The sequence below is a fragment of the Pelodiscus sinensis genome, chromosome 11 (assembly GCF_049634645.1).
Source record: "Pelodiscus sinensis isolate JC-2024 chromosome 11, ASM4963464v1, whole genome shotgun sequence".
Classification (NCBI taxonomy): Eukaryota; Metazoa; Chordata; order Testudines; family Trionychidae; genus Pelodiscus; species Pelodiscus sinensis.
In genome coordinates this window covers 13,399,005-13,537,532 of record NC_134721.1, presented here as the reverse complement: position 1 = coordinate 13,537,532, position 138,528 = coordinate 13,399,005, and the positions used below count along the sequence as shown (strand labels likewise).

Here is a 138,528-nt window from a genome sequence, read left to right as displayed (position 1 = left end):
AGGGTAGGAATAAATGGTAAATTTTCAGAATACAGAGGTGTAATTAGTGGTGTTCCCCAAGGGTTTGTCCTAGGACCAATCCTATTCAACTTATTCATAAATGATCTAGAGAGAGGGGTGAGCAGTGAGGTGGCAAAGTTTGCGGACAATACTAAACTGTTCAAGATAGTCAAGACCAAAGCAGACTGTGAAGAACTTCAAAAAGATCTCACCAAACTGAGTGATTGAGCAACAAAATGGCAAATACAATGTAATGTGGATAAGTGTAAAGTAATGCACATTGGAAAAAAATAACCCCAACTATACATACAATATGATGGGGGCTAATTTAGCTACAACTAATCAGGAAAGAGATCTTGGAGTTATCATGGATAGTTCTCTGAAAACATCCACGCAGTGTGCAGCGGCAGTCAAAAAAGCAAATAGGATGCTAGGAATTATTTAAAAAGGAATAGAAAATAAGATGAAGAATATCTCACTGCCCCTATAAAAAAGTATAGTACACCCACATCTTGAATACTGCATACAGATGTGGTCTCTTCACATTGAAAAATATATTTTGGCATTAGAAAAGGTTCAGAAAAGAACAACTAAAATGATTAGGGGTTTGAAACGGGTCCCATATGAGGAGAAGCTAAAGAGACTGGGACTTTTCAGTTTAGAAAAGAGGAGACTGAGGGGGGATATGATAGACGTATATAAAATCATGAGTGGTATGGAGAGGGAGAGTAAAGAAAAGTTATTTACTTGTTCCCATAATATAAGAACTAGTGGACACCAAATGAAATTAATGGGTAGCAGGTTTAAAACTAATAAAAGACTGTTCTTCTTCACACAGCGCACAATCAACCTTTGGAACTTCTTGCAGAGGAGGCTGTGAAGGCTAGGACTGTATCAGAGTTTTAAAAAGAGCTAGAAAAATTCATGGAGGTTAGGTCCATTATAGGCTATTAGCCAGGGGGTAAGGAATGGTGCCTCTGTCCTCTGTTTCTCAAAGCTAGAGAAGGATGTCAGGAGACAAATTCTTGATCATTGTCTTCGGTCCACCCTCTCTGGGGAACCTGACACTGGCCAAGGCTCGACGGACCTTTGATCTGACCCAGTATGGCCATTCTTATATGCCTAAAGAGGCAGGTAGGTGCAATCACGGGAGTTAGGCACCGAGGTGCTTTACAAATTCCTACAAGAGACATGTCCTTAGGTACATATTCACTGAGAGCCAAACTTCTGAAGGTGTTTATGTCATTTTGAAAATGGGACTTAGGCATGTTCTGTGTTTCCTGGTACCCTTGTCTTTTGTGCGGTCACTCTAATGCTCCTCTATTATTGGCAGTTTGTCTCCACCCTTTTGCTGTGGGGGCTAGTTGTTAACAGGTATTAGGCATCTACTGAGCAGGCTTCCTGGATTAGGGTTCAGTGACAAAATAAGTGTACCCCCATCTACACTGAGAGTTCTGCTTTGTGACTTCCAGGGCTCCAGTTTGAGCTATGGCTCTAAGTTAGTTGTGGGGAGACATTAGCACTTAGGTGGCTTTGCAAATCCCAGCTGTGAAGGCTACAGTCCTTAGACTCATACCTAATTAGCTGGTAACATGTCAATGGTCACACAATAGTGGACTGTAACAGGGCAGCTGCCCTGTACTGGCCCTTTAAGAGCCAAACCCCAGCCTGGAGCAGGCCCAGGGAGTTCAGCCCAGCTGGGCGGCGTTGGCCAATTAAGGCCCAACTGGGAGCTATAAAAGGGAAGGGCTGCTTCAGAGAAGGTGGTGTGAGCCTGGCTGCTGAGGGAGCAGGACGCTCCCTGGAGCTAGGGCAGGGCTAGAGAGTCAGGCTGGGCCGGGGCGCTCAGACAGCCAACCGGCCAGCCTGCTAGGCCTGTGGCAAGGCCTGCTGGAGAGACACCAACCCCCAGAAGGGGGAGCTCAGAGCGAGTGACTTGGGCGCTGCCGGAGGGCAGTGTGGTGAAGAGAACGACGTGACCGGAGGGTTCCGGAGGGGAAACGCCATGTGAGCGGAGGCCCGGGCGGGTGGAATGGACTGATTCCAGGGACAGATGACGGACCCCCACTACGGTGGTGAGTGACCCCCTCACATGGACTTAGACACCTAAAGATGAAGAAGGGGCTAATTATCTATAAGGTCTGGGCCTAGGATCCAGAGATGTCATTATTCCCCTTTATTTGGCTCTGGTGAGGCCACATCTGGAGTATCGTATCCAGTTCTGGGCCCCCCACTATTGGAGGATGCATTGGAGAGGGTCCAGCAGAGGGCAACCAAAATGATTAGGGGGCTGGAACATATGACCTATGAGGTGAGGCTGAGGGAGTTGGGACTGTTTAGTCTGTAGAAGCGAAGAGTGAGGGGGGGATTTGATAGCAGCTTTCAAATTCCTGAAGGTAGCTTCCAAAGAGGATGGAGAAAGGCTGTTCTCAATGGTGACAGTGGCAGAACAAGGAGCAATGGTCTCAAGTTGCGGTGGGAGAGGTCCAGGTTGGACATTAGGAAAAACTATTTCACTAGGAGAGTAGTGAAGCACTGGAATGGGCTACCTAGGGAAGTAGTGGAGTCTCCATCCCTAGAGGTGTGTAAGTCTCGGCTTGACAAAGCCCTTGCTGGATTGATTTAGTTGGGATTGGTCCTGCCTTGGGCAGGGGGCTGGACTTGATGACCTTCTGAGGTCTTTTCCAGCTCTATGATTCTATGATCCTGTTTCACTTAGACATTTTTGAATATTTTCTCCAGAAATACTTACCTAGCTCACAAGAGTTTTCTGAGGATCTATCTATTACTGTGTGTGAAGTTGAGACACTATGTCATAGAGATACATGCAAACAAATAAACCAAAATGAACTTTGCAGATGAGTTTTATGTAGCTTCAGGTTTTATAATGAAAGTTTTCCATTGCTTCTTTTATTAAAGGGCACATCCAGGAGTGATGATTAAGTATCTCATTGTTTGTCTTCAGCACTCTATAAACATTTTTTAATAATACAGAAGTGATTTTAGTCCACAGATCTCATAGCACTTTTGTAAAGTTGAGGTATAATTATCTCTGTTCTTCAAATGAGGCAGTGAAGGCAGGACAGGTGAAGTGACTTGGTCAAGGGCACATAAGAATCCGGTGGCAGAGTTGATAATAAAATCTGACCTACAGACTCATTCCTTTTATGCTGCACTGCACTGCTTTAGTCCACAATAAGTATAATGAGTTATTAAGAAGACTTGGTAGATCATCATACTTACTCATGGGGAACCACCACAAATCTCACTCAAAGAGCAAGGCCCATTACTAATACAAACAATTAGTTAAAGGTATTTTTACTTAATAAAACAAAATACAATAAATACCTTCAAAAACAAACTAACCAGTCTCACAAAAACAGGACACTTCACTTTGCCCTCTGGGGAAAAGATGAATCACATGACAGATGTGTAATTCTATTGCTTACTGCCCTACAGGAAGGCTCACGGATACTGCAGTGCTTAGTCAAGTATAAAAACTTATACAGAACAAAATAGAAAGCAAAACTGATGAGCACATTTAAGGCCATTCTCCCAGTTATAATATGACACAATTTACACATTGCCAGCTTATGTTACAGAAATGCTGAGGGTTGTTGAATGAATGAATGAATGAATGAATGAATGAATGAAATGCACTAATTAGAAGATGCCAAGTCATGATAGATAATACCTTTTCAAGCAAATAAGAGTTCAGTGTCTCTCACTGGAAATTACTACATTTCCTCTAGCCTAGAGCTAAATATTCTCAGTTGTAATTAAACAAATGTTTACAGGGGGAAAAGACACAGAGAAAGCTCTCTTTTCATCTCAAATACAAACAGCATAAAGCATAACAAATTTAATTATCAATTTCATTTACAGTGAGAGTGTTAGATTCTGACCTCAGTCACAACAATGTAAATCTGGCAATCAAGCATATCTTCTGTGGATTTACTCCAGAGTAAAATTAGATATTGTCTCATAATGTTCTTGTCAACAAATTCAGGTAAGGGCTAATGATGACATTATAGAGATTTACTCCATCTTGTCTAGGGGTTTTTGTTTGTTTATTTGTTTTTTTGGCAGAGCACCTACTGATTATAAATTCATCTGAGAGTCACATGAAAGTGAGTAATTTTCAGTTACTATTGGGTATGAGTTTTTGTAGTGTATAGAGTGTGTATATATACCTGCCTATCAATACAAAGTATGGAATGCAATAACATATGTATAAAATATGTATATAACATTGCATTCCATATTGTGTCTCAATATTCCACATGTTGTATATATGTATATTTTGCATATATGGAATATTGAGATGCAATATTACATATATATTATTGTATTTCTTATTTTGTCTTTTTATGGATAGGCAGGTGATCTAGGCTTAGGCATCAGTTCTTGAATAATTTCATTTTAATAGGTTTTACTGTTAATCTACAAAGTAATTTTCCAGACTGGATCAGGACAACATCTTTTAGAAGGAGAACATGCTGTCATCTGGAGGAAAAGGCAATGTAGATGTTTGTAGAGGTAACCAAATACTATAAACAAGAAACTGACCAAGACTATATAAGAAAGGCAAAGAGGGAGAGGGAATATCTTTTACTGGACCAGCCTCTTCACAAAGCTCTACTTGTCTGTTAGAAAATCTTATATAGCAATTCAACAAAGGCCCATCATATAATCTACTGCGGATCACTGTTTCTACAGTTAATGGTGCGGCACTAAGTGTGATGTAGTCAAGTTCCCAGATATGTCTCAACATGATGAATATTAAAATCTCTGTGGTGGCCCTTTAGGTGGAGTCAGGTAGAGCCAGTACATACACCCCTTTGTGCAACCATGGAGACATTGAAAGCCTGGTGTGCTGGGATGTTTTTGCCCAACCTGGTGATTATAACGAATGTCTGGAGGAAGGTTAGTTTTCTGAGGCCTGGTTTACACCAGGGAATACGTTTGAATTACGATACACAACTTCAGCAATGTCAATTACATAGCTTAAGTCGAAGTATCTTAACTCGAATGTTGGCATCATCCTTACTGTGGGAAGTTGAAGGGACCATGCTCTTCCTTTGACTTCTTTTACTCCTCATAGAAGTAGGACTGCTGGCATTGATGGGAGCCCCCTCTCAGTTAAAATTAGCATGTCTTCACTAGACCCTCTAATTTGAACCACGGAAGATTGACTGTCTGCTTCAATCTTATCTGTAGTGTAGACAAAGCCTGAGAGATTATGATGTTTTGTACAAAGTAAGCCTGCTTTAGGTTTAGGATTTGGCACTGACAGAACATATGTTATGCCTCTAGCTGCTCCAGGTCTACCTCCAAGACGATTCATGTTTCTGACCTATATTGCAATTCACATTGTAGATAGGTTTGATAGAACTGAACCAGAAGTTTATGCATCCATAAGTGACACATGTATGTCATACAGAAGGCAGTTAGACCTACTTGTTGAAGAATGCCTGGTTTGGCACACCCATTCAAATTCTGCTTGCAGCCTAGGCAGATGAACACATTTACAATCTCTACGTTACTTGACCCAACCTGTACCAGTGGTTCTGGAGGGCCACCTTCAAACTTCTTGTACCTTGGTGTTCTGCCCTGACACGGCTCCATGTCTTTCTTCAAAATGCTCTTTCCCTTCTTCCCCTCTCAATTCAAAAGAGCCTGAATCTGTTGATCACTGGAATATCTTCAGAATTTGCCTGTTTGATTAGGCCTTGAGGATGGTGGGGGAAGGTAGCTGAAAGTGATGTTTCCAACTGATGAAACCGTGTGATGGAGGTGGGAATTTTAAACATATTCATTGATTAGCACTTATGTGACATATGGCTGAGTTGGGGAGGAATATGTGTTTCAACTTCAGACTATTTTTGCTTTGTCATTCTGATGATATTGTATTTTCCATCTATATCAGGAGGGATTTTTGTTCTCTAGTGGGGTTCTGTTCATGTGATTTGTTTCAGAGAAAAAGCCAATTAAAAGAAATAAAAAGACACAGAACTCAGCCTTTTTACATAGTTATGTGGCATTAAAAATGCACACTTACAATGTTGTATATTTATATATTAGGCTAGGCATTATAAAGAGCAGTTCTACAACATAATGCACTCATTTACAAAGACTTCAAAATAGCCCCACACATTGATTCAAAAACATTTTCGTTATAGCGATACTTTTAATAACCGATGTCTATAAAGCAATTGAGTATAAATGGCACTTTATATTTTCAAAATACCACAAAAAATTGTTAACACAATATATCAAATTTACCAGATGTAATATTCATAAAAGCATATAGGCCATTTTTCAGTTATACACAAATAAACAACCACGCAATAAGCAACCACACAATCAATGCCAGTGTCAGAAATAGTTTACACTAATGGCATTTTAACGACATATCCATTGTGTGCACTCTAGTGGTTCAGGAGCAGACATAATTGTGTATCAATTAAAATAATGCAAATATGAGATGAAGACGCTAGGTGAGGAAAATCCTGTTCCCAGCACACAGGCTGGATAACTGGACGTTATTTGCATTCACATTCACAGAGGATAGGACAGAAAAAATTCTCTTTTCCAAGGGACAGTATTTCAGTGCAGTCCTCCAAAGCGGGTACGGCAGCCTCCTGCCCAGCTGACACAATGTTTGGTAAAACCTGTGGTATTCATTGCACTCTGACCACTTTCACAGACATGTAGATCTTCTTAATCTCAATGGGCTTCACCAGATATTGTTGAATCCAGGAACCTCCATGACCCAAGTGGGAAGTAAATCTGTCACTAAACAAACAGCTTCAGTCACTGGATTCTTTTCTGGACTATTCAAGGCAACACACACTGTGGCAAGACTAAGGATGTGTCTACACTGTACCGGTATTTCAAAATAACTAGAATTATTTTGAAATAACAATGCGAGCGTCTAAACAGTCATTCCATTATTTCAAAATAATTTTGAAATAATGGATGGTTTATTCCAAAATCTGTAAAGCTCATTCTATGAGGAATAATGCCTATTCTGAAATAGCTATTTCGAAATAAGGAGTGTGTAGACCAGTGGTTACCAACCAGTAGATCGGGATCTACCAGAAGATCTTCAAGCCTCTGACAGGTGATCCTGACTGGTTTGGCCAAGAAGCTATCAAGCACTGGCACTTCAGCTGCCTCTCCACCCACTGTCATGCTGCTTCTGTCCTCTGCCTTAGAGCTGCCCCCCTATAGCCTCCCACTTGCTGTGCAGGTTGTGGGAAGAAAATGGAGGGTCCTGATGTCTGGGTGTTCCTCCTTCCCCCACTTCTGTACCCCTCTCTGCACGGAGAGAAGGGGATGGAGGGAGCTTGGCAATGCAAATCTCTATCACTCTCACACACTGTGTGTGTCTCTATCATTCTCATCTCCTGACCCAACACATATGTGGGGGATTGTTACTTCTGTTACTGCTTGCAAAGTGTGTTATTTTGGGTTTTTGACAGGTCTGTGCATTGCATAATTTTCATTTCTCTCTTATGCTTAGATTTAATTCTTTGAGTAAAGAGTTCTAAAATGCCTAACCCGTCACAGCTGGATTAATTATCCCTGTGGTAATTGCTGCTCCTGGAAAGAGCTGGCATGTCTCTGCAGTCCCCAAGAAAGGCAAAACAGGGGGTCTCCACATGCTGTCCACTCCTGCAGCTCCCATTGATCAATAACAGGGAACTGTGGCCAATAGAAGCTGTGGGCTCAATGCCTGTAAATGAGGGGCAGCACATGGTGCTGTGGAGCTAAACATGCTAACCGCTTTCAGGAGCGGTGCAGAGTCAGGGCAGCACGAAGTAAATGTTGGTATTTATTTGTTTATTTGTTTGTTTATTTATTTAAATATCTCTGTCATTATAATCGTGGGCCACAGCTATACATTCTGAATTCTTGGGGAAGCCTGCAGAATCTTTTTCAGACCTGCCATGGATATCAGATGCTCTCTACCTCCAACCCACTATCAGTGGAGTTCTAAACATGCCCAAACATGTACCTGTAATTTCCTGGGGATACCACCTCCATTTTCTGACAAAGACTTCAGAAAATCTAAAGAAGAAAGATTGCCTCCAGGAATCTCTCTCAAATGTTGCATTGAACAGACTTCATGCAGCAACAGGACATTGGGGCAATGGAAAGAGGATATGTAGCTTAGTGTGAGTTTTATTGATCATATCTGCACTATTCAGAGTATCGATAAAACTCCAGCTAAGCTGTATTTTTGTCCTCTATTCAGATCTCTACATTCTCTTAATGCTGCCCTCCCTACATCTGGCTCTCCCCAGCAAACCCTATCTAATACGATTCTGGCTCGATATACAAATAAGGGTCTGGCTCTGACTAAAGGTTGGCTTCGTGCACACACAATCCAACTAACAGTTATTTTGGTGGAATTAGGGACTCATTGGTCCAGAGAGTTGTCTAAAAATTCCAAGCTCTCCAAATAGATTTCTTCTCCAATCAATGAACGATCATCTGTGTCTGAATTTTGATTAATTATGTTCAAATTAAATTGTTAGAACTTGAGGGCTCTGTGCAAAGCACACTTCCCATATTCAGCTAATTCTAGAAGTTAAAACAATAGTAACAATGAAAATGGTTTAACATTTCCTTTTTACAGAGAAATTGAAAGGCAAAAAAGTTTTTGAGTGCATAAACACAGTTAGTAAGTTAGTCAGCATTTGCTCATAACGCTTCTTTTTCAAATATATCAGTAAATGCAATCAAAAGGAATTCAAAGAAATGATAGTGTTAATTTCTGCTTCACAAGAAATATGCAAATCCTAACAACTTGATATATTTTAAAAGAAAAAAGTAGCAAAATTGGTAATAACTAAAGAAATTTTACTTTCAAGCTTCTGCAAAAAAACTGAGGTTCTTTTGTTTATTTGCTTGTTTGTTTCAGCGTGTTTAATGACACACTGAAAAGTAGTAGATATTGTCCTTTCTGTTTTGGAAAGACAAAATGGGTCATATCCAGAGCTGGCATCAATGTGTGTAGCTCCATTATCTATGAAAATGTACACCAGCTGAGGATTTGGTACAAAATGTCCATTACTACATTAGATAATCACTTTTAACATTTTAAAAAAATGTTTTTAATGATTCGAGATTATACATTTGAAAATTAACTCCTGAGAGTGCACAGTAACTCACTTGGACTCATTTTTTTCGTACTAACTATCCTCAGAGTTGTTGATAATTATTTGTATTATCAGAGCATCTTGGGATCTTGGTCTTAGATCAGGAACCCATTATGGCAGCTGCTGCCCAAGCAAAGCAAAAAGATGGAACTTGTCCCAGAGAGCTTGCAATGTAAGGCAAGAAACAGACAGACTAATGGGGGGGGGGGGGGGGAGGGAGCGGCATTGGATTCTTTTGAGATCTCACATTACTGGTTGGATCTCCAAACTCCCTCATCCAGCAACAGCTATGGACCAGCAGAACCATGAATGGAGTGCTAGCTGGGAGCCCCAGTGGCAAGAGGGCTGGTGGCTCAGAGCTGCTGAGACTGGGACCAGCAGCACAACTGGGGCTGCGGCAGCCCTAGTAGCAGGGCCAGGGATGCTGCAGCTGCAGCAGCCTTGGTAGTAGAGGTGGGTGGGGATGTGACAGATGCGGAAACCCCGGCAGTGGGGTGGGGGACATGTCAGTCCAGGTTGCCGGGGCCAAGGCAGCCCAGAAGCCCAGAAGGGGAGGGTGGAGGCTAAGGCCGGCAGTGGGGAGGAGAGGTGGGTTGGGGGTCAGTAGCAGGAGGGAAGGGTGGCACTTTTATTATACACTAAGAGTTCCTATGTATGCATTTTTAACACATTTTGGAAGTATATAGTGCTAAATAGCCTGAAGGCACTCTTAGGGCATGTCTATAATTACCAGAAGATTGATGCTCCGGAGGTTGATCTTCTGGCCTTTGATTTAGCAGGTCTAGTATAGACCCCTAAATCCAATAGGGTATGTCTACACTACCCCGCTAGTTCGAACTAGGAGGGTAATGTAGGCATACCGCACTTGCAAATGAAGCCTGGGATTTGAATTTCCTGGGCTTCATTTGCATAAGCGGGGCGCCGCCATTTTTAAAACCCCGCTAGTTCGAACCCCATGCAGCGCGGAATGTGCTATTTCGTGGAATGAGGAGTAACGGTAGTTCGAACTAGGAAGCCTAGTTCGAACTACCTAGTTCGTGCCCCGTGTAGCCGTGCTGCACGGGGTTCGAACAAGCGGGGTTTTAAAAATGGCGGCGCCCCGCTTATGCAAATGAAGCCCAGGAAATTCAAATCTCAGGCTTCATTTGCAAGTGCAGTATGCCTACATTACCCTCCTAGTTCGAACTAGGAGGGTAGTGTAGATATACCCATACTGAGGGCAGCTCCCACAGACGTTCAATACTCTTTCTTTTGCAAGGAGTAAGGGAAGCTGACAGGAGCGTGTGCTCCCATTGGCCTCCCGCAGTGTGGATGCCAGCAAGGCTCGCTTTAAGGCGAGCCAACTCCAACTGTGCACTTTGCGCAGCTAAAGCTGTGTACCTTAAGCCAACTTTCCTGGTCTAGTGTAGACCAGGCCGTAATGTGCAGGAAGAATATCTACATGGGAAATTTGTGGGGAGTAGTAAGTGCACTTTTAAGTTCACTGTGGACTAAGTTTTCTATGTAGACAACCCATTAGAAATAGCCTGGGACCAATAATGTAACTTCCTAACTCCTTCAAAATTTAGAGGGGGATAGGAGGAGGAGAGGTTGAATCTGAAACTCATTCTAGATCCAGATTTATAGCTGATTCTTCATTTTTGTAATGTGCTACGCAGAAACCATCCCAAACACTGGAGGCAGTCAAAATCCAGCTTTGAATTTTGCATCTGGGAATTATTTCTAATTTCATCAGAGGTTTACAAAAAGAGACTCCAATAAGTCAAAAGGGAAGAGTTATCTACAATCAATGAGTAAGGCTTGAAAACCAGACCAGGATATATTTAGATGAGATGCCAGAAACCTTTTCTTAATAGATCTTTCAATTTTTCAGTTAACCTAACTGATGAGGTGTCCAGCCTTATCTTTGAAGGAGTTTACACATAAATAAAGTGAATCAAGTCTATTAGGTCAGAGAAAAATCCTAGATAGTACAGTAGACTGGACAAGGTGACTTTATAGTCTTTCCATCATTCTGTACTTATAATAAATTAGAACAGATTTACGTTAGGAAACAGTGGTTGAGTCTGATTTAGTCATTCTTGTAACCTACACATTTTCATATTACCTTCCTAGGTTTGATTTTTAACATTTATTTTCCCACTTTAAGCAACAGTCAAATGCTCCAAAATATTTTAAATCCTTAATCAGCTACAATTCTCAGCTTCTTGGCAGAGATAATGAAGTGCAATTGAATTTTCCTGGAACCTGCTACATACAAAAATGAAAACACAAAATTATTTCTAAAGTACCAAAAGAATGTTATTTTCTAGAGTTAATAAGCCTCATAGGCAAAGGTAAAATTACTTGATTGAAAATAGAGAAACACCATACAAAAATTCAGTAGATAATATATATCTTCTAACAAAGAAACTCATTGAAGAGATTATGAAATAATTATTTAAAGCACAAGGTGGTAGTATTTTCAATTTGAAGATCTATACTACACACATATAGTAAACCTTCAGCTCAACAGGTACCTCAAGTAATGACTTTTATCTGTGCATTCTAGTACACATCACGTAACATTAAAAACTGTAAATAAAATCTTCTTGGCAGGTAAATCAATGCAAACTAAATCTGAAAGTGAATTGCTCCTCAAAGTATCATCTGTGTTTTAACCTCTTTTGCACCATGTGTCTGTGCACTACAGGGAATTCACAATAGAGCAGACAATCTTCTTGGAAATGAACTGTGAGCAAAGATTGCTCACAATACTGATTGTAACATTGTTATATGATTTTTAATTACTTTCTGTTCCTTGCGTTTAACTGGTCATTTTGATATGCTATTATGTTTTTGGGTAACAGAAGACTCCATAAACAACAAAGAATGCTATGGCACATTAAAAACTAAGAAGTTAGTCTTTAAGATGTCACAGGACTTTGTTTTTTCTGGAACAGACTAACACTCCTCTGAAACTAGAAGACACTGTATTTCATTGTCCTAAGTGTCTGATTTGTTTTAAAGGCAACTTGAAATAAATCTCTGCAATTTCAAAATGGAATGTGTGGGAATTTCAGAAGTCCTCAGCATTGGTCAGCATTGGTTGAGGTTAAACAATGATCCTTATTGAAATGGACTGACGATAAAACATCATTATTATTGACCAGTCTACTTCTATGCCCATGTCACCACAAGATGAGTCCAGGCTAAGTATGTTGCAGAAAGAAGTCACTGACATGCTTGATTGCTTGTTTTGTGCCCCTGAAATTACAACAAACCACAGTTCTTAGAAGGAGACAGAGGGAAACAATCAGCATATGAGAATTAGCACTCTGAAAAGCAAGGAGTAGGAGCCAAATTCTGTGTGAAATCCATCAGAGTGGTACTGAGAGCAAAACTTGCTCTGTATTTAATAATGGTTCATTCGCCATGTAAGACTACTTTAGGCAGTACATGGAAAACCTGTGTGATAGGTACCACCCTGGAGTGATTTCAGCAAAGCTGGCAGCCACCAACCCATTTACATTAACAGGGTACAGTTTGTAGTATCGAATATTTTTAACTCCTTTTTGTTATGCACGATCGAGAGGATTTCCTCTGCCAGCTGGTGTTTCTATTGTGCCATCTTTTTGTGGACCACAGAAAAAGAGTTAGAAACATGTTCATGTTTGAATGCGTGTGTTGCTATTCACCGAAGGACATGGTATGGGTAGCACTTATGTAGGAGCCTTCTCCCTCCTTTGAATTGCCCACCTCAAGCTCAGCCACAATAACAACCTTTGCACTGCAGGGAAAGATGCCTCTGGATGTTCTTGAGGAGGAGGCGGATGCATTGCCTTCTCTCTTCCACTCTACACCAATATTCATGGCACACTCCAAGCATTCGGAAAACAGGCTGCACCATCTTGAGAAATGCCTCTTTGAGGCTCATGAACAGAGTCTTGGGGTCAGGAGAGGGTGAAAAATACCTTTAACAGATCAGAAGGGTTCTTAGTGAGGAGGAAAGAACCATAAAAAAGCAGCATCTTTAAATCTAGAAAAAATGGGTGGTAGCCTGAGGGCAAAGATGATCCTACCCTTCTTTGCCCCCCCCCCCTTCTTTCCACATAGCAGAGATGTGAAGGGGGAGGCTGGGAATGACACAGCAGACTAGCTAGTGTGAAAAATAACTAGACTATACAGTTCCCCTCTGTATGCACTGCTCAACAGTAGCCCCCAGCAGTTCTGTTTCTACCCCCCTTCTCACATAACTTTGATTTGCTTTTGTAAGGGAGTGAAGGACACATTCTGCTTTTGTGTCATCTTTCTACCCAACCTCAGAGGAAGATTATTACCCCTTCTCCTGACCCCAAGTCTAATGCGGTAGTGAAAAAAGAGATGAGAGAATCACTGGGCTGCTTTCAATATTTGTATTGTTATATTAATAACGTTATTGTTACTTGTATTACAGTGGTACTCAGTGGCCCCAACGGGGAATGGGGTCCCAACATATTAGGAACTAAACAGAGAGAGAGAGAGTATACTTCAATAAGATTAGAAGCTAAAGAGAAAAGACAGGCAAAATGTGGGAATAGGAAAGTATTATGATCCCTATTAATAAAGGAGGAACTGAAGCACAGGGAGATGAAGTGACTTGCCCAAGGTCACATGGGAAGTCTGTGGCAGATTTGGGGACTGTCCCTTATTCCACCCTAAACCACAAAATCATCATTAATCTCCTCTCTGAGACAACTTGTCATTATCCTTGCAGATTAGTGATGGAATGCAGAATAAGGGCTGGAAGTAACAGAGCAGATAGTCTAAAGACAAAGAGATGCTAAGAAGAAAGAATTATCCTTTGCAAACAGAATGGCCACTTCTCTATTACAATAATCTTTTCAACATTATATCCAAGTCCTTATTCCTGAAGTTGGATGTTCTCCCTCAACATACTAATATCAAGAGACATTTGCATTTCATCAACAGTGGGAAGGGACAGCCCTTAGACAAATACACAGAATTTAAAATAATGAACCCTGTGTTCATCCTCATCCTCATCCTTGCCTCTGGTGCTATGTTTATATCTGATTGTCTCATTTCAATAGCAATGGGTTATTAAAGAAGAAGAAGAAAATCCCAAGATGTTCCTTACGGTGCCACTGTACATACATATAGGCTGTGTCTAGACTGCATCCCTTTTCCGTAAAAGGGATGCAAATTAGACACATCACAATTGCAAATGAAGCGGGGATTGAAATCCCCCCGTTCCATTTGCATAAACATGGCTGCCGCTTTTTTCCGGCTCTGAGCTTTGCCAGAAAAAGCGCCAGTCTAGATCTTCGGAATAAGGGATCTTTCAGAAAAGGCTTTATTTTCCGAAAGATCCACGTCTAGACTGGCACTTTTTTCTGGCAGCCATGTTTATGAAAATGAAGCAGGGGAGGATTTAAATCCCCGCTTCATTTGTAATTGTGATGTGTCTAATTTGCATATATTTTATGGTAAAGGGATGCAGTGTAGACAACCATATTGTTAATATTATTTTATTTCTGTGGACTGTAGACTCAAGAAGGCTTTATTTATTTATTTATTGCTAAACATACTGGCTGTGTCTACATTGGCATCCCTTTCGGGAAAAGGGATGCTAATGAGACACTTCGGAATTGCAAATCCGCCACGGCATTTGCATTTACATGGCTGCCGCTTTTTTCCGGCTCGGGGTTTTTGCCGGAGAAAAGCGCCAGTGTAGACGCGATTCTCCGGAAAATAAGCCCTTTTCCGGAAGATCCCTTATTCCTACTTCAAAGTAGGAATAAGGGATCTTCTGGAAAAGGGCTTATTTTCCGGAGAATCGCGTCTACACTGGCGCTTTTCTCCGGCAAAAACCCCGAGCCGGAAAAAAGCGGCAGTCATGTAAATGCAATGCCGCGGGGGATATTTAAATCCCCCGTGGATTTGCAATTCAGAAGTGTCTCATTAGCATCCCTTTTCCGGAAAGGGATGCCAATGTAGACACAGCCACTCTGTGGGAAATGAGAGGTGGAGGAAAAATTAGTTGCTCCATGTTAGAGCTGCGGTTCTCAGGAATCAAACAGATCATCTCATCTGAAGAAGTGGGTTTTGCCCATGAAAGCTCACAAAAAAGTTACAGACTAACATGGCTATCCCTCTAAGATATATATAGATATAGATATAGATATATATATATCTTTTATGCTGTTAATTTAGTTAAGATATTCTTTGTAGACTTACTGGTTCAAATGTCTAACTCTTGGTATCAGTTCCACACAGCTATGAATCTGTTCTTCTTAGAAATCAAGGAAGCTTTGTCCTCTTATGGTGGGTTTGATTATGGTCACCATTCAGATTTCAGGCCAGATCCTCAGTGGGTAAAAACTAACTTATCTCCATTGGAGTTATGCCAATCTTTTCTAACTGACAACCTGACCATTCTTCCACTTGGTCAAATTGATTCTACACCCATTTCAGTCAGTGGCAATTTTATCATTGATATAAACTGCAGAAGAAGTAAGCCAGGGGTATGCTGTATTACTAATAACAGTAGATTATGCGACTTTTTTGCTTGCTATCTTTCTTGGATACATTTTTCTATTGTTTTCAAGTCTTTCATCTATATTTCAATAGTCATCACAAAACTGAATATTACAATGTAACATCTGTATCCCTTAATTCAAAAATTTCCAAGATGCTGAGCTCCATTTAAAAGGTTATGTTTGCACAGGAAGATTAAAATAAAGGTACGTAATTATGAAATGCAGACATTTTACAAAGTAATGTTTAAAAAGACTAGGAAAGGGAATAGTTAGAAAATACAACAGTCATGTAGGGAAGCAAACATCCTAGAGCAGCGTTTCCCAAAGTGTGGTCTGCGGCTCAGTACCGGTCCTTAGAAAAATTATCGCGCATGATCCTATTAATTTGTGTGATTCCATTGTCTCTGCTGGGATGCTCTCGGGCAGCGGGGGCTACATCTGGTGGGCGCTTGGACTCAGGGAGAAGGCTGGGTGCTGTGCACACTGACACAGAACACCCAGCGCCGAACGCAGCCAGGGGAGCCGGCGCCAGTTGATAAAGTGGCCAGGATTGGGGCCAGGAGGTGGGGCGGAACAACCTGCTGGACAGGTAGGGCCAGCGACACAATTTATTTGCATATTCATCATTTGCTTAATGAATATGCAAATATGCAAATGAATGTTACCAGTTTTCCAAAAGTTTGTGAATGGGTTTACTGGTCCCCAGTATCAAAAAGATTGGGAACCACTGTCGTAGCGTAGTAATAAAATGAGCATGCACCCTGATGCAAATGGAGAACTGAGTATATGCTGATATAGTGGTGTTTTTGTGAGTCTCCAGGCAATCTGAATCAATAGAGTTGAGAGGTGTATAATGTCCCTATTCATCTCATAAGGGTGAAGAGTCTGAAGCCTAATGATGATCATTTAAATGTCAGCACTACTAACTACTCTGACTAAAGAAGACTTTTTAAATTAATGGAGATTGCCTATTCCCTAGAACTGGAAGGGACCTTGAAAGGTCATTGAGTCCAGTCCCCTGCCTTCACAGCAGGGCCAATTACCATCCCTGACAAATTTTTGCCCCAATCCCTAAACGGCCTCCACAAGGATTGAATTTACAATCCTGGGTTTAGCAGGCCAATGCTCAAACCACTGAGCTATCCCTCCCCAACAAAGAAGAAGAGAGATAATGCTATAATAAAAATCTCCACAGCTAGTGTGAGTGGCATCTAAAATATGTAGGTCTTGTGTGACCCGGGGGCTTCTTGTGACCTAGGGACTTCTTGGCCCCGACTGGCAGAAGGTGCGCATTGGCATTTATAGAGATCCCTGGGTCAGATATAAGCATAATAAGTCAGTAAAAACTGGCATATCAAGCCTCTACCAAGAGGAAATTGCCCACTAGTCATCATAATATTGCTAAAGGTGGGGGTGGATAATACTAAATAAGTTATGGAGTTAACAGGAGTGCATTAACAGGAGTGTTCTGAACAAGGCACAAGATGTCATTCTTCTGCTCTACTCTGCACTGATTAGGCCTCGGTTTGAGTACTGTGTCGAGTTCTGGGCACCACATTTCAAGAAAGATGTGGAGAAATTGGAGAAGGTCCTAAGAAGAGCAACAAAAATGATTAAAGGTATAGAAATAATGAAGTATGAGGGAAGACTGAAATAATGGGTTTGTTTAGTTTAGAAAAGAGAAGTCTAAATGGAGTCATGATGGCAGTTTTCAAGTAGCTAAAAGGGTATTGTTACAAGGAGGAGGGAGAAAAATTGTTCTCGTGGGCCTCTCATGATAGAACAAGAAGCAGTGGGCTTGAATTTCAGCAAAGGAGGTTTAGGTTGGACATTAGGAAAATCTTCCCAACTGTTAGGGTGGTTAAACACTCTAATAAATTGCCTAGGAGTGTTGTGGAATCTCCATCATTTGAGATATTTAAGAGCAGGTTAGATAGACATCTATGAGGGAGGATCTAGATGGTGCTTGGTCCTACCATGAGGGCAGGGGAAAGGACTTGATGACCTCTCAAGGTCCCTTCCAGTTCTAGCATGCTATGATTCTATGCATTGTTACTGAAAATTACATTCTGAAGGCAGGTAACCAGGGGTAACATTTGTGAGAGGCTATTTTTGGGCAGCGGGTAAGACACGTTTATCTCTCTAGCCATTGTGAACTGTGTGCTTATTTGAATACTAAGCCAGATGCTGACTAAGAGATTGAAAAATCTACAAGAAGTAAATATACAGTGAAAAAACAACAAGCAGCAGGTGTCCTGTTTATAAAGGACAATGTCTGCAGTGCAAAGAAATACCTTTGATGTTTCAGCAGGAAGGCAAATTGACAGTGTGACTTATCTCATGACGAAATATATCATAGCCAAGCCTGGCTAAAAGATACTTGAAGGATTTTGGGTGAGAACTGCTGTATAAGACAGAACAATATCTAATTAAAAATGAGTAGTGCGGTGGCACCTTAGAGTCTCTGTGTGTGTGTGTGTGTGTCTGTATTTGCCATCAAGTGCCAGCAATGAGCCTCTGTATGATTTGGCAAATATACATGACAGTCTCTATGACAAAAGATAAATGGACACAAATCAGACATCAGAAACAGTAACACACACAAATCTGTAGGGGAACATTTTGACCTGCCTGGTCACTCAATCAAAAGTAGCCATTCTTCTACAAAGGAATTTCACTATCCAATTACAGAGAGAGACTGCAGAACTGGATTTAATCTACAAGTTTGACACTGTTACCCTGGTCTTACCCATGAAAACTCATGATTCTATATATTTTTTTAATTTTAAATTTTAAATTTTTAAATTGTAATTTAAAATTTTAATTTTGTTAGTCTCTAAGGTGCCACAGGACTACTCATTGTTTTTAAAGTTACAGACTAATACAGCTCCCCCTCTGAGTATCTAAGTTTGGTTCTAGAATGTGTGCTATGATTTTATTTTATATTTGTTTCTAAAACTTCAGTTTGTAATCACTTGAGTTTCTATAGTTTGTTAAAAGAATTTTACCTTTTTTCAGTAAAAAACATATCAGAATTGTGTGCCAAGCAGAGCAGCAATCTGGGAAGAAATTGAGAAGCTGGCGTGCCCTGCTTCTCTGGAAGTAGTGAATCTGTGAATGAGCATCTAGTTCAGCAGTACCTGGTCACCGCAGGGAGTCATTTAGCTCTGGTCTACACTACAGAGTTATTTCAAAATAACCTCTGTTTATTTTGAAATAATAAGCAGAGAGGCCACACTACCAAGCCCATTACTTCAAGGTAACAGGCTGGATATTTTGAAATCTGTACTTCTGCTTTTCCTGGGGAACAACACTTATTTTGAAATTGTTATTTTGAAATAGTGTTAGTGTGGGCAGTACACTGCTGCTATTTCCAAATAACTTCTCCCCAAAGACATTCAGGCTGTGTCTGGAATGCACCCCTTTTGCGGAAAAGGGATGCAGATTAGACATATCGCAATTGCAAATGAAGTGGGGATTTAAATCTCCCCTGCTTCATTTACATGAACTTGGCTGCCGCTTTTTTCTGGCTCGGGGCTTTGCTGGCAAAAAGCGTCAGTCTAGACGGGGATCTTTCGGAAAATAAAGCCTTTTCCGAAAGATCCCTTATTCCTCTTTAAAAAAGGAATAAGGGATCTTTCGGAAAAGACTTTATATTCCGAAAGATCCCTGTCTAGATTGACGCTTTTTGCCGGCAAAGCCCCGAGCTGGAAAAAAGCTGCAGGCCTGTTCATGCAAATGAAGCAAGGGAGATGTAAATCCCCGCTTCATTTGCAATTGTGCTGTGTCTAATCTGCATCCTTTTTCCGCAAAAGGGGTGCAGTCTAGACACAGCCTCAAAGTAATTACTCCCCAGTACTTTGTGGGGCTCTAAGTCAAGGTAGTAAGTCCACATTAAGGGAGCCTGCTTCAGACTAATTTTGAGGCTTCCCTGTTGTGGGAACACCCTATTTTGATTTCATTATTTCAGGAGTTATTTCAAATTTAGTTATTTTGAAATAATTTCCTAGTGTAGACGTACCCACTGTGGGCTCAGAGGTTGGGGTATGCCCACTGCAACCTATAGATAGAGAAAACAGGGCCTGCACAGACCTGGAGGGCAGTGCTTGTGTGGCCTGTGATGAGTGGAATTTTCCCCCCATCTGATCTTGGACTGGAACTCTACTTTCAGAGCTGAATTCCATGTGCTCATGAGGAAGAGCCTATACTGAGTGTCTTCATATCTTTCAGAGTTTTTAGTCTGGCGGTAGGCTGAGGACAAGGGAAGTAATATTGGATCTGTGAGCATTCAGGCCATGCAATAGACAGAGGATTTGGTCCAAAATTAAAGCAGAGACAATAACAGAATTTAATTATTTTAATTGTTTGTTTCCTTGGCAACCTGGATTTCAGTATATCAACCTTTTAAAATGCTTAATATGTGGCTATTTGTCATTGACACAGCTGCCGTTAAATATTCATTTAATGGAAAAACCTATATTACTGAAATTCTAGATTATACCAAGAGTCTATTCAATCAAATATGACCTGGTTTCATTTTAATTTTATTTTAAAATGCTACCTCAGGCTGCATTCTATATTATCTTCTGTTCATTCTTCAGGTCAAATATAGCTGCTGACTCATGCATGATATAATTAATTTAAGCATCATTTGAGATTGATATAATTAATATAATTACATCATAAGTATATGACATATAGACCAATTGCTTTAAAACCTTTAAAAGTCAATGCAAATGTAAGGGTTGACTTTGTCAGGAGAAAGATTGGGCCCTTTACGTAGACAAACCAAATAAACAGTAGAAAAGGAGATGCAAATTGTTTGGTTAATGGACCATATATATCAAAATTAGGCATGATAATTTTCACATTTGCTGATGCACATGGAGTGAAAATTTCAGTTGACAGAAAATCCTCTGAAAATTGGAAGATAGTCACACATTTCTCATGATATGTAACTTTCTATCTTTCTTTTTAAATGCCACAGCTTAGAAGTATGTTGATGAGCAATATCTTACTTTCTCTTAGCACTTCAAACATGTTTTTTTTCTGGTTCAAGTCAGCAGTGTGTATTGCTTAACAATAAAGGATCTCATACAGAAAAGCTGCTTACTCACTGGTTCATGAGAATAAGTACTGTTAGTTTTAGTAATTGCTTCTCTTTTTAAAAAAGGAATTATGATGCTGACATATTTATCAATCACAAACAGTAATAATGGAACATTTTACCTGGGTTGCAACTCATGAGTGGCAGCAGAATTACTAGTTTCCATAGCAACATCATCTCCACTTTTCAAGGTCAAAAATCCCTCCCATCCAATCAGCAGAGAATAAAATATATCTTCCTGTAACTGTCTTTATATTCTGTAAAAAAAAAAAAAATAGTAAGAGATGTTGAATGGTTAGAACGTAAATCTGAGCCAAGTACACAGCCAGAATTTCCCTGGGGATGTAGCCACTTCCAGCTGCACTGCTGGAGAGCCTGCCTCTAAAGGTGCATTTCTGATTCAGGGAAGCTCATGAAGGTATAAAGGAGATTCTCAGATGCCATAGACCTGAGACACATGCAGTTCCTCCTTCCAGCTGTAATAGAAAGAAGAGCATGGTCAAAGGAAAGGGGACATGGCTGAGAGGATTCTCCAGTGGTATGATAATCCTTAACAGTAGTTTCCATCCCTTGAGACCATTTCTTGCTGTTGTGTGTTAACCAACGAAGCATGAGCCTCATGTTTATGCATGAATCACCTCACTGATTTAGCAATAGGGTCTATCGGGGGGCCAGCAGGATTGCCAGGCCTTGAGGCAATGTGGGGGATGGGCACAACTCCACACTCCCATAAGGGGCAGAGCCTTGGGTGGAAAGGACAGGCTCTGGCAGTGATTTTAAAGGCCCGGGGCTCTGGCCACTGCTGCTGCAGTAGCTTTTTAATGGCGTAGTAATTGCCCTCTTTGTCCCCTTCCCACCACTCCGACACTGGCACACTAGGGTTCTCTGAATAGATCCCTACAGATTCTTTCTGCCACTTAGTAGGTGAAAATCAGTCTTGGGAAACTGCACATGGAAGACAGTTTATAGAAACATAGAATCATAGAACTGTAAGGGACCTTCAGAGGTTAGCTAGTCCAGTCCCCTTCACTCATGGCAGGACTAAGCACTGTAGCATTAAACTCTCAATATGTCACTCCAGAGGGACTTCATTGGGGCTTAGGCCTTTCATGGAATCTTGGAACAAGAGTGAATTTACTCAGCTAAGAAATCAATAGAATCTCTGTGGAATCAGTCCACAAAGCAACTAGCTGTATGGCAGACAGTGCATGTGCATAAATAAGCTAATCACTGCTCCCTCCACAAATTCTGACTACTCTGTGATGCACCTAGTTGGTTCTTTTCTTGGAAACGGTTGGAATACAAATGGAGTCCCTGCACCTCTGCAACTGCTGCTGTTATGCCCACATGCACAACAAAAGCCAGAATGTGGTCCATATTTCAAATGCATTACGCCCCATTGTGCCACCACAATAAGTAAAATGTCCCACTGAAATTAGGAGGGTTTCAGCATGAGAATCTGTTGCATGTTCTTTAATAGAAATTGTTGTGTATTGGGTTGTAGATATAGATCTTGTTGTTATAGTAACTGAGTAGGTCACTGGGGTCAGCCCAGCTAGTCTGGGCTTGTGCTAGTGAGTTCTGTGCTATGCAATAAAATGGACACTTGCAACTACTCAAGCTCTCTGCATTTCCACTGATTTCTTCCTATACTGTGAAACTCCTCACGATAAAACAAGTGGCAACGAGGGTAGGATACCTGTGCTGCTTCCAGCAACAAAAGAAGTAGAAGTCAATGTAAGGAAACAAACTTTTTTTTGGCTGTTCTGGAAGGTGGGGGTAAGAACTGACTGCTACACTGTGCAAACTGAAACTAGATCAAGAAGCCCAGAGACTGGAAAAGAAAAAAAAAAAGGGGGGGGGATGCAGTAGCCATGGCTACACTTACAGGGTCACTGGGACCTTTTGAGGAGACTTTAGAGCAATGGCAGGTATATACTGAGTGGTTTGAACTTTTTGTTATTGCAAATGATATTAAAGAGAAGTGCCAATATTTTTAAGTGTCGTAGGGGCTAAGACCTACTCTCTGCTACGCAGTTTGCTGCTCCCTGTTAAGCCAGAGACAAAATCTTACAGTGACATTGTGGAAATCCTGGGGTCACATTATGCTCCAAAACCACTGGTAATTGCAGAAAGGTATAGGTTCCATAACAGAGACCAAAAAGAAAGTGAAACAATTGTACAATTTATAGCCAATTTGAAAAAGCTTGCTGAACACTGTGAATTTAAGGAGATGTTAAATGATGCCAAATGTGACAGGTTAGTGTGTGGCCTGCACAGTGAAGCTATACGGAGGCATCTGTTGACAGAAGCTCAGCTCACCCTATAGAAGGCCATTGATATTGCAGTCTCCATGGAACTTGCCACACAGGAGGCACAATACCTTAGCGCACCCCCTGGGGTGCATAAAATGTCCCAAGAACCTACTCACAAAACAATGGGGAGCCAGGAATGTTACCGCTGTGGTAAGCCAGGTCACCAAGCATCAGAATGCTGGTGTAAGAAGCTAGTGGCTACGTCTAGACTGGCATGATTTTCCGGAAATGCTTTTAATGGAAAAGTTTTCTGTTAAAAGTATTTTTGGAACAGAGTGTCTAGAGTGGCACGGACGCTTGTCCGAAAAAGCACTTTTTGCGGAAAAGTGTCTGTGGCCAATCTAGATGCGCTTTTGAGCAAAAGAAGCCCTGATCACCATTTTCATGATCGGGGCTTTTTTGCGGAAAACAAATCTCAGCTGTCTACACTTTTGCCCGAATGGGAGCAGCATAGTATTTCTGCAAAAAGCACTGATTTCTTACAGTAGGAAGTCAGTGCTTTTGTGGAAATTCAAGTAGCCAGTGTAGACAGCTGGCAAGTTTTTCTGGAAAAGCGGCTGATTTTCCGGAAAGACTGGCCAGTCTAGACACAGCCAGTGTGTTGACAGTGTGGAAAAAGGACACTTTGAGCGTGCCTGCAAACAAAAGAAAAAGAGGCCAGTGGACTGGCGGAACAAAAAGGAAAATCTGCATACCCTCGAGCAGATGCCTGATGATCAAAGTGACACCTTGTCTGAAGAAGTTCCATGCTATGTTTTGTCTTTGGAAGGGGGCTCCCATGAATACTGGGTAACCACACGGTTGGATGGCAAACCTATACGCATGGAAGTGGATACTGGTGCAGCAGTTTCATTGGTCTCGGACATGCTGTATAAGGAAAAGCTGAAGCATCTTCCACTTAAGGCAACAAAGATCATTCTGAAGACATACACAGGAGAAGCAGTACCCCTATTAGGCACTACTGATGTTAAGGTGAAACTACGGGTACGTCTAGACTACATGGCTCCGTCAACGGAGCCATGTAGATTTGTTTGTTCGGCAAAGGGAAATGAAGCCGTGATTTAAATAATCGCGGCTTCATTTAAATTTAAATGGCTGCCCCGCTCTGCCGATCAGTTGTTTGTCGGCAGATCGGGGCAGTCTGGACGCTCGCTGTTGACATGAAAGCCCTTTATCGACCTTCCCGGTAAACCTCATCCTACGAGACAAAGGGCTTTCAGGTCGGCGTGGGAGCATCCAGAATAGCGCGCTGAGCCAACAAACAGCTGATCAGCTGTTTGTTGGCTCAGCGCGGCAGCCATTTACATTTAAATGAAGCCGCGATTATTTAAATCGCAGCTTCATTTCCCTTTGCCGATCTGTCTAGACACAGCCTACATGGACAGACTTCAGAATTGCCACTGTTTGTGGTGAAAGGCCATTACCCAGCCATAATGGAGAGATAATGGCTTAGGAAGATCCCACTGGACTGGGCAGAAGTGCACCGGATGACTAAAGAAGAAACAGGTTTGACTGATATATTAAAGAAACATGCTGCTGTTTTTGGAGTGGATCTGGGAAGTATGAGGGGAATCACCGTGAAACTGAATATTAAACCTGGTAGCCAACCAAAATATCTGAAGGCCAGAACTGTGCCATATGCTATCAGGCCAAAAGTTGAAGCAGACCTGGAGTGCCTAGTCAAAAATGGAGTCCTAATACCAGTTACCCATAGTCCATGGGCAATTGCAATAGTTCCAATATTGAAGAAAGACGGTTCTATTCAGATCTGTGGGGATTTTAAGGTCACTGTTAACCCTGTGTTATGTGCAGAGCAATACCCCCTTCCTCACATCGATGACATCTTTGCGGGCCTGGCTGGGGGACAAAAGCTTAGTAAGATTGATCTGAGTCCAGCATATTTACAGATGCAAGTTGATGAGGAATCCCAAGAGCGTTGACTATTGTGATGCATAAAGGGCTTTATCGTTATTGTCGCTCTACCCTTTGGAATAACTTCTGCCCCAGCTTTGTTCCAGAGAGCTATGGACCAGATCTTGTGTGGCTTGCCAGGAGACCAGTGCTATCTTGATGACATCCTGGTTACAGGCGGGAACGAGGAGGGTCCCCTTAAGAACTTAGAGGCTACCCTTCAAAGACTAGAAGAGTTTGGCCTACAAGTCCGTAAAGATAAGAGTGCATTCTTTTAGCCCTCTGTTGAATATTTGGGACACATCATTGATGCTACTCGTCTTCATAAGTCCCCTTCAAAATGTTAGTCAACTTCGCTCATTTCTAGGACTATTGAACTATTATGGAAGGTTTATTTCACAGCTAGCCACACTATTAATACCACTTCACGAGCTCCTTGGCCAGAACAAGGTCTGGAAGTGGACTGTGATGTTGCATTTAACAAAGCTAAATGTTCATTGCTAAATGCAGAGGTCCTGACGCATTTTGATCCATCCTTACCTTTATAGTTGGCTTGTGATGCCTCCCTATATGGAGTAGGAGCAGTCTTGTCACATGTTATGCCTTCAAGAGAGGAGAAACCAATTGCTTTTGTTTCGCTCACCTTAAGCAAGGCTGAAACTAACTATGCGCAAATTGAACATGAAGCATTGGGAATCATTGTTGGGATTCAGAAATTTTACCAGTACTTGTTTGGATGGAAGTTTACACTTCTCACTGACCATCGACCTCTGATGGCAATTTTTGGTCCACACACAGGTGGCTGCTAGTCGTATGCAATGATGGGCATCGTGGCTTTCAGGACACACATATAAGATCAGATATCGGAAAGCTGATCTGCATGGCAATGCAGATGGTCTTTCTAGGCTGCCTTTGCCAGTCAAACATCAAGATAGTGGCCAGAAGGAAATCTTTTACTTTGAACAGGTAGAGAACATGCCCATCACTGCTGCACAAGTTAAGAGAGCAACTCGTGTTGACCCAGCACTGTCCCAAGTAATGGAACTAGTGATGCATGGAACATTTCTATGGAACTCCCAGGTCTCACCTGACCTTGTCCCCTACATGTCCAGGAGAACAAAGTTATCAACCCATTCAGGGTGCTTGTTGTGAGGAATGCGTGTCATTATTCCAAAAATACTGAGACAACAGATGTTAGAGCAGCTGCATTCAGGTCACTGTGGAATGGTGAGCATGAAAGAAATTGCACAAAGCTATTTTTGGTGGCCTGGCTTGGACAGTGACATTGAAGAGAAGGCAAGAGCTTATATTTCTTGCCAAGGTGTGAGGAATGCACCTCAATTGGCACCTCTACACCCATGGGACTGGCCTGAAAAACTAAGGCAACATATTCATGTTGATTTTGCTGGCCCATTTGAAACTAGCATGTTATTGGTGGTGGTAGATTCTCATTCCAAATGGCCAGAAGTCTGTATAATGCCTTTCACTACTGCTGAGAATACTATCCAAAAACTACGGGGAATCTTTTGTCATTTTGGTCTTCCTGAACAACTTGTGAGTGACAACAGTCCACAGTTTGTCTCTCGGGAGTTTGGAAATGTTATGAAAGCTAATGGGATCCATCACATCACTTCAGCACCCTATCACCCAGCCACAAGCCACAAATGGATTGGCTGAAAGGTTTGTTCAGACAATGAAACAAGCTTTTAAATCAGTTAGAGGACATTCACTCATACAAAAGAGTCTGGACACCGTACTATCGTACAGAAACACTCCTCCTGCTACAACCAAAGTGTCCCCGGCTTTTCTAATGATGGGATGTCTGCTACGCACGTGCTTTGATTTGCTGAAACCTTCAGAACCGTGACAAATTGTGCAACATCAGCAGCAAGGTAAAGTCATCAGGCATATGTCCAGAGCAAAAGATCGAACCTTTAGTCCTGGATAGCCAGTTTTGGCTCGGAACTATGCTCCTGGAGTAAATGGGTCCCCGCCACTCATAGACTCATAGACTTTAAGGTCAGAAGGGACCATTATGATCATCTAGTCTGACCCCCTGCACAGTGCAGGCCACAGAATTTCACCCACCCCTCCCAGAATAATCCTCTCACATATCTCAGATATTGAAGCCTTCAAATACTTTGAAGACCCCAAGATGCAGAGAATCCTCTAGCTGTGATCTGTACCCCATGCTCGAACAGGACCTGTTTCCTATACTGTCCGGACTGCGAAGGATCTCATCTGGCAGTGGCATGTAGATCAGTTATTGACAGGTTATTCCTGCCCCCAAGGCACATCTCCATTTGAGTTGCCCATTCTTCCCACTGCTGGTGAGCTACCGTGTCAAGAGTCACCTGCTCCTGACTCTTCTCCTCTGTCACCACCAGCGGTGAACAATAACACCCCCCCCCCCCCCCGAGCAGGCTGATCCAACAGCCTCCCCTGGTCACACTTCAAGTTCCCAGACCAGTGTGAGGCCTGCACCCATAACATCTTCGGGTGCGAGAACGCCAGACGTCCGCCGTAATCCACCTAAAGAAAGTAGGCTTACTCAATGGCTGGACCTTTAGTTGAGATTAACTCACAGTTGGGGCAAAATAATCCCCAGGTTTAGCTGGGAATTTGAGGTTGTCTACTGTCATTTCTTAGTTTTTGTTTTCTTAAGGGGACATTTTTATTAAGGGGGGAGGAATATGTTGTGTATTGGGTTGTAGGTATAGATCTTGTTATAGTAACTGAGTAGGCCACTGGGGTCAGCCCAACTAGTCTGGGCTTGTGCTAATGAGTTCTGTGCTATGCAATAAAAAGGACACTTGCAACTACTCCAGCTCTCTGCATTTCCACTGATTTCTTCCTATACTGTGAAACTCCCCGCAACATAACAGAAATCATTTTATTTTGTATCAGGTATGGATAAGAGTTAGTCATTCAGATAAGAATTCTGAAAGCTAGTGTTCATATTTGTGTGGGTTTTCAAATTACAGAGTACTAGACTCTTTTAGTATGTACATTCTCATAGTAGCAATAGGATTTCACAGAAACCCAATTCTGTGATCTTCTTTAAATGTCTTAAATCACAGGTATTAGACATCAAAAAACAAAACAAAAACCCCCACAATCCTTGACAAATGCTTTAGTGTGCCACATTATTCCAGATGCTAAGTACACTCCAGGGATAGAAATGCTACATATAACACACTAATGTTAATTTTACTGGCCAATGGTGACTGGCCAGTTTTAATGGGGACCACTGGGAACTTTCTTTGTTACCTCTCTCCCCTTCCATTTTTATCAGTATTACTGAAAATGCAACTATAAAAGAAACATCATCTGCTAAAGAGACAGGGGGCTTATGGGATAAAGATCTATATATTCCATACGGGACTTGTGTGAGGGACTATGAGCATTTCATGCAAGCTATGAACAAGCTTGGAGTTCCTTTACACTTTAATTAAATAAACCAAGATCCTCCAGAGAACTCATGACAATGCCCCAGGACCTGGGAAAATATTACCAGAAGGCAGTGGCTCGTCTGCCTTCAGCATGGGCCAGAGGAGATGCATTGGCATGTTGAGGGGAATGCACAGGGTTTATCCTACTAGTAGAATTTTAACTCTCACAATTAAGGTATAAGCAATATAGTATCACTCCCTATCTATAAAATCTTTCTTTTTGAAGATTAAAACATGTTTCCCCAAAGGTTTAAATAACAATTTGCTCTAATTTCCTCTGACATTTCAATCATTGTATGATGAATTAAATCAAGAAAGAAAACGAATCATTGTGGCCTTTATTCCCAAAGGGCAAACTTGTATTTTCCTGCTGGGAATCAGTTCATAAAAGTCAAAATGAGAAAGCACTTGATAAAGTGGGCTTAGCAAATTATAAAATCATTCTGGACCTTTTTAGAGCTGAAAATTGTTCAGTGACAAATTAGGCTTTTGGTCAGTATTTAGGGCCCAGTTTTCCTCTCCTTATAGCAAAGTATCTCCAGTGATTTCAATAGAGAAGGTCCTTATATACACTGATGTCAGCATGAAGTAATATTGAAGAAAGTGAAGGGTGCTGGGTGCTTAGAACTGTTGAAAATCCTCCATCTTCTTTAGGTGTCTAAATATGAACTTAGGAATCTAACTTTAAAAGCTTGGCCTTAATGGATTGTAGGTGGCATCATAATTGACAAAAAACCCAATTCTCCACAGCTTCTCCATTAGGTATTGTTCATACCCTCACAAAATGGTTGTAAAATACTGCCAAATCAGAATTCACACTGTATGTACACTATTAATAGCACCTAGCCTCCAAACAATTTCACCTAATATTTATCTCAAAAGGTGAATTTTCAGACATTTACGAATATGTGAAAGTAGGGATTTTCAAGGATTTAGGAAAAACGGGTTAGAATATCTAAAACTACAGTGGTAATTCAGTTTAAGAATGCTCTAAACTTTAAGGATTAGTCCTGGGCCTTTACACAGGTGTATAGTGGGTTGGAGAGGGTATAAGGGACATACCTGTGTCAGGGTTTGGCTCACAGGGAGCATATTGGCTGTTCTTTCCCTACTCCTCTGAGGATGTACAGCACCATGAAGAGGATGGGGAGGGGTGGAGAGAGAGGTGTACCTGTAGCCAGACAGGAACCCCCCCCCTGTATCATCCATCTTGCTTGCCTGGAAGCATACAGGGCACATAGAGCAGTAAAACCAGCATAGACTTTGAAGCCTTGACAGGAGGCCCGGATATGTTAGCTCACAGTGACCCTGGACAACTGTAAGCAGAGATAAGAGGGTGGTCGAGCTAATCGCTGACCAAGAGGCTGCCAAGGAGTGCCCTTGACTGAAACCCATATTGATACAATCACACACTCGTCCGGGGGGAATCTCCCGCCCAGCAAAGAATGTCCAGTACTCCTAATTTAGTTATCTCTTTCTTACAAGTGTAAATTATTTGAAACTCCCTTGTAAGAACTGGCGTCACAAAGACGGACCAGTACAATTTGGCATCTTAGATAAGAAAGAGGATACGGGCCCCTATGGGTATAAAGATGGGTCCAGCAGCATACTCCCTCTGAGTGTCAATCTGCCATCTACCTGCTGGCTGGGTTAGGTGATTGGCCTCCCGAGGTTCCATGGGGACACCCACCTCGTATTCGGCTTTCCGAGGAATTAAGGGACCGGCCCTGGCCTGACACACTGGAGTCGAGAGGTGCAGAAGGGGGTAAAAATTTTACCTGTATGTGTCCTTTGCTTTAAGTATATACATAGAATCAGAGCTTTTTAAAGATTAAGCTGTCACTTGGCACCATTATTTCCTATCTTCCTTTTCCTTTGCAACCATTTTAAGATCTGTATTTGCTAGCAGTTAATAAATAGAACAATAGCCATTGTAATCACATGCTTTTATAAGCCTTTTAATAAACCTGTAACTGTTTAAGCTTTAACCTTCAGTTGCTGTAACAAAACCAAGCACAATTTAAAAGAACTCCAGCCGGTCATAGGGGCAGACACAGGCAGAGCTGGGCATTTGGATGTTGTTGCCTCCAGGGGACAGATCCGTGGGGCACCTGTCAGCCTTCCCTAGGCTGCCCGCTGTGAAAGGAACTGTGCCCCAGCAGTTAATGTCTCAGGTGTAATAAGCTCTCCTGCAAAAACTTTGGGGCATCTGTCAGCCTGTAGGCTGCCCGCTGCGAAGGGACCCTGGTCCTAGCAGCTAAAGACACAGACGTAAAACCTTTGGGGTGCCCATCGGCCTTCCTTAGGCCGCCCTCTGCGAAGGAACCTCTGCGAAGGAGTTCTAGCAGTTGAAGACTCGGGTATATAACACACACACCACGCACTGCCCTGACCATCGGCTGACAGTACCTCAGCTCCATCTTCAGACATGTCAGACAGAAGGGTTGGGTGGCCATTTTGGGGAGACAGTCACACACATGCCTTCTTAAAGAGTTCTTCAACCCACAATTTATCAGGGAGTTGGAAGCATTGTATCTCTTTGAATGCCATCGGTACCTTCACCTCGTCATCTGAGGTGATGCAGCTCCATACTACCCCCAACTCAGGAATGTATCTGACTCAGAGGCGAGCATTGTTTTACTGTTTTTAGCTTTCAGATCGAGGCAATTAAAGATGAATCTATGAGTAATCTAAGGCCAGGTCTACACTGGACCTGAAATGTCAGTTTAAGGTACACAATTCCAGCTATGCCAAATGCGTAGCTTGAGTAGGCTCACCGGCTCATCTTAAGCTGAGCTATGGTGGTGTCCACACTGCGAGAAACTGACGAGAACAAACACTCCCATTGGCTTCTTTTACTTCTCCCAAAAGGAGGAGAACCAGATGATGATGTGCCCTCAGTGTTCAATTTATGGTTTAGAACTGCTAAATTGAATGCTAGAAGATCAAACTCTGGAGTGTTGATCTTGCGGTAAGTAAAAACGTGCCCTAAATGTCTTGTGGTTTCTAGAAAAGAGAAATGTAGTATGCAGATTGTTCTGCTGAAACATGTAAGAAAACCCATTAAACTGCCTGCATCCAGTAGTCTCTTATAACACAAATGCAAGTACATGCTCCTAACACTGTCAAAAATACATATCCAGAAATCATGACATTCATATAATTTAAAGATATTTATTAATCTTCTGATTTGTAACTGCCCTTCCACTTCTAACCTGAAACTCACAAGTTAATGATAGTGAAAGTTAAAAAAGGAGGGGGAAAGCAATCTATTTTATTTAGATAGTCCAACTATTTTATTTATTTAAACTCTTCCAGAAAAAAGACCTTATAGGCAAACAAGTACTTAATAATTTTTTGACAACAGCTTTCCAACAACAGCTTCCATACAATTATTTACTGTCAAACTAAATCAAGAATAAATTAAAAAACTGAAATATTTATAGTTTGAGAAAATCTGGCTCAGACTAGAACCCCAGTGTGGCATTCAATCAGACAAAGTAACAAGATAAATCATGCCATGATAATCTTTTCTGGATTTAATGCAATCACTTATAATTGTCATTCCATACTCAGAAACACACAAGCTGCTTTAGATAGAAAACAAAGTATGCTAAATATGATCGTGGGAGAGACACTAGATTTTCCCCATAGAAATACTGGTTGCATGTCCATTTATTAACAGCTTGTAATTTATACAAATATGTTCATTACAAAAGTAGTCAGCACCAGCGTTTTGCTACTTTCTCATTAGAGCACGGAAATCAATGGAAAAGAACCCACTCATCAGATATTATATTCTAGTTGTCATTTACTTCCTTTCCTTTTAACATTGGATGGGAGGAAATGACTAATAAGTCATATGTGGGGATTATATTGTTATGTGCTTGGTATATATAGTTGCAAGTTTGAGGTGAATACATCTATAAAGTCTGATGGATAGAAATGTGGCTGAATGGAGATGAGGATATAAGGGTTTACTGTCAATCACTGGCAGTCATAAAGGGACCAACTATGCCAACCTTAGTCAGACTGTGTAATATGTTACTGTCTGACTGTAACTTTTGAGGGTTTTTTTTCACAGACAGTAATCTGCCCAGCTCTGTAGAAAAGAATACATACAGAGTAATATTCTGATGAATTACTTTCATCTCAGAATCTAGAATATTGATGATATGGGGACAAATTAAGGCCTGATGTAAGCCAATGCACTAACTCTAGTACTACTGTATCTAGAGCAGTGGTCTCCAACCTTTTTAACCACAAGATCACTTTTTCAATTTAAGTGCAATGTAAGATCTACCTCAAACCCAAATACCCTTGCCCGGCTTCCTTCCCACCCCTTCTTTGAGGCCCCGCCCCTGCTCCAGCTCTTCTCCAAAACTTCACCCTGATCACTCCCTCCTCCTTCCTCCCCCATCCTCATTCACTTTAACCAGGCTGGGGTAGGGGGTTGGGGTGCAGGCTCTGGTCTTGGGTCAAGGGGGTTGGAACGTGGGAGGGGCTCTGCGCTTAGCTTAGTTTGGGGGATTGGGGTCTATGAGGAGTTTCAGGATACAAAGTCTGGGAAGGAGTTTGGCTGCAGGGGGACTCATGTCTGGGGCAGGGGGTTAGGTGTAAGAGGAGGCTCAGAGCTGTGTCAGGGGTTCAGGAAGCAGCATCTGGCAGGGCACTGTTTAACTCAGACAGCTTCTGGGTGTTGGAGCAGTTTTCTCCTACCCTGAAAGCAGCTGACATGTACAGCAATGGCTCCCTGGAGCCATATGCTGCTTCTCATCCACTCAGTCCATAGCTTCTACTTGCCATGGTTCCTCATTATTGATCAATGGGAGCTGCAGGAGAGGTGTCTGCAGGCAAGGACAACATGTGGAGACACCATGAGAAAGGCGGAGCAGGGGCAGCTGGAACATGCCAGCCACTTCCAGGAGCAAGCAATTGCCACAGGGAGAATGACTCCAGCCAATAGGTTAGGCATTTTAGAACTCACTACTCAAAGAATTAAATTTAAGCGTAATTGAGAAATGAAAATTATGAAATGCACAAATCAGTCAAAAATACCACATTTTGCAAGTAGTAACAGAAGTAACAACAACCCCCACGTGTGTTTTGGGTCGAGAGATGCGAGGGAAGGACAACGTGTGTTTGTGAGAATGACAGACACGCACGCACACACAGTGTGAGAGTGACAGAGATTTGCATTGCCAAGCTTCCTCCATGCCCTTCTCTCTGTGTGGAAACAGGGTACAGGAGTGGCAGGGATGAGGGACACCCTGATATCAGCACACACACCCTTCTCCCTCTCACACCCTGCATCAAGCAGGAGGCTCCCAGGGGGGCAGCTCCAAGGCAGAAGACAGGAGCAGCAATGGGTTGAGAGGCAACTGAAGTGCCAGCGCTTGATGGCTTCCTGGCCAAACCGGTCAAGATCACTTGTCAGAGGCTCCAAGATCTACTGGTAGATCCCGATCTAATGGTTGGTGATCACTGATCTAGAGTAATGTTAGGGCCCAGAAGAATTTTCCCTTTATCCATAAGATCAATATTTGAAATTTTATTGCTTTTTCTCTTAGGCTATGTCTAGACTGCAGGCTTCTTTCAAAAGATGCTCTTTCGAAAGCATCTTTCGAAAGAGCATCTTTCAAAAGATCGCGTCTAGACTGCACGCGGATCTTTCAAAAGAAAAATCCGCTTTTTCGAAAGAGAGCATCCAGCGAGTCTGGATGCTCTCTTTCAAAGACGGCCTCTTTACATTGAAGAACGCCTTCCTTCAAAAGAGGAACTTTCGAAGGAAGGCGTTCTTCCTCGTGAAACGAGGTTTACCGCCATCGAAAGAAAAGCCGCGTTCTTTCGAAATAATTTCGAAAGAACGCGGCTTGAGTCTGGACGCAGGGGAAGTTTTTTCGGGAAAAGGCTACTTTTCCCGAAAAAACCCCTGAGTCTGGACACGGCCTTACATAGGAAGAATTTAGAAGCATAATAACATATAGCTTTATTTCATCATTATGATGAGTTGACGTATACAATGGAATAGCTTAACAAAATTCAGTATATTTGTGTTCTGGGGTCTTTAATTTTATTTTTGTTATTACCCTTTCTGTTTGATTAATCCATATGGTAATTTTAGTCTTTGTCTACACTGGCACTTTTGTTTAATACTTTTGTCACTCAATGATGTTTATAATACACCCCCCTGAATAACAAAATTTTAGCAATGAAAAATGCCTGTGTCAATAGGAGCTACTCTCCAGCAACCACTTTCATTGGGGGTAGTTTAATTTTGTCCTTGGGAGATCTCTCTCCCTGTGAGAGAGCAGCTGCACTCCTTACCTTGTAGTGGTGCAGCTGCAGCAGAACAGATGTGCCATTGTAAGATGAACAGTGTAGATATAGCCTTAGTCTATGCCCTTTTTGGTGGTATAATAGATTTTATAAAAATGTGCAGCATTTCTCCTGTCCTCTGTGTCTATCAGTTTTCTAGAAGTGAAAGAGAGTCACTGCAGGTGGAAAACTGACAGAGGAAAATATTGTCATTTTCATTGCCCAAAAATGTTCTCCTCAAATTTAACTACAAGCACATTGACAATTTTATCTATGGGTATGTCTACATTAGCCCCCTAGTTTGAACTAGGGAGGCTAATGAGGGTGACCAAAATTGCAAATGAAGCACGAGATTTAAATATCCCATGCTTCATTAGCATGTTCCCGGGCAGTCGCCATTTTGGAAATTGACTAGCCCGGAATAACTGCCCACGTCTACACGCGGCAGTGAAACGGGAGTATATTTAAATACCATGCTTCATTTGCAATTCCAGTTGCCCTCATTAGCCTCCCTAGTTCGAACTAGGGGGCTAGTGAAGACATACCCTATGATACCATGTTGTGGAATGATTGCAGAAATATGAACACTTTTGACGTGAAGAGGAAAACAGCAAAGGACTTAGGCCAAATTTAGTAGTAATAATAAGGATGGGACCAAAGTATACATTAGTGAGAACATGTTGGTGTAATTCAAATGACAAGAAAATGGAAACATGAGAGTGTACCTGGAACAATGAAAGAAGGATTATCTCCTCCTAAAATTAGGAGATAAGTTTGTGCTTATCTTACACTTCTTGATAGGTTGTTGGAGGATGTTATTCTGTAATTGCAATCTCTGCCCGCCCCATCCATTTAAAAAAAATCTATGTCATAATGCCTAAATTTGAATTTGGCCTACCACATCTATTTCTCCCGTTCATGTATGCAGCTTCCAGGAAAAAAGCTGAAGTCTTACCTAGCCAGGCTTATAGTCTTGGCTCACCATTATTTCTGATCTCTATATTGTCTCCCAAGCACTTGATTTATGGCATCTTATGTGAAGATTCTCATGAATGCCAATGATAAACGGGTACATTTTTATTTTCAAGTCTTAAGACTCTCTGATTCAGACTCCTTCCTGGATATCCATAACAGAATGAATAGCATATGCTCATAACTATATGGAGCTAAGGCAAGGGAGACCAGTTCTACTGACTCAGGGAAGAATTTATGTTGGTAGGGCATTTCGTTTCCAATTATTGAATCATATTTTGTACCAATTTATGGAATATATACTGTCATTTTTCTAGACAACCTTTGTTAAACACAAGAGGCCAAGTTCTACCCTTGTATACGTGACTGTAGCTTCTCTTGGGTCACTTTTACCAAGGACTTGACTAGCATGTATATGCACATATGTATGGGCAAAATCTGGCTTCCAGTGAAAATGCCACTGTATGGTTCTATGGTGTCTATGTATAATGAAATCAGGCTTCATTTTCAAAATTCCTTCTCAAGGACTGGCAGTCTCTGCCTCAGTTGAACCCATCTCTCCACTGATAGTGGAAATGAATCTTCGCAATGTTACCAGTCTTATCTACAGTTGCAAGATGCTTCCAAATGGGAAATTACTATGGGATGAAAGAAGAAAAAACAAATCGTATTAAATAGATAGGGTACATCTAGACTACAAGCCTCTTTCAAAAGAGGCTTTTTTGAAAGATACTTTTGAAAAAGCCTCTTTCAAAAAAGAGCATCTAGACTACAAGCAGATTATTTGAAAAAGAAAAACGATGCTCTCTTTCAAAAAAGCAGTTTGCATTCAATAGCACCTTTTTTCAAAAGAGTACTTTAAAAAAAAGACATTATTCCTCATAAAATGAGGTTTACTGCGATTGAAAAACCTGCCGTGTTCTTTCGATTTACTTTTGAAAGAACACAGCTGCAGTCTAGACTCAGGTGAAGTTTTTTCAAAAAAAGGCTATTTTTTTTCAAAAAAACTCTATAGTCTGGACTCACACATAGTGTTTTTAGGTTTGCTTTTTTTCAGGGGGCAGTGCAAATTAAAATGGGTTGTGTATGGCCTTTCAGTATTTAATGGTCTAGAGCTAGGATTGTTTGTGTCCTAGCAAAAGAAGAAAAGTAATGTAGATATAAATTACTTCATTGTGCTTTACATTTCAGTCTCCAGAGTTTCTAATCACACACTGAAGAATGAAGCAAAAAAACAGGAGTATGTAGCACTTTAAAGACTAACAAGATGGTTTATTAGGTGATGAGCTTTTGTGGGCCAGACCCACTTCCTCAGATCAAATAGTGGAAGAAGCAGACTAAAACCAGACTAACACGGCTACATTTCTATCACTACACTAAAGAATGTGTGCATACTCTGCATGCACATTTATGGTGACCGCACAAATCATATTTGAGATATACATGCAAATTACTAATAGAAAATCTAGATGATCATTTGCTCATGTAGCTATTACAATTGCAAATAGAAGCAATAATACCGTGTTCCCAAATTATGCATGAAGCCCCACACACAGGAGCTTTTGTGTACAAGAATTAAAGTTAACTGTTTGTGATCATTTGCTGCATTTAACACAATTATACAGAATAAAAGATCTAAGCCCTAGCATGTTGCATTGTTCACAAATAGTATAAAAATGTATTTTAAGCTTACACTGCTTCATCAATAAGTCACAGAATCACAACCCTTAACCCAAGCCTTAGGAAAAGCATAGTGAAGGTACAGTTTTCTCATAAATACCATTGTGTAGACTGATGTAGGCTGAGGTTGATGGTGGGGTGGAAACTGTTGAAATCATGGTGAAATTCTTCCAGAGCCTCCTTCCTGTGGAGGCTTCCTCCTTCCACCCCACCATCAACCTCAGCCTAGACCAGTCTACACAAGAGATCCAATTCCTGGACACTACAGTGCAAATAAGTGATGGTCACATAAACACCACCCTGTACCAAAAACCTACTGACCGTTATGCCTACCTACATGCCTCCAGCTTCCATCCCGGACATACCACATGATCCATTGTCTACAGCCAAGCACTAAGGTACAACCGCATTTGCTCCAACCCCTCAGACAGAGACAAACGCCCACAAGAGCTTCACCAAGCATTCCTGAAACTACAATACCCAGATGAGGAAGTGAGGAAACAGATTGACAGAGCCAGACATGTATTCAGAAGCCTCCTTCTACAAGACAGACCCTACAAAGAAAATAACAGAACACTACTGGCCATCACCTAGAGTTCCCGGCTAAAACCTCTCCAACGCATCATTAGTGATCTTCAATCCATCCTGGACAATGATCCCTCACTCTCACCACCTTGGGATGTAGGCCAGTCCTCGCCCACAGACAACCTGCCAACCTGAAGCAAATTCTCACACGCAAATATACATTACACCACAGTAACTCTAATTCAGGAACCAATCCCTGCAACAAACCTTGGTGCCAACTCTGCCCACATATCTACACCAGTGACTCCATCACAGGACCTAACCACATCAGCTACATAATCAAGGGCTCATTCATCTGCACATCTACCAATGTAATATATGCCATCATGTGCCAGCAATGCCCCTCTGCTATATACATCAGCCAAACTGGACAGTCCCTACGTAAAAGAATAAACGGACACAAACCAGATATCAGGAATGGTAATATACAAAACCTGTAGGAGAACGCTTCAATCTGTTCAATATCTTTATCAACTATTTAAATATCAGCATAGAGAGTATGCTTATTAAGTTTGCAGATGATACCACGCTGATAGGGGTTGCAGCTGCTTTGGAGGACACGGTCATAATTCAAAATGATCTGGACAAACTGGAGAAATGGTCTGAGGTAAACAGGATGAAGTTTAATAAGGACAAATGCAAAGTGCTCCACTTAGGAAGGAACAATCAGTTTCACACATACAGAATGGGAAGTGACTGTCTAGGAAGGAGTACAGCAGAAAGGAATCTAGGACCACAAGCCAAATATGAGTCAACAGTGTGATGCTGTTGCAAAAAAAGCAAACATGATTCTAAGATGCATTAACAGGTGTGTTGAGAACAAGACATGAGAAGTCATTCTTCCACTCTACTCTGCACTGATTAGGTCTCAGTTGGAGTATTGTGTCCAGTTCTGGGCACCACATTTCAAGAAAGATGTGGAAAATTGGAGAAGGTCCAGAGAAGAGCAACAAGAATGATTAATGGTCTAGAGTTCATGACCTATGAAGGAAATCTGAAAGAATTGGGCTTGTTTAGTTTGGAAAAGAGAAGACTGAGAGGGGACATGATAGCAGTTTTCAGGAATGTAAAAGGGTATCACAAGGAGGAGGGAGAAAACTTGTTCTTCCTGGCCTCTGAGGATAGAAAAAGAAGCAATGGGCTAAAACTGCAGCAAGGGAGGTTTAGGTTGGACATTAGGAAAAAGTTCCTAACTGTCAGGGTGGTTAAACACTGGAATAAATTACCTAGAGAGGTTGCGGAATCTCCATCACTGGAAATATTTAAGAGTAGGTTAGATAAATGTCTATGAAGGATGGTCTAGACAGTACTGGGTTCTGCCATGAGGGCAGGGGACTGGACTCAATGACCTCTCAAGGTCCCTTCCAGTCTTATTATTTTATGATTCTATGATTCTATCTCCCTGGACACAAAGTAGCAGATTTAAAAGTAGCCATCCTGCAACAAAAGAACTTTAAAAACAGACTTCAAAGAGAAACTGCAGAGCTACAATTCATCTGCAAATTTGACACACTCATTTTAGGATTAAACAAAGACTGTGAATGTCTAGCCAACTACAAAAGCAGTTTCTCCCCCCGTGGTGTTCATACCTCCACATCAACTGCTAGAAGGGGGTCTCATCCTCCCTGAATGAATTGACCTTGTTATCTCTAACCTTACTCTTGATTGGAACTCTTTTTTATGCCTGTATATTTATACCTGCCTCTGGCATTTTCACTACATGCATCTGATGAAGTGGGTCTTTGCCCACGAAAGCTTATGATCCAGTAAATCTGTTAGGCTACGTCTAGACTGCAAGCCTCTTTCAAGAGAGGTTTTTTGAAAAAGCCTCTTTCGACAAAGAGCATCTAGACTACCACCAATACTTTCAAAAAAGCAAGCCACTTTTTCGAAAGAGAGCACCCAGGCATTCTGGATGTTCTCTTTTGGAAAAAGCACATTACATAGCACCTTTTTTTGGAAGAGCACTTTTGAAAAAAGGCATTCTTCCTCGTAAAATGAGGTTTTCTGCGGTGGAAAAAACTGCCACCTTCTTCTGATTTACTTTTGAAAAATGCGGCAGCAGTTTAGATACAGGGGAAGATTTTTTCAAAAAAAGGTCACTTTTTTTCAGAAAAACCCTGTAGTCTAGACACACCCTTAGTCTATAAAGTACCATAGGACTTCTCATTCTTTTTTTTTCTTTTTTTTACTTACCAACAAATGTTTGTTAGGTCAATTATCTCAACTTCAGACAACATTTTGGACTACGAAGTTATAGTATCTATCATTTTCACTCTAGTTTGTGCTGTATTTAATAAACAAAGGCAGGAATTCTCCCTTGTGCTTTACTACTGTAAAGTTGTCCCTAAAGTTGGTGTAGTGGCTCCCTTATGGTGTACCTTCTCCCTTATGCCAGTGGGGAGAGTTAAGGGAGGGTGGATGGGGCTTTTGGTAACACCCAGATCCCTTATTGGCCCTTTGGGTTGTTGGCAGCAGTCATAATTTATAGCAGCCATTGGGCTTCTCTAAGTTTCATAATAGGGTTGGCTTGGTATCTAGCTAGCTTTGCAACTCCTCCCTTCTACAACAGCACTACACACTCACTGGCCTCAGCAAAGGATCAGCTCCAATCCATTTACATTTCCAAGCAAACCCTATGAACATCCTTCACATTTAAAGAATTTCCTTCTTTTTAAAAAAAATATATTTATTCAAAGTAATCAATATGAAAAAGAAACGAACTGATATCAGGGAATGACAGTGCAGTGCTGAGATCCCCGAATGTTCAAATCTTCTGAAAGTGTGGCTGTTAAATTTCTGCTTTAAACATTACTGCTTTTTAAATTTCATTTCTGTTTTTCTTCCCCAAAAGTGTACAAATCTGTCATCTAAATCCCACTGAATTCAGAGAAAGACTTATTGATGTCAATGGTTTATAAATTAGGTCTTAAACAGTGTGCTTCTTGCTGCAGACTTGGTGGCCACTTATTTTATTTTTCAGTACTGATAAAAGACCACGAATAAGATCTACCCTTTATATTAGCACATAAAGCCTGACCCAGGCCCCTCTGTAGACAATGGACTGGCCCAAACTCAAGCAGTTAGGTGGCAGTAATTTCAATTCTGAACTGAACTATCTCTAGCACATGACAGCCTCATAGCTACCATAATAGTACCTACTGTCCAGATGTTACTCACTGAAGAATCTGCTTAAATTAGAGAATTTCCAATAATATTTGTTGATTAATGTATCGGATTTTCATGGACTTTTTCTATTAAATTCTTCACTGAGGCTATGTCTAGACTGCAAGCCTCTTTCGAAAGAGGCTCTTTCGAAAGACAGCGTCTAGACTGCACGTTGAACTTTCGAAAAAGCGGCTTGCTTTTTCGAAAGAAAGCATCCAGTGAGTCTGGATGCTCTCTTTCGAAGAAGCCCTATTTACATTCAAGAACGCCTTCTTTCGAAAGAGGAACTTTCGAAAGAAGGCGTTCTTCCTCGTAAATTGAGGTTTACCGCCATCGAAAGAAAAGCCGCGTTCTTTCGATTTAATTTCGAAAACGCGGCTGCAGTCTAGACGCAGGTGACGTTTTTTCGAAAAAAGGCTACTTTTTTAGAAAAAAACCCTGAGTCTGGACTCAGCCTGAATGATTATTTCCCTTTTGATTATTCGGCTTTACTAAGCAGTGGCAAAAGGAATGTTTCCCATTATAACTTTGCTCCCAAAATACTCAGTTAAGAATGTGAGATGGGGGCTACACTGTGGTCCACTGAACCCTGGCTGACTTACTGACCCTTTTGCATTGCTACAGGGATCCAGTTCCTTGGCCATTATCATTGTTTATTGCCCATATCCTCTTGAGCATGACAATGGCCAATGGCAATTTACAATAACCATTAGCAGCATTTTAATCCTCCGTACATCTAAGGGTAACCCCATGAAGAGCTAAGTCTTCATATTACCCAGCTGTGATTGCCTCCCAGTTCCCAACCCAGCCCCATTTGCAGATCCCTAGTCGGCAAATGAGCCCCTATCTTCAGAAGCAACAGCCACTACTTCAGTGAAATGTATTCCCTAACAAAATTCAAAACAAGAGTGTGTAGCAGACCTAAACAATGGGTTGTTAGCCTATAGCTCTTTTTAGAAACTAAATCAAACTGAAGTGCGGCAAAGTGCAGTAATTATATGTCTTATGTTGCTTGACAGAAAAACAGAAGCCACACAAATGCTTCCTGAGGCCATATGGATAATGTAAAGAAAAGTTCACAGCACCGATAGCAACATTTAGTGATGTCTACCTCATTCCCTCTGACTGAAAGAAGGCAATGCTAATGTAAACCCTTCTGTTTCTGAAGGCAGCATGTACAGATTGGCTGCCATTGGCCTTCTGTCTCGCTGCATTTCCAATCACACCAATCTTAGAAAATTGTATGAGAGGTTTAAGTCTTCCACCAGGCCTCTATCTCACTTCACTTAATACTGGAGTGCATGATTCGCAGTACAGTACTCATGGTTTTTAGCACATGTAGGTAAGAGAGATGTGGGCTTGTGTCAGGGGCAGACTGGCCCGGCGGGATACCGGGAATTTCCTGGTGGGCCTTCCTCTGAGGGGCTGACCGAAGGGCTAGCTGGTGGCTGCTGCAGGAGGAGGGGGATTGTGATGGGGCACAGCAGTCCCGCACTTTAAATTCCCCAGCACCAGTCATGTACGGGGCACAGTGGGACCAAGGGAGGGCATGCGCGGCATGCTCAAACTCTGCACAACAGCTGAGAGGGAAGATGCCTGGGCATGGCATGACATCACGGCCCGGGACTTTAAAACCACCTAGCCTAGAGTTGCACCGCACGACCCAGGTCCAGGCCCGGCAAGTGGTCTGGAGCCCCGGAAGCAGCTGGGGCCAGGGCTGCAGGGACTTCTGGGGCCCAATCACAGACTCCAGTGCCACAAACTGGAAGGCAGAAGGTGGGGGAGTGGAGGAGGAAAAAAGTGGGAAGGGGTGTGAGAGGAAGGGGCTTGTGCTGAGGGGAGGGGGGCAACTCTGGAGAAGAAAGGGGAAGGCACCAAGGGACAGGGTGTATGTCTACACTACCCCGCTAGTTCGAACTAGCGGGGTAATGTAGGCATACCGCACTTGCAAATGAAGCCCGGGATTTGAATTTCCCGGGCTTCATTTGCATAAGCCAGGCGCCGCCATTTTTAAATCCCGGCTAGTTCGAACCCCGTGCCGCACGGCTACACGCGGCACGGAGTAGCTAGTTCGGATTAGGCTTCTAATCTGAACTAGCTGTACTCCTTGTGCAACTAGCTGTACTCCTCGTCAAATCCCGGGCTTCATTTGCAAGTGCGGTATGCCTACATTACCCTCCTAGTTCGAATTAGGAGGGTAGTGTAGACATACCCAGGGTGGAGGAGAGACAAATGCCAGGGGGCCAAGTGGAGACAATGAGGAAAAGGGCAGGAGGGGAGATGTCAGTGGGAGGGGGGACAGGGTGATGCTGAGAGGAGAGAGGGTAAGGGCATTGCAAGCAAGAAGGGAGATGGGGGAGGTGCTGGGAGAAGGCTTGAAAGAAGGGGCAGGCATAAGGAAGGCAGGGATGGAGCAAATCATGTGTGCGGGCATAGGGGCATGAGGAGAACGGGGCAGAGGGTGGTGAGGGGGTGGGCATCAGGGAAAAAGAGGGCAAAGGAGGCAGGGGCAGTGAGGTAAGGGGGGCACCCGAAGGTTGTAGGGGTAAGGGAAGGTACAGGTGCCAGGGGATTCTGGAGGTGAAGCAGAAGGGCAGACAACTGCAGGGGAGGGACCAGCACCAGAGGAGAGAGGCAGGGCAGGTGTGTAGAGGGAGGTGTTAGGAGAGGGGATGAGGAGGCGTAGCTCCGAGGATCAGTGTGGGGCTACTGGAGGAGTGGGCACGGGGGGGGGGGGAAGAAGGGCTGGTAGAGGGGGGGTAGGTCGCAGGAGGGCTGAGGGCAGTGAGAAGGGCAGGAGTCAGGACAGTAGAGGAGGGTGAGGTGTTGGGGGGCAGCAGGCACCAGGGGAGCTGATGGAGTAAGAACAATCCCAAGATCAAACTCCAGCTCTGATACTGATTGTAGGCCCATTCTGAGAGATCAAATAAATACCTTGCCTCATTCTCTCTGTTTTACAGGATCATCCCAGAGTCTTTACTGACAGGCTCACTTCACTCCTTGGATTATGCTGGGGGAAAACAGCCTAGGCCCCTGGAGATAACAAAGCAGACCTGCTATCTGGGGCGGGGGTGGGGGTGGGGGAGGAGCAAAGCATGTAATATGTTTGGGGCTGGCCAGGAAGGAGAGTACTTTCCATAGACACTCATTCAGGGACCCTCTGCTACCGAGCTTCATGTGGTGCTCTGGGGAGAATTTAAAGTGGCCCTCTCCTGGCATAGGGCAGAACTACTTCAGCCTGCCCCCATGTTGGTGTCAGTGCTGCCTCCAAAAGAAACTTTTCTGAACCATAATTCCTCCCCTTCCCCCAACCCCAGCCCCCTTGTTCTCAGGGAGAAGTTCAAACTTCTTACTTCCCTCCCCTGCCTACTCTGTTGGCTGGGATTTCAGGTTTGCTGAGGCCCTGGCTTTGTAAAGTCTGTGCCTAGATCTTTCCCTAGGGGGAGTAGCAGCCTCAAGTAGCCTGGTCCTCTTTTTGTGACCAGGATGATAATATGGCCAGCAGACACAATTGAGCATTGAAAGGTTGACTTGCAGCATGATATGTGTACTGAGGGTGACAATATAGCTGAAATTGAAAGAGGAGTTATTAGAAAGGGAATTAGTGTGTTGTTGTGGTTGAGTGTCCTGAGGGCCGCTGGCTACTACTTGAACATCGCTTCTATGTTGGGTGTTCAGGTTGCCTTAACTTATGATTGCTTTGTGGTTTAGAGTTTTATTGTCATGAGCAAACTTATCTCCAAGTTCTCTGCTTTATTTTTAAGTTCTGATTTGCATGAGGTCATGTGCAATAAAAGAGGACATTGTTCTATGTCATCAGAAGAAATATAAAATGCATTTAGAGAGAGAAAGTTGCAAGCCTACAGAAAGATTGGCTGCTTATTGTTTTTTTAAAATGAAAATATTAATAACAATAATTAATGGGAACTTTGTACTGATGTATCCTTATGCGTCGGTGCTTCATAAATGAGTGAACTGTGAGGAGGAAGTTGTAAGTGAGAGGAGGTATTCCTGAAGCACTGGGACTGAAAGGGTTGTTTAGTAGCAAGCACTATTGAAGCAGGCATACATCTGAGAGAGAAGGAGACAAGAGTGCATTAGTGGTGGGATAACAGGCGCGTACAGTGCAGCATAACAAAACTAGTTAGTTCTACTACTGAGGTATTATACTTTGCTAATGCCCCAGGACCACTGACAGGACTCCAGGGCCTGGAGCTCCCAGCTTCTGCTGCTGCTACTGTGGTTCCCTGGGTCCCTTTGAATTGTCACTGGAGCATCATGCTTGGTGCTCCATGTGGCTTTGAGGTCTGGAGGGAGAACCAGCGCTGCATCCAGGAGGCACTAAGGACTGACTGCCCTCAGCCCCACCCCTTTTGCCTGAGGTCCAGCCCCTTTTGGGGGCATGAAGCCAGGCCCTTCCCACCTAGCTCTTTCCAACAGCATGAATGACAGAAACTAGACTCATGCAATTTATAATTTTATTATTAAGCATTTAAATAATCTAGTAAATACCCAAGGTATATTAATTATTGGAACTGTCTGAACGTCAAACTTTTAACTCAGAACCTTTGAATCAGACTGGTAGCAATATGCCAATCACAATAACTAATGGCAACATCATCCATATACTAAACCTAACTTTGCACAAACACTTGGTCTGGTGAGCTAAAGACTCTTAACACCTAAGATCATTTGAGGTATCCTGTCAATATGACATAGCAAAACACTCACTATTCAATACCATGTGATGAAAAATGCTGCCAAATTCATATTAAAGCCCTGAAAACACATCAGTTAAAAGAAGACACTGTAATCAGATAGAATTATTTAAGGGGATGACTTGTATGTAATTCCTCCTATGTAATTTGGTGTGGTAGAAACTTGCAGCCTAATTTCAATAGGTTCTAAACCTACTGTATTTTCAAGAGGCTTTTTTCCATGCTTAGTGAACAGGAGCAGCTAACAGGGAGTTCTGTGAGGGAGTTCTCCAGGTGAAGGAGGAGCAATTACGGGACCCTTGCGGTATGTGCGTGTATTTCTGTTTGGGAGGTACTTGCTGGTTGCCTGAAAGATACTGTGAGCTGAGCTTGTGTTTGTCTGTTTGTTTGGAAGTCCATGTGCTGAGGCTGGTAGCTGGAAGCTGTGGGCTTCCTAATGAGGATTTGAATCGTATAACCCTTCATTCATTGGTGAAGCCTTAACCGGGGGGCAGGAATTTCTGGAAGGCCAGGGCAATATAGAACCTGTTAGTAAGCAACCAGGGAACTTAGTGAACAGAAATAGCTAACAGGGAGTTTTGTGAGGGAGTTTATAGGAAGATTTTGAAGAGGGCTAGATATACTTAATATTTTTTTTAACTTATTTTAAACGGAACTGTGATGGAGTGGACAAAGCTCAACCTCCCTGCTGGAGGCCTTTCAGCACCCTGGCCAGCAGCAGGAGCAATGGAGAGGTCCTCCAAGCAGGGTAGAGGGGCAGCCTTCACAACAGCCAATCAGGATTCAGCAGGCTGCTATATAAGGAGCTGCTAGGTAAAGCCTGTCAGTTCCTTCCTGGAGCTCAACCCAGGCAGACCTCTGGGCTGACTGGGGAACACCAGAACCTTGGATAGCTCTGTGTGGGAGCTGGGCCCTAGTAACTGAGTGGTGCTATATCCTGCAGCTAAAGGCTAGCCAGCAATAACTCTGCAGAACCCCAGACAAGGGGACTTCAGCAACAAGGCCCTATAGAAGGGATGGATGAAACAGTATCCTGGGGAAGTGGCCCAGGGATGTGACCACAATTATGGACTTTGAAACTTGGCAGGTAACTGCTACATATAGGGTCCTTGAGCAGGGACCCAGAGGAGTGGGCAGGCTTGGGTCCCCAAACCTCCCTGCAAACCACACACAAGTGTGGGGGGAGGGGAAAAGAAGAGGCCTGAACCTTGGCCATGGACTGGACATTGACTCTCCTGCAGATAGGAGAGTAAATATTGCAAGACACCTCCCCCCCCCCCCCTTAAGCCACCAAGGGATGCTCACTGACAGGACTGAACCTGTTACAGGAAGTAAATCCAAAACACCTGATTTAAATAAAAACCCTATCAAGAATCTAATTATTTGTGGGAGAGAATGCAGGCAGAAGCCCAGCAGAAGAATTGGGGCTATCCTGTTGATTGCAATCAATACAGACTGTATGATTACCTTCCCTATGGACAGGTGGCATATGTGTGCATTTGGTGCAAGGAGTGCCTGGCCCTCACAGATCACATACAGGCTTTGAGGGCCAGGGTGGCTGAATTGGATGAGTTAAGGGAAGCAGAGAGGTATGTAGATCAGGCTTTCTGGGACAACGTAGAACTGTCCCACCTCTGGTCAGACAGCCTCTGTGCTGTTGAGAAGGGTGAAAGGCTCAGGGAAGGGGAACATTCAACTAGAGCAGAGAGAAATTAACCCATAGTTGGGACCCTCCTTCCAGATGACATTGTAGTATCCTCTCACACTGAGGATACTTCTCTGGGGGAGAGAACTCCAGTCATTAGGAAAATCAGGTGTTAGTAATGGGGGATTTGATCATTAGAAACATAGACAGCTGAGATTGCAATGACCGAGAGAATTGTATGGTGACTTGCCTGCCTGGTGCAAAGGTTGCAGATCTCTCAAGACATTTAGAAAGACTTATATGTAGTGCTGGAAGGAGCTGGTTGTAATGGCACATGTAAGTACCAATGACATAGGGAAGAATAGGAGATGGGTCCTGGAGGCCAAATGTAGGCTGCTAAGAAAAAAGACTGAAATCCAGGACCTCAGTGGTAGCATTCTCTGAAATGCTTCTAGTTCCGTGTCCAGGGCCAGGTTGGCAGACAGAAATGCAGGGTCTCAATGTGTAGATGAGATGATGGTATAGGGAGGAGGGGTTTAGATTTATAAGGAACCGGGGAAATTTTTGGGATGGGGGAGCCTATACAGGAAGGATAGACTCCACATAAAACTCTAATGGAACCAGATTGCTATCACTCAAAATTAAAAAGATCGTAGAGCAGTTTTTTATATTAAGGGCTGGAGGAAAGCTGATGGGTGAGGAGCAGCACATGGATTAGAGAGAAACACCTCTTAGAGGAGAGTCTATTAATAGAGAATCTCTATGTTCTCGTAAAGAGGAGAGGATGGAAGATGTTAAAATATGGGTAAGATCAGATGAGAAACCATCAAATGAAAAAGAGTTCCATTCTAATAGATCAGGAAATGCCAGACTGATAAATTTTTAAGGGTTTATACACAAACACTAAAAATCTAAATATAAGATGGGTGAACTAGAGTGCCTTGTATTTAAGGAGGATATTGCTATAATAGGCATCACAGAAACTTGGTGGAATGAAGACAATCAATGGCACACAGTCATACCAGGGTACAAAATATATCAGAAGGACAGAACAAGTTGTGCTGGTGGGAGAGTGGCACTATACATGAAAGAAAATATAGAATCAAATAAAGTAAAAATCTTAAATGAACCAAAATGTTCCACAGAATCTCTATGGATAGTAATTCCATGCTCTAATAATAAGAATATAGCATTACAAATATATTACTGACCACCTGACAAGGACAGTGATAGTGACTATGAAATGCTAAGGAAGATTAGAAAGTCTATAAAAATAAGAAATTCAATAATAGTGGGGGATTTAAATTATCTCTATATTGCCTGGGTACACATCCCTTCAGGACAGAAAGCAGAGATATTTTGTTGACACCTTAAATTACTGCTTTATGGAACAGCTGGTTCTGGAACCCACAAGAGGAGAGGCAATTCTTGATTTAGTCCTAAATGGAGCACAGGATTTGGTCCAAAAAGTAAATATAACTGGACTGATTGGAAATAGTGACCATAATGTAATAAAATGTAACATCCCTGCGGTGGGAAAAACACCACTGTGGCATTTAATGTTAGAAAGAGGAACTACTAAAAATGAAGAGGTTAGCTAAACAGAAATTAAAAGGTAGAGTGACAAAAATTAAATCCCTGCAAGTTACATGGAGACTTTTCAAAGACACCATAATAGAGGCCCAACTGCAATGTAAACCCCAAATTAAAAAACACAGTAAGTGAACCAAAAAGCTTGTGACTTAACAAGCAAGTAAAAGAAGCAATGAGAAATAAAAAGTCATTCCTTAAATGTAGAAGTTAAATGTTAGTAAGGAAAATAGAAAGGAACATAAGCTCTGTCGAATTAAGTGTAAAAATAAAATAAGGAGAACCAAAAGCAGTTTGAAGACCAGCTAGCCAAAAACACAAAAAGGAATATCAAAATGTTTTTTGGTACATCAGAAGCAGGAAGCCTGCTAAACAATCAGTGTGGCCACTTGATGATCAAGATGCTAAAGGAACACTTAAAGATAAGGTAATTGTGGAGAAACTAAATGAATTATTTGCTTCGGTCTTCACAGCTGAGGATGTTAGGAAGATTCCCTAACCTGAGCCATTCTTTTTAGGTGACAAATCCAAGGAACTATGTGAGATTGAGGCATCATTAGAGGAACAAATTGATAAACAAATTGATAAACTTAATAGTAACCAGTTACCAGGACCAGATGGCATTCACCCAAGACTTCTGAAATAACTCAAATGTGAAATTGTGGAATTATTAATTGTGGTTTATAACATACCCTTTACATCTACGTCCATACCTAATGACTGGAAGTTAACTAATGTGATGCCAATATTTAAAAAGAGCTCTAAAGGTGATCCTGGCAACTACAGACTGGTAAATCTTACATCAGTACCGGGAAATTAATTGAAATTATAATGAAGAATAAAATTGTCAGACACATAGATTAACATAATTTGTTGGGGAAAAGTCAAAATGGTTTCTGTAAAGGGAATTATGCCTTACTAATCTATTAGGCTATGTCTATACTGCAGGCTTATTGTTCAAGAACGAATGTTCTTGCACAAAAACTTGCAGAGCATACACACTACAAGCCCATTCTTGCACAAGAAAGTTTATAATAAATCATCAGAAGAAAGGGCTTTTTGCGTAAGAGTTATTCCTCTCCCCATGAGAAATAAGCCATTTTTGTGCAAGAGCTCTTGCACAGAAAGGCCAGCGTGGATGGGAACAGGGGTTTCTTGCACAAGAAACCCCATGGCTAAAATGGCCATTAGAGCTTTCTTGCACAAGAGAGCGTCCACACTGCCATAGACACTCTTGCGCAAAAGCACATGGTAGTGTGGACATGCTCTTGCGCAAGAATTCTTGTTCAAAAAGTTCTTGAGCAAGAAGCCTGCAGTGTAGACATAGCCCTAGAGTTCTTTGAGGGGGTCAACAAACATGTGGACAAAGCGGATCCAGTGGATATAGTGTACTTAGATTTCCAGAATACCTTTGACAAGGTCCCTCACCAAAGGCTCTTAAGTAAAGTAAGTTGTGATGGGACAAGAGGGAAGGTCCACTCATGGATTGATAACTGGTTAAAGGACAGGAAACAAAGGGTAGGAATAATTGGTCAGTTTTCAGATTGGAGAGAGGTAACCAGTGTCACCCAAGGGTCTGTCCTGGAACTAATCCTTTTTAACTATTTATAAATGATCTGGAGACAGTGGTAAGCAGTGAGGTGGCAACTTTTGCAGATGACTTTTTTCTCCCTTTCTTTTCCCCCCTTTCTTGGATCTGAACTTTTAATGCTCCATTCATCTGAAGGAGTGGGTCGTACGAACAAAAGCTCATGATGCGATCTATGTTTTGTTAGTCTTTAAGGTGCTGCTAGACTATTCATTGGTTTTTTTAATTGCTCAAGACAGTTAAGAACAAAGCAGAATGTGTAAAGTTTCAAAAGGATCTCACAAAACTAGGTGACTGGGAAACAAAATGGCAAATTAATTTTCATGTTGATAAATGTAGAGTAATGCACATTGGAGAAAAGAATCCCAAGTACACATACAAAATGATGAACACTAATTTAGCTACAACCACTCAAGAGAAAGATCTTGTAGTCAGTATGGATAGTTCTCTGAAAACATCCACTCAGTGTGCTGCGGCAGTCAAAAAAGCAAACAGAATCTTAGGAATCATAAAAAAGGGATGGAGAATAAGACAGAGAATTGAAGATAAGACAGAGAATATCTTATTGACTCTACATAAATCCATGGTATGCCAACATCTTGAACACTGCATACAGATGTGGTTGCCTCATCTCAAAAAGATATATTGACATTGGAAAAGGTACAGAAAAGGGCAATAAAAATGATTAGGGGGGTTGGAATATGTGCCTTATGAAGTGATTTAAAAGAGTGAGACTTTTCAGTTTAGAAAAGAGGATACTAAGGGGGGAATATATTAGATGTCTACACAATCATGACAGGTATGGAGAAAGTGAATAAGGAAAAGTTGCTTACTTGTTCCCATAACATAAGAATGAGGGGTCACCAGATGAAATTAGTAGATAGTGGATTTTAAACTAACAAAAGAAAGTTTTGTTCACATAGCGTAAAGTCAAACTGTGGAACTCCTTGCCAGAGGAGGTTATGAAGACCAGGACTTTAACAGAATTCAAGAAAGAACTAGATAAATTCATGGAGGTTAGGTCCACCCTTATTTATTAGCCAAAATAGGTAGGAATGGTATCCCTAGCCTCTGTTTGTCAGGGGCTGGAAATGGATGACAGGAGAGGGATCACTTGAGTCTTACCTGTTTCTATTCACTCCCTGTGGGACATCTGGCATTGGCCACTGTAAAGGAATCATTTAGAATGATAACTCCTATAGTAATTAACAATTACTTTAAAAGTTATTGGAAATGCCGCCTCTACTCAAAGATCAAGAGCTATAAGTTTAAAGAGCACACACTCATTCAGATACAACTAAGATGCTTAAGATGTGCTGTAAGGCTAAATGTACACTGCCACTTTACTTTGCTGAAACTTTCTTGCTCGGGTGTATGAAAAAACACTCCCTTGAGCTCAGCAAGTTTCAGCACTGGAATGTGCCAATGTAGAGAATACTATAGCACTGGAAGTTATGTTCCCACCATGGTATGCTACTCCTCTCATCGGAGTGGTTTTTCAGCACTGGGAGAACTCTCTCCCAGCACTGGTGCTGCGATTACATAGCCATTTTACATTGCCAGTGCCGACATACCCAAAGGCTGTGTCTACATTGGCACCCCTTTCCGGAAAAGGGATGCTAATGTAGTCTTCGGAATTGCAAATTCTGCGGGGGATTTAAATATCCCCTGCGACATTTGCATTTACATGGTTGCCGCTTTTTTCCAGCTTGGGGATAAGCCAGAGGAAAGCGTCAGTCTAGACACGATTCTCCGGAAAATAAGCCGTTTTCCGGAGGATTTCTTATTCCTACTTGAAAGTGTGAGACTTGAAAGTAGGAATAAGCCTCCGAAAAAGGGCTTATTTTCTGGAGAATCGCGTCTAGACTGGCACTTTTCTCTGGTTTATCCCCAAGCCGGAAAAAAGCGGCAGCCATGTAAATGCAAATGCTGCGGGGGATATTTTAATCCCCCGTGGATTTGCAATTCCGACTGGTCTAATCTGCATCCCTTTTCCGGAAAAGGGGTGCAGTGTAGACACAGCCAAAGTGAAAATTCAGAACAAAAACTCTGGAAAATAGCCTCCAAAATAGTTTCAGCATGATAATGGCTTGATATCAATGGCAAAACTGAAACTCTGTTAAAAAGTGGGAGGATACCTCTTTAAGGAGAGGGGGTTTCATAATGGAATTTCTGATAAAATCATTAAAATGATATCTTGAGGATCTTTTCTTTTCCAAGATCTTACACAAAGATTGCTACATTGTGAGCCAGATTTCACAGTAGCACTTTAATGTATACCATGAATTCCCTTACTCAGTGTTTTAAAAGCAGACATTTGCTTCATAACAAACATCACAGATTATTTCTTTAAAATCATATTAAATCTCTTGATTCCTTTCCACTACACTCTCTTTAAGAGAAATGGCATCAGTTAGTAGCAAAGCTCCTGATCCCATATTCCTTGCACACCTTTCTGACTTCAGTGTCAAGTTTCTGTACAGAAAGAATGCAGGAAACTGGTCTTAGTGAATGGCACTGGATACAATCTGCTAAGGAAAGACCTACCTAGAGTTTTTCATAGCAGTAATACTGTCTGCTGATTTGTGCTATATCTAACACTTCCATTCTAATACTTGTCTTCTACTCTAGAGCCATGCATCCAGCTAAGGTGCTTTTTTTTTACAATTACACACAAATCTCTCTCTCTTTCTTTCTCCCTCTAATCAGTATGTAGCAAGAATGTATCATTTACTGAGATTATCCTTCTCTTTTTAGTGTTCTTGGCTTGTAGACATATCACATATTTACCTGCCTGGAATCTCATTTGCTGTTTATTGCTCCTACTTCTGAAATTATCCTTCTGTTTCTTATATCACTCATTTATGATTCCTTCCAGTACTTGGCCAACTTGAAAATCTGGCTTCCATCATCTCATACTAGGATTTATTGCTAATTCTTCTGGTAACTTTCTCGTAACTTTTCTTACTCAAAAAACAAGCTAAGGCTATTTTGTTAAATGAATATTTTTTCCACACACTCTCACTTTATATTCTGGAGGGGGGAGGAAAGGAATCATGTGTTCAGCCTATAAAGCATTCTAGGCAAAGCAAATAAGAGCACACATGGGAGGCTGGCTGTATAGAAGGAATCCAACATAACATGCAGTGATATTGAACAAGTAGACATTAAATATAGCCATGGAGCCTAAGTGCTGGGCAGAGCATTTCCTTATACCAGTCATCCATTAGAGCAATTCTGCAAGAGGGTCACAATAATAATCCTGTGACTCCCTCAAGAAGAAGTGGTACACTTCCTGGGCATTGAGGGAAGATGAAGAAAAAGCTATCTTGCAGTAAAAAAATACAAGTGTCTTGTCTTCACTAGGATTTTACAGCAGAATATATCAGGTGATATCCTGCTGAAAAACACACACACCTATTTAGTAATGAATACATAGTATAAGATAGTCGCTGTGGTCCAATAGAAACTATTATACCTCAGCCAGAATACAGGCAATAGCTTCCTCTGTGATTCATCAAAGCATGGACATGTGATATGCTCATGTGATCCTTGACTCCATCTTAGGCCAGTAACTTTCCACAAACAAGCTCTGAGATTTGTTTGAGACAGTAAATTTCCAGGCACAAGGCAAAGGATATAAAAAACCTCTGAGATGTCTCTATTTTGCCTATTTCCTGCCCTGATTCTCTGGACTATGGATTTACAACTAAAAGGAACATATTGAACTACAGACTGAGGACCTTGCAATCTTTTGGAAGTTACCAGAGACACTTGACAAGCCAGCAGTCTATAGCTTCACTGCTACAAAGCAGATATAAGAACTTTGCAATTATTGTATGTAAATGATCATGTACCTTTTAACTCTTTTTTTCTTAGCAATAAACCTTAAATATTTTGGTAACGTTTAGATTGGCAACAGAGTGATTACTGGATAATGTCTGAGTTATATATTGATCCGGCTAATTGGCTGATCTCTTGGGATTAGAAGGACCCTATATTTATGACAAGATCTGGGTGGTGAGACAAAGGCTGGATACCTAACAAGACTGAATTTGTGTTTAATTATTGGTAAATAATGTGATGAGACAAAAAATTACATTTGTTAATGGCTTGGTATTATCTAAAAACAGAATAATCATAGGTCTGGGGTACTTCTGCCCTATTTCTCAGCAGGTTGTCCTGAACCCCAGTATTGTCATCTGTGACCCACTGGGGCACAGTGACACTCCTGACTTCTCCAGCCTGAACCCTTTGAACTCAGTATTTACAACAGATCTTCTAATCTCCCTGGCTCCTTGTGCCCTTTAACTAAGGGTGTGTCTAGACTACAGGTTTTTTTTGAAAAAAGTGGCCTTTTTAAAAAAAAAAAAAAAAAAAAAAACCTTCCCCTGCGTCTAGACTGCTGCCATGTTCTTTTGAAAGTAAATCAAAAGAACGTGGCAGTTTTTTTACTGCAGAAAATCTCATTTTATGAGGAATAACGCCTTTTTTCAAATGTGCTCTTTAGAAAAAAGGCGCTATGTAATGCAAACTGTGCTTTTTCAAAAGAGAGCATCCAGACTGCCTCGGTGCTCTCTTTCAAAAAAGCACCTTGCTTTTTCGAAAGTACTGGTTGTGGTCTAGACGCTCTTTTTTGAAAGAGGCTTTTTCGAAAGTATCTTTCGAAAAAGCCTCTTTCAAAAGAGGCTTGCAGTCAAGACATAGGCTTGCAGTCTAGACATAGCCTAAAAGTGGCCTTTTTTCGAAAAAACTTCCCCTGCATCTAGAGGGCCGCTGCATTCTTTCGAAATTAAATTGAAAGAATGTGGCAGGTTTTTTTCAACCGCAGTAAACCTCATTTTACGAGGAAGAATGCCTTTTTGAAAGTGCTCTTTCAAAAAAAAAAGGCGTTCTTGAATGCAAACAGGGCTTTTTCGAAAGAGAGAATCCAGACTGCCTCAGTGCTCTCTTTCAAAAAAGCGGCTCATTTTTTGGAAAGAAGTGATTGCAGTCTAGACGCTCTCTTTCAAAAGAGGCTGTTTTGAAAGATTCTTGCGAAAAAGCCTCTTTTGAAAGAGGCTTGTAGTCTAGACGAACCCTAAGGGTGTTACATTAGCTCCAGCAGCATCTTTCCAGCTCCCTGAATGCCTTACTAGTTCTCAGTCAATAACTTTTCTTAGGAAAGTCAATACTGAACAGTCCCTTCAGGACTCCTCTACAAGGATCTGTCTTCCACCCTAAAGGCATGTCCTGTCTCCATCAAATTGAGCTTCCTCAGACTTTTTGTTCTCAACCTTTCTTTCCTCTGTGCCATTATTCATCCTACCTTATTGATGAAGTACCAAGCAGACTAAATAATCAGTTAGCAATGGGTTGACACAGTCATAGAATCATAGAATAATAGGACTGGAAAGGACCTTGAGAGGTCATCGAGGCCAGCCCCCCGCCCTCAAGGCAGGACCAAGCTCCGTCTACACCATCCCTGACAGATGTCTATCTAATCTGTTCTTAAATATCTCCAGAGAGGGAGATTCCACAACCTCCCTTGGCAATTTATTCCAATATTTGACCACCCTGACAGTTAGGAATTTTTTCCTAATGTCCAATCTAAACCTCCTCTGCTGCACTTTAAGCCCATTACTCTTTGTCCTGTCCTCAGTAACCAAGAGGAACAAATTTTCTCCTTCCTCCTTGTGACACCCTTTTAGATATTTGAAAACCGCTATCATGTCCCCCCTTAATCTTCTTTTTTCCAAACTAAACAAGCCCAGTTCATGAAGCCTGGCTTCATAAGTCATGTTCTCTAAACCTTTAATCATTCTTGTCGCTCTTCTCTGTACCCTTTCCAATGTCTCCACATCTTTCTTGAAATGTGGCGCCCAGAACTGGACACAGTACTCCAGCTGAGGCCTAACTAGTGCAGAGTAGAGCAGCAGAATGACTTCACGAGTTTTGCTTACAACACACCTGTTGATACAACCTAGAATCATATTTGCTTTTTTTGCAACAGCATCACACTGTTGACTCATATTCAACTTGTGGTCCACTATGACCCCTAGATCCCTTTCCGCCATGCTCCTTCCTAGACAGTCGCTTCCCATCTTGTATGTATGGAACTGATTGTTCCTTCCTAAGTGGAGCACTTTGCATTTCTCTTTATTAAATTTCATCCTGTTTACCTCTGACCATTTCTCTAACTTGCTAAGGTCATTTTGAATTCTGTCCCTATCCTCCAAAGAAGTTGCAACCCCACCCAGTTTGGTGTCATCTGCAAACTTAATAAGCGTACTCTCTATCCCAATATCTACATCATTGATGAAGATATTGAACAGTACGGGTCCCAAAACAGACCCTTGCGGAACTCCACTTGTTATCCCTTTCCAGCAGGATTTAGCACCGTTAACAACAACTCTCTGACTACGGTTATCCAGCCAATTATGCACCCACCTTATCATGGCCCTATCTAAGTTACATTTGTCTAGTTTATCAATAAGAATATCATGCGGGACCGTATCAAATGCCTTACTAAAGTCTAGGTATATGACATCCACCGCTTCTCCCTTATCCACAAGGCTCGTTATCCTATCAAAGAAAGCTATCAGAGTAGTTTGGCATGACTTGTTCTTCACAAACCCATGCTGGCTATTCCCTATCACTTTATTACCTTCCAAGTGTTTGCATATGATTTCCTTAATTACCTGCTCCATTATCTTCCCTGGGACAGACGTTAAACTGACCGGACTGTAGTTTCCTGGGTTGTTCTTATTCCCCTTTTTATCGATGGGCACAATATTTGCCCTTTCCAGTCTTCTGGAATCTACCCTGTCTGCCATGATTTTTCAAAGATCATAGCTAAAGGCTCAGATACCTCCTCTATCAGCTCCTTGAGTATCCTGGGATGCATTTCATCAGACTCGGGAGTCTTACACTTTGGAGTTGGACATCTTGTCCTAGAATTTCAAACTAAGAAACAAAAATCTGAAGGAGAGGGATTTACATTGTACCAAATGGCCTCCAAGTTCACTTGCATCAGTAAAATGTATAAATCAGATTCTGCTTTTTAACTTTCTATGCAAAGTGGATGGGTGGAGCTGCAAAAGATCAGAAGAGTTTAGTCACTTTTATGAGTTGCTGGTGAGATGCTCATTTGAACCAGATGCTGAGAAATTCCTTTAAAGTGTGTGTGGGGGGGGGGGGGGGGGGGGAAGCAAGACCGCCTATCACTCTGAGCTCATGAATTTATGGATCATAGTTTGTAACAAAATAAAAAGTGAAAATAGGATTAATGTTACTTCCTAGGCCAGAACCTGGAATTTTGTCAGCTTAATAACGTCCGGGTCTTCAGCCTGGCAAAGAGTATTAATGCAACATGAATACAAATTCTTAGCTTCAGATTTTTTCAGACAGCTGTGAGGAGATATTAGATTTTATAATAGACAAATATTGCTGCAAAAGTGATAAATAAGAAGATTAGGTCAATTTCTACCAAAAGCAATGCGACATGAATTCTTATGGGTTAGGAGAGTTTGAACCATCTGGAAATGATACTAAGTGAAATACTAAATAATATAAATACAAACCAGGCAGGTCTGTATCTCCTGAAGCTAACCAAGCTGTCTACTACTAACTGAGCAATACATGGATGCTATCTTTGTCCCCGAGGATAAAACCGCAAACACTATTTAAACATACATGCCAGTAGGTAAACTTTTTGAGCTCAGGGTTTATTATTTAAAAAGTAAGTGACTCAAATTACAATGCTAATCTTTGTAATGTCATTCTTCTTTAGCAGATGGAAATTGTTCCTATTAGTAAAATTTAGAATCTCTTTTGATAATACCGAGAAAACTGGAAGCAGCAAGTGATTTTAGCTCACATCTGAATTGGGTTTAGCGAAAGTAATTTCTTAAGAGATAGAAAAGGAAACGTGTGAGTGGGATAATCCATTTCAGCATTTTAAAGAGATTGATTAAATTAGATGTTCTCTATCGGATTCTAGCTAATCCAGTAGCAACGGAAGCTCCCAAACATAATAATCAAATCTGCAGAACAGCAGGATTGGATAGAGATGCAGTCCAGAAAAAGAAAAGGCTGATTATTGGAGCAAGAGTCAGGAGACATAGTAGTGAAAGAACCAAAAAGGGCTTCATTAATGACCGTCCATTTTGTGCAGAAGACTTTCTGATACTCTGGTGATGGGCAGCAGTACATCCCTAAGGTGGAGCAGCAATGAAATGAATAAGCAAAGACTAGAATGTATTATTTCACCAAACAAAGCTGTGGAACTCTGCATTTAGTAGGTATATTTTCTACACTTTTCTCCAGTTGCAGATATATTATTTGCAGACCTTTCCACAGCTGAGGGATCTCTCGTACCCCACCTCCTTCTATGCACCGATGCATGGAATGTAGTTAGCCTTCTATGATGCACAGCACACATCATGTGTATCACTCCCACCTCCATTTACTTGTCTTCTATCCAAAATAGAAGGCCACCCATGCCACTGCCAAAAGGCCCTCTGCAGCCAAGGAAGGATATTTTTGCATAGCAAAAACAAATAAAAAAGACTCAGTTGATATATGGATATGAAATCTTATTGCACACCAAAGCCTGCAACTAAACTAAAGCAACTCTTTGTAACTCTGGCAGGGCCTTTGATGAGAAATCAGCACAGTATGGCCCAATGTTCACATTGCAAATGATAGACTCCTCAAGGATAGCAACGGGACATGCAAATTTTCAAAATGCCACAACTTTTCCTTTCTCCTTTCTTCCTCCCCTCTGAATTTGGTAAGCCATAAATGTCAGGCATCTTTTCATTCTGAATATTCTTAAAAGGTAAAAGCCAGGCTAGGATGAGCCTTTGTATTAGTGTGCAGGAAGGAATGGGTGCCTTGTACCTGGACCTTTCCATCCACCCCTTGTGTAATCCAAGCAATGGCCAATCATAATAACAGGCTTTGTCACTAGGGTCTGTCCTGTAATTGCTCCATCCAGAGCAGTGGAGGGAGGACAAAAGTGTGCAGGAAGTTAGCCCCTGGCCCGGCCCCCCTGTGCCAGTGCATAGCAAGAAACAATCCACATTGCACCTTAAGTTTGATGCAAAGACCCAGCAGCCTAATGAGTTATGGTGCTGGCTGAGCCCCAGTCTCTCATGGAGCACCGTTCCACCACTATACAAAACTGTGTGTAAAGTGCACCACCTAGTTCAACTTTGTATAGTAGTGTGAATAATGCACACACCTATAGAAATCAGCGGGTGAGTGTTGAGGGTTTTAAAATCTGTTGGTGCTTATTTGTCCAAACTCAGTATCCCAAACAGGACAAAGATCGAGTCCACAAAAGGGCTGATGATGTCCACTGAAATTCTAATAATAAATAATGTCAGGGGCAACACTTGAGGTCATGAGGGGTCACATGCTCCTGGAATGTCATGATGGGAAAGGCCAGCCAGAAACTTCTGTGGTAGATGGTGGGACTACTCTACACTCTCCAGCAGGAGCAGAGCAATCTTGCTCCACTTCCCCTTCTACTGCTGGTGAGCATGAGGTGGGACGGACCTCTGCTGCTGGCACCGGCACCCGGCTGCTAATGCCAGCCCTGCTAGTCACCCAGGCCTCTTCAGTTGGGGGAAGAGGCAGGAAGAGGGCAGAGTAAGGATAAGTAGGGGGGAAGAGCAGCGGTGAGCCCTAGTCAGTGAAGGTGGGGGGGGGGGGAGGGGGATACTCCAGGCCGTTTTATGAGCTCAGGGAGTCACATGGTTTTCCCCAATCAGTTGCCTCTGAATGAGTTTGTGTTTAATAAAGGTTACGTAGCCATGTCTTACCTAAATAGCTTGTTACAACGCAGGCATTAAGTGCAGTTTTGATTTCTTAACAGGTACACTATAGCAAGTTGCATAAACCTATTGCCGCATCTAGATTACAAAATATTGCAATTTGCTTTTAAATTGAGGATTACAAATGAAGCATATGTTACTATAAGCCATATTATTGAATATATATATAAAATGTGTTAATTTGACCTGAATAAAGCAAATGTTTAGAAAATAAAGAGCATTGGCAGAATATTGGCAATACTTACATCTAATTTCTTTCCGTCTACAAGAAAATATGCCTTTTTTTGTAGAAATTTAAAATCACTTCTAGTGCCTTCTAAGTCATTTCACATACCTTGTAGTTATATCTTCCCACTGCTCAAATATTATGGTGTAATTCTATTACTAAGATTAATTGTTTATGAATGACTTTCTTTCAAAATCCATTCTGTTTCCTTGAAACCACATGTGAACTGTTTGTGCATTCTGAAAGCAGCCCATATCAACTATCCCCAAACAAGCAAAGGCAATAGAGAAAAACATAAATACATTTTATTACATTAATTACTACTGGACTCCCATTTTGCACTTGACAGATTATTTGTTTTAATTGATTTTCTTTCCTGATAATTATACTGCACTCAGCCCAAGTCATGGATGTGCGTATTAATACATTTGCATCTGCTGTATATGCAGCAAACAATTTATATAAATTCTGACCATGTTAGACAGAATTTTAGTTTGAATAATAATAAGTATTTGGGAATGTTTTTTTCCCCTCCATAGCCACACCAAAGAGATATGAACTTCAGCTTATCATTCTGCAGGTATTTTATTTTATTATTTTATTATTTTATTACAACAAATGCAATGGGACTCATCCTATGCTGGGGTAAATTGGCATAGATTCCTAGACTTCGATGGAGTCATGCTTATTTATGCCAGATAAAAAACTGATGTGGTTATATTTGGAGAAAATGCTTTTTATATTTAGCCAAGGCAAGAACAATAAGGATGGTCTTACTTAGTAATGATTAATATGTAGAGACCTAGTGTTGTGGTCAAACCATATGTACTGAAACGCAACAGAAGGGCCGGCTACTAAGCTGACCTACCTAGGGATTGAGCTAGACCAGGGCTGGACAAGATGTGGCCTAGGGGATGGATCTGACCTGCCTCATATCTGACTGCTTCTGGCCACTTTCTATTTATATCTTGCTGCCTGTGCCACCAAATTTCCAGGCAATGGCTAAGGCAGCAAGATCCTATTTAAATGGCTCATGGTCATGGCACTACCCAGGCAGGGCCAGAGCCATGAGCCTTTTAAATAGCTGCAGGAATCCTGGGTGGCTGCCAGACAATGCAGAAGCAGCAGGGTATGCGCCCTTTTGTGTGTTTTTAATTCAAAGCCTCCCACCCCAGACAACTTTGGGGGTAGGCTATTCCTTAGCCCCACCCCTTCTGTGCCAGGCCCCACCTCTTCCTGAGGATGATGGAGACAGCCTGTGACCACATAGCAAAATTAATTCAGTGGACCCCTGTGAAAATTATTGCCCACCCCTGAGCAATCATCTTCTCTTCTATATTCTTCTTTGTAGGGGCACCTGAAAGGAGCAAAAGCTCCTTCCTACCAGACCACCAGAAAATCCTAACCCTTCATTTTAAGTGAGCAACTCACTTTCTCCAGGGCCGCATGGCTTAATACCTGGTGAGGACACTTTTAGAGAGTGAATCTGCTTTTCATTCTGCTTTCTTTTTTTCACCTATGAAATTTTGTATTGAGAAGGAAACAGAACCTGAATCTGACTTCTTGTTCCATCACTGCTCTGAGAAGCCTTTTTTAAATACCCATTTAGTCAGAACTTTAATTTAGACTCTTTCTATGGGCGTGTATATCGGCTTCCCGAAAGAAGATATGCAAATTCGGCGCTAAGTTGCATATCTTCTTCTGATCCCTTTTTTGAAAGAGATTAAAAAAAAAGCAGTCTTGATGGGGGGTTTTGCTCAAAACCCCTCTTTTTCGAAAGAACTCTATAAACCTCCTTTTTTGAGGAATAAGGTTTCTTTCAAAAAAGGGAGGGTTTTACACGAAAAACCCCATCTAGACTGCTTTTTTTTAGGAAAACCTCTTCCGAAAAAGAGATCTGAAGAAGATATGCAAATTAGCACCGAATTTGCATATCTTCTTTCGGAAGCCGAAGATAGTCGAGACATGCCCTATATTAAAATATGTAGTGATTTATTGAAGGGGAACTAGCAGAACACTAAGCTAACTGTTCAGGTATATGTAAAAGAAAGAACAGTAAAAGATTAAACATTTACCTGTCTCAATCAGGCCATTTTCTGCAAACCTCAGGTATGTCAGATAGCACTTATTCATATGTGTAGTCCTATTGTCTAAATGAGGGGTGGGCAATAAGTGCCCCTTGGGCTAGACACAGTTCGCCAGGGTTAGACCCTGGAGGGTCACTAAACACTTCATTTACCTGCTCATCCATAGGTATGGCTGCTCTTAGCTCCCATTGGACACTGTTCGCCATTCCTAGCCAATGGGAACTGTGGGAAGCAGTGTGGGCTGAGCCACCACTTTTCACAGTTCCCGTTGGATGGGAACATTGATCAGCAGCCAGCGTGAGTGAGCAAGTAAATCAAGCGGCTGGCAGCCTGTCAGGGACACACCTTGGTGAACCATCTCTGGCCCATGGGCTACTTATTGTCTACCCAAGTCTAAATGCTAGATAGCAGATTTTTGAAACAAAATTGACAAATTTAACAGAGTTCTGAGGAAATTTATAAAAAGCCATCACAGCAAGTGTGTACTAAAATATCTACCATGAAACAAATTGAAATTGACCAGTCAGGAAACCATATTAATATGCGAGATAATGAAACTGATGTTACCTCAAGCTTTGGATATTTGAAAGATTCTTACCTAGACTGGATTTTGATCAAAATACTCAGGTAAACTCCCTTCTAGTTCCATAAATTCTCCCTGTGTTTACAATATTCTCTGTTTTCTATCTTAAACAGTTGTGTGACGTAGTGGGGGTACCTGGCTGGTTTCTATGCTGCTGGCTTTGGGGTAACCCCCACTGGCTGCCGTGGGTACCACGATCCAGCAAAACAGGATAAGTCACTATGCAAAGGGACCTCTCAACCGGTATGGCCAGACACCCTCCATGGAGAGGAACAAAGGAAGGTGGAATGCTGCCCTGGCTGGGGGGCAGGGCTGAAAGAGTGTTGGTTAGTTGCTGTCTGGGAGCATGGAGGAGACAGTCTAGGGAAAGGGGCTGGAGTTTAGGGGCCCAGTCTCCCCCATCTCAAGGGGGCCTGAGGCATCCTAGCCCAGCTCTGGGACCAGATTACATCTGTGCTGTACTGTATCCTGGAGAGGCAATAAACTTCCTCTATTCCACCGGCTGGTGCAGTCTGTTTGTGCCATTTCGGGGTGCAGGAGACGGGGGACCCCCAACGTGCCGTCACAAGTTGTATAGCATGTCTGTACACTATTTAAACAGCTGCTTGTTTTTAAGCCTCAATATGACAGCCTTGCAGTGGTGGGTGAAATGAGTTCAGTGTTTAAGGCACAATTCTCTTCTGAGATTCACCACTCTAAAGTTCTATTTTTAAAGAGGAAGAGAAATCTTATTGATGTCGGTCATGGGATTCAACTCATATTGTTTTTCCTTCATCAAGAAAAGGGAGTGAAGTATTGAGATCAAAATCCTCCAAGTGGATGTAAGAATAAAATGTATTTAGAGTTTATAAAGTGCATAAGGATCCTACCACAACATAACCTAGATATAAAATTAACCTAGAATTAATTTGTTATTAAATAACCCAATTAAATTAAGTTTTTCATGCTTTCCTAGTTCATTGTATTGCTCTTCTGTAAATGCATGTTTTCATTCTTTTTGTGTTATGGAAAACATTTTAAACATACCAGAACACAAATCCATTGTGTGCACATTCTCCGGTGCCTTTCAAGGCTATTGCATTATGGTTGTAAGCCCACAAAGATCTGAATATAACTCTATTCAGTACAGTTTCATGTAGGCTCTGTAATATTTATACATGAGTCAAGGCTATATCACTTGCCAAGTAGAAACATCTTTCCCAGAAGTACCTATAAATTACCTATACCAAGAATTACTTACACACTTACTATACTGTCATCTTTTAGTTTCCTTTTAGAAAAGGAAGCTTTTCAAAGGCCTACAGTGCTCATAGAGAATTAGAAGCATCAGAGATGCTTCAAAATCTTTCCATCTATGTTACAATTACCCCATCATGCATATAACAATGGTTTTGTAGATTACTTCAAGTGACTCACAATGAGTACAGATTTATAGGACCCTATATCAAGAAGCATTTTTCGTCCTTTGACAATGATATGTCCTTCCTCCAGGATAGCATACCTGTTTGGAATGGTTTGTTCATTTTGAAATGTCCTTGCTATTGTTTAGCAGAGTTTGATATAGTTTAAGCCTATCTTGTTATAAGACAGAGAATATTTACATGTCCTAAATCAAATGACATTTTTGGTTGTTTACATTACCGTGACAGCACATTATTTCTGCACATCACCTTATATTACCCTGTTTTTTAAACCCCTGCAAATGCAAATATGCATAAAGCATTAAGCAAAAATCCCGAGTCAGTAAATCTTATACACACTTGCTTAAATGTATAGCAGTGTACAAATAAAGTAAAACAAACCAACCAGCAAAAGTTGGTCTGGAGAAGCAAACTGCCTACAACAGTATGGTTTGGCTATTCGCTATTGATCATTTTCTGGCAGGTGTACAGAGGCAGGATCATAACCTTGATCCAGCCAATCACTTATGTATTTAGACTGTAATCTCTTTGGAACAGGGACTCATTTGTTTACAGTGTCTAGCATAGCCAGGCTCCACCTTTGGGTAGTCCCTAGGCACTACAGTAATAAGCATGGCTATTAATATTAGAAATTAATAATACTGTGTATAATGTTAGTCATGAGACTTCTCCCATTAAATCAGTAAAACAGTTTAGATGCTAATCACTAAACATATGCTCCTAGAAAGGACACATGTATGCAGGAATGAGGAAAGGAACACTCATTGGCCCTCAAGGCATTGTGTAGTATAATTACTGCTGCTGCTACTCAGCACACTGCCTGGAGGAGAGGTGATTTGCCTGGGGTCTGGATAGCTGCAGATTTCCTGGGCATAACCCTTGAACAACCCCACCCATGGTAAGTGTTAGGAATCTCTACGGAACAGTGACCCACAGCATACTATAACTGGTCCCCTACATCCTGCCCTCTATGCACAGCGGGGGCCACAATGATTATGCTGGTTAGGACAGTCTGGGTCAGATTTTGATTGCATGTAAACTAATGACATGTCAAGAACTTACCTGTGTTGGAGCCAGGTACCTCTGTAGTTTTAGCTGTTTTAAAATAGAGGTTGAACCTCTCTAGTCTGGCACTCTCAGGACCTGACTGGTGCCAAACCAGAGAATTTGCCAAACCATGGGAGGTCAATATTGTCTAGCAGCATTACCAACACTTCCACTGTTTGCTAGGCTCTTAGGCTACATCTACACTACGAGTTTTCTCGGCAAAAAATATGCTAATGAAGGACACATTTGCATGAGTCGCGATCACATTTGCATATTTTCTGCCGATCCGTTTTTGCCTAGGTGTTTTTATGCAAATACAAGCAGTGTGGATGTTTTCTTTTTGCACAAAAACCCTTTTTCCGCAAAATCAGTAAACCTCCTTTTTTGGGGCATAAAGATCTTGTGGAAAGGGGGGGCTTTGCACAAAAAAAAGTCCACACTACCTTTTTTCCCCACAAAAATCATTTGTGTATAAATTATGCAAATGAGGTTGGTGATATGCTAATCTGTGGCTCATTTGCATACTCACTGCCAGCAAAACTGGGAGTGTAGACGTAACCTTAGAAAATATTTAGTGGTAAATTAGAGCTACATAGCACAGAACACTGAGAATCAAGTGTTGTAGCTGCAAACAAAATTTATGGGACCATGAGAAAGTAGGCCACACCTGTGATAAGTGGACATCCAGCTGACTAAAATCATGCTGGACCACAGATGTTGCTGGAGCAGAGAGTGCCAGACTACAGAGGTTCAGACTGTATTCCTGTTCAAAGCTCCTGACAATCATACACAACAATTATACTACAATAGATGCAGGTCAGGACTGTTACCCAAATCCAACAAAGTAGGTCTTTCAGCAATACACACTCAACCCAATCTAGTGCCTTACTGGCCTTTAATGGTACTTGAATAAGAATAAGTGTGGAAATATGGAAAGGAAAGGAACAGACAGCAATGAAAAGGGATGAGGATGGAATTCAAAATCTGGCATGGGCATTTCTTTATCATATGTAAAGCTATGGACATGTAGCACACTCTACAAGCCTATACAGCATGCACGTTCAGTGTCTGTACTCAGTACTTCATCTAGCTTTCGTATTTTTAAAAAGAGCATCTCTCACAGCTGCAACAAAAAAAGCAAAAGCTTACTATATGAATCATTGTCCATCAGCCTTCAAACATACTCTCAGATACAGGCTACGGCATGGATGTCATGGGTGTGTTGACATATACAAATCTAAATAGTTGTAAACCCTTCTATCAATAAACCTCTGTATGTTGATTTTAACTCCACTTTTTTAAATCTTGAAATAGAGTTCAGTCTCTAATGACCCTAAACTAAATTTCTGTTTGCAGAGAGGGAGCTGAGGAGGAGCTAGCATTAAAAGGATCTGAATTTTTGCATAATGAAGTTATTTTCATCAGTTATGCTTATAATAATATAGATTCATTTCTGGGATATTACTCCTCATCTGTTTCCCTCCCCCAGCATTCTGGGTGACCATGGAGGAAATAAGAAGCAACTTTCTGAAGCACACCCCAGATCATTTTTTGTGTAATTATTCCCTACTTGCTACTCAAGGCACAGTATATTATTGCTCATCTAGCCTTATATTTCCACAGTCAACTGTAGTTTATGGCATGATGAAATATACTTATTCTTGAAATACCAATACACCATTCTGTAGCTTGGGAAAAAATGTGTGGGAGCCACCCAACCAGTCTATAAAACTATATGGAATAAACTGTGATTCTATAAATATGAAGTTGTCCCTTGAAGAAAGATTTCAAGCTGTTCTTGTCTGCCTATTTTGGTCTCATTAGGCTGCAGCCACTTGATTAATGATTTCATTTAAGGGTAATTTAATTTATAGCATGGTATGTATGAAAGGTTATTCTTTGTTATGCCCCACTCACATAATGTTTACCTTATAAAAACAAATTTTAATGACTCAATAAATAGAGGCCAGATAGACTGTGTAACAAATTATATATTGGATAACAATCTATAACCTGTTATTAGGTTATAAGTGCTGCATTGATTTGAATTTTACCCGAAAGCAATCATTACATTTTGAAAATTGTGAAATAAAAGAACAACAAAACTGCATTGTGTTCTTTTTAACATGTGGCCAATTCTTCCTTTCCCATTAAAAAAGAAACAACTTTCACCAATGCAGGCAAATACATCTATCCTGGCTGCAACATGTTCTAGCTTTTATGCATGATCAAAGAAAAAAAGACAAATCAATTAAAGAGTGGGATAAAGCACAGAGGTACATAATTATGCCAGGTGGAACCATCATTGTGACGTTCAGACTGTGATTAGAAAAATACCCATAAGACTCTATTGTCACATCTTCATTGTGGAATGTTAGTCGTTTACAATTAATTTAATCAATGCAGGTGGGTGAAATTGCATACAAAAATCAAAAAGCTCATGCTTTGGGATGGTGTCTCCTAGTCTCTCTGTCAGGCACTGGTAAGGAGCACTAGTGTATGGATCATTTGATTATTACTGTATTTTAGCGCATATAACCTGTGGGTTCTATGTGTTTTTACAAACCCCGCCCCGCCCCCAAGGAGTATACTCGGGTGCGGGGTATACAATATTTTTTCACTCACCTGGTGAGTTCCTGCATAGCCGCCAGCCTCCAGCCTCTGGGTGGGGGAGCGTTCATCCCCCCGGTTCCTGTGAAGTCGCAGGAAGGGGTGGGGGAGCACTCACACCCCAGTTTCTGTGCAGCCCCAGGAACCAGGATGATGAGCACTCCCCCATCCGGAGGCTGGAGACTGGTGGCTGCGCAGGAATCGGGACGGTGAGTGCCCGCAGGAACCAGAGCATTTAGGTTGGCTAATTTCCCCTCTCCCCCCCCCCCCGGCTCCATAAATTAGCTAATATACCCCGGCACAGTTTGAAAGAAAAGTCTTGTGTACCCTGCGGGTTATACATGTGCGCGGGATATGCAAGATTTTTTTTTATTCAATTCGGAAAAACCACGGGGTTTATTCCGGTGCGGGGCATATTTGCTAAAATATGGTACCTGTTCTGTTTACTCCCTCTGGGGCACCTGGCACTGACCTCTGTTGGAAAAGAGGATACTGAGCTATGTAGACATTTAGTCTGACCCAGTAGTGTAATTTCTATGTTGTTCATTTTGCACAATCGTCTATTTCCAAAATTCAGAGGTTTTCCACAATTTTCAGGGACAAAAATTCATAATGAGTAATGTTAAGACTAGACAGACACCTTCACTTGAAAGTTCGGATTTATGAATTCTGGAGAAGGCTAGAAAGTCTGATTCCAAACTCATTGAATTTGCTGAAAAGACAACCGCTGAGTCCAGTGTGCATTGGATGAGGCCTTAAATAAATGAAAAAAGGTAATCCAGATTCTTTCTGGGTCTTGTTATTGACTTCAAAAATACAGGTTGGACTGTTGGACCTCCCTTATGTGGCACCCTCCGTACCTGACCTGGCCTGAATGAGGGAATTTGCCAGATATGGGGAGGTCCCCTGTCACCGGCCTCCCAGGATGCTCCCCCTCCCTGCAGTTGGCTCCGCTCTGACCCCACTGCCACTGGGCTCCAGACTTCAGGGCCTGGACTTGGGTTCTGGTCCTTGGAGCTACGCTTCTCCGCCATCCAACTGGGACAGAGCTCCCCAGCCACTGTGGCCCCACTTCTCCCCTGCCCGACTGGGAATCTCCGGGGACGGGATTTGCTGGCTGAGTCGCTTCTGTCACGCTCTGCCAGGAATCCCTGGGCATGGGGCTTGCCAGATGCCTCACTTCTGTCATGTCCTGAGGACATGGCTTGCTGGCACTGCTTCTCCTGCAGTCTTCTGGGAATCCCCAAGACGGGGTTTGACAGCTGCTCTGCCTTTGCTGTGCTCCGCTGGGATCACCAGGGCCAGGGCTTGCTGGCTGCCCTGCTTTTGCTGCTGGCTGTCCCACTGCTGCCCCGCCTGTTCAGGGATCTCCGGTGATGGGCCTCACTGGTGCCACTGCTGCCCTGCTGGCCAGGACTCCTGGGGGATGAGGCTCCCAGCTGGTTTGCACTGCCGGGCTACAGGGCTCTCTGGTCCAGCAACATCCGTGGTCCGGTAGGACCTACCGGACCACGGATGTTGCTGGACCAGAGAGTCACTGATTTTGGAGGTTCAGCCTGTACTTTGTTTTTATTTACAGACATTAGTTATCAAGAAAGTCTTAATCTTCAGAGATTTTTTCAAGGTCAATGACCAAGTCAATGTCAGAAACAGGATTTGGGCCAAGATCTTTTTTTTTCTACCTTATCTAATACAAATCATTTTAATCCCAGGTAAATGCTGTTATCTTTCTTAACCTTGCTTACCCACTCCATAAAATGAAGCTAATAACACTCACTACAGGCAAAATCAGAATATATATAAAAATAGGGCCCAAATATGCAAATAGTGAGCTCATGGGAACTTCTCCCACTTTATGAGAAGATAGGAGTTTCCATACTGGATCAGATCTGGGATCATTCTAAGGCAGTGGTCCCCAAACTTTAGAGGCTCCCGGGCACCTGGGGGTGGGGCCACTCATGCACCGGGTGCCCGGGGGCGGGGCTGCGCGTCCTACGGCATGCCAGTGGTGGGGATGCCCTTGCACCCGGCGCCGGCATGTGCCTCAGGGCCGGGGCCGGAGCTGGGGCTGCCTGAGCACCTTGTGCTGTGAGCCCGGGGCTGGCGCTGCCACCTGAGCCGTGCACCTGGGGCCGGCACCGGCGCCGCACGCCAGCATGTGCCCCGGGGCTGGGGCTGCCAGCATGTGCCCCTGGGGCCAGCGCCTCCAGTGCGCCATGCGCCGGGGGCGGGGCTGGCTCAGGTTGTCGGCAGGCACGCACAAATGCCCCGGCAGGCGCCATGGCGCCCGTGGGCACCACATTGGGGACCACTGTTCTAAGCTAGTTTCCTTCTTCCAACAGGAATCAGAACAGGAGCACAGCCAGTCTCTGGGGGTATGTCTACACTAGCCCCCTAGTTCGAACTAGGGAGGCTAATGTAGGCATTCGAAGTTGCAAATGAAGCCTGGGATTTAAATATCTCGGGCTTTATTTGCATCTTCCCATCTGGGAGCCATTTTTAAATCCCCTTGGTCCGAACTAACTGCCTGAGGCTACAAGCGGCAGTCAAATGTTAACTCGAGCTAAGTCCTTAGTTCGAGTTAGCGTTTGACTGCCGCGTGTAGCCACGGGCAATTAGTTTGGACTAAGGGAATTTAAAAATGGCGCCCAGATGGGAAGATGAAAATAAAGCCCGGGATATTTAAATCCCATGCTTCATTTGCAATTTCGAATGCCTACATTAGCCTCTCTAGTTCGAACTAGGGGGCTTATGTAGACATACCCTGGGAAACCTATCTAGCAAAGCTAACTTTTAATAGGGAGCATGATTGACTTCACCACCATAATGGTGGAAAGAGTCACCAGATCAGCTGCTAAACCAAGCTACATGGTGGCTTCTGAAAATGTTTGTTTATGGGTGTGACACCACCTGTGCCTGCTTGTTCCTCTGCATCTACTTTGCCTCAATCCTGGTAGCACAGTTCTGAGTGTTGGCTCCTAATCCTGGCCTATTTCTAACTCCTAGGTCTGACCACTCTGATCACTAGTCCTGATTGTTCACTAACAATGGTTGTTCCAAAGGAAGGTGAGAAACCCTCCACAGCGGGCAGAGGAAGGATAATCTTCCCCTCGGTAAAGGCCCTACCCATAAATCCTAGAGATTTGGTTAAACTCTGAATCTTTAAATCTGATATCCCACTGTGATGGATTGGATCACAGAAATTCCCTTCAGACTGTCATCCAAAGTATTGATCGTACCACTGAGCCCACCTACATGTCCTCTGTGGAGCCCACCACCCTGTCCTGCTGCACCAGATGTTTAAGTCTCCCCAAGGAAAGGCATACAATTAGGGCAACAGTCCTCTCCACCCCACTCCAGCAGAGTAATACAGATGCTGATAACACCTCAGCTCTGAGTGAGCTCAGCTATAAGAGCTTGAAAGAACCTGGGAACACAGCCCTCAAAAGGGACCAAAACACCAGATAAATCCTTCTGATTCTGAATAAAAGTTTTACACAGAGAAAACTCATAGGGTGTGTCTAAACTACATGGCTCCATCGATGGAGCCATGTAGGTTAGGCTGATCGGCAAAGGGAAATGAAGCCACAATTTAAATAATTGCAGCTTCCTTTAAATTTCAATGGCTGCCGCGCTGAGCCAACAAACAGCTGATCAGCTGTTTGTCAGCTCAGTACACTAGTCTGGACGCTCCCGCACCGACCTGAAAGCCATTTATCGACCTCCCCGTTATGCCTCGTAGGATGAGGTTTACCGGGGAGGTCGATAAAGGGCTTTCATGTTGACAGGGGAGAGTCCAGACTAGCACGCTGAGCCGACAAACAGCTGATCAGCTGTTTGTCAGCTCAGCGTGGCAACCATTTAAATTTATATGAAGCCGCGATTATTTAAATCGCGGCTTCATTTCCTTTTGCCGAACAAACAAATCTACATGGCTCCGTCAACGGAGCCATGTACTCTAGACGTACCCATAGAGATCACTCTCTTTCTCAGTAAAAGAGAGGTATGCACCGCCATTGGTCCTCCCCCCATTACGAGATCAAAGTAAATTACTACACCAACATAAAACAAAACACACTAGTTAAACCTAATACACAAAGATAAATTATTACAGAACATAACTCCTTAACCCTCACCCCCGTCCTTGTTTCAAGTAAAATTCTTCACTTCAGAGGCTGAGCTGATCCTTTCTATGACCCATTCTCTCCTCGTTCATGTTTCCAGGTCTCCTCATGTATTTATGTCTCTCTGTTCTTGGTAACTTGATAACTTACAAGCTGTACCTTTTACAAACTTAATTACACTGATATGTGGGATGTGAATAGAGGTGTGTTCCATGACATCTACTAATTCATGTGAAAATTACAAACTGCCTTGTCCTCATTTAGAATTTTAGCTTATGTGAATTAACTTGGTAAATCTATTGTACACTGTAGAATGCTGGAGATTACAACTGGTAGTACTGAAGGGCCCAGCTGGGGCGAACCTAGAACTGTGTAGGGTAAACTTTCCACACATTCTCTGGGGCACTAAGTCCTAGGTGATATCTCCTTATACCATCGCCATGTGGTGGTGTAGAAAAACTGCAGATATCAGCCAGCCAGGGAATCCAGATGCTAGAGGCGGCAGCAGTTAAAATAAAGACCCCTGGACAGTCCAGTCAAAACTATCCTCTGACTTTCTCTGCATTGCACAGATTGGTTATTTGTTCCAACCCTCTCTCTGCACCCTGCCTCCTCACTGTCTCCTCACTTAAGCTTGTCCCTTCTACTCCCTCCTCTCTGCTTCCCTTCTCTTTTCTTTCTTTAATCCCAACTAAGCAAACCTACCACTCATAGCATAATAAAACCATTGTGGAATTGAGGACATTTTCCTCATTAGTCATGATACTTGTGTGTTCTAACCATTTCCTCTCCTTATTTGTGTGGTCTGTTTAGATAATATTGTCTCATTATCACCCTATACGTGCCCACCTGTTGGTCTGCATCTGTCTGTTTTATCTTGTCTCCTACTTAATTCCTAACCAGCCAAAATCTTACAATGTATCTTCTTAGTCTGTGCTTGTACATCACTTCACACATTCTGGTCTGTGATTTTGACTCATAGGTGCACTGATAATAAAAATAATAAATATCCATAAAAATAATAAATATCCAAAACTACCATTTAAATTTGATCAGAATCAGTAACTGTTATCTTTCATCAGTGTATATTCTAATACAGATATTTTGGTTTACCAGTTACTGACTGAAATTAATTGCTCGCTATTTCTGGCCTAAATCTTCCATTTTGTACCTTAAGATCCTAAATCCAAATTTAAGCCTCATACATTATCCAACACCTACTTTAACACATGGAATCCCTTAGATAGCTGTGCAATTAATGGCTGAAATACCTCAAGAGCAGAACTAATATCAAATAGTATTATCTTAAGTCTTTAATGTTCAAACGTATATTAAGATCTAGCTTTGTCCTTGACTCGGCTTAGGATTCAGGTCTTGCATCTAAGTGAATGTTTTTGTTGTTTAAAACTTAGCTGCCATTTCTTAAACAGTTTTTACAGAATAATATTATATGGGGTGACTTTAAATCATGATTTTAATACCTGCCCTTATTTTACTGGGCTTCATAATTGCACCTATAGAATTGGCCCATAGTTTTCCATGTGAATGTTCACCATTCATTTATCTGTTAAGGTTAACAGACTTTTTGGGGAGAGGAAGAGAGAGAATGAGACATTGGCAATATTAATTAGTCTAACTAAATGTAGTATTTTCCTTCCAAATAGCTTAAAACTTTGGAAGAATTCTCTTGCCAGGTTCTCTGTGCTCCCTGTAAGCAGAGCTGCTGATGAGGGGGTGGCAAATAGAAAAGATGACTCTGGGCCCAAAGACTTAAAAAGTTCTAAGGCTTCTTGCTGATTCGGCTGCTTCAGCAGCAACTGCATCAACTGGAGCCCTAAGCCCTTTAAATTGCCACTGGAGCCCTGGGAAGTGTGCACTGGGTAGCGTGTTGTCTATTATTGATCTTGTCATACATTTTAGAAATGGGTATCTCTCCATCTGTGAATCCATTTGTTCAAGAACTTATTCAAGAGCTAGGACCATGCAGTTTCCACTTAACTTAAAGCAAGGTCAGGTTTGGTTGTGCCAGGACAATGGGATGTGCGTTGAATTCAAATATTTATCATGAAATGGAAAGGGAGAGGCCTGGCAGAAGGGAGTTATACTGCAGAATGACCACAGGGGGGCAGCAAGGGGCCAGTGATGGGGACCAGGACAGCTATAACCCCATTGGGCTGGCAGGGGTGGAAAAAGGGAGAGCTATCTATGATATATTTCAGAGAGTCTGTCTGTGTGTCTGTCTGTTCTCAACCGGGGGCCATGAATCTTTCTCCCAGCTGTGCTTGCTGCAGCTGCAGGGGCCAAAAAGAGGCATTTCTCACCTAACCCCAAACTGCTGCAATGTGAGAGGGCTGGGGTTGTCCTCTATCCCTGGGGCAGCCTGAGCCCCTCCTCCTCAGCCCCACCCCAGAGAAATGATTTAAATGAAGAAAAGCAAAACTGATCTGAGTTAAGGATCCAAGTAACACCATTTAAATATTCTAGTAGTAGCATATTTATAATTTGTGTATGATTTTTTACACTGTAGGAGGAGGAGAATTTACTATATATGAAGTGAGTGGTGTCTCATTCAACAGTTTGGAAACCCTTTACTGGGCCTTCTTCCTATCTTCTCTTGGGTTACATCTATACAACGAGCTTTCTCAGCAAAAAATATGCTAATGAGGGACTCATCTGCGTGAGTGGCAATCTCATTTGCATATTTTCTGCCGATCCATTTTTGTGCTGGGGTTTTTGCGCAAAAACAAGCAGAGTGGATGTTTTCTTTTTGTACAAAAATCCCTTTTTCAGCAAGATTGCTATACCTCCTTTTTTGGGGGGGCATAAGGATCTTGTGGAAAAAGGGGGGTTTTGAGCAAAAAGAAAATGTCCACACTGCTTGTTTTTGCGCAAAAACCCCAGCACAAAAATGGATCAGCAAAAAATATGCAAATGAGATCACAACTCATGCAAATGAGTCCCTCATTAGCATATTTTTTGCTGAGAAAACTTGTAATGTAGACATAGCCTTGCTGTAGTCATCAGAACCCTGCCGGAGCCGTAGATCTTACATGTTTGTGTATAGTTAATAAACATGGTTATTTGGAACCCAACTGTGTCTGTGTGGCTTCCTTCTATTATTAATGTTGTGTAGAGGAAAAGGACATACTGTTTATTTTTTTCTTTTTTTTTCTATTTTCTTTTTCTCTTAACAAGAACTTTACAGCAGATGCTGCCAAGAATGTTAATAACAAGACTTTATTTCTGACCATCTTCCTTCATTTGGTCTTGTCTTTAGAGACTAGAATTGTATTAAAGGATCTAAGTGAGGGAAATGACTCTCTCCCCGAACACTCCATTTGCAGTGTGTGTCATACACACCTCCCACTTGTATCAACAAAACACACAAACAAAAAACCTCCACAGCGACTACAGTGCACACACTGACAACTTGAAAAGCTATTCCCACAAAAGGCCAGATTGTGCCCATCAGAACAGTGCATCAATGTTAGTTCCAACAGTTTGAACTAGGGTGGCAGTGTAGACATACCCATAGACTACCTTATTGCATTAGAGTTTACGATGGGAAGCCAAGCAGGACAGGTTAATTCCTTCAAGTGCCTGAGTCCTGCCCAATGTTCTCCATTATTCCAGTAGACAAAGACAGCATTGTGACAGGGTGCTGGCTAGGAAACCCTGAACCAGACTTTTGTCATGCCAGCTCCAATCAGGAAAGGGGAATTGGAAGTGGTTGAATAAGCTCAAGCCTAAGTGGCAATTAGGGAACAGCTGTCAGCTTCATTAGCCGGGGCTTCATAGAGGCTGGCAGGAAGGAAGCCAGGGGACAGGAAAGGGAGGAGCCAGGAAGTTAGAGGCAGTTCTTCCCTGCTGGCTACAGAATCTAGTAGTCCCTCGGGCTGAAGAATTTCCACAAAAGTTCCAGAGGTGTGTGGCCCTGGGCATTTCCCCAGAGACTGAAGAACTGAGCCACCCGCTGGCTGAAGCATGAGAGTTAATCAGTGGGGGAGATAATGGATGCCCCTGGTCCTAGAACAAGTGCTCCAGATCTTCCCTGAGAATATCCAAGTCTAGGTCTGGCAACATTAGCCAAGAACAGTTAATGCAGCAGTAAAGTTGACTGAGGAGTACATGGAGGAAGCAAAATGCAGGACAATGTAGCACTTTAAAGACTAACAAGATGGTTTATTAGATGATGAGCTTTCGTGGGCCAGACCCACTTCCTCAGATCAAATAGTGGAAGAAAATAGTCACAACCATATATACCAAAGGATACAATTAAAAAAAATGAACACATATGAAAAGGACAAATCACATTTCAGAACAGGAGGGGGATGCGGGGGGGGGGGGAGGAAGGAAGGTAAGTGTCTGTGAATTGATGATATTAGAGGTGGGGAGAGTGGGATGTCTGTGAGCTAATGGTATTAGAGATGATAATTGGGGAAGTTATCTTGGTAATGGGTAGGATAGTTTGTGTATTTGTTCATTCCTTCCCGGAGAGTGTCGAATTTTAACATGAATGACAGTTCAGAGGATTCCCTTTCAAGTGCAGATGTAAAAGGTCTTTGTAGCAGAATGCAGATGATTAAGTCATAAACTATCTTACCCATTACCAGCAGCGCACCTGTGGCAGGGCTGATGACATGGAGGGAGCAAATGGGGCAGCAATGTTAAAGTTTTAAAGTGACGGTGCTTTTAGGTCGGCTGTGTGTGGGCCGATACCAGTGGCCAGATCCATGTGCGGTGGATATAAGAGTCAGGAGAAAGCAATGTCTATCCAAATGACCAGCCTGGTCCTGCCCACACTCCAACCCCAGCCTCTGCCTTATTCAGCAGGGCTTCCGCAGGATTATCTGGGCTTCAGCCCCATCGAGGCTGGGGCTGTGCTGCCAACACTCCTGGAGCTGGGGAAGTTAGGACCAGGTGCTGCTCACACTCAGGCCAGAGAGGGCCACCTGCCATGTGCCCACCAGGGCAGGGCTCCCACATACCCTCCAGATCCAGAGGCTCCAGGGAAGGTTGAGGTTGTGAGTCACCCAACCTCCCTCATGCTCCTGGGCTGGGGGGAAGACTGGGGCTTCATGCTTTCCTCTGGGGGAGGGGTTTCCTGCCCCTAAAGTGGTGCTTGACTCCCACGTACCCCTGGGCTTCCCTCCCTTAGCTCTAAATTCACCATCTGCCCATGGCAGGATCTCATCAGCATACCATATTGGCCTGCACCAGCCCACTTTCACCTCTGGGCCTGACCCTATAAAGACAGAGTGTTGGGGTAGAAACTGAGGTAATCCCTTCCTGAGAAAGGCCCAGAGAAATCGGAGGAACCCTGAGGAGCTCCCAGTACAGCCTGGCAGTGTGGTGACAAGGACATATAAAATGAAATTGCCCAGATGTGAAATGTAGGTGGGTTGAATTTTGTGTCTGAATTCATGCTGGAGGGCAGACACAGGAGCAAAGGCTGTTCACCATCCCCCTGATGGCAAGGAGGGAACCCCTTAGGGGCCTGGTGAATACAATTTCAGCCTGCTCGTTCATCCAGATTGGAGCTGCTAAAACCACACTGTGTGATTCCAGGTGCATGGATGGCCCTGAAGTGTATCCAGAGGGACAGGAGACACGGCCAGATTGCCCAGTTCAGGGCAGCTTTAAATGAATGAGGGTCATGGTGGTAGAAGGGTTACCATGCCCCATTGTTTTAGGTAGGGAGATGGGCCCTCTCCAAAGGATAAAGGAAAGATTCCCCAAAGAAGGGGGCAAGGACCCCTAAACTGAGATGCTCCAAGGAAGAAGAGGAACAAGATCCTTGGAGTAGTAAACATGAGAAACCCTAGACTAGAGAGCCTAGATAGGGTAGACAAATGACAAGAAGTACAAAGGAGACCAGCCAAAGTCCCTTAAAAGGGGGAAAAAAGGCAACTGGAGCTACCCACACCACAGTGATGCCAGGAAAAGAAACACTGACCCTACCGGTGGCTTCGGAGAACCCAAGTCCTGGGGTGTTGAGCAGAAGGCTGGGATTGGTGCTGACCTCTCTACCAGAAGAAAATGGGTAATGGAGAAGGGTGCAATTGGTGTGAGGACTTGTAAATTATGATAGAGCTATGGGGAAATCTACCTCCCAACCTGTGTATTTGTTGCATGTGAGGCATAAAGGAATCTCCAGGAGATGATGCCTGTAATCACCTGAAAGAGGAGGAGACAGCTGTTCATGGACAAACCCCACCTGAAGGGGTGGAAAGGCCAAGGAAGGACAAACCTGGCAGTTATTGAGAGGGGAGGTATGGAGGTAGGTAGGCTGCTCTTCCCTGCTGGCTGCAGAAGCTAGCAATCCCTGAGGCTGTAAGCCTGAGGCTGTCTGTAGCTACAAGGTGGTGGGAACTGGTACTGTAGAAAAAAAAAGAGCCTGGGTGATTGCATCCAAGCAGAGGTGTCTGACTTGCATCAGAAGATAGAGGCAGCTACCTGCACCCTGTTATACCCATCTGATATGACCAATGGAACTTTTAAAAAAATGTCTGACAGTGAACTCCTCTCAGAACCACAGAAGGCATGTGCACATCACCAACTCTTTCTTAGCTCAGGACAGGCTGTCGTTGGGTATTCCTGACATGGATTCCTGCCACCATTGATGCCTATGCATGTTGGTGTGTCTGCTTACACTTGTTTAGATGGTTGACACTACGCACCTGCTCTTTGACAGGATAACAAAGGAGTGTTTGGGGTGGATCTATACAATAACACCTTGAATGCACTCTCCCTTGAAAGCCCACAGGAGTACAGGCACTGTGTGGCAAGAATCAGAGCAGCAGTGGGTTAAAGTGAGGTATTGCACCCAGAATATCTGTCCTCCACATTCCGCAGTGACATTCCATGGACCAGGGCCTCTGCACCAAGACTCCACTGAAAGAATCTGCAGCTGGAGCTGAGATCTGCAGTGGAGCACAGAAATGAGGGCATGCTAGGACAGCACGGGACAGCAGTCAGGCACTACTAATCCCTGCTCCTGGGGGTATGTCTACACTGCAGAGTTTTTTCAGAAAAACTTCACTTATGTCCACACTGCAATCGTGTTCTTTCGACAAAAAAATGGAAAGAAAAAAGTTTTTTTTTCCAGCATTGGTAATCCTCTTTCTATGAGGAAGAACCCTTTTTGTGAAAGAGCTCGTTCAGAAAAAGGTGTGTGTGGATGCGGAAGAGGGAGTTCTTTTGAAAGAAGAGGAAAGAGGAAAAAGCACAGGTGCTCTATTGGCCACTCCGTCCATAGTAATGGACATTATCTTTCAAAAAAGCAGATCGCTTTTTCAATGTGCTTTTGCTGTGTGGATGCTCTTTCAGAAGAAGATTTTTTGGAAGATCTTTTCAGGAAAAGCTTCCTCTGAAAGAAGTCTGCAGTCTAAACATAGCCTGGGTAGCAATAAGTAATAAACAAGTTATGTCTGTGTAGTCACCCTGATCCTTCTGCATGGGTATAAAAGTTTCAGAGGGGTAGCCATGTGAGTCTGTAACTGAAAAATGTTTTTAAAAACAACAAATAGTCCTGCACCACCTTAGAGACTAACAAAAATATAGATGGTAGCATGATCTTTCGTGGGTAAAGCCCACTTCTCCATTCATCTCAGCTAAGGGTGATTTCCCCCCTTCTCTTGGCAACCTTCAGAGCTGCCTGAAACGCATCACACAACACTCTGGTGGCAATTTAAAGGGCCCGCAGTTCCAGCCACCACTGCTACTGCAATAGTGGTAGCTGGTAGCCCTGGGTCCTTTTGAGTTGCTGGGCTCTGGAGCAACTGCCCACTTTTCCCACCCACCCACCCTTCTGTCAGTATGCCAAATCCCAAGTAGACAACAAAATGAAATATTTACAGCACCCATGCAAGTGGAGTGGGACAGAAGAAAACAAGTCAGGGATTTCACCAGAACCCTGATTAAATGGTGCTCAACTGGTGCTAGCAGTTCTGAAAAAAAATCATCTTTTTCTGTCCACAGTAAGTCAGAACATTGAAGAGAATTCAGACCATGAATATTAACAGAGCAGGGGAGATATGCTTAGTTTTTTTACTGCTGATCCACAATTTTGCCCTTTTCATTCTTATGAGAGACAGAAACAGACATTTGGGGTTAAAAAATAAAGGGGTCTCAGGAAATCATTATCTGCTGCAATGGCATCAAAGAAGCAGTTTGATAAGGCACAAAACTATAAATGAAGTGAGGTGTTGAGTCTCTAATTATCATGTTGCTATTGTGGAGCAATTAATTTTACAGTTCCTGAACAAATGGGCGAAAACACCTTTAGTCCTCAGGAGAAAAAACAGAGAAACTGCTTTTTAATCTAATCAACTGTATCTAATCTATAGGGCAGGGCTGCACTGTGCTAAAATACTGCAGATGAGATGAGCGCCTGACAGACATATGTCCACTAACCTGACTGGAGCTTCCCAGAGAGGAGAGATAGAGTTGTGTAATGAAGATATAAGATGAACAAAATGGGTACCATAGTCTCTCTCACTGCCTCAAGGAAGAAATTCCAAATCCTTTTTCTTCTGGTTTAACTTCCACTGCTCCCTTTTCCGAAAGAGTGTCTTGCCAGGATTCTATTCGATTCGATTCTATTGCGCAGAGGTGTTTATAGCACTCACAGTCCCACAACAAATGAGAAACTTCCAATGGTGCATTTAGTGATTTCACTTACACCTGCCACATGTGGTTTGTCCTTCCTCTTAAACTCTGCCCAGGGAGAGAACTGTGTGTGCAGTGGAGTGTGTTGTTCTGGTAGGGTTTTGATTTTCACAGTGTGAACCAGTCCCACAAGTACTGTGTTTTTGGAAAAAGTGTATTTTCTGCCAATCCCATTTTTATATTATGAGTTTAAAAATTGTGAATAAATCAGAGATTATTAAATGCTGGCCTGCCATTTTGCAACTACAAATACATTCACCTGAATAGCTACATAATAGATTAGATACAGAAATCAGAGACTTTGGTGGGCGAGGGATAGTAACTGTAAATGTAACTGTAAAATTGAACCTGGAATTATTTAGGCAACCAGGCTAGAATTTTGGCCACATATCCATAACCCTTTTTTACTACAACTTTAATAACAAAAAGGGGCATTTTTGAGTCAATCTTGTTTGAATGCATCTGCTTTCAGAAACTTCACTTGAAATGTATATCTCAATGGTATGTCTCAAAGGAACACACCCTCTACAGAAGGGTCTGTCTTCACCAACTGAGTTGGAAAAAAGAGGAAAGCATTTGGAGCCCTTACTCAGAGGCCATGTCTATACTAGGAGATTATTTTGAATTTACTAAGTTCAACTTCTTAGCACCCAGTTTTACAAATTCAAAGTTCCCTGTCCTCACTACGGGGAAGAATTGAATGTTATCTGAGACTGGCTCCATTAATGTGGATGCAATACCTCAGACTCAGAGCCCCAGGAAGCAGTCTGGGGAGTGGCATGAAGCCTCCCAGAGGCCAATTAGTTCTAATTAGTGGCACTGGAGTGTCCACACTAACATTATTTCAGATTTACAAGTTTGGGAATAGCATTATTCCTCATGAAAAGCTGGTCTACGGAGTTTGAATTCCATGGCCACTTCTCCCGAAGAACAGACTTGGTAGTGTAGATTCATTGCTTACAAATTTGACCTGGGGGGGACTAATTTTGGACTAAGGTCCTAGTGTAGACCAGGCCAAAGCTAAGGAAATCTTAATTTTAATAGGGTGTGTCTACCCAGCAACGTTATTTTGGAATAACAGCCGTTATTCCAAAATAGTAATCAAGTGTCTATACAGCAATTCTGTTATTTCAAAATAATTTTGAAATAATGGAATGTTTTATTCCAACTTCTGTAAACCTCATTCCATGAGGAATAACCCTATTCTGAAATAGCTATTTCGGAATAGCAGTAGTGTGGACACTCCACAGCTGCTATTTTGAAATAGTTCCTCCCCAGAGTCATTCAAACTAATTACTCCCCAGTGCCTCTCCTCTAAATAGTACATCCACATTAGAGAAGCCTGCTTTGGACTAATTTTGAGGCTTCCTTGTAGTGTAGATGTGTTATTTCAAAATAAGCTATTTCTGAGTATTTCTTCTGGAACAACTTATTTTGAAATAAGCATGTGGTGTACAGAGGTACATACAGAGGTACTGAAAAATCTCAGAAAGAAATTTAACAACATTACTATATAGATAGGTGCATACACATTCTTTTAAGGAATAATTTCTGTTAAAATACAAAACTAAAGACACATAATACACATGTACAACCAGAACTCTGCCCTCTTTCTGATGCCAAGTCTCTTTTACAGTCTTTTGGGAGTGGTCAATATTGTAATACTGGCTTATAGAAATCGATGGATTTTTGGGCCACTGCAAGTAACAACTCTAGCACACAAAGGCAGGACTAAATTTCCTACTACTCCCTTCCCTCCCAATCAGCTATAAGTGCTTAAAATCAAAACAACAATTTAGCACCAAGATACAGTCGGTGGTAATGCTGACGACTGTTATCGTTACAACATTTGCCTAAACTGCAAAAAACTGATTTTAGGAAACCCCATCATTTAATTCCTAGCCTCCCTAATTATGATTGCAAAGCTGGAAGAAAGACAAAGTTTATCTTCAGCTTGATATAAAGCGCAGAAGTTGTTTTCCATTCTTTACAGATTTATTCTCAAATTGAAAGCACTAGTTCCTAAAAATAAAACCCACAAATATCAATGTCTCACTAGCATTTTAAAGAAGATTGTTATATGTATGGGTGTGTTTTATTATTCTGTTTCACTTTACAATCTGAAACATAGTAATCATGAGAATCACAAAGATAAGAATTTAGAACTTTTTGTGTGATCAGATCTTTGAAGCACAGACACAAGCAATGCCACACTGACTTAATACCCCTGAATCCCTGAGGCAAAGGCATGCTGATGAAGATATATTGGTGATGCTGTGACACTCAGGATTGCAAATACTGTAAGGTTTACATTTGTTTTCCCACATAAGACTTACAGAACTTTCAAAATATTTGAGAAGATGCAAGCTGTTTGATTTCTGTCTCCAGAAAAAAAAAAGTAATTTAAAAGAAGTAACTGCTCTGCATTCATTTTATGATACATACCTATTAATTATGGCAAACAAGTACAAAGGTATGTATAGACTATTATCTAAAAAGGCTTTCCCCCTATTATTTTACAACTGTAATTATTCTATAACTGCTGTAAGAAATTCCTTGCATAAAGTTTTATTATAGCAGAAATATAAGAAGAATCCCTTTAAAGATGCAACAAATGTCTCAAACAAAACAAAACAAAAAAAGCACAATGGAAGTATACTGTTATCTAAAGCACCACCTGCATGATCATCATTTGATTGTTTTTGGATGGACAAACTTCCAAAACTTTTAATAAAGTATTGTAGATCTTTTAAAGCAGCAACACACCATATAAATACCTGACAGAATCAAAATTGCAACTCATTCAGAAATCTTTGAATAAAAAAACACAAGTTCAGCATATGTTTGTTTGGATTATTTTGCTTTGCTTTGTTTTATTTTGTTCTCTCCATTTAAATAAACAAAAGGGGGAACTTTCATCTAAAGACTCACTTACATCAGCAGAAGTCATGTTTATTCCTTCTAAATGTTTAGTGTTCATAAAATGAGATTAATCTTGTGTTACCTTCCCCCACATTTTAATATGCAGCACCAAGTAATACAAAAGTGCCAAAATTAGCACTGTCATTCTCAGTGTTGCCCATTAGTTTTACTGCAGCACAGAGCTGGTGAAACACTCAGAAATATACCTGTGGTGTCTTTACAGCAAGACAGTCTGCTATTATGTTTTATCCCAACCTCACTTGAATACAAATTCAATATATATTTTTCTTTAGCAAAGAAAAAACACATTTTGAGGATCAGTAATTCATCGAAACACAGCATAAATAAAGCATGATTTCTTGTGCTCTCCATTTTCTACCTTTTATGCAAATGAAAATCACAGAAAAAATGAGAAAATACACCTTCCCCAGCATTATTCACATTGCAGTAGTCACCACAGTTTTGTACTTACAGATCTTAACAGTGAAATGTCTCAGGATCTTTACAATTTTCTGCAGAACTGTTTCAAGCTCTCAGCAAGCCACACTGTTCATCCAGGCAGAACCAAGCCGTATGGAATGTCTATGCAGCTGGGAGATAATGGAACTATTTTCCCAGCTGGGACTACAAGCCTTTTATCCGCTGAGCATTGCGTATCTCTTCACTGGTACTACCCACGAAATACACTTCTTTCTTGCTTGTATTGGTGACAAGACCTGGATAATTTGTGTTTGAATCACATGCACACATAGCCACTACAGCTTTTGAATATTCGTATCTGGAAATCTTGTACATATAAAAAACAGCTTTCTACTAATCATTATTCAGACAATCTGAGAGAGCAAAAGCACGGCTATCATACTGGTAGCATTTGTGTGCAGTGTTGTAGCTGTGCATGAAAGATTAAATTCTTTTCATACAGATATGAGCTCCTGTCAGGTAATCAGAAAAGCTCTCTTCTTGAAAACTGGGTCAGTAACCAGATTCAGAACAGGAGTGGAAATATTTTTTTTTTATTTCCTGGTCCCCCAACTGCTCCATGCACTGCATGAAATTAAGCATGTAGGAACTCCTTCTAGACTTAGATTATATTGTAACACAAACTCTCTTCATGAAACTTTAAAATAAAGTTTTATTTTCCTTTGCACTTTGCACCTTCTGCACTTTGTGTACACTTTAAAAATAGACTTACTTGTCCAAATGTGAAATCAAATTATATTTTTAATACACTTCAAAATTGTCCTGATTTCCACTACTCTTTTTGGGATTGCTCCAGTGAAGCAGCCCGAGACACAAGGATGCTTCTACTTTAGTAAGTAAATTATTAGTAATCACAGGAGAGGGACATGTAAAAGGCAGTTTACAGAACATTTCTGCCAAGAGAAGTGCATTGTTTCACAGCTATTGCTTCATCAAAACAGTTTAATGTAATCCCCATGTAAATCCATTAGTTTGTAATGGGATTAATTGCACGCCTGCCTGAGCAATAAGATGCTGAGAGGACGTGAAAGTCAGGTAGCAACAGATATACACGTGCCAAAAGATCAAAATGACATGATTGTAAATAAAGCAGAGGGAAAATTTTATTTTGTTTAGATTATTTGGCTTGACTCTAGTAATAAACACACAACATACATGCAATAATGCAACATAAGCTTTTAGCACAACTCAACGGGACATTGGCAACTTTACGCCAAATTCAATTTGTCTCCTTTTTAAATGTGGTCTGCTACATGATGCTACGTAGGCATATTTATGCTGATGCAGCATGGGTGCAGATGTGGTCGCCTCATCTAAGAAAAGATATAGTGGCATTGGAAAAAGTTCAGAAAAGAGCAACAAAAATTATTAGGGGTTTTAGAACAACTGCCTCATGAGGCAAGAGTAATAAAAATGGGACTTTTCATCTTAGAAAAGAGGAGACTAAGGGTGTATATGATAGAGGTCTATAAAATCATGACTGGTGTGAAGAAAGTAAATAAGGAAAAGTTATTTACTTGTTCCCATAACACAAGAACTAGGAGTCACCAAACAAGATTAATAGGTAGGTGGTTTAAAACAAGCCAGAGGAAAAATTTCTTCATGCAACACAGTCAACTTGTGGAACTCCTTGCCAGAAGACATTGTGAAGACCAGGACATTAGGGGTGTGTCTAGACTACATCTCTCTGTCAACAGAGGGATGCAAATCAAGCACTTTGAAATTGCTAATGAAGCAGGGATTTAAATATTTCATTTAAATTTTTGAGGAATACAGGATCTGTCGAAAAAGGCTTTATTTTCGACAGATCCGCATCAAGATTGCCGTTTTTTTCAAAAAAACCTCCATGTGACAATGATTACCTGTTCTATTCATTCAGGGGCACCTGACATTGGTCACTGTTGGAAGACAGGACACTGGAATAGTTGGATGTTTGCTCTGACCCAGTATGGCTGTTCTTGTTTACTTATGTTCTTAAGATCACTTTGGAAACAGGTATCTTGCAATTGTGTGCCGGGCATATGGAAATGTACATAGTAGCTAATGTTCCTCTGGATCACTAGCCCCAATATATGGAATGCCAGATCTGCTTGAGTGTGTGCTATGTCATGAGGCAATGGCAAGCAAGCCCTTAGACTACATAAACTTTTATATGACAGTACAGTAACTAACTTCTACTCTCCTTTGGCTCAACTGGCAATGCCATAGGGTTTTGAAGATATTCCTGAGTAATTCTTGAAATAAAGGGAGGGGCAGAGGGCTGATGGAAGCAGCTTCTCACAAAGCAGAAGAGAGTTCACCTACTCCTTCTGGGTTGAAGAAACCCTCTGCCACATATTCAAGGAGAAAGGATAAGATTTTCGCCTGTTACTCTGGTGACAAAATTCCCATTTTTTTCTCTACCAGAGACTTAAGAACATAAGAACCTCAGAACAACCATACTGAGTCAGACTCATGTTCCATCTAGCCCAGTATCCTGTCATCTGACAGAGGCTGGTGCCAGGTGAATGAACAGAGTACATAACCTGTAAGTGATCCATTCTCTGTCACTCATGCTCAGCTTCTGACAAACAGGGCCTAGGGATACCATCCTTGCTCGTCTTGCCTAATAGCCATTGATAGTTCTATCTGCCATTAATTTATCTAGCTCTTTTTTTAACCCTGTTATGGTTTAACCATCACAACATCCTCTGGCTAAGAGTTCCATGGGCTGACTGCATTGTGTGAAGAAATACTTCCGTTTGATTATTTTAAACCTCTTGCCTATTAATTTCATTGGGTGAGCCCTCATTCTTGTGTTATGAAAAGGAGTAAAGAGCACTTTCTTACCCACTTTCTCTACACCAGTCATGATTCTGTAGAACTCACTTATATCCCCCCTTAGTCATCTCTTTTCCAAGCTGAAACATCGAAGTCTTATTAATCTCTCCTTGACCGGAAGCCATTCCATACTCTGAATCATTTCTGTTACCCTTTTCTGAACCTTTTCACATTTCAAAATATTTTTTTGAGATGAGGTGACCATATCTACACACAGTATTCCAGATATGAATTACCATGGATTTATATAGAGGCACTATAATATTTTCTGTCTTATTATCTGTCCTTTTCTCAATTATTTTTGACTGATGTTGTATATTGAGTGGATGTTTTCAGTGAACTATCCACAATGACTCCAAGATCTCCCTCTAGAGTGGCAAGTGCTAATTTAGACCCATATCATATAGTTGCGACTGTTTTCCAATGTGCATTACTTTGCATTTATCAACATTGAATTTCAGCTGCCATCATTTTGTTGCCAATCATTTCTTGTGTGACCTTGTGCAAGTCCCTTAGTCTCTGTGTCTATAAAATGTGGGCATTTGTGCTCTCTTAGCTGATTGGGGGATGATGTGAGACTACAATCACTTAATATTGTGAAACACTCATGTACCATGGGGACTGTATAAATAGCACAGATAAACAGTAGGTTGTGTCCATCATTGACCAATGTGGCCATAACTACTCCCCTCAATTCAATTTACTTTTAATCACTCTTCCTAATTTCAAAACCACAATATTTTGCATTCCTATTGTAGCTTCCATTTGAGGATCTCAAAAAGTTTTTCACAGTTTATTTACCCTTTCAGTGCTCTATGAAGTAGGCAAATATTATTATTAACAATACTATTTTTAATTAGAGAAGAAATTCTATTTTTTGGGCATTTGTCATTAAAATTCTTCTTCTAAAGTATGTGGGTGTCTTTTCCAAATTATATGAAAAGAAAAATCTTAATAGAAAAGTAAATATTTGCAATGTAATGAACTGGTAATCTAGCTACAAAACAAAAATTTAAATATGAAACCATTTCTGTGTTTTGAGATAACACTCCTCAAAAGAAATGCTGTTGCCTAGTAAGTTGTCTATATTGCCAGGCAGGAACATGGTGTTTCGTTTAGTGAGAAAATTAGGGATTTCTGTTTTTCTCAGCATTTTCAAGCAGAATAAAAAATCCATCAAGGAACTTCCAACCAGATCTTAGTGTACGTTAAAATATTAATATGAAATAAAAATCCATCATATTTTCCTATTTACACTATAATTTCAGATATCTAAAACCCTTGAAAGAAGTTTCTCCAAAAATGAAAATAAAAACACACCTGTTATATTCATAAACAACATCTAAATTCTATTAACATATAGTAAAATAGTCATTGCTCTACAAAATAATCAAAATAGTAGTATAGTGAATACAAAAAAGATTTCAATGGGATTTCTCCTGTAGATAGCAAATCATATATAAATAGAGAAATGTTTTATCAGGTTAAATCTAGCAGAACACTGATCTGAGGGTCATCCTTACTCTAATGCAGAATATGCAACTGCATAGGCCCTTTAAATTTGAAGGACCACCGGATTTCAATGTCCACCCACCCATTCTTCCTATCTGCTGTGGCTTTGCTTCCTCTGGAGAAGATCTAGTTAACTTAACAGTGAAAAAGCCTGCCAGACCTATTAGCAGAACATTGAACCTGTGAAAGAACCATTAAAATGGTAATGAAGCCATTTAACAGGCATTCACCAACCCCAGGTATATACTGTCAGTTGCTAAAATTACTGTTTTAGTCTACAGGACCTCAGTTTAAAATTTGCTTTAAAATTATTTCATTGGTGCACTGCTGAAGATTAGAAAATTTCATCTCTAAAAAATCATTCCCACCCCCAGGCTGTCTTTGGGGATAGGGACACTGGTTCAATAGTACTCTGTAAAGCCCCATAAATCCTAAGGACAAACCTGATTGATATGATTAAAAGTGTCACAAGTGGAAGCTACTATATGAACTAAAAGATGGGCAGAAAGTAACAAAAAAACATGTAATAAATCCAGCCTATCTATATTGGTTAGGAAATCTTTAACGATTGAGGTTTATTGACATTAAATACAAACAACTTTGGTGTGTTAACACAAAATGAAGAAATGAATAGACACACAAGGAGAGAGTGTTGTCCTGCCCCACATATTTGAGTTAGGAAGCAGAAGCAGAGCTGAAAACAAAACTCAGAATTTCCCTTGGGCAGCATCATGGGCTTTCCATAATTGATGTTTTCCTCTCAGTAAAAAGTGAATTATAGAAAGGCTGTTGATGCAGCCAAAGCCATGTATATATCAGAGCTGATACACCTGCAAAAAGGAGTCACTTTTTCATTCTTACCTCTGATGCATTTTTTTAAAGGGTTCAGCTTTTAGTTTTCCCCTTTCTTCTTCAATATGTCAAATAGCAACATATAATTGTCTCAAAATAATATACTAAGTCGCTTAACTGGGAGATGCAGTGTGATGGCAAATCAGAGATGTTTCAGGAAAGTTCATAAAGTATATTAGATCAATGGTTTTATATCAGATATACCTATTTTAGATGGAATCCTTCAATGTAGCATGAGTTTCTTGGCTTGAAACTAGTGGTTTGACTGCCAAGTGGCAGTGAATAATAAAGGGCCAGATTCTTTTTGCTATACTCACTTTAAATAATCCCATTCATTTTAAAGGCACAGCTCGTATACAAATACTTATTCCTTATGAGCAAAGGCGTCAGAATTTGGGCCAATATGTGAGGGTTTTCTTTTTTCACTTTGGAAGCTGAATTACTAAACTATCAATTGCTAAATAGGAGTCTATATGGTTTTCATTATTGTAAAATTCTCATATAGGGGAAGTAGAGGTGTGGGGATTGCCCAGTTTTCACACTAGTTTTCGTCATGCCTTGTGGGCTGGCTTGGCTGCCAACTCCTCCAGCCCCAGGGGCAGGCCTCTGGGCAGTGCCTGCAGGATCCTGCCAGCCCCACATGCTTTGCCAGCCACCTATAGTCCTATTGGCCCTCAGTCCTCGTCCTCCGCTGGCTCTGCTATGAGTTCCACAGCGCGCTTGCCCCACCAGCCCCAGGGTCCTACTGCTAGCCCAGGGCTCTTCAGCTGCCCCCCAGCTCTGACCTCAGCCTGGCGAGGTGATGGTTGCCAACTCTCCTGGACTGGATGGACCAGACACCTTTCACAGCAATGGGATCCAGTCTATCCAGTCTGGAAGAGTTGCCAACCCAATCACAACAGGTCTAAAGGGAGGGTGCGTCCCACCCCAAAAAAATAGTTCTAGCACCACTGAAGGTTCTTGTTGATCTCTCTGTATCCCAATCTAATTACTTGGGCAACACTGAATGTGGATTCTACAGGTCCTATTCTGTAATCCTTACCTAAGCAAAATTCAGCCAAGCATAGCTTTTAGAAAAATTAAACTCCATCCATACCAGTTCGCACAACTGTGTTGGCAGCAAAAATATTTGAAACCCTTATTTTTTAAAGATTTCCTAACACATGGGAAGCATGAGTACCGAATGAGCCACAGGGTCTATGAATGGGAAATTGTATTTCTTGCAATCATAGTACCTTCCTAGAACCTCAAATAGGAATTTGTATTTGCATAGGAATTTGCATTTGCCTAGAATTAGCAGCTATGTATAAACTAGATTTATGTTTTTGCTCAACAATTTTGGCAGATAGATATAAAAACCATTGAATACTTTCAGTTAACATATGGTTATTATTCTGTTGACTAATATAACACCATGTGTCAAGGTGGGATTAGTCCAATGGGTGGACAGAATGGAAATAAGTCTCTGAGAAACAAGGCAGTAAATTTGCTTCCCATGCACCTGTGACTTTGGGCAAGTCATTAAATTTCTCTGTCTCAGTTTCCCTTCTGTAAAATAGGGATAATCCTTTTTTGATCGAAGTTCTTGTCAGTGTTATCCAGGAGAGTAGCACATCATTATGATTCCTTCTAGCCTTCACATCCATGAAAAAAAGAAAATGCACTTGTCTGAATGAAATGTAGTGCTTACCATTAAAAAGTCATCATTTACCTATAGATACCACACTGAAATTCTGAAACTTTCCCTGTGCTTTTTAAATCCAAGGATTAATTTATCCTGAGTCGTATTAGGTGTATATGGAGTAAACAGGCACAGAAAATGGTTGACATATGAACATTATGTGAGTGAGAATCTGTAGTCTTTTTATCAGCAAATTAGGTTGTATGGTCTTCGTTTTATGACCATACTGTAAAAAGTCCCTCTTAATATGGAGCTTTATATTGGTGAATATGTGGACAATTTGTTGCAAATATTTATAAATTGTGTAAATTAGTGAAAATAAATAGAAATATTATTCTATTATTCAATGGTGCTATGCCAATGTTTAAAACAGATAAGGATCTGGTGCACCAGGCTTAACGATGTAAATTAAAAATAAAAAAATAAGTCATTTAATTGATTAGTGAAAAATGTGACCTAGCTTGGCAGAAGAGCTAAAAAGGAGAACAAAAATCAAAAGAAATCAGAAGCAAAATGAACAATAACTTGTTCAATTTTCTCCAGGTCAGTATGCTGTCAAGTAATGGTAGTTCATTTCTGCATGGTTTGGCATAACAATTAAATGTCTTGCATGTTAGATTTTAATTTAAATGTCCTATGAGCCGCTCATCTATATATTTCAAATCTTTGGGTGTGTGCATGTATATAAAGTATTCCTTAATTGTGTTCCATTTCAGAAAATGAATGGTACATTACATTTCATAAAATAAAACCTCAGAAATCAATAGATGCAATCATGGGTCAAAAGTCAACCTTAACTCTGTCCACTTGTGTTTCTATCCTAAAACAGTCTGACTTTTTATCAAATGATTTGTCAGTTGAATGAAATGGTGACAAAATATTTTAAATGACATTTTCTATGAGTGCCATGTAAAATTAGATAGGGCGTGAGCTCTTGTGATGCTTAATTTTGTCAGGTAACTGCAATCAGGAAATGAAGATCAGTATTTGCCAGCACCTTTGCACATAATCAGAGAATACTAGAATTGCAAGGGGCCTTGAGCGGTCATCAAGTCCAGTCTCCTGCCCTCACTGCAGGATCAAGCACCATCTAGATCATCCCTGACAGATGTTTATTTAACCTGGTCTTAAATATCTCCAGTGATGGAGATTCTACAACTTCCCTCGGCAATTTATTCCAGCTCTTAACCACCTTGACAGTTAGGAAGTTTTTCCTAATGTCCAACTTAAACCTCCCATGCTGCATTTTAAGCCCATTGTTTTTTGTCTTATCATCAGAGGTTAAAGAGATTAATTTTTCTCCCTCCCTCCCTCCTTGTAATACCCTTTTAGGTACTTGAAACTTGTTATCATGTCCCCTCTCAGTCTTCTCTTTCTCAAATTAAACAAACCCATTTCTTTTAGTCTTCCCTCCTAGGTGATGTTTTTTAGACCTTTAATCATTTGTATTGCTCTTCTCTAGATCTTCTTCATTTTCTTCATATTTGTCCTGAAATGTTGTGCTCAGTACTCTCTACGCCATTATCTAAATCAATGTTTTTCACACTGTGCTCCATGGAGCCCCAGGGCTCCACAAGACATCACCGGGGCTCCATGAGGTTGACAAACTGGACACGTTGATAGGAACAACACATACAATCAGTGGACCGCTGGGGCTCTGCATAATTTTTTACGCATGTAAAGGACTCCGGAGCCCAAAAAGTTTGAGAACCACTGATCTAAATCTTTGATGAAGATATCCCAAAACTGATCCCAGTGAATCCCACCTGTCATGCCCTGCTAGCATGCCTGTGATAACCTGCACATTCACTGATATCTGTAAGGAAATCCACTGAGTTAGAGAGCACGTCTAGAAGGTTGTGTTCTTGTATGTTATAGCTACCTTTGCACTAACCAGTCCCACTGTTCACTCCCTACACACACACATACTTCATGGAAAAATGATTCCCTGAAAGCAGCAGTCCCAAAATAGTCCCTCTTCTGAGATTCAGGTCTACAGAGGCAGAAATCAAGGGTCAGCATGAATTTATATTGTGTGTTTTCCACCAACTACAGCTGAGGGTGAGGCTGTGAAACAATGCCTTATCTTCACTTTATCAAGGCAAACAAGGACTGTTGTGGAACTGGAGTACTCCTGTCATTGTTCCTCTCTCTATATCTTCCCACACTTGTACCTCCTGGATCTTTAACGACTCCCAGCAGAACTGATTGCTGTTTGCTGTCAGTGTAAAAGGTCAAATCAAGAATTTAACCCAACTCTGCATGGTAAGTTCATCAAGCACATAACTCCTATATTAGAAACAGCATCACATTAGAAACTATACTGTTCCTTAAATAAGCCTCTCTTACACAAACCTACATAGACAGTACTTCTGTCCTAGTCCCATACAGTGACTGCCTGGCAAACAAGGAATCTACAGATGGCTACTTTTCTTTTTGTTCATTCTTTTTCTGGTCTGATCCCCCAAAGCGAAGCCTTGGTTGCCTTTGAAAGCCCTCTGGTTCATACTCCCATAAGACACAAAAGAGAAGTCACTGACTTCTTCAGGTGCTCACATTAATGGATTCACCAATAATTTACTTTGTTTGATTTTTATACTTTCTTTCCCCAAAGGAGTATCGTGTCTTAAAACCCTGCCCCCAGTGGGTGTGCATGACTAATTTTTACCTAATTAGTATTTTTGGAAGGGGCTAGGAAAGGTGGTAGTCAACATCACCCCATTTTTACTCACTTCATCAACTATTCAATCTGTCTTTTGCATGACCTTCTGCTGTTAGGATGACCAAATCAGCTTGTGATCCCTGCTGGATATTAACTTTTCCATAGTCCCATATTTACTGAGCAATAAGTCCAGTATTGATTGTACATGCATTTCAGTCTGTAATCCTTTTCCAGTTTGACTTCTCAAATTTATTTCGGTTCCCTTCTGCTTAGTGAGGATCTGCTTCCAGAATCCCATGTTATTCGGCCATCTTTGACATGTTTAAGTCACATTCATCATTTATTCAGTATGGCCACATAAATTTGACACCATCCCAACAAATAAACAACAACACTGGGCTTCCTAAACTTTTTCATACCAAACCCATCAAAAAAGTCAAAATACACTAGTTTATTAATTATCGCGTATTAGTAGATGTCAATTCCACACAGCTCTTTATATTATTGTGGCTATGATTGCACTGGCCATGAAGTAATGTCTGATATTAGATATGGGGCAAGATACAATTATTAATATGGAAATGTAACAATTAGTATTGCTTTAATTGCACATAGTAATTAGCCATCACCTGAACTCATATGCATAAATTAAAATGAGACCTTTGATCCAGATATTCTTTAACTTTATAAAGGGGGAAGGCGAGAGAGCGAAAGAATGAAAGAGAGAAAGAGAGAGCATATACTGATGAAATTAATCCCTGTGCTAAGGTTCAATGATTGCTCCCAATCTTTAGAATAAACAGAAAGATTGAATTGAAGTTAATTCATGCAAAATGCATTGTTTGTTAAGGATCATTTTTGTGGGTGGAAGGGGTGATTACCTTTGAAACTGTATGAATAATGCAAGGAACAAAAGCTTTCAATAAACTGGTTTCTATCATTTCATTTGATCAACATCACTCTCTTTGCCATTTCAATTCTGCCACATAGCAAAGGATTTGAAAATGTTCTGTCTTCCACAGATATTTAGTTCCAAATGAAAAAAAAGGCTCAAATCAATACCTGTGAGCTTATCTATAATGGGACTAGAAGCTCTTTAGCTCTAGAACTGAACTGTCAGGCCTGATTAGAGATAATTGGGCAATGAAGCTCTAAAACTATGAGTAAAAATAAACACAAAACCACAAAAGCTCTTTATTGAAATTATTTTAAAAATAGCTGGTGGTGGTGTATTGAATGTAGTTTCTATATACAAACAATTCATTGTTAAACAACTTTAGACATCAAGATCATTATAACATTCTTCATGATGCTTTTTAGTACTCTCAAAATGGCTTTGTGGCTTTATTTTTTTTATTCGTAGCATGTCCGTTAAGAAACAAATTGTTTTTATTGTTGTTGTTGCTTTAGCAATCAACAGGCTGACAAAGCACCAACTGTGTTTCCTCATTTTTTAGGGTTTATTTGTGGCTGCTACTTCCTGGATGTGAAGTATCAGATAAGTGGGTCACTTCTCACATTGATTTTTCTGAAGGGAAAGAAAACTAGAAGAATGGAGGCTGAAACATGCAATGCTGCACTTCTTGAGCTTTCTAAATGGTCATGTCCACCCTCTGTACTCTGCTGAGGTCTACAAAGAAATCAGTGACTATAAATGTAGGGTGCTAGTCGTCACTCAGTGGGTGTCAGCTGGACATAGCCAGCTGGGCAAGAGAGAACAAAACTTGAAAAAGTACACTAAAACGAATTCATTAAGAAATGTTCTTTGCAATAAGAGTTTATTGTGGACATTGACAGTTTCTCCTATCCAATAAGCTGGGCTTCACTGTTACTAATGTCCTGAATTTATGTGAGGACACCACAATTAAAACAGAATACACTGTGACTCAAATAGAAAATGCCTTTTGTTTTGAAGTAGAATGGCAGTCCAAGTTGTTTCAATGTACTCTAATGTGGAAATTTCAATTCCGTTTATAGTGAACCTTGATTTACAGATAAACTATTGTGTGTGCACAGCAGGAGGTTGGGGGACTTTGTTGTAAAAACACATTGGACTTTGATGGTAGGCTGTGGGAAAGGGAGTGCTTGTATATTGACATTCTGGAAATCCCTGTCTGTGGCCTCCCTAAGTGTGTAACCACTCCATAGCATTACATCTTACAGAACAAATATTAATTATATTAAATCCCCCAAAATAACCTGCATTAAAGTAACTTTAATGTCTTCTATTAAATCAAGAGGAACTGAGAAACTCAGGCCAGGTCCACACCAAGGGAGAAATTCTCTCATCAACTTCCCTTACTCCTCATGACTCTGTAGAATACCGGGGTTGATGGGGTGCTCTCAGCATTCGATTTAGCAGGTCCTTACTGGACCCACTAAATCAAACCCCAGAACATCGATCTGCAGAGCATTGATCTCAGCATAAGTATAGACAAGGCCTCAGAGTTAAAGCTGATATCCTGGTTGTCACTTTTCTGCTAGTATATATTACTATGGAAAGCGGGGAGGGGAGGAAGAACAATTGAGGGGCTCAATTTTACCATTTTGTCTCAAACTCATATAATTATTCTTACTCGGTGGTCTCCAGAGGTATCTATGGGGGCATCTCCACAGCACCCAAAACTTGAAATAAGCTACACAATTTGCGCTATGCAAATTGCATAGCTTATTTCAAGTCTATTTCAAAATACAGCACTATTTTGAGCCATCCCTTACTCCTCGTACAATGGGGTTTACAGGGATGGTGAATAGCACATCCGCTATATTTCAAAATAGCAGGCGCGTTCAAAAGATGGGGGATTGCTATTTTGGGATACCTTGAAATAATTTGGCTGTGTAGACATACCCTATTATGTAACTTTGTAGAGCTTGGATTCCTGTGTTCAAGGATGGGGCATCAGCTTTGGATGTATAGCATTCTCCTTAATAGGTTCCCAGACTAATTTACATGTGTGTGACGGGGATGGGGGTCTTCTTCTCCCCTCCTCCTCCTCACTACTTTCCAGTGTGAGGTCTTACTTGTAGACTTGAACACTATATTTTACAGGACTGCTATACCAGTGCAAAATGTGGTGCTCTCTAGCTCTCTTGTCTCTTCTGGAGCTCTCTTTGCTACAGTACCATAGACCATCAATTTAAGTTACACATCTTCATCTACATGAATAATGTAGATGAAGTCGACATACTTACGTCTGCTTACCACGGTATCTTCACAGCAGTAAATTGACAGGTGACACTCTGCCATATATTCTGCTTACTATTCTCATTTTGGTGGAGTGCCAGAATCAGTAGGAAAGCACTCAGTGGTCCATTTATAGCATGTATATTAGAAATGATAAATCGACTCCCTTTGGAACCATTGCTACCCGTTGATCCAAACCTTAGAAAAGACATACTCTGTGTTTTTTTTTCTCTGCCCATTTTGTGTGCTCATGATTCAGCAATACAAAAAAATGGTCTTTAGGGAATTAAAGCTAGATAGGAACTGGATTTTACATTTCAGGGAATTTCAGCTATTTCAACTTTTTTTTCTCCTTGCAAATCAGAACAGAACTAAATACATTTTCAGTTTCCCTAAATTTCTCTTCAATAGAACCAAAATAATTTTGCTGAAAATGTTTATTTGTGATCAAATAAAATTCCTTACAACATCAGAATTAAAACTTTAAAAATAATATTTTAAAAATTATTTTTGGTTGAAAAAGTCATTTCAGAATAAAAAAATGGAAATGTTTTCTTCTGGAAAATGTGGGAATGGCATTTATACATTATTGAAATGCTTGGTATTATTTTTGTATTCTCTAAATGTCAAAACTGCCACTTTTTCAAAGGTGTCAATTTTGACAGAAACAGTATTTCATTGAAATATTGTTTTGATAAAAAAATTCCGACCAGCTCTAATAAGGACAAAGTTTTAGCTGGATTTTTTCACTATAGTAATGAAAGAATCTTTCCACTGACTTTAATTGGTTTTGGATTGGGCTCATAATTAATTGTCTCTCACATACAATGAAAGTACACAAAGTTATGGATTTCACTGTAACATATTTCACCATATTCAGTAATACATTGTATTTCTGGGTGGGCATTAAAAGACTGAGAGTGAGAGAGAGAGAGTAATTATTGTTTATAGTTCATGGAAGTTAATCTCAGAATGTGCAAACCTGGATGTCTTATGCTAAGCACCTAAATAAAAGCAACCCGATGTTCAGTCGTGCTGAGCACCTGCAGCCCTGTTAGAAAAGTTTGGCCTTTTATTCCCTTTGCCTCCAAGATGCAATCTCAATTTCACTGTAAGGCCAACTCAGTCTCACTATCTCGCACCACAGGGGTCTGATTGGCCCATTTAGTGGAAATAACCATGCAGGAGAAAAAGATGTACTGAGAAATTTGCTGCAGCAGGATAGCACTTACTGATTTTTGTTCAGTGACCCAGGTGCAGCTGGACTTAGCTTTCAGCAGCTCTGTGACCAAAACAAAATAAAGGACAGTATCAGAGCCACTGTAAAGGCCTTGCACTTACAGGTAGCAAAAGGATAACAAACCACATCAACCAGAGTCTTCTATCAGACAGGATACATGCCTCATTAATAAATTCTGTGAATGTGATTATGGAGAAAATGTACTAAGAATGCTCCAGAACAGAAGAGTATCTATAAAGCAGAGTGATGACATCTTATTACAGCTTTTCCTGTTGACCTCAATGAACTAGGTATTAATATTTGCAGTCATGGAATGTAATCAGCATTCTTAATGTTAAGACATGGTTCTAGAGCTCCCATTATATAACTGATACAAGAATTGTGGCACCTGCTCTCACACAGTTCCAAACATCCATGCATGTATTAAGCATAAAATCTTTGATGGCCTTCAGAGATCCAATCAAATTTTTAACTGTCTAAGGGTATGTCTACACTACCACCCTAGTTTGAACTAGGGTGGTTAATGTAGGCAACCGGAGTTGCAAATGAAGCCCGGGATTTGAATTTCCTGGGCTTCATTTGCATATTGCCGGGCGCCGCCATTTTTAAATGTCTGCTAGTTCGGACTCCGTGCCCATGGCTACATGCGGCACGAACTAGGTAGTTCAGATTAGGCTTCCTATTCCGAACTACCGGTACACCTTGTTCCACGAGGCTTCCACCTTGAAAGTTGGAATAAGAGATCCTCTGGAAAAGGGTTTATTTTCCGGAGAATCACGTCTAGACTGGCGCTTTTCTCCGGCTTATTCCCAAGCCGGAAAAAAGCGGCAGCCATGTAAATGCAAATGCTGCGGGGGATATTTAAATCCCCCGAGGATTTGCAATTGCGATGTGTCTCATTAGCATCCCTTTTCCGGAAAGGGATGCCAATGTAGACACAGCCCAGGGCTACGTCTACACTGGCCCCTTTTCCGGAAGGGGCATGTTAATTTCAGCTATCGTAGTAGGGAAATCCGCGGGGGATTTAAATATCCCCCGCGGCATTTAAATAAAAATGTCCGCCGCTTTTTTCCGGCTTTTAAAAAGTACTTTGAAGTAGGAATAAGAGCCTCCGGAAAAGGGCGCTTTTTCCGGAGGATCGGGGCCAGTGTAGACGCTCTTTTCCGGCTTTTTTAAAAGCCGGAAAAAAGCGGCGGACATTTTTATTTAAATGCCGCAGGGGATATTTAAATCCCCCGCGGATTTCCCTACTACGATAGCTGAAATTAACATGCCCCTTCCGGAAAAGGGGCCAGTGTAGACGAGCCCCAGATGTTTAATTTGAGAGCAGAATCTCCCTTGGTACCTTATTTTTTGCCCACGTCGGCACTTTTCTACTCTGTATGCACTTCATTTGTGCAAGTCCAGCTCCTGGCTATATTCCCCTCTCTGCATGTTTGAAGAAATGCTTTTGGTATTCCTTGTAAATTTTTTCTCTAGCTGTTGATATATTTTGTGAGTTGTTTTCCTGATGCCTGCCGCACAACACGAAAGATCAATAACTATGTATCTCTCCCACCCCACTTTTTCACTTCCAAACCCCTAGCTTCAAGATCAGTCACTTTAGTACATGCCTTCTTTTCCCTCCAAGCTTCTTTCTCTGACTGTGCAGCCTCAAACTCAGTCAAGAGTTGAGTATGAGTTATTTCAAGGTGATTTTTTTTTTAACTTATCCAAGTCTCACATTGCTTCTCACATAAAATCCAAAGCAGGTTAAGCCAGTCTCTGACCCATTTTTCTGTTGTGAAATTATTGCATTTTCACCATCTATTTGGCAGTGTTCTCCATACTCATGTTTAAATTAGAGAAGTCTAAACAATTTGTAATTTTTGTAAAAATTGTGGGTCAAATTCTTTTCTATCCCAAAATATTCTGGGTGTAGGAGAGAGGGGGTGAATTATCAGGGAGCTAATGCTATGCCTTGTACAGTCCACTTATGACTCCAGCCAGAGTTAGAGCAACCTCCAGCCAGTGTCAGAAGGTGATGGTTTCTAGGGAAATTGTCTTCTATTTTGAGAGCTGAGAGCAAAGCCCCCAAACTGCCTGCCCAAACTCTGACAAACTATCTAAGGGTATGTCTACACTGCATACCTAGTTCGAACTAGGGATGCAAATGGAGACAATCGAAGTAGTTAATGAAGCGGGGATTTAAATATCCCGCGCTCCATTAACATGATCTCGCCGGCGCGCTAGTTCGAATCACAGCTGATTCGAACCAGGAAGTGCGCGCCGGGATGCATTAGTTCGGACTAAAGCCCTTAGTCCGAACTAATGTTACTCCTCATTTTTTGAGGAGTAACATTAGTTCGGACTAAGGGCTTTAGTCCGAACTAATGCATCCCGGCGCGCACTTCCTGGTTCGAATCAGCTGTGATTCGAACTAGCGCGCCGGCGAGATCATGTTAATGGAGCGCGGCATATTAAAATCCCCGCTTCATTAACTACTTCGATTGTATCCATTTGCATCCCTAGATCGAACTAGGGATGCAGTGTAGACGTACCCTAAGGTATATGCCAGCCTAAATACTAACTGAGGGTATGTCTACACTACCCCCCTAGTTCGAACTAGGGGGGTAAGGTATGCATACTGAACTTGCTAATGAAGCCCGGGATTTGAATTTCCCGGGCTTCATTAGCATAAAGCCGGCTCCGCCATTTTTAAAAGCCGGCTAGTGCGAACCCCGTGCCGCGCGGCTACACGCGGCACGGGCTAGATAGTTCGGACTAGCTAGCTATTCTGAACTATCTGTATGCCTCGTGGAATGAGGTGTACAGATAGTTCAGAATAGCTAGTTAGTCCGAACTATCTAGCCCGTGCCGCGTGTAGCCGTGCGGCACGGGGTTCGCACTAGCCGGCTTTTAAAAATGGCGGAGCCGGCTTTATGCTAATGAAGCCCGGGAAAGTCAAATCCCGGGCTTCATTAGCAAGTTCGGTATGCATACATTACCCCCCTAGTTCGAACTAGGGGGGTAGTGTAGACATACCCTGAGGGTATGTCTACACTACAAAGTTAATTCGAACTAACGGACATTAGTTCGAATTATCTTTAATAGGCGCTACACTAGCGCTCCACTAGTTCGAATTTAAATCGAATTAGCGGAGCGCTTAGTTCGAACTAGGAAAACCTCATTTTACAAGGATTAAGCCTAGTTCGAACTAGCTAATTCGAATTAAGGGGTGTGTAGCCCCTTAATTCGAACTAGTGGGAGGCTAGCCCTCCCCAGGTTTCCCTGGTGGCCACTCTGGCCAACACCAGGGAAACTCGTCTGCCCCCCTCCTGACCCTGGACCCCTTAAAGGGGCACGGGCTGGCTACGGTGCCCGTGCCAGGTGCAAGCCTGCCAGCGCCCAGCCAGCAGACCCTGCACCTGGCACGGCTTGAGCCACCCACCCGATGCCCCCCAGCCCTCCCCCTCTTCCCGGGACCAGGCTGGCGGCTCCCGGGAACTTGCCCAGGACCACAAGAGGCGGGCACCCGCCTGGGCTAGTGCAAACATCGTGGACCTCGTCCATGATCTCCGAAATAGGCACAGAAAAGTGGCTGGCTAGGGCAGGAGAGCTACCAGCCTGACCACCCAGGAGCAGGTGTGCAAGAGAATCAAGGGGGTCCAGTGAGACCCCCGACCCTGAGCCCTGAGCTTACAATGGCTGTCGTAGGTCAGACCAAAGGTCCATCTAGCCCAGTAGCCTGTCTGCCGACAGCGGCCAACCCTAGGGACACTGGAGGGGATGGACCGAAGACAGTGACCAAGCCATTTGTCTCATGCCATCCCTATCCAGCCTTCCACAAACCTTGGGCAGGGACACCACTCCTACCCCCTGGCTAATACCACTCCATGGACCCAACCTCCATGACTTGATCTCACTTCCCTTTAAACTCTGTTCTAGTTCTAGCCTTCACACTCTCCTGCAGCAAGGAGTTCCACAGGTTGACTCTTTGCTTTGTGAAGAACAACTTTCTGTTACTAGTTTGAAGCCTGCTACCCATTCCTTTCCTTTGGTGTCCTCTAGTCCTTCTTTATGGGAACTAATGAAGAACTTTTCTGTATGCACCCTCTCCTCCCAACTCCTGTTTTTAGAGACCTCTATCCTGTCCCCCCTCCGTCTCCTCTTTTCTAAGCTGAAAAGTCCCAGTCTCTTTAGCCTCTCTTCATATGGGACCTGTTCCCAACCCCCGATCATTTTAGTTGCCCTCCCCTCTCCCAGCCTCTCTCTTCCCCTCTTCCACCTCCTTTTCCCGGTCTCCCCCAGTTTTGTTTAGATTCCATTTTTGAACACAATTGTCCTTTATTTTGTACATCAGGAAGGGGGGCTAGGGAAGGGTAAGTGGAAGGAGGTGAGGGAGGAATGGGGCACGAGCCCCTGATGGGGAGGACTGGGCTGGCTCTGCGGGCTTCTGGGGGTGGAAGCTGTCCTGCAGCCCCCCAATTGCCTCCTCTCCCCAGATGGCGGCCTGCGGCAAGTGCAGCCGGGCTGATGGCTGAGTGTTGTGATGTGCCCAGTGTGGGTAGTCCGGGCAATCCAAGCCAGGACTGCTTTGCAAGTGGGGCACCCCTGAGAACTGTCTGTCCGGGGTTGGGGTCGGGACCCTTTAAGCACAGCCCTCGGCTAGCCTGAGACAGCATCTCCACGCTCTAAGTCCTCCTCTGATGCCCTGCCGGCACTGCTTCCAGCCATCCTTAAGCCCGGTTCAGGGTCCACTTAATGTGGACATGCTAGTTCGTATTAGCAAAACGCTAAATCGAACTGGTTTTTTAGTCTGGATCCGTTAGTTCGAATTAGCTCAGTTCGAATTAACTAATTCGAACTAAGTTAGTTAGATTTAACGTTGTAGTGTAGACATACCCTTAGTATTCACACCTCCAGATCAGCTACTAGAAGTGGGCCTTATCCTCCCTTATTGGATCCACCTCATTATCTCTAACCTGATTCTGGCCTGCATATTTATACCTGCCTCTGGAAATTTCCACTACATGCATCTGACGAAATGGGTCTTTGCCCATGAAAGTGTGTGCTCCAATACTTCGGTTAGTCTATAAGGTGCCACAGGACTTCTCGCTGCTTTTACAGACCAGTCAGTTTAACTTCTATGCCAGGAAAGATAATGTAGCAAGTAATTAAGGAATTCATCTGCCAACACTTGGATGATAATAAGGTGATAGGGAACAGCCACATGGATTTGTAAAGAACAAATCATGTCAAACCAATCTGATAGCTTTCTTTGATACAATAATGAGTCTTGTGGATAAGGGAGAAGTAGTGTACATGGTATACCTAGACTTTAGTAAGGTATTTGATATGGTCTTGCATAATATTCTTATCAATAAAGTAGGCAAATACAACTTAGATGGGGCTACTATAAGGTGGGTGTATAACTGTCTGAATAACCATTCTCAGGAAGCAGTTATTAATGGTTCACAATCCATGGGATTCCACAAGGGTCTGTTTTGGGACTGGTTCTGTTCAGTATCTTCATCAACCATTTAGATATCAGCATAGAGAGTACACTTATTAAGTTTTCAGATGATACTAAGATTGGAAGTGTTGCAACTGCTTTGGAAGATAGAGACATAATTCAAAATGATCTGGACAAATCAGAGAAATGGTTTGAGGTAAAAAGGATGAAGTTTAATAAAAACAAATGCAAAGTGCTCCACTTAGGAAGGTACAATCAGTTTCACGCATACAGAATGGGAAGCGACATCTAGGAAGGAGTACAGCAGAAAGGGATCTAGGGATTATAGTGGACCATAAGCTAAGTATGAGTCAACAGTGTGATGCTGTTGCAAAAAAAGCAAACTCGAGTCTAGGATCCATTAACAGGTGTGTTGTGAGCAAGACACGAGAAGTCATTCTTCCGCTCTACTCTGCACTGATTAGGCCTCCGTTGGAGTATTGTGTCCAGTTCTGGGCACCACATTTCAAGAAAGATGTGGAGAAATTGGAGAAGGTCCAGAGAAGAGCAACAAGAATGATTAAAGGTCTAGAGTTCATGACCAATGAAGGAAGACTGAAAGAATTGGGCTTGTTTAGTTTGGAAAAGAGAAGATTGAGAAACATGATAGCAGTTTTCAGGTATCTAAAAGGGTGTCACAAGGAGGAGGGAGAAAACTTGTTCTTGCTGGCCTCTGAGGATAGAACAAGAAGCAATGGGTTCAAACTGCAGGAAGACGTTTAGGTTGGACATTAGGAAAAAGTTCCTAACTGTCAGGGTGGTTAAACACTGGAATAAATTGCCTAGGGAAATTGTGGAATCTCCATCTCTGGAGATATTTAAGAGTAGGTTAGATAAATGTCTATCAGGGATGGTCTAGACCAGGGTTTCCCAACCTATGTGTCAGGACCCAAATATAGGTTGCCATTACATTTCAAAAGGGTCACCAAGTATCTCCCCAGGTGGCTCGCCCCCCCCCCCTCCTTCTGCAAGTTTTGAATTGCCTTGGGTCATCAAGTCTTCCTGAATTGTCAAAATGGGTCCCCATCTAGAAAAGGTTGGGAACAGTACTAGGTCCTGCCATGAGGGCAGGGGACTGGACTCGATGACCTCTTGAGGTTCCCTCCAGTCCTAGTATTCTATGATATGGAAAAGGACCAACTCCCCTCCTAGTACCTACACTGCCTGGTTCTCATCTGGATTCTGCAGGATCAAACTCTACATTGCTTAGTTTTCTGACATTGACTGACATAAATTTATGAGGCCATTTTGTTGGAAAAAAGAAAGGCTGGATCAAGGAAGATGGGATTTCAAACCTCATTAGCTGGGTTTGGTTTGTAAAGCCAGCACTAGCGCTAATTTGGAATATGGGGGCATTCAATCAAAACCCCAAAATCTGGGAATGGAGTGTGTTTTGATAAGGTTTTGTTTCTTGTCTCAGTAACACACACACAGGGTTAGCACTGGGTTTACAAACCTCAGATCAGTGGTGATTTGGCTTTCAACTTCTTTTGTTTCAGAGTTGTTTACATGATGGAGCTTGGCTTACACCCATCTCTACAAGTGGTTGGGTTTTGTTTCCAGGAGGCTTATGGGTTGCAATTTATTAACCTTGATTCCTTGGGAACAAATAAGGGATTCCAGTCTAGGTAGAGTACACATACCATAACATACCCTGCACAGTGTAGATGTACTCTGATGTACATTTCCAGAGCAGTGAAAGAGGAAGCTTGCACTTGCTCTGAGGATATTTATAAGCCTTCAATTTGCAGAGCTCTCAGTCCAGCACAATTCATCAACACTAAGGCTATGTCTACACTTGCAGCTTCTTGTTTGAGAAATATGCAAATGAGGCTAAGCGTGGAATATCGCCGAGCCTCATTTGCATACCTAATGAGACACCAGTTTTGCAGAAGAGGCTCTTGCACCAGAAGGAGCTGTCTACATTACCCCTTCTTGCGCAACAAAAACCCACTTGCGCAATGTCGTTATTCCTGAAAATAATCAGCGTAGCAGCATTGAGCAAGAGGGTTTTTGTTGCGCAAGAAAGGGCAGTGAAGACAGCTCCTTCTGGTGCAAGAGCCTCTTCTGCAAAAATGGTGGCTCATTAGGTATGCAAATGAGGCTTGGCAATATTCTACACTTAACCTTATTTGCATATTTCTCGCACAAGACGCCGCAAATGTAGACATAGCCTAAATGTATTTACACAAAACTTAAGGAAAAGTGAATGGAATGGAATTGAAGTGGAGAAAATGACTGGTTTGTTAGATTATGATAATTTTAATATTTATATTAAATGATTTGGATCCTTTAGTGTCTGTGTTCTATAAATCTATAGTATATTGTATAACCATTGCAATATCATTATCAGTATATCACCACAGACTTACTCCAGTTGTATGCTAGTATAATTCTTAGTTTAGGGTTGTGGCTAATTTCAATGGTGTAAACCCAGTGTAAAATTATGGCTTAATTCACACTTCATCTTTTCATCTACTCATACAGTTGTTGATAGCATAGTATTTGACTATCTCCAGGCTCCACCACAATAGGAGTATAGTCCATAATAAAAATTAACCAGAGTCTAGTTTATATTGCTTACTTTATATTGCTTACTATTATGCTCGATTTTCATCCAGGGAAGTAGTACATAAAAGCCACTTATTAATGACATACATGTGATAACAGTATATTGAAATTTTATAGATTGGATTTTAGTGCAGAAAACGTAGTTATTTTGTGATCTCAACGGCCTTAAATCTGCAGATAGATTTTTTAACAGTGCTGAATTAACTTGGATAGAATTAAAACATAAAATTCTTCTGGACTGTTATCTTTGAATGCATTTTTCATTTAGATTTTTTTTCCAAATGGCAAACATGCAAACATATTATTTTTATTTCTAGATGTAGCCAAAATTAATGAAACTAATATAATATTCAGACAGGAATCATCTGTGTTAAATAACTTGCTAGATGCTTTGCATAGAAATATCCTTGTGTTTTGACAATCTGATTTCTTGTTTTCTGACAGTGGTATAATTTGCTTTAAGAATTGCTTTAATCAGTTCCCAAATATTTCTTATTCACCATTGGATAGTTATAATTGAATTTTACAAAGTTGTTTTAAGCTTTATTATGGGGGGACGACTTTTTTTATATAATCCTATCAACCTCCCTCTCAAAGATACATTAAATTAATGCCTCTGAAAACATTACTTATGAGTTATAATGAAACTGTACAGGATTTCACAGCAATGTTTTTCTCCTTGTGGTTGGCTCTTAATATTATACGATGAGACGGGAGGTTGTAAATAAGGATCATTCTTGTTTTCCATTTTAAACTCATGCTTTCAGAGGAGTTATAAATGCCGTAAAGGACAGAGTTTGGTAATATCTCAAATCAGAAGAGTGTTAATTTTTTTAATGAATTACAGTTGTGGTCCCCACTCATTTCCGAAAAGGAATAGACTTCCGGAGTGAGATCCTGGATCTGCTGAATTTGGTAAGACCAGAATTTCATTTACCATTTGTAAGATGGTACAAAATCAATGTATCTTCTATGAAAAGAAGCTATAACTGTTCTTTGAAAAAATAGACTCATGTTTAAATTGGCCAGGTTCATTTCTGATGTAACCTCCATTTAACTTAATGGAGTTATTCCAAAGAAACATTTGGCCCATTGTCCATTTTCTGCTTTTAATCTCTCCTTTCCCAAATGTAATCCTTCCTGTCATATGGATTTATCTTGCTTTTCTTTTTTTTTTCTTTTCCTCTCTCTTTCTCTCTCTGCATGAAAGAGGCACATTTGTAAGTGCTAACAACTAGGGAATCATGAGTGATTTTTATAAAATTCCCTAAAGTCTGGGGAAATTTGGGAATCTTATTTTAGTCCATTTATGTCCAGTCTAGTCTAATTCATTAGAGTCTGTTCTGTTAAGTGTCAGATTCCTGTATTGCCCTCATCCCCATATTATCTGAAAACTTATGTTTTCTCACATAGGGGATTCAGAACATAACATATTGTTTCAGAGGGGTAGCTGTGTTACCAGACTATTTGTTGGTTTTTAAGTTTTTCCTATTACATACTAACAAAATATGTAGATGGTATTATGAGCTTTGGGGGCTATACCATATTATGACAGTGCACCTCCATATTCTTTATGGAAATAGAGTTTTGAATATGAATATGCCTAACTCGAATATGCTTTATACAATATTTGGCATGTAACCTGCAGTTGAAAAGCTTGTAATCCCCTGAATGTGTATATTCTGTTTATGTGCATGTAACATTCCTATATTTGAAGTTACAAACTTGTGAGTATATCTAGATGTGCTAATGAAGGCCATTAGTAGTACTCAAGGAACTCAACAGCCTGGTATTTGGGACAATGATCTGTTAATAATCTTGCTTTTTCTATAAGCCTGGACTATGGTTTGTCCTACAAAGATATGTGACCATGTCACTTGGTGCAGGAATCCATCATGAATTTTGTACTTTTCCAAAGACATATGGGGAATTAATAAAGACTCCCCAACTAATGGAAAATCTATGTAAGGAAAGGAGAAGTACACAATGTTTGTCTTCAGCTGTTTTTTTAGACAGCCACCTTACTCTAAGACGACACACGATAACACCAGGAAACAAAAGAATCAAAAGGGGACGGGTGGAGAACTGCTGGATCCAAGCCGGAAAGGACATTTGTGGCCTGAGAAGGATTTAACCTGAAACAAGGACTAGGATGAGGAATTATTATTTGTAATAAGGTTACTTTAATCTATCTTGTTATCACTTGCAATCACTTAAATCTTACTTTTTACGCTTAATATAGGGGACAACACCTGTTCATATCTCTGTTTCACTGATAAAGAGGGAGAATAGCTTATGAGCTTGCATGCTATAAAACTTTAATGCATAGCGACAGATTTACCTGGAGATTTGATCCCATTGGAGCAATGCACCTGGGTGCTGTGTCAAGTCTCTGTGGCCTGGTTTATACTAAAGGGGAAAGATACACAACTCAGCTATGTTAATTATGTAACTGGAGTTGAAGTATTTTAAATCATGTCCACATGTTGGGAGGTCGACAGGAGCATGTTCCTGTTGGCTTCCTTTACTCCTCATGAGGAGCAGGAGTACTGGCACAAAAGGAGGTGCCCTCTAAGTTCAAATTAGCAGGTCTACACTAGACCCACTAATTCAAACACAGGGGCTGTGTCTAGACAGCATCCCTTTTTGGTAAAAGGGATTCAAATTAGATGTATTGCAATTGCAAATGAAGCGGGGATTTAAATCTCCCCCCCCCCGCTTCATTAGCATAAAAATGGCTGCCGCTTTTTTCCGGCTCAGAGCTTTGCCGGAAAAAAGTGCCAATCTAGACGCGGATCTTTTGGAAAATAAAGCCTTTTCTGAAAGATCCCTTATCCCTAAAATGAGGGCTTGTCTACACTAAAATGAGGGATAAGGGATCTTTCGTAAAACGCTTTATTTTCCTAAAGATCTGCGTCTAGGCTGGCGCTTTTTTCCGACAAAGCTCCGAGCAGGAAAAAAGCAGCAGCCATTTTTATGCTAATGAAGCGGGGGGGGGGGGAGATTTAAATCCCCGCTTCATTTGCAATTGCGATATGTCTAATTTGCATCCCTTTTACGAAAAAGGGATGCAGTCTAGACACAGCCCAGAAGATCGACTACAGCAGCGTCAGTTTTCTCGGTAGTGTAGACAAAGCCTGTGACTGAGCCTTCCCAGAGCTGAGCTGTTCTCAGTGCCTATGTTGCTCTGCTGTGGGCCATGACTTTAATTCTGTGCCATTGCTAAGGAAGATCAAAGGTCTCAATATTCAAAGAGCTTGAATATTGGGGTGCTCAGAGGACAGGTAGGCAGGCTCAGTGTTATTTACAGTCCATCAAGTGACAGTCTCAAGGGGATCACTGTGACCTAACCTGTCACATGTATTAGTTACCAGGGTCTATGCATTTTCATTTCACAGAGATCCCCCAGTCCTAGCCAAAGGATCACATTGTCATTCACTTCCTGACTTTGACTAGCACCTGACTCCACGTTACCCCATTGAAACCTTTTTATTTCCTGGCAGATTATTGGAGTTCCTGCTGCATAATATAGTTTCAGAAGGTATTTGTGACACTGGCAGATCAGTTGTCTGCTCCTACCAAGACTTCTACATCTCACTGAATACTGATAAATGCATAGCTGGAAACCAGCCTGGGTCACCTGAGTGTTAAAATGTCTAAAATAGGTATTAGATCTATAAAAATGTGTTTAGCAGTCAGACTTTATGACTTGCTTTTTGCATACAATAACATCATTTATGCATCCCATATGATAAGGTATTACTGAAGTGTTTGCTCAGTAACTATGAAAGTAGTGCCTCTGAATCTGTAACCCAGTCATACGAGAAGCATTGTCAAGAGAGAAATGCTAGTTTAGCAGAAGAGGTGGCATCTCCTCTCCATCAAAAATAGGCCTATATCAGAGAAGCCACTATGGAACATCAGTGGGTACATGGGCATCCAGTATGCTAGGTAGGGAGAGGAATTGCCTTTCCAAACTGCCAGCTTGGCCCCACCCATACTCCACCCCCAGAATGCCTACTATAGGCTGTCGACAGAGAGATGTAGATTAGGCACATCAAAATTGCTAATGAAGCGGGGATTTAAATAGCTTGTGGTTCATTAGCATAAACATGGCTGCCACTTTTTTTCAAAACAGAGGTTTTTTTGAAAAAAAAGGCAGTCTAGACGTGGATCTGTCGAAAATAAACCCTTTTTCGACAGATCCTGTAAATCTCATTTTTTGAGGAATACAGGATCTGTCGAAAAAGGGTTTATTTTTTGACAAATCCACATCTTGACTGCCGGGTGTTTTTTTTTTTTCAAAAAAACTCTGTTTCAAAAAAAAGCAGTGGCCATGTTTATGCTAATGAAGCATAGGATATTTAAATCACCGCTTCATTAGCAATTTTGACATGCCTAATCTACATATCTCTGTCGACAGAGAGGTATAGTCTAGACCCAGCTGGGGAGTGGAGTGTTACTGCCCCCAGCACTCTGGGCTGGGGAGCCTGGGGACATGTGACCTCCTTCCTCCCCATGCTCCAGGGCCAAGGAGGCTGGGGACATGTGCCCACCTCTCCTCCCCTTAGTGGTGAGGGGTGTATGTGTGTGCTGTGCTAGCCCAACTCCGCATTGTGGTGGTGGTGGAGGCAGCTTGGGTTCCATGGGGGCGGAGCCTTAGCAGAAAGCATGAGCCTGGGGGCTTGCCTCCCCAACCCTAGCCCTACCTTCATCGACCATCGACAAGTGGACAAAAAATTTCATTTATTGCTCTCCCCACACATAAAGAAAAATTGTGCACAAACACTGATTCCCTCAGCTTGAATTCTGGGTGAAGGGAATACATGAAATTGTTATCTCTATGGGTATGTCTACACTACCCTCCTATTTCGAAATAGGAGGGTAATGTAGGCATACCGCAATTGCAAATGAAGCCCGGGATTTGAATTTCCCGGGCTTCATTTGCATAAGCTGGGCGCCGCCATTTTTAAACCCCGGCTGGTTCGAACCCCGTGCCGCGTGTAGCCGCGCGGCACGGGGTTTGAACCAGCCGGGATTTAAAAATGGCGGCGCCCAGCTTATGCAAATGAAGCCCGGGAAATTCAAATCCCGGGCTTCATTTGCAATTGTGGTATGCCTACATTACCCCGCTAGTTCGAACTAGCGGGGTAGTGTAGATATACCCTATGTTGCTTAAGCAAAAGCAATGGATCCTCAGCTGTTTGGCCTGGGTTAACCTTAGAGGACTTATAGTGCATCAATATAACACCAGCTTCTATGACCTTTTGGAAGCTAAGACCGTAATTCATTTGAGAGTGTATTTTTACTGCCATAACCTTGTAAATATAAATGAATAAATCTTTAGATAATTTATTGTAGGATTGGCTACAAACATTGTCTTTGGAGAGAGAGCTAGCGTGCAGTTGACCCAGGATACATGACTAGCCTTTTGGGGCTATTATATTATTGCCCTGCCCTGAGTGCCAGGGACTGGACTAGGTGACCTACTGAGGTCCCTTCCTCTCCTATGCTTCTATGATTATTGTGATTCTTTGATGTAAGGGGACATCTATCACAAAGGCAAGATAGACCAGACTATCAAGGGTGTTATAGCGTGTGAGGAGTTCAAACTTGACACTCGATTGGTGGAATTTAAATATAGAACTCACAACTCCTTTGGGATTTGTGTCCTTCACAGTTTGCTCTGAGGTTTGTACTCTTGTACATGTCATGAGCCACACCAGAGAGCTTGCCATATTAATTTCCTAAACCACTGCTAATATTTTCCACAGAAATAATCTACTGCACTATTGCATCCTGCAGTATTTCCATATATCAATGTCAAATATTATTGCATTTTTATAAAGAATGGCATCACACCTGATTTTCTTAGATGACCCAGATCTATCCATTCTCACAAATAAGGTCATACACAAATAATTCCTAACAGCTTAATAGCCCCTGTAATTATCCTCCTGTAAAAACTGGTGCTTTCCCCACATCATTGTCCTCCACATAAATCTCTGCATATTCTCCTTTCCACTGTTCTAACCTCTATGTTCATTTCAACAGTACAATGGATTTTATCAGACTATTAAAAATAAGCTATTCAGGCTCCATGCCACACAATCAAAATCAAATAAAACAAAACAAACAACAGCCTCCTCCCTCTTCCCCCCAGCTTGTTAAGCATTTATTGTTAGTGATCAAACGTGCTAAGTGTCTGAAAGGTTATAGCATAACTCTTACTGAAGTGAAATAAAAACATGTCTCAGGAGCAATTATGTGCTCTTCTGCGTGATCTAAAAATCAGTTTAGATAAAATTTCTACGCACAGCTTCTGGATCTGTTCCCACAAAACTGCAATCAGATCTACTAAAGAAAGTGCATAATCAAAAACAAATGTTTGTTCATTTTAGAGGCAGGGTTTGATTCATGTCCCTGAATGTGAGTTCTAGGTTGTATGCAAAATTTAAAGGGGCTTATTTTCTGGTTCTGATTCACCTGCAGTCTCAATCGTAGAAGAGAAACCCTCGTTTGATCCTGTAAGATTTTTGATCACTCCATCAACTAATTATGACAACTCTGTGATTTGGGGCTGAAAAAATCACATGAAAGGAGATAAGATTTTGATATTATTTTTACTCCCCATCCTTTATTTGGCCTCATATCAGAATTTCATCATGCATCCAATGCACATTTGAAACCACTAGCTCCACAGTCTACCTGTATAGGAAAAGATGGGCGTGAGTAGCTCCAATATCCCTGCTATCATTTGTTCAAACTTGCCCAAGGCAATTCCTGCACTTTTTCATTCTATTTTGATGCCTTGACTTTACTGAAAAAGCAAATGCCTTGAATGAAATTCCTAGTAGCTCATTTTAATTTTCCTTTGTGCTGTCTGAGTGCTGATATCCTAAATCAACATGATGGTTGTTCCAACTAATAAACAGCATATATTACCCACTGCATATTGCTGCTAATAGCTTGTACATAATCCCTGAGGCTATGTATATTCTTCTAATAATTAATGTATTAATGCTATTCCTACTTGGGCAACAGTGAATGTCTAAGGGTGCTAGGAAGAAATAAAACAAGAGTGGGGTTTCTGCATTATGTGTATTCATATACTTCATTATAAACACATCAAATAATCATAGTACTTGAGAATAGGGGCAGGAGGGAGAGGCAATGATCATTCAAGTTAGTACTGCCGAAGCTTCCTAATAATCTTGTGGTCTTCCTTTGTGCTTCCTATGCCTTGTGAGTAATGCAATTAAGAAGTGTGACTTGCACAAGCAGTAATAGCAAGTGAAGAGGAGAACTGCACATTAGCAAAGAGAGTAGTTATGCCTAAAATAGCTCACACTACCATAGAACCTCAACAGAAAGTCATTCTGTTTAACATTCTGTTTAAACAGAGTTTTTGATACCATGGTTTCAAACACATTGTGGAAAGTACAAAAGACTATGTTTATACACTGCATAAATCAGAGCCAGAGCAAGGAGAAAATGAGATTTTCAATTTATGTAAATATAAAGCATCATTAACAAATGGCAGTCAACAGTCTATTTTTTAATATCCTGATCTAATCTCTAGACCACACTCTCCTCCCAGAACCAAGAACTAACCCTAATTAATCAAAATTATCACATTCTACCTCTAAATATATATATAGGTTTCATGAGTAACGCCCACTTCCTCATATGAGCAGAGTGAAGAAAAAGGAGAAAACTCACAACGTATAACAGAAAAAGAAGGGAAAGGGAGAGGGAAAAAACCCTGTCAGTTGTACCTCTGTCTTTCAAATAGTCCTCTAAGGATATTTCTACAGTACAAAATAAGGCTGAGCTTATTGATGTTAACTGATTGTATTCCGTTTTGTAAAGTTGAAGATCCATATCCCCACTAAGTACATTCAGTAGACAGAGTGCATCCTCACTACCATGGTTAATACACCCTTAGGCTATGTCTAGACTGCAGGCTTCTTTCGAAAGAGGCTCTTTCGAAAGCATCTTTCGAAAGAGCCTCTTTCGAAAGATCGCGTCTAGACTGCAGGTGGATCTTTCGAAAGAGAAATCCGCTTTTTCGAAAGAGAGCACCCAGCGAGTCTGGATGCTCTCTTTCGAAGACGGCCTCTTTACATTGAAGAACGCCTTCTTTCGAAAGAGGAACTTTCGAAAGAAGGCGTTCTTCCTCGTAAATTGAGGTTTACCTCCATCGAAAGAAAAGCCGCGTTCTTTCGAAATAATTTCGAAAGAACGCGGCTTGAGTCTGGACGCAGGGGAAGTTTTTTCAGGAAAAGGCTACTTTTCCCGAAAAAAACCCTGAGTCTGGACACAGCCTTAGAGTTTATGTCTACACTACTACCCTAGTTCGAACTAGGGTGGTTAATGTAGTCAATCGAAGTTGCAAATGAAGCCTGGGATTAAAATATCCCAGGCTTTATTTGTATGTTCCCGGGTGCTGCCATTTTTAAATGCCCGGTAGTTCGAACTCCCTGCCTGCGGCTACATGCGGCACGGGCTAGGTAGTTCGAATTAAAGCTCCTAATTTGAACTACCGTTACTCTTTGTTACTCCTTTTAATCCTGGGCTTCATTTGCAAGTTTGAATGACTACATTAGTCACCCTAGTTCGAACTAGGGTGGCTAGTATAGACATACCCTTATAGTGATGCACTGTGGGTAGTCATCCCACAGTTCCTGTCACCCTTTTGAGTTGTAGGTTAGCCTCCAATGCCCGATGGGACAAAAACATTGTCACAGGTGGTTCTAGGTGTATGTCATCAGCCTCCCATGATGCACTTACCTCCCTCCTTCTCTCCTTGAGAGCAATTGCAAACAATCATTTTGTACTTTTTTTCCCCTGGTTATCCCTGCAGACACTATAGCATGGCAAGCATGGACCTTGATCAGCTGCACACTGCTGTGACAAGCATTGCAAACACTTTACACATTATCCTGCAATTTGTGCAGCAAGAACTTACCAATGAGAGGTAGAAAGTGAGGAAGCCACTGGCATTCAGGAACCCAGTGAATGGAGCAACTGGCAAATGCTGGTTGTGGTTAAGCATGTTGATACAATGGAACACTGATTCTGGCCCTGGGAAAAAAGCACAGACTAGTATGGCCACACAGTTACGCAGCTATGGAATGATCAGCAGTGACTGCAAAACTTTCACACGTGTAAAGCAATGTTCATGGAACTTTGCAAATTGCTTTCCCCTACATTGAAGCGTAGCAAAATGAGACCCACTCTGGCAGCTGAGAAATGAGTAGCTATAGTCCTGTGGAAACCTGCAACGCCAGACTGCTACTGGTCATTTGGGAATCAATTCAGAGTGGGCATATCCACAGTGGGGGCTACTGTGATTAAAATAGCCAGGGGAATCAATACTCTTCTGCTAGGCAGGGTAGTGATTCTGGGGAACATGCACGACATAGTGGATGGCTTAGCCATGATGGCAAAGTGTGGTGGGAAAGTAAGCAGAATGCATATCACTATATTGGCACCAAACCACCTTGCCAAAGAACACTAAACTGCAAGTATTATTGATTAATGGTGATGCAAGTACTGGAGGATGACAAGGGATGTTTCAACCAACATCAACTTGGGATGGTCAGGAAAGGTGCAAGACACACACATCTTTAGAAACTCTGATCTGTTCAGAAAGCTGCAAGATGGAATTTTCTTCCAAGAATGGAAAATTACCACTGGTAAATTTAAAAGTTATCCGTAGAAACCCAAACTACTCCTTGCTCCCATGGCCCATGAAGCCATAGATAAGCAGCTTGGACAGAAGTAAAGAGCAGTTCAACTAAAGGATGAGCAAGTCCAGAGTGGTGGTAGAATGTACCTTTGGACATTTAAAGGATGCTGGCACAGTTTATTAACTAGGTTAGACATCAGCGAAAGCAATATTCCCATTATTGTTGCTGCTTGATGTGTGCTGCATAATATCTGAGAAAGTGGAAGGGGGTGGAGTTTCTTGCAGGGTCGGAGATTGAGTCAGATTGCTTGGCATCCAGTTATGAGCAGCCAGACACCAGTGCAGTAATCAAAGCACATTGAGATGCACTGCACATCAGAGAGACTTTAAAAACCAGCTTCATGAGTGACCAATAATGTGACAATTATGTGTATAATACATGTACTGCCCAGTTTTACCTGTGCTGACCTGTAAACCAGATGGCACAGCAAACAAAGATACTAATGTTCTAAACCAGACATTTTTATTTTGGCAACACTGAGGGTACATGTAGACTACAGAGTTTTGTCGTCGACAGAAGTTTTGTCGACAGATACTGTCGACAAAGCTTCTGTCGACAAAGAGCGTCTACACTACATTCAGTTCTGTTGACAAAGCAAGCTGCTTTGTCGACATGGCAGTGTAGACACAAGGACAGTTTACATGCAATAACGCCTCAGGTGTGTCTAGACTACAGGGTTTTGTCGACAAAAGTGGACTTTTGTCAACAAAACTATACCTGCGTCCACACTACCGCTGAGTTCTGTCGACATAACGTCGACAGAACTCAGCAATTTTGACGACGCTGGTAAACCTCATTTTACGAGGTATAACGCCTTCTGTCGACAGAGTTTCTGTCAACAGGAGGTGTTGTTGCATGTAAACTGTCCTTTGCGTCCACACTACCATGTCGACAAAGCAGCTTGCTTTGTCGACAGAACTCAATGTAGTCTAGACGCTCTTTGTCGACAGAAGTTTTGTCGACAGTATCTGTCGACAAAACTTCTGTCGACAGAAGCCTGTAGTCTAGACGTACCCCTTCTGTAGACAGAACTCTGTCAACAGAAGGCGTTATGCCTCGTAAAATGAGGTTTACCAGCGTTGACAAAACTGATGAGTTCTGTTGATGTTATGTCGACAGAACTCAGCGGTAGTGTAGACGCAGGTATAGTTTTGTTGACAAAAGTCCACTTTTGTCGACAAAACTCTGTAGTCTAGACATACCCTGAATGGAAACAGAGTTGCAGGCATAACAAGGGTCTGATGACATGAAGAGGAGGCAGAGTATTACAGTCGCCCTGTGTAACAATCAAAGATGTGAGAATGACAACTTTCTGCTCCATGAGCTATCCCTTGGAACTGACTGAATGGCTCCCCTGGGGCTTCCTTACTGCCCCCACATTGTAGGGTGTCGAGGAGAGGAGGATATGGAACTTGGGTAGGAGGGCATTTGTTTATTAGTGGGTAGAGGTTGGCTCTGTGTTTTAAAAGCATTTTGTGAACCTCTACCAGACACCTCATTAGGGGTGTTTGCTCCTCCATGAGCCTCAACATTTGGCCCTGTATGTTACACTCATGTTCCCTGCATGCTCTCCCATCCTTCTCTAAGGTGCAGATGAGGATGGGAACTGCATGCAACTCCATGCATTGGTTTGTGACCTATTAGTGTGGGTGAATTACATGAGCTTGTAAAACATTTCATTGCATGTATGGGGCTCCCCCCCCCCCAGCTTCTAATCTGCAAATGCCTCACTGTTAGAGCTGCTATCAATCAGTCAGGAATCAATTCAGAGTGATCTGCCCAATACCACAGACAGGGCTGCAGCGGCATTAAAAAAAACCCCACAAGGATAGATGTTACAGAAGATCCATTGTAAAAAACAGAGGGTTAACTCTTTTACAGAGAACGAAGCACTTTATACCACAAAGCACATGTGTTAGGTACAAGGCCGCATTTTTCATTTTAAATTGAGCACATGCCAGCAAGGTATAACACACTCCAGAGCACTGGGCAGCAGAACTCATTTTGCAGGCAGTCATGGGAAGCAATTCGTTAGGAGGGCTCTTTAACTTTTGCTTTGAAAATATGTGGGGAAGGGTGCTTGCAAACTGCAACCCCCATGGTTGTTCACATGTTTGCATTTCCCAAGGAGGGGCACTAGGAATGAGGAGAAGGGGTACAGATGCGTACAGTATGGGGTCACTTCCTCTGCCCCACAGAATGCTTGCAAACCTAATGGCTGTGTCTAGACTGGCCACTTTTTCCGGAAAATCAGCCGCTTTTCCGGAAAAACTTGCCAGCTGTCTACACTGGCCGCTTGAATTTCCGCAAAAGCACTGACTTCCTACTGTAAGAAATCGGTGCTTTTTGCGGAAATACTAGACAGCTGAGATTTGTTTTCCGTAAAAAAGCCCCGATCATGAAAATGGCGATTGGGGCTTTTTTGCTCAAAAGCACGTCTAGATTGGCCAGGTACGCTTTTCTGAAAAAGTGCTTTTGCGGAAAAGCGTCCGTGCCAATCTAGACGCTCTTTTCCGAAAATGCTTTTAATGGAAAACTTTTCCGTTAAAAGCATTTCCGGAAAATCATGCCAGTCTCGACGTAGCCCATGTGACTAACTTTGACCTCACCTCAGAGTGTAGACCAGGCCCAACTCAGGGCTTGTCAACACAAAAACAGGTTTGCAGCAACCTGAGGTGCAGACCTGCCTTGCAATGGCCAGAAGAGCAATAGGTGTTGGAGTGGAGCCTGCTACTACACACTAGATTTTCCTTGGCCTGCTTCAATACGCTTCCATTTCAAAGTGGGGAAGATCAAAGGGTACTGCTGAACTTTTAGTGCATAATGGCAAGGTCCACACAGACATTTAGCAGCCAGCAAACTAGTGAGAAGTAGTTTTACGTCCTAGATTACTATGAACTAAGTGTTTGAGTAAACAAATCCTCACTGGCACAGTTTGTGTTACAGACTTTTTAAAGGCTAGCATACATAAAATAGAACTGGTTACTAAGTCTACTGACTACCTAGTTATTCTTTTACTTCACTGTCTGTTCTGTGGGCTGTGCAGGATAGGGAGGATGGTCCTGAGTCATAAGGTAAAGTTAATAATCTTGGGCTCATCTAGCTTACATCCCTCTGTCGAAAGAGGGATGTAAATTAGCCTGATTAAAAGAGCAAATGAAGTGCGGATTTAAATATCTCATGCTTCATTTGCATATTCGCGTCCGAGCACTGTTTCGAAAAAGGGTATTTCAAAAGCGAAACTGCAGTCTAGACAAGGTTATTTCGAGAAAAAAAAAAACCTTTTTCGAAAGAACCCGTGCCCCTCATTTTTTCTAGACTACAGTTTCATGTTTGAAATACCCTTTTGCAAAACAGTGATCAGACACGAATATGCAAATGAAGTACAGGATATTTAAATCTGCGCTTCATTTGCACTTTCAATCGGGCTTATTTACATCCCTCTTTCGACAGAGGGATATAGTCTAGATGAGCCCTTTGTGTCATCTGCCCTCAGTTATATGAATGACTTCATTGCAGAAACTACAGATTTGCACAGAGGTAGGACAGAACTGAAAACGGTATTTGTCTCGGCTTCAACTCCCATTGGCTTTAATAGGAGTTACAGCCATGTAGATGACAGTAGATTTGAGTCTATTGTTCCAATTTTATTGAAAAGAGAAAAAATATATTGTTGTAAAATGTTGGGGGGGGGGGAGGATGTGAAGATAAGTCCCAGCTTGATTGACAGTAATGATGGGATAGAGAACAATTAGCTCTGAGAGTTGGAATAAAAAAATTGCAAACCTTCAAGAACTGACAAAATTGGTTTATAAATTGTTTGGGCTGGTAAAACCTAGAATCCAGAAAATCAGAAGGAGGGTGGAAATGTGTCATTAACATTCCTCTGTTCATTAAATTAGTTCATTATACTCATCTAGGTACACAGAAACAAGTCTTTTAAATATCAAACCTCTGTCCAGGTCAGTGAGTAACACTGTGTGGCACTGAAAGATTGCATAGAATTCCATTAAGGAGGCATAATATCGTCTTTTGTGGGCATAGTGTATGACAGAGCTGCAGCTGCAGCCTAACAAAGAAGAAGTTTACATATGGAATCATATTGTTCATGAAAAGTTCCTTTTGAACAGCGCTAATCATTTTTACTCCCATGGAAAAAAGCCAAACAATGTGTCTGTTGGGGCTTGATTGAAAAGAATGCTGCTTGAAACCACATACGTTTGGTCTGATTCTCAAATCCAGCTAAGTTGTACTCATCACTCAGCATGCGCCCAGCCCTTTATGATCTTGGTGATACCAGGCTTTTAACTTCTGGGCTAAGCCCCAACAGAAAAAATACTACTCTCAGGATATTTTATTCTATGAGGAGATGTTCTGCAAGTTGGACTCAGCTGAATGCCACCACAACCTTGCACTTATGGACTAAGGAGGGAAGACTGCTACAGCAGTTATACGCCAGTGGAAGGTTCCACCATAATGAGGAATTCATCACAGGACATGTCCGCTGGGTTTATGGAAGCTTCACATGAAGTCTGGAACACTGTAGTTGCTGAGGTGGCTGTAGAGTGACCTATATCTTGGACTACTTCTCACATCTCTGAGTGCACCTCCGCAAGTCTCAGCTTTTGTGTCTTTGCCTGGCTCAGGGAGGAATCCCACTATTCTCTCACTTTTACCCTGTATGGTGATTGCGATTAACTAAGCAAGACCGACTGTGTTTGGAACCTGCAGTTCTTTCTTTTGGCTTAGCGATTAATACTATGACACAAGAGTGCCTTCTTCTAAGAAAAAAACATTGTTTTGTTAACCAAGGGAACAAAGCACAACATAAAAGAAAATAGCATGTAAAATAACAAAAAGTTTACGTGCACATCTGCCTTACGTGGAGCCTAACTATCCTTCTGTTTTGGGTCTGCACATCCTAAACTCAAAACTCTGGTCATCTGAAGAAGTGGGCTGTGCCCACAAAAACTCATGATACCATCTATATGTTTTGTTAGTCTATAAAGTGCTACCAGACCATTTGTTGTTTTTTAAGTTCGTCCTTCTATTGCGGGTGTGACCTGCCAGACAGACCAATCTCTGAAGTATGGGTTCACCATACTATCAAAAACACATCTCCCCTTGAAGGAGCATGAGACTCTTTTAAACCCTCTCACATCTTTTCAATCACACCTGGCCCCAGGGATAAGTCATTCCTAGGAAAATCTGTCCCAGATGCCTGGTAGGGCTGAGATAGGGCTTCTCAATGAATGGCTGTTGCACTGTCTTGTCAGTTTTCAAAGAAATCTGTATCAAAACCCACCCCTCACCTTTGTAATTGCATTTCCAGATAATACGGCTATTGCATTAACTCAGTATATACAGAGAGTAAACATCACAATAACCTAGTCAAGGAACAAAAATAATAAATTATTACAGGTGGCAACAACTCTGTCACAATCACCATATGGCCATGAATCTGATACATTATTATTAGAAGAGAAAAATATGTTATTTCCGTATCCAAGTAAACAGAGTAACATTTCAAAATCTTAATTAATTGACCCTTTTTTCATGAGTGTCACCTAGGAATGGTTAAGTTACTAATAGCTTGACCAGAATTATTCTCCCAGTCTCTGACATGATCTTTTGAACTTCCTCTCCCTTATAATGACGATAATTGATTCTGACTACAGAAAAACATTCCTGGATGGAGGCAATGAAACGAGCCTCCAAGAGCTGTCAGACTCACAAGCCTTGACCTCATTTATGTCACTGATAATGTTTTCTTGAATTAAGAGGTTTTCAAGGCCAAAGTATTGAAGAAATACCTAATCTATGCATCTTAAATACACAGGATAGACTTGTCAAGCTGCCTGTAACTTTGAATCAACTTAGGTGTGATCTTCAAGAGGGCAAGATATACTGCTCCAGGTTGCTGGGGGCTGCTGCTAGCTCCAGTCTGAGCCCCATTCCATTATTTCAGCCCGGCCCCTCCTGGATTGCCATCCTGCCACTAGGTGCCAGAGTTCTCACGTGCTTAATAATGTTACATCTTGATGGGCCTCTAGCTCGAGTAAAAACTACAGCAGAAGTGCGTATAAAATCAATATTTTTTTTTTTTGCCTGTATAAGGACCACAAGCCTTGAGAAGACATTATTGAAAATGACAAGGGAAAATCATAACCTGGCAGTGAACCATTCCATTCATTCTCCTGTCTTCCCCTAGTGTTCCATGGAAAATAAAATCAGGACAATAATTCATATACCTGGTACAAACCCTGTCACGATTTCATCCTGCCAAAAGATAAGGTACTGTTTAAAATACTTGATGAATATTTAACAATCTGCAGGCGAGCTTATGAGAGATTGCAAGAAAACATGTTCTTACAGATGTTCAAGAGTTGATTTAGATACATTATTGTTTATGCTACAGCTAAGCATCATTCCCTTTATATAATGTTAAATAATGTATGTGTACATCAAAATGTCTATTGTAATGTGAAAAAAGGTATGGAATCACTCAAGAATCACCTTTTTGTTACTGCAAATGGTGCACAGCGCAGCTTCATGAATGCTCTGGTGGACTGGAATCAATTTCAATTCTTTTACTGCAGATCTAAATCTGCATTTTTAATGTAGCAGTATGGTATAACATTGCCACTTACCGCTAAGTGCTACAGTACATGGTAAGGCATACACTGCTGCTTTATCTCAGAGATTATGGATGATACCAATGATCTTTTCTTCTGTTACAGATCTTTTTTATATACATAATTCATGGATTCACATAAACTTACAGAAAGAGTCTACAGTAGTATATCATCTCCTTTATACCTTATAGGAGAATGGTGGGATTCATAAATAAAGGTAAAAGAAATTTTATCGTCAAAAGATTTTTTTCTTTAAAGATTGCCAGTGGAATATAACGTTTTCAATTTTAAATCTACTGAATTTCACATACAATTTTTGGGGGGTTATTCCCAGTGGATTTACTTTGACGTAAGAGTGGTGTCAGCTGATGGGGAGAGACTGAAACTTTTGTTTTACTACTTGCACTTAATGTTTTCTGTATCCTTATTTAATATCTTTACTCTCTTTTTCCATAGCTAAAAAACGGTGATGTTATTTATTTGTGCTATAATGATTTTGTTCATTAGTTAAGTTATATAGAAGTCATGCAAAATAACTATGTACATGAGTGAAAAAGTCTCGAGGGTAGCCATGTTAGTCTTTAACTTTGAAACAACTTTTAAAAATAATGAATAATCTTGTGGCACCTTAGGACTTGTCTACACTAGGAAATTATTTCAAAAAGAATTACAATTGAAATAATAACTCCCCAAATAACTATTTTGAAATTAGCTTATTTCCTGAGGGAAAGCAGGAGTACAGATTTCTATATAGTGGGCTTTGTAGTGTGGCCGCACCAATTATTATTTCAAAAAAGGGGAGTTATTTCAAATAACTCCCTAGTATAGACCAGGGCTTAAAGACTAACACATATATAAATATATATAAACCCATTTCTTCCATGATACTACATAAGTTATTCTCTAAGGGTATGTTTAAACTAATGGTTTGTTGCAACTACTGTTACTCCTCATTGCAGGAGGAGTAATGGTAGTTCGAATTAGGAGCTTTAATTCGAACTACCTAGCCTGTGCTGTGTGTAGCCGCGGACAGGTAGTTCGAACTACGGGGAATTTAAAAATGGCGGCGCCCAGGAACATGCAAATAAAGCCCGGGATATTTAAATCCCGGGCTTCATTTGCAAGTTCGAATGACTACATTAGCCACCCTAGTTTGAATGGGCTCCCTAGTCCGAACTAGGGAGGCAAAGGTAGCATACCGAAGTTGCTAGAATATTAACATAGTCGAGTCCGGTCGCTATTTTAAAAATCCATTAGTCTGAATTAACTCACTTCATGTAGATGCAGTATTCTGAAAGAAACCCCTTCCCTCCGATTAACTGTTACTATTCATTGCATGAGGAGTAACAGTTAATCTGAGGGAAGGGGTTTCTTTCGGAATACCACATCAACGTGCGGCGAGTTAATTTGGACTAGTGGATTTTTAAAGTGGTGACCAGACGCAAATATTTAAATCCCGTGCTTCATTAGGAACTTCGGTATGCTACATTTGCATCCCTAGTTCAGACTAGGGAGCAAGTGTAGACATACCCTCACTGTTTTTAAAAGTTGTTTTTAAACTATGTGCATAGTTGAAATATAACTGAATTGGCAATCTGTTCAACAAGATGTTCACTGTGCACTGATTGTTGTATGCTGAAATCAATCACACATTTGCACTTGCAAATCAGTTGTGTAACAATGCTCAGCTTTGCATATGCACTTGTATATTTGATTTTGAAATTCAGGCCCTCATTAGTTTCTTTAGATGAAATATTGACTCAGTTGAAATCAATAGGAATCTTGCCATTTGCATCAGGGTGCCAGGACTTTTCCATATCTGTTTATGTGACAATATTTGGGGAGAAGCTCCTGTCCCACTGAAATCACAGTACTCATTGGTTTCAATTAGACTGGGATAATACCCTTCAGTTTGAAAATCATTTTTTCTTTTCCTTAAAGCATTAGAAATACAGTGATAATATTTGGAATTGTTAGTATAAATGTGTAGGGAAACATAAAATAGTAAGTGATTTAGTCTGAATTTAGAGTATTCCCCTCTTTCTATTGATGACTCATTCATTTTTCAGATTTTCTTAGTAATTTTCAGATAGCTATTGAAAATACAAAGTCATACCATAAATTAAAACATTCACTTCCTGTAGAACTCAAAATAGCTGGTTTTGCTGCTCTTTTAATCATTTTTTCTAAATAAACCTTTCAAAAACTTCTTCAAAGATGCCAACTTCTTCAAAGATGCCGTAGCATTTCTTTAAAGCAGAAAAAGAACAAAACCATAGGGAAGGGTTGTATTTTCCTGAGTTCCAGTTCTTCCTTTGTTTTGCTTTAGCTCTATAAATTATACTTCTCCTGAAGGAAAAATAAAATGGCTTATTTATTCTCCCATTAAAATCAATGACAAAAGTCAAATCCTATAGATACATATAGAATAGGATCAATTTAGGCATATTAGTTCATTCATTGATCACTCTTGGGGATATCAACTCTTTTCTTTGAGCTGATAATCTACTGTAAATTTCTCATCAACTGATTCCTCCTTGCTAAGGTGGTGAGAGACTGCTGCTTTTTGTCTATATAATTGCTTTGAAGATTTAACGATAGATTTTAATCTCAGAAAAGCATTGTATATTTCTGTGCATCTCACAAGAAAGAAAAAGACCTGCTGGAAGCACAATCACAGTAGCAGATTATTCCTCATAATAAACAATGCATGGCATAAACCTGAGATTAGAATCTGGAACTCATTCAATTTGGGAAAACAAAACGAATAGGAGACAAGGAGTCCTGTGGCACCTTATAGACTAACAGATGTATTAGAGCATATGCTTTCATGGGCAAAGACCCACTTTGTTAGATGCATCTGATGAAGTGGGTCTTTGCCCACGAAAACTTATGCTCCAATACATCTGTCTATAACCGTGGTCACCAACCGGTCGATCGCGATCGACTGGTTGATCGCGAGGGCTCGACCAGTCAACCGCAAGGTGTTCGGGATCCCCCTCAACTTCCCCCAACCCCGAGAAGCCCTACTGCCTACCTCCAGTGAAAATGGAGGTAGTGCCGGCTTCCTGCAGCGTGGGCGGAAGTCCTGCAGCTGCGCGCCACTTCCAAGGGTTCCAGAAGTGCAATGGCTGCTCCCCTCCCTCAGGTCTGTGGCGTGCTGGAACTTGCGGGGGGTCCCCGAGGAGGTGCGCACTGGGGATTCCCTCTGAAAGAAGAGAGTTGGCCCTGGAGATGGCATGGGGCTTCCCTGCACCACAGGAGGAGGGAGCTGGCCCCAGAGGAGGCGCGCGCGAGGGCTTCTGTAGTGGTCAATTGCAGAAGAACTTTGTACGTGCTAGTTTATGGGTGGAGAGGCCTGCATTCCTTTCCCTCTTTTCCTTTTCCCTATATCTGATGAGCCAGAAGCAAGTCTTTGGGAACATACGCCACTTAAGATAAGCATTGTTGCCGGTATAGCAAGAACAAGGATAAGATAAGGGTATAGGGCAAGAACACATAAACAATTCTGTTTACCCTAACATAGGGTATGTCTACACTGAAAAGTTAGTTCGAACTAACAGACGTTAGTTCGAACTAACTTTCCTAGGCGCTACACTAGCGCTCCGCTAGTTCGAATTTGAATCGAACTAGTGGAGTGCTTAGTTCGAACTAGGTAAACCTCATTTTACAAGGATTAAGCCTAGTTCGAACTAGCTAGTTCGAATTAAGGGGTGTGTAGCCCCTTAATTCGAACTAGTGGGAGGTTAGCCCTCCCCAGGTTTCCCTGGTGGCCACTCTGGCCAACACCAGGGAAACTCTATGCCCCCCTCCCGGCCCCGGACTCCTTAAAGGGGCACGGGCTGGTTACGGTGCCCGTGCCAGGTGCAAGCCTGCCAGCACCCAGCCAGCAGACCCTGCACCTGGCACGGCACAGAGCCACCCACCCGATGTCCCCCAGCCCACCCCCTCTTCCCGGGACCAGGCTGGAGGCTCCCGGGAGCTTGCCCTGGACCGCAAGAGGCGGGCACCTTCCTGGGCTAGTGCGGACATCGTGGACTTTGTCCACGATCTCCGCACTAGGCACAGGAAAGTGGCCGGCTAGGGCAGGAGAGCTGCCAGCCTGGCCACCCAGGAGCAGGTGTGCATGAAAATCAAGGGGGTCCACTGAGACCCCCGACCCTGAGCCCTGAGCTTACAATGGCCATCCTGGGTCAGACCAAAGGTCCATCTAGCCCAGTAGCCTGTCTGCTGACAGCGGCCAACCCTAGGGACCCTGGATGGGATGGACCGAAGACAGTGACCAAGCCATTTGTCTCGTGCCATCCCTCTCCAGCCTTCCACAAACTTTGGGCAGGGACACCACTCCTACCCCCTGGCTAAGACCACTCCATGGACCCAACCTCCATGACTTGATCTCACTTCCCTTTAAACTCTGTTCTAGTTGTAGCCTTCACAGCCTCCTGCAGCAAGGAGTTCCGCAGGTTAACTATTTGTTTTGTCAAGAAGAACAACTTTCTCTTACTAGTTTGAAGCCTGCTACCCATTCCTTTCCTTTGGTGTCCTCTAGTCCTTCTTTATGGGAACTCAGGAAGAACTTTTCTGAATGCACCGTCTCCACCCAACCCCTGCTTTTAGAGACCTCTATCCTGTCCCCCTTCCGTCTCCTCTTTTCTAAGCTGAACAGTCCCAGTCTCTGTAGCCTTTCTTCATCTGGGACCTGTTCCCAACCCCTGATCATGTTGGTTGCCCTCCCCTCTCCCAGCCTTTCTCTTTCCCTCTCCCACCTCCTTTTCCCAGTCTCCCCCCAGTTTTGTTCAATAAAGACAGAGTCAATGTTGGAAGAAACATTATCTTTATTTTGTACATCAATAAGAAGGGGGGCTAGGGAAGGGTAAGTGGAAGGAGGTGAGGGAGGAATGGGGTACGAGCCCCCGATGGGGAGGACTGGGCTGGTTCTGCGGGCTTCTGGGGGTGGAAGCTCTCCTGCAGCCCCCCAATTACCCCCTCTCTCCAGATGGCAGCCTGCGGCAAGTGCAGCCAGGCTGATGGCCGAGTGGTGTGATGTGCCCAGTGTGGGTACTCTGGGCACTCCAAGCCAGAACTTCTTTGCAAGCGGGGCACCCCTTAGAACTGTGTGTCCGGGGTGGGGGTCGGGACCCTTTAAGCGCAGCCCTCGGCTAGCCTGAGACAGCATCTCCATGCTCTAAGTCCTCCTCTTATGCCCTGCCGGCACTGCTTCCGGCCATCCTTAAGCCCTGTTTAGAGTCCACTCAATGTGGACTTGCTAGTTCGAATTAGCAAAACCCTAATTCGAACTAGTTTTTAGTTCTAGACGCGTTAGTTCGAATTAGCTTAGTTCGAATTAACTAATTCGAACTAAGTTAGTTCGAACTAGCGCTGTAGTGTAGACGTACCCATACTGATCACGTAAACAGGGCCAAAGAACAAGCAGAACTAGATCAGAACCAGATCGATAACTAACAGCTAAGCCCTACATCAGCACTAATGAGTAATCCCTGGAAATTTCCAAACTGCAAAACAAGGCAGGGAAAACTGTATTTAAGGCTGCCTCAGGGTATGTCTACACTACCCCGCTAGTTCGAACTAGCGGGGTAATGTATGCATACCGCACTTGCTAATGAAGCCCGGGATTTGAATTTCCCGGGCTTCATTAGCATAAGCGGGGAGCCGCCATTTTTAAATCCCCGCTGCTTCGAACCCCATGCAGCGCGGCTACACAGGCCTCGAACTAGGTAGTTCGGACTAGGGTGCCTATTCCGAACTACCGGTACACCTCGTTTCACGAGGAGTAACGGTAGTTCGGAATAGGAACCAAGTCCGAACTACCTAGTTCGAGCCCCGTGTAGCCGCGCTGCACGGGGTTCGAAGCAGCGGGGATTTAAAAATGGCGGCTCCCCTCTTATGCTAATGAAGCCCGGGAAATTCAAATCCCGGGCTTCATTAGCAAGTGCGGTATGCATACATTACCCCGCTAGTTCGAACTAGCGGGGTAGTGTAGACATACCCTAAGTATTATTATTTATTTTTCTATTTTTGCACTGTGAGCTCTGAGGAATAGATTATACTGGTAAATACCTCTTCCCTAACAAGAGCCAAAAATGTTTTGGAGATGCCCTCCAGTACATATTTCCAGTAGCTCTATACCCTGTTAAAGACATGACTGAAGTTCCCACTCCTTCTGCAAGGCTCTTCTCAAGAGCGTGTAAATAAGCCAGCAACAGCAAGTAAGCAAGCTAGTCTTTTGCTTGTATTTGTGGGCCTAGCCATAAATTCATCCATGATGTCATATTATATGAAAAGTTGAGCAATATTCAAACCTTGGATCTTACACATCATAATTATGAATCATATCTCAGTTCTGTGGCTACAGTTATAAAGATACATTATGTATTAATATCCCATACACTGAGTGCTAAAAATAGAGTTTGTTTGTTAGTTATTACTGAGTGCATTGTATGTTTAAAGAGCTGGAATTGATTTCAGGGAAAAGTTGGCTTTTTCTTCTGTTGCTCATGCTGTGTTGATATGTTCTTTATCAGCTAAATAGTGTTACCTCTTCTATATTAAAGGCTAATCACAGACTTGGAGTCTGCAGTTACCACCTACAGATAGAAAGATTTTTCCAAACCAGACTATAACATTCCTCAAACAGTTTTCCAACTTCATAAGATTTTTTTTTGTTTCTTACCATCTGCCTTGCAGTTATTTAAAAGCCCCACATCAAAGCAATGTTCTAGTTCCCCACAAATAGGTTGCACTGTTGTACTGTAAGTGGTGACAGAAATAGATGCCTATTCATTTCCATCGCTCTTAAAAAAAAACAACAAATAATTTTCTCTTAGTATGCCTTAATGACTGTGTGAAGGGGCTTAGTCCACCTCACTTGCAAAGCAGAAGTAAGAAATCATGCTCTGCACCTGGGGGATGATTAACTGATTGCCTCCTAGCCAGAGGAGACAGAGCTAGGTTGTATAAGTAGACTAAGTGCATCTACACAGCGGGACTTAACTCGAAATAAGCTACGCAAAATGAGCGACGTCAATTTTGTAGTTTATTTTGAAATAGCTTATTTCAAAATTGGGAGCATCTACACAGCACTTATTTTGAAACAGAGCACTCTTCCTCCGACTTCCCTTACTTCTCCTGTAATTATGGTCCCTGGAGTCGGAGTAAGAAGTCCTCCAGCTTGACAGTGTTTCAACATTATTTTGAAATAACTGCTTGCTGTGTAGACGTACTCTATGGGAGCACAGTTGGAGGGCAGGGGATGGCACAGGAGGCAGGCCTCCCTCAGGAAAGATGTAATGAAACAATCGAGGAGGAATGCTATAGGAACAAGCTATGCTCCTGCAATGGAAGCCCTGAGATAGATCCAACCAGGGAGCAACAGAGAAGCTTAAGAAGGATGGAAGGGATATTAATATAAAGAGTTGTTTGGGTATTTATTTAAACCTCTTTGTGTTACCTCACAATGGGCTGTGACTTGTTCAGAGGGCTAAACTACAGAATACCCAGAGGAGGAGGTAGGAGAAGATGCAGTCTGAGAAAGGTCATTGCAATCCTAAACGAGAGCTACAATGAATAAGTACCCAGAGATGATGGGCGCCCACAAAGTGAGGACATGGTTCAACAGAGTGCTAAGAAAACCATAGAATAAAGATGACATGTTTTCAAGCTGTCTACTATATATTTGAGAGTTTGTCTGTCTGTCTGTCTATTTGTTCAAGAACTCCTCCTAAACGGTATACAGATTTAGTCCGTAAATAGCTTCCTCTTATAATATACAGCTTCCTGTTATAATACCTTAAAGCAGCATACGAATTTGGTTATGCCAGGAAAATGGGATATGCCTGGAATGGGATTGCTTTTCATAATCATGCAGAAAAGAGACCAAATCACTAGGCAAGTGAAAAAGGCTGATTGGGGGTGCACCCCCACCCTATTGGGGACTGCTTTAGCTGCAAGCTTCCTACCCCCTACATGCCCTTTCAGGAGGAAGGGGGGATGAAGTGCTGGGGGACATTGCTAGCTGTTCCCATTTATCAGGGCGTGAGGATGTGTCCAGACTACAGGGTTTTTTCGAAAAAAAATGGTCTTTTTTCGAAAAAACTTCCCGTGTCTAGACTGCTGCTGCATTCTTTTGAAAGTAAATCGAAAGAAAGAGGCAGTTTTTTCGATTGCGGAAAACCTCATTTTACGAAGAAGAATGCCTTTTTTTGAAAGTGCTCTTTCGAAAAAAGGCACTATGTAATGCAAACAGGTTTTTTTTTTAAAGAGAGCATCCAGACTGCCCAGGTGCTCTCTTTTGAAAAAGCAGCTTGGTTTTTCGAAAGTACTGGTTGTAGTCTAGACGCTCTTTTTTGAAAGAGGCTTGCAGTCTAGATGTAGCCTGAAGGGAAAATGCAGATTTCCTGCATTCCACATTGTGACTGGGGAGAATAGCAGACCAGCTGTGCATTTCATTCTCGCTCCCTGACAAGGGCAGGAAAGGGACAAGCAAGCAACCCTGGTATTTGCTTCCCCTACACACACACATACACACAGAGAGAGTCCCCTGCACCTCCTGAAGGATCCAAATAACTCTGGATAAATGTCCTAGTTGATAAATAAAGCAATTCCTGCTAGTATAAAATCCAGTCAGACAATACAGACTAGTAGGCTGTGTCTACATTGGCACCCCTTTCCGGAAAAGGGATGCTAATGTAGACTTTGGAATTGCAAATTCCGCGGGGGATTTAAATATCCCCCGCGGCATTTGCATTTACATGGCTGCCGCTTTTTTCTGGCTTGGGGATAAGCCAGAGAAAAGCGCCAGTCTAGACGTGATTATCCGGAAAATAAGCCCTTTTCTGCAGGATCTCTTATTCAAGGATATTTAAATCCCCCGTGGAATTTGCAATTCTGAAGTCTGCATTAGCATCCCTTTTCCGGAAAGGGGTGCCAATGTAGACACAGCCGTAGTATATATCTTTAATATAAGCCTTTTTCATGGATTCTTAAATTACATTATAAAATTAATTCCAATTTTTATTCTACATGAGTTTTTAGGCCAATGGAATTGCTTCAATAAATAAGGAGCATAAAGATGTGATTCACGATATATGTTATATTTGTTTAGTTATGAAATAAGGAAGTTTTTATTTGAATTTCAGTCTTTTAGCAAGTTTCTAGCATAATACTCATGGAGAAGTAAGAAATCTCGTGTTTAAAGTATTCCCATATACTGCCCCTTTTGCCAGGTAGACAGCTGAAACTGGGAAGAGTTGAAGAAAGGAACTGTAGACTCAAAGTGAAAGAGCTAATTCAGGGACCCATTAATTGCAATTCTTTAACTGTACCATGGGGATAAATCTGTTATAAAAAAGTACAGTGTCTTAAAATACTGCTACAGGCGGGGTGAAATCTTGTTATAGGTTGAGTTAAAACCTCATTGAGATTGAATGTCAAAGCACTCTTCAATTTGCTTAACTCATCCTGAGTGTTAGTCAGAAGCCTGCCTCCCTCAAGCCAAAAGTCGGCTGTGAACCTGCCCAGAAGTCTGGAATGAGCATCCAGAGGGCTTTCGGTTGTGTGTGTATGCATGCCCAGGCGTACGGAGCAGTACACACAAATGCTGAGAACATGCATAAATAGAGAGGGGCAGAGGCACAAAGTAAGAAAGCCAAGCAGTAGCCTATGAACATAATGTGACCTTGGGGAAAAAGCCAGAGTTTGTTTTTAGTTCATTCTGTTATCCTTTGAATAAACAGGATCACATCAAAGAAAGTACTAGAGGCCGTTAATTTTTTTACTTCCAACTGGAACATCCCAGTGCCCTGAAGAATGTTTTGACCCTGTTGGGTCAAAAAGGGGAAATAATAGTGGAAAGTGTATTTGAGAAGAAATTTTAAAAAACTTCTAGCAACGTTATAATCCCTCTATCCCATAATGCCTGTTTAGAAAAAGAGAAGAAAATCGTTTGTTTTTAAAGACTTGAAAGATCAGAAATAGTATAAATGGCAAAAAGAGAGTCAGAATAAAAACTTGTGTAATTTTTAGTGTCACAAAGTTATATTTCTGTTAGAAGTTCAACTCTCAAAGGGAATTCTGGAGATGAAAACGTGGGAAATATTATTTATGACTTAGCAAAAAAGAACATTTATAAGAAGTGACTGGATCTTAGAAATAATTGGAAGCTAGGGTTTCATTAGCCCAGACAGATGGTCACCTTTGTTTCATGTAGAGAGGTTTCTAAATGACCCGAAACATAAAAAAGATAATCAATGGGGTTGGATTGTTTGTTTCTTCCTGTCATTATGATTACTATCTCTCTTGTGCCAGGAGAAGAAGAAAGCAGATCCTTCAGGATGACTGTTCCCAAACTAATGGCCAAATTTTGCTCTCCACTCAGTTAATCATCATTCGCTTGGATTTATCTCATGGCTGTGTCTTCTGCCAATCAGTATCAAGTGATTTCAGTTCCCAGTGATTTCAGCAAGGGGAATAGAAAAAAAAAAGCCAAAATCATTTACATAACAAAGAGGCTCTTAATGATGCCCACTTAGCTCTGTTCTTTGAAGAGTGTGTGTGTGGATGGGGAGGGAACAGGTCAAACTAGTCCAGGCAGGACAGGGTATGCAATATCCTGACCAGAATAACCTTCCCTCATTCCCTCTGCTCTCAGGGCATGTCTACACTAGAGAGTTATTTCGAAATAACAAAGCGAGTGTCCAGAGTACCAAGCCCATTATTTCGAAATAATAACTCCTGCTTGTGAAGAAGAATTGCTTATTTTAAAATAGTTATTTCAGGAGTTATTATTTCAGAATAACTTATTTTGAAATAACTCCCTAGTGTAAACATAGCCTCATAGAACTATAAGTCGAGACCTCTTGCTTAGCGAGATTCTTTCTGCTGTGAGCCCTTTTCTTTGGAACAATTTAGTGGTGTCCTACTTTTCTGTATTCCCACAAAATTACAAACCTTGGTACCATATTTCAGCTATCCCCGCATTTAAAACAAACATAGCTGGTGTTGGGTCACAAATTAAGTTGATTACACTGAGAAGAATACCATGCCATCTGCTGAATGTCTAACAAATCTAAGAAAAGCAGGAGCAAACTGTGTTTACATAGCCATACTCAGGGTCTCTCCCCCCTTTCAGGTAGACGTAAGGGTAGCATTCCTTCAGATCCAGCTTATACTCTTTCTTTTGGCTCTGCAGCTTTGTTTTATTGTCTGGTTTTCGTAGGGGGTTATCTGTCTGAGCAATAGGCAATACCCATGTCAGAACTGCACAATCCATTGGTGACACAGTTTCCTTTCACTTTTCAATTTGATTTGGTTTTCTCATAATATAAGTTTGTTCTCAAGACCAAAGGGTTCTTTTTCTATTGAGTTAACATCTGTAAAATTCTATATAGGTTTTCAATGGAAGAACCTAATTAACTGAGCTATTTCCCAGAATTGCATACCAGGAAACAGTTGTCTATAAATTAAAATTGCTCCTGACTTTAGGGAAAAGCAAAAGCCAGGGCCTTTTGCTCTCCTCCCTTAAAAAAATCACTTATATAAGTGCATTAAAAAGTGCAGATCCTCTTGAATGTATCAGATATCTAAATGGTAATTTTAAAGAATGTGGTCTGAGAAGAAGTAAATGATGAAATAAGTCACTCTGCTTTTAAACTCAATGAGATGAGGACTCCATGGCTAATTCAAGACTGGAATGAACTCCTGCTTCTGAAGAGGAATAGTTTCTTTCAAAATAGTTATTTTGGGAGTTATTATTTCAAAATAACTTATTTTGAAATAAATCCCTAGTGTAAACATAGCCTCATAGAGCTTTGTAAGTTGAGGCCCCTTGCTAATCTCAATCACCAACTTTCTGCTTTAAGTATAAGGAAGGGGTATGCGTGTGTATGTAAAATAATTCCAGAACAAAACCTGGGGGGAAAGTGAGAACAAGAATATGACAGATCTTAATCACACACACAGGACAGTGTTGATCCAGGTTATAGTGCAGATGTAGTTTTAGATGATGTCTACCCTGTAAGATTCTTGAAGAATAAGCTTTTCTAGAAGATATCTTCCAGAAAAGCTTATTTTGAAATAAAGCATCCACACTACAGAGAAACTCAAAATTAGTCTGAGGCAGACTCCCCTAATGTGGATGTGCTATCTCAGTTTTAGAGTGCCAGGAGGCATGGGGGAGGAATAACTTTAGAATGGTCCTGGTGAGGAGCTATTTCAACATATCAGAAGTGGAGTGTTTGCACACATCCTCTTCCAAAAAAGCTTTTTCAGAAAAGAGCTTATTCCTTGTGGAATGAGGTTTACCATCATCAGAAAAAGCCACCAGTCATTTGACTGTAGAAATAACAATTGCAGTGTGGACACTAGTATTGTTTTTCCAGAATAACGGCCATTATTCCAGAAAAATGGTGCAGTGTATATGCACCCTATATAGAGTTGGAAAGTTCTGATTTGAGTTCTAGTGTCCACTTGGCTCTTGTAACTCTTCTGACCGGTGAAGCTTGCAGCAGCCAGAGCTGGGTTCAATATCTAAGGGTGTGTCTACACTACAGGGTTTTTTCGACAAAAGTGGACGTTTGTCGACAAAACTATACCTGCATCTACACTGCTGCTGAATTCTGTTGACATAACATCGACAGAACTCAGCAGTTTTGTCGACGGCTGTAAACCTCATTCTATGAGGAATAATGCCTTTTGTCAACAGAGTTCTGTCGATAGAAGGTGTTATTGAATCTACACTGTCCTTTCCGTCTACACTGTCATGTTGACAAAGTGGCTTGCTTTGTTGACAGAACTGGATGTAGTCTAGATGCTCTTTGTCGACAGAAGCTTTGTTGACAGTATCTGTCGACAAAACTTCTGTCGACCAAAGCCTGTAGTCTAGATGTACCCTATGGGTTCCTTTCAATCCACCCACTTGCCTGGGCTCCTTTATTTTCATCTAGCACTGCCAGGCATCCCTGGTGTATGATTTTTTCCACCATGGCCTGTACAATCTTGGCACAGATATCAGCATTTCTTTTGCTATTTTGCAGTTCTGCCTTAGCAGATTCTTCTCCTTATGCAGCAATGAGGTCCAGGATATCCTGCATGCTCCATGATAGACCTCATTTGTGATGCTGGGCATTCATGGTCAGGCATACAGCTGAGGTGTGCTTTCTGCTCGGAGGTCTGCTCACCATGCTGGCCAAATCAGAAATGAAAGTCAAATTTTCCCAGGCCTTCTCTTGAGCACCTGGAGAGCAGCAGAGTTGAAATTTATGACAAGAGTTGCCACATTGGGGCACTATGGAACACCTTACAGAGGCCAAGAATGTTGATTTTCACAGTGCTGTATCTGCACTACTCTAAAGTTGACCTTGCAAGGTCAAACTTAGAGTTACTTTTTGAGAAAAGCAGGAGTACTTAAATCAACTTTTACAGCCCTTTAAGTCAGAAGAATGGGCTAGGTGGTGTGAACTCATTGTTTAGAAAATTGACCTAGTGTGGCTAAGTTCAACCTCACTTGCTGACCATGCTTCTCTTCTTCCCTTACCTCATCCACAATGTCCTCCCTGTTATTGCCCAAGGATGTTGTCTGAAGAGTGTATTGAGAGGAATCCATGGAATTCAGCTGGAACACGGTTGGGTACCCCCTTAAAATTCCAGGCAGCTGCTCACAGAAGTGGCATGTTTGCGGCAGTGACCCAGATGGCTGATGGCCCCGCCCTTTCTGGGAGCATGGAGCCAAGAAAGAACTCACATAGGAAAGCACCTTGCTTGGGAGCCTGGCAAATATGTTGCCCTCCCCCTTGCTGCACTGATATAGGCTTTAAGTTACTGTTCTATCTGCTGAGTTATTCAGACCATAGATGCATACCCATCCCTATCCCATTTCATAGGTACTAGACTCTGCGTCCAAGAGGACAGCCTGAAATATGCCAACCAGGGAGCCATCTTTCAACCACTTTGCACTGTCCCTGCAGAGGCCAACATATATCTCTAGCTAAAAAGCATTTTGTGGACTTTACTCAGATCCCACTGAAGAGAATGAAGTATCTCCACTGACTTTGATGAGCTATGGATCAGGCTCTGTATTTGTATCTGCTAATATCTTTTCCTGTGTCTACAAATCAAATCTTTGACATAGTAAGGGTCTAAAAAATGGTTTTGTAAACTTTGAGACAGTCAGCATGAAGGTTTTCAAATGCATTATCAAAAACAGAAACACGAACCCCTTTGCCTTCTTACATTCTTTTTATTTTCATTCTGATTATAGGAAGCTACCTAATTTGGCTTCATTGTCAAGTTTCAAGGGAATGAGTCTAATTGTTTTCAAAGCAATGTCAAAAGTAAATGTCTTAATTTTGACAATCATTTTGTTGCTATGAACTTGTAATGATTGTTTTAGTTGCTTCTTTAAAATTATATGTGCAAACTAGCAAAGGATCTTAGTTGTAGAAGGGCTCCATAAAAATAAAGATTACAGGTATTGGTTTTGATACGCTTCTTACCTGATGTCACTTTACCACAACTTGTCTTCACATGTGCACTTTTAAAGCCAACCTCCAACAGAAAGAATCAAATTATTTAATGGGCCTTGGTTCAGTCCCTAAACGTCTTCATTTCCTCTTGCCTTGGCTACTGTAACTTTATCCTGTATGACCTCAACAAATTACTGTAATATAGGCCCTGTAATAGATGACAAACATTGTTCCCTATCTTCTCTCACATCTTGTCCATTCCCCAAAAATTCCACTGCTGTCACTCATTGAGAATGCACTTAAAAACTGCTCTGATTTTAAAACCGAATATGGTTTTGTTCTAACCTCATTCATGAATCTTGTCTCACTGGGTTTGCCCTTCCTCTTTTTCCTTGAGGTTGCCGCCGCCTGTAAAAGCCTTCTCCTCTGCTGACCTTGCCATCAGAAATAATCTTCTTCTGTGTCTTAGCTGTGTTCATTCTCTACCCTTTTTAAAATATGATCTAAAAACATGATTATTCACCTTTCTCTGCATTACTTAAGTAACAGCAGAGATAAAGAAATGACTTTTTGTAACTGTATTCTCTATCTCTGTTTGTAAGACACTTTCTTTAAGATGTTATTCAGAATAAACTTGTATTTTATTTTTATTTATACTTTACACGTCTAAAGTGAATGGAATTCAAATCTGTGCTGTAAAACAATGGAATTCAGGTCAGAATTTGGCCCACTTACTTGTTTACACAAGACATAATGTGCCATGTTATTCAAGCAAAAATCTCATTGACATCAAAAATAGTTTTGCCTAAATGAGGAATAAATAAAGATGCAGGAGTAGGACCGTAATATTTAATAGTACATATTGTAATAAAAACGAAGAATCTTGTATTCCAAATAGCCAGTGTTTCTTCCACAGG

The 138,528-nt window shown here is 41.6% G+C and overlaps 1 long non-coding RNA gene across 1 annotated transcript; it reads left to right on the top strand.

Moving 5' to 3' along the window:
* Positions 1–22,394: 22,394 nt before the first annotated feature.
* LOC142831007 (uncharacterized) lies at positions 22,395–123,356 on the top strand. The gene is made up of 3 exons (XR_012906592.1): positions 22,395–22,532; positions 107,592–107,659; positions 123,240–123,356. It is a non-coding gene; the product is annotated as an uncharacterized LOC142831007 (long non-coding RNA).
* Positions 123,357–138,528: the final 15,172 nt, after the last annotated feature.